We start from the raw sequence: 144179 nt of genomic DNA, 5'->3' as shown, positions 1-144179 counted from the left end.
CATGATCTTTGTTTTTTGAATACTGAGTTTTAAGCCAGCTTTTTGACTCTCCTCTTTCACCCTCATCAAGAGGCTCCTACTTTCTGTTCACTTTCTGCCATTAGAATGGTATTATCTGCATATCTGAGGTTGTTGATATTTCTCCTGGCAATCTTGATTCCAGCCTGTGATTCATCCAGCCTGGCATTTCACATAAGGTACTCTGCTTACAAGTAAATAAGCAGGGTGACAATATACAGCCTTGATATACTCCTTTCCCAATTTTGAACCAGTCCCTTGCTCCATATTTGATTCTAACTGTTGCTTCTTGACCTGCACACAGGTTTTTCAGGGACAGGTCTGGTATTGTCATCTCTAAGAAATTTCCACAGTTTGTTGTGATCCACAATGGTCAAAGGCTTTAGCATAGTCAGTGAAGCAGAAGTTTTTCTGGAATTTTCTTGCTTTCTTTAGCATCCAGTGAATGTTGGCAAGTTGATCTCTGGTTCTTCTACCTTTTTATGAATAGAATGCTAGATTTTCAATTTACATGCACTCAAAACTTTGATATAGTTCCAATCAATCTCTACATGATATTTTCCTGTCTTTCTTCACATTTATATTACTTTATCTCCTGTCCAGAGTAATTCATACATCATGCTGCTATTTCTAGGAAGAAGTAGAACTTCTAAGCAGAGATGGTCTCAGGAAAACCATGAAGGAACAAATTCTATCTTGCACATCTTCAAACACCCCTCTATCCCAGGCAAGCTGTCTTTTAGAGACCAGTATACCCCTTCCTCCATAGCTAGATTTGCTTTTAGAGAAAACTCTGACATTTTTATACCAGCTGTTTATTCACACCTCAGTGAGAATTTGTGAGTATATTAAAGTATGTCACCTCTTTCACTGAACTTGTCTTTTTTCTAGTGGACAGATGGAAAGCTGTGATTCTAAGATACTTGCAACCAATGAATGGGATGTGAATTTTGATAAAAATTCTCCCTACCTTCCTGAAATTACAAAAGATAAATGCTGACACACACATGCTTAGGACCTGCCTGCCATTTGATTTTAGTGGTTGCTCTTGGCAATTTTGAATATGAGTTGGTGGCTGCTGCTGCTGCTAAGTGCCTGGTGGCACCTAAAAAATTAAAGAACTAAAAAAGCCTACTCCATCTCAACACTGAAATGCATAGACATACACATGAGAATTGGAGGCTTGGGTGGAGTCAACATGTAGCCACTGAAGGAGAGAGGCTGGCGGTGGTCATAAAAATTGTTACTATAAGTTACTATAATTATCTCTTTTTAGGAAGATATACACAGGTTTGATTTGATGAAATGATTCTAAATATTTTTAGAACAGAAAGATTCAGTCTCTCCTTGGACAAAACTACTGTGGGTTTATTGTTTTAATGTTTTAGACTGTAATGGTTCCATCTAGGGCAGAATTTCTGGAAGCAAATGGCCATAAAATGCTTTTCAGTGCTTTTATTTAGTGATGCAGTTTTGGTCTGTTCAATTCACTGCAGTTTATGACAGCAACCATTATAGAGCTTCCATCGTATTAAACAATAGCTATTAAAATTTGACGTGTTGAGCTCCTATTTTATTTTCTTTCTGTGTTGGCAATATTGTTTATTCTTTGAGCTCTCTGTGTTTTATCAGAAACACATACATTGATTTCAAAAATTGAAAGTACATAAAAGTCTGTATTTTCTGGGCTCAGCAGGTGCAGTCTTGCTGAGAACATTGTAACAGTGCCTGAAATCGATTCACTGGTGCAGCTGTCTTGTTTATCTTGAAGAGAGTGATTTCAGTGTCCTGTGACCTTAAGAAGAACTGGAAATAGACCTCTAAAAACATCTAGTCATTCATCCACCAGCATATATTGGCTCAGCACTCATGATGTGTGTGTAGATCTTGCATAACTTCCAGATATTCAGTGGTAGATAAAATAGTCTCTTTTTTACCCTCATGGGCTTCCAGGGAAAAGGCAGATATAAAAAAGACCCCCACTGGCAGATGTAAATAAAGTGTATAATAAATACTATGAAGAAGATCCGTATAGTCAAAAGTCCGTCTAGTCAAAGCTATGGTTTTTCCAGTAGTCATGTATGGATGTGATAGTTGGACCATAAAAAAGGCTGAGTGCCGAATAATTGATGCTTAAGATACGTTAGAGTTCCTTGGACTGCGAGGAGATCAAATCAGTCTATACTAAAGGAAATCAATTCTGAACATTCATTGGAAGGACTGATGCCAAAGCTGAAGCTCCAATACTTTGGCCACCTGATTTGAAGAGCATTAGAAAAGACCTTGACACTGGGAAAGATTGAAGGTAGCAGGAAAAGGGGATGACAGAGGATGAGATGATTGGATGGCATCACCAACTCAATGGGCATGAGTTTGAGCAAGCTCCAGGAGATGGTAAAAAACAGGGAAGCCTGTCGTGCTGCAGTCCACGGGGCCACAAAGAGTCAGACACAACTGAGCGACTGAACAACAATAAATGAAGAAGATACAAATATAAAAATATTAGAGTTGATTCTCAAATATATTGGGATCCTGTAAGTACAGTCATGGAAGCTTCTTCCTTAAAACCTCCGAATGATATGCTGTCACATTTGCTTATTTATTTAATTGCTGCTGCTGCTGCTGCTAAGTCGCTTCAGTTGTGTCCGACTCTGTGCGACCCCATAGACGGCAGCCCACCAGGCTCCCCCGTCCCTGGGATTCTCCAGGCAAGAACACTGGAGTGGGTTGCCATTTCCTTCTCCAATGCATGAAAGTGAAAAGTGAAAGTGAAGTCGCTGAGTCTTGTCCGACTTTTAGCGACCCCACGGACTTCGACCCACCAGGCTCTTCCATCCATGGGATTTTCCAGGCAAGAGTACTGGAGTGGGGTGCCATTGCCTTCTCCGTTATTTAATTGACATACAGTCAATTTGCAGTGTTGTGTTAATTGCAGCTATACAACAAAGTAAATCAGTTATACATACATATGCATTCTTTTTGTTAAAATATTCTGTTCCATTATGGCTTATCATAGGATACTGAATACAGTTCTCTGTGTTATACAAAGGACCTTGTTGTTTACCCACTCAATATATACAAGCTTATATCTGCTAACTCAAACTACCCACTCCATCCTTCCCCTACCTCCACCCCCACCCTCTTGGTCATTCTTTTTTCTATGTCCCTAATTCTATTTGTTTTATAGATTCATTTCTGTCATATTTTGGATTTCATTTATAAGTGATATAATACAATATTTATCTTTCTGTTTTTGACTTACTTCACTTAATATGATAATCTCTACTCACATCCATGATGCTGCAAGTGGCATTATTTCATTCATTTTTACGGCTGAGTAATATTCCACAGTATATATGTACCATGTCTTCTTTATCCATTCATCTGTTAATAGAAATTTAGGTTGCTTCCATGTCCTGTCTATTACAAACAGGGCTGCACATTGGGCTGCATGTATCTTTTTGAATTATATTTTATCTGGGTATATCCCTAAAAGTGGAATTCCTGGATCTTATGGTATCTCTATTTTTGCTTTTTGAGGAACCATCATATCATTTTTTTTAGTGGCTGCATCAACTTACATTCCCACCAACAACATGGGAGGGTTTGCTTTTCTCCACATGCTGTCTGTGCTGTCACATTTAAAATCAAGTGCAAAGTGCTTATGGACAGCTGCAAGGCTCTGCATGACTCTGTTGTAGCTCACCTGTCCAGTCTCTGCTTACAACCACCTCCTCCCTGGGTCATATACTTTATCCATATGGGTCATCTTTGAATCTCTCACTTCTCCTGGCTTTCTTCTGTTCAGAGCCTTTGTTCCTGTGGTTCTCTCTGCTTGGATGCTTTTCCAATTTTTTTCATGGCTGGATGCTTCTTGATAGCAGGCCTCTGCACAGTAGTACCTCTGCATAAAGTCCTCCCCTAGTTACCCAGCTTAAATTGCCCTTTATTTCCACCTGCCTTTCCACCATCACGTTACCTGTTTCATCTTCTCCATTGATCTTGGAACTATTTGACATTCTTGTGTGTGTGTGTGTGTGTGCGTGTGTGTGCGTGCATGCACACACTCCTTTGTTTTCTTGTTTCTGTCTCTGTTCCTGGAAGGTAGGTTTCATGAGAATAAGTATGAGACCACAACATTTACCCAAGAACCTAGAATAGCATTTGGTATGTGAACATTTTTATGACTCTATCTAGAACTGTCTCTGAGCCACATATGCTAGGTGTAGCCAAACTTGGCCAATGCTTTCTTAAAGTTTACTGTCCAGCTTGAATCAATAATCAAGCAGGAGATTCAGCTTCTAATTGATATCAGTTGATATCTTCTTGGCCAGTCACATAATCACATTTCTAGGAGATGAAATTTAGTGTAGAATCCCAGTAGCGCTAAGTCCACTCAGGAAAAGCAATCTCTAGAAGAAGCAGCAGAGTTATAATGTGGTTAAGACATACATTCAAATTGCACTTTCAAATAAACACTCCAAAGCATCTCATTTCAAGTTCTAGTCTGTCGTCCCAAAACTGAGCAAGGGAATTACATTCTGAGCTTAATTTTAAAATACAGAAAAAAAAACTTCATATGAAAAATTGCTAGAGTTTTCTCTACAGCAGGACATGCTAATTTCTCCAAAAAAATTACTTAGTTTTTTATATATTGGCTGGTATTAAGAACAGCAGCAAAAACAAATGCTATTTTAACTTTGAAAGTATTTGTGTTAGTGGTATATTCCTTAATTTAGCTTTATATAAAGGTGGCTAAAGTATATCTGCCAACATTTTTTAGATTGTCAGCACACCTGTCAATGGACCTGTAGCTGGTTAATGTCAAAACAAAGAAACTAATTTTGGGGAAAAAAATTCTCCAGTTTCCCTGTCCATCCTGTTTTACTTGATCCTAGCATTTTTAGAAGACCGAAGAAGAAAGAGTGAGCTAATGTCTACAAAGAATGAAAAGAAGAATAACAACAAAACAAAATCAGAATAGAAAATAAAGAAAAAAAATCTGTAATTTAAAACCTTAATATGTAACTTGCTGCAGACACATGGATGAATGGTAGAAAGGATGGATTATTCCTTCTTTTTAAAAGGACTCGCTAGAGTCATGTGGTGGGGAGAACGAACTGCCACAGGCCCTCTTCCAAGGGTTTCTACATCACAGAAATGTGTGTGCCCAGCTGGGCTGGCTGCACTCTGTTTCAGAAAACCTACACAATACCTGTGTGGAAGACAACCAATCATTGAGAATACATTTGATTGCTAGGACAGACTGTATGGGAAATCCTTTGGAAGTTTCCATATATAAAAATTACAAAAAATGAATAGAATATATACCTTATCATGGGGTTTCCCTGGTAGCTCAGCTGGTAAAGGATCTGCCTGCAATGCAGGAGACCTAGGGGTTCGATCCCTGGGTTGGGAAGATCCCATGGAGGAGGGCATGGCAACCCACTCTAGTATTCTTGCCTGGAGAATCCCCATAGACAGAAGACTGGCAGGCTACAGTCCATGGGTTTGCAAAGAGTCAGACACTACTGAGCGACTAAGCAGAGCACGTACATTACCATAAATAAAATAGATAACCAGTGCGAGTTCAATGCATGAAGCAGGGCACTCAAAGCCAGTGCTCTGTGACAACCAGGAAGGATGCAGGAGGGAAGAATTTGTGAGATGGTGTTCAGGATGGAGGGGACACATGTATACTGGTGGTTGATTCATATTGATGTATGACAAAATATTATATTATAAAGTAATTATCACAACATTATAATTATCCTCCAATTAAAATAAATAAATAGAACAACAACCCCCCGAAACCCATATATATATGTACACACACTTACTTCAAAGTAAGGAGAACCATCAGGTAAAATAATGAAGAGGGAATTCCCATCCAGGTCAGTGAATTAGCTGAGATATGAGGGCTGGCCAAGGGAATTGGGTCTAGAAGTGGCTCTGTGCGGAGAGCTGGAGCTGAACTCCCCACCTTGTGCAGGCACCAAGGTGAAACTGCACAGAGTTGGCCCTGGACTTGTGAAGTCCACAGGGCTTTTGGAAGAAGAAACTCAAAATTACTTTGTAGCTGTTCTCCGGACCCAGGAAACACTGAGCTACTTTTTTTTTTTTCAACTAAAAATAACTTTTTTTTCTCTCTTAAAAAATGTTTTTATTGAAGAATAGTTGATTTATATAATGTTGTGTTAATTTCTGCTGTATACTCCTTTATCTCTGCAGTTTGAAGTTTTTCATTTTTGTTTTGTTTTTTCCTTTCATGACAATGGAAATGTTTATAAGCATATAGTAAGCAGAAGTATTAGTTTTAAGTTGCCTCAAAGCAGATTTAACTCCAAACTACTTTGGAAAGTAAGCACCTCCCCCATATATAATAAAAATGGCAAATAGCAAGCAGGAATAAGTGACTTTAACAACACTCAGAAATGCAAAAAATGGGAGCATTTATATGCATAAATACTGTAGGCATAAAGCATTTGAGCAACTATGGGGTCACAACTGGTCACAGAGAGAACAGGTAACTTTGGAACACACACCCCCTCACCTGTCCAATGTTAAGAATAGTTATATTTACTGAAACTAAACTTTTAACAATGCAACTAAAAGTGTAAACAGCATAATCATTGAAAGGGTAATTAAAAAACTCCAGAGAAACAGTAAGCATAGAGATAAAGAGATGAAAAATATGAAACAGATGCTAAGATTCAGAGAAGAGAAAATAAATGCATCCATCAACATATGCTGATAAAATTTCAGGAAAACAGAACACAACTGGAGGTAGGACAAAGGACATTAGAAGAGATGATGGCTGAGGACTTCCTAGAACTGAAGATGGTTCTCAGGCTGAAGGGGTACACCGAGATCTAATATGAAAGAGCACAATAAACTATATCTAGAAAAGCCACAGGGAAATTGCAGAACCAAATAAGAAGAGAAAAACTTCATCTGCCAGAGAGAAAAACAAGGTAATTTATAAAGGGAGGCTGATTAGACAGACAACAGATCTCTCAGGGGCGGCAATCAATGCCACAAATCAGTGAAATTATCATTTCAATGTTCTGATGTAAAAACCACTGTTGACCTAATTCTGTACACCCAAACTTTAACCTGAGAGTAAAGGGAAAATTAACACACTTTTTTGCCATGTGAAGATTGAGACGCCTTTTCTCCTTCTTTTCTGCACTCTATTAATTGGACAGAGCATGTTTATCTAGATTTAAACATGTATATTGTAGAGTACATCATGAGAAACCCTGGGCTGGAAGACGCACAAGCTGGAATCAAGATTGCCAGGAGAAATATCAATAACCTCAGATATGCAGATGACACCACTCTTACGGAAGAAAGTGAAGAGGAACTCCAAAGTCTCTTGATGAAAGTGAAAGAGGAGAGTGGAAAAGTTGGCTTAAAGCTCAACATTCAGAAAACGATCATGGCATCTGGTCCCATCACTTCATGGGAAATAGATGGGGAAACAGTGGAAACAGTGTCAGACTTCATCTTTTTGGGCTCCAAAATTACTGCAGATGGTGACTGCAGCCATGAAATTAAAAGATGCTTACTCCTTGGAAGAAAAGTTATGACCAACCTAGATAGCATATTCAAAAGCAGAGACATTACTTTGCCAACAAAGGTCCGTCTAGTCAAGGCTATGGTTTTTCCTGTGGTCATGTATGGATGTGAGAGTTGGACTGTGAAGAAAGCTGAGAGCCGAAGAATTGATGCTTTTGAACTGTGGTGTTGGAGAAGACTCTTGAGAGTCCCTTGGACTGCAAGGAGATCCAACCAGTCCATTCTGAAGGAGATCAGCCCTGGGATTTCTTTGGAAGGAATGATGCTAAAGCTGAAACTCCAGTACTTTGTCGACCTCATGCGAAGAGTTGACTCGTTGGAAAAGACTGATGCTGGGAGGGATTGGGGGCAGGAGGTGAAGGGGACGACAGAAGATGAGATGGCTGGATGGCATCACCGACTCGATGGACATGAGTTTGAGTGAACTCCAGGAGTTGGTGATGGACAGGGAGGCCTGGCGTGCTGCTGTTCATGGGGTCACAAAGAGTCAGACACGACTGAGCGACTGAACTGAACTGAACTGAAACATGTATATAAGAGCACAGTGTGTTGTACTGTTTCTTGTTTATATTTTGAAGTGACGTTCTATGTTAATTAAAAAAAAAAAAACTTCAGTTTAGTCAATCAGTTGTCTCTGACTCTTTGCGACCTCATGGACAGCAACACACCAGGCTTCCCTGTTCATCAGCAACTCCCAGAGCTTACTCAAACTCATGTCCATTGAGTTGGTGATGACATCCAACCATCTCACCTTCTGTCGTCCCCTTCTCCTCCCACGTTCAACTTTCCCAGCATCAGGGTCTTTTCCAGTGAGTTAGTTCTTTGCATCAGGTGGCCAAAGGACTGACATTTCAGCTTCAGCATCAGTCCTTCCAATGAATATTCAGGACTGATTTCTTTTAGTATGCACGGTTGGATCTCATTGCTGTCCAAGGGAGTCTCAAGGGTCTTCTCCTACACCAAAGTTCAAAAGCATCAATTATTCAGCACTCAGCTTTCTTTATAGTCCAACTCTCTAATCCATACATGACTACTGGGAAAATCAAAGCTTTGACTAGATTGACCTTTGGTGGCAAAAAAATGTCTCTGCTTTTTAATATGCTGTCTAGGTTGGTCATAACTTTTCTTCCATGGAGCTTATCTTTTAATTTCATGGCTGCAGTCACCATCTGCAGTGATTTTGGAGCCCCCCAAAATAAAGTTTGTCACTGTTTCCATTGTTTCCCCATCTATTTGCCATGAAGTGATGGGACTGGATGTCATGATCTTCGTTTTCTGAATGTTGAGCTTTAAGCCAACTTTTTCACTCTCCTCTTTTACTTTCATCAAGAGGCTCTTTAGTTCTTCTTCAATTCTGCCACAAGGGTGGTATCATCTGCATATCTGAGATTATTGATATTTCTCCTGAGAATCTTGATTCCAGCTTGTGTTTCATCCAGCTCAGCACTTCTCATGATGTAATCTGCGTAGAAATTAAATAAGCCAGATGAAAATATACAGCCTTGACGAGCTCCTTTCCGGATCTGGAACCAGTCTGTTGTACCATCTCCAGTTCTATCTGCTGTTTCTTGACCTGAATACAGATTTCTCAGGAGGCAGGTCAAGTGGTCTGGTGTTCCCATCTCTTGAAGAATTTTCCACAGTTTATTGTGATCCACACAGTCAAAAGCTTTGGCATAGTCAATAAAGCTGAAGTAGATGATTTTCTGGAATTCTGTTGCTTTTTTGATGGTCCAGCAGATGTTGGCAATTTGATCTCTGGTTCCTCTGCCTATTCTAAATCCAGTTTGAACATCTGGAAGTTCATGGTTCACGTACTGTTGAAGCCTGGCTTGGAGAATTTTGAGCATTACTTTACTAGCGTGTGAGATGAGGGCAACTGTGTGGTAGTTTGAGGATTCTTTGGCATTGCCTTTCTTTGAGATTGGAGGGAAAACTGACCTTTTCCAGTCCTGTGGCCACTGCTGAATTTTCCAAATTTGCTGGATATGTTGAATGCAGCACTTTTACAGCATCATCTTTTAGGATTTGAAATAGCTCAACTGGAATTCCATCACCTCCACTAGACTTGTTTGTAGTGATGCTTCCTAAGGCCCGCTTGACTTCACATTCCAGGATGTCTGGCTCTAGGTCAGTGATCACACCATTGTGGTTATCTGAGTCATGAAGATATTTTTTGATAGTTCTTCTGTGTATTCTTGTTGCCTCTTCTTAATATCTTCTGCTTCTGTAAGGTCCATACCATTTTTGTCCTTTATTAAGCCCATCTTTGCATGAAATGTTCCCTTGGTATCTCTGATTTTTTGAAGAGATCTCTAGTCTTTCCCATTCTGTTGTTTTCCTCTATTTCTTTGCTTGATCGCTGAGGAAGACTTTTTTATCTCTCCTTGCTATTCTTTGGAACTCTTCATTCAAATGGGTACATCTTTCCTTTTCTCCTTTGCCTTTAATGTCTCTTCTTTTCACAGCTATTTGTAAGGCCTCCTCAGACAACCATTTTGCCTTTTTCCATTACTTTTTGTTGGGGATGATCTTGATCACTGCCTCCTGTACAATGTCACAAACCTCAGTCCATAGTTCTTTAGGCACTCTATCAGATCTAATCCTTTGAATCTATTTCTCACTTCCACTGTATAATCATAAGGGATTTGATTTAGTCATACCTGAATGGTCTAGTGGTTTTCCTACTTTCTTCAATTGAAGTCTGAATTTGGCAATAAGGAGTTCACAATCTGAGCCACAGTCAGCTCCTGGTCTTGTTTTTGCTGACTGTAGAGCTTTTCCATCTTTGGCTGCAAAGAATATAATCAATTTGATTTCGGTATTGACCATCTGGTGATGTCCATGTGTAGAGTCTTCTCCTGTGTTGCTGGAAGAGAGTGTTTGCTATGACCAGTGTGTTCTCTTGGCAAAACTCTATTAGCCTTTGCTCAGCTTCATTCTCTACCCCAAGGCCAAATTTGCCTGCTACTAGAGGTATTTCTTGACTTCCTGCTCTTGCATTCCAGACCCCTATAATGAAAAGGACATCTTTTTTTGTGTGTTAGTTTAAAATTTTAAACTAGGGAAAAAAAGAAAGATTGAGTTGTATTCCTGGGGATAAGTTGATTTTTGGTGTCCTGTTTTTGGTACTCACATTTTTTATTTGAAACTTTATTACTATTATTTTTTAATTTCCATATTTTAAATTTTTAAAATTTATTTGACTGTGTCAGGTCAAATAATTGCAGATTGTGAGTGCTTTGTTGTAGCATGTGGGATCTAGTTCCCTGCTGCTGCTGCTGCTGCGTCGCTTCAGTCATGTCCGACTCTGTGCGACCCCATAGACAGCACCCAACTTGGCTCCTCTGTCCCTGGGATTCTCCAGGCAAGAATACTGGAGTGGGTTGCCATTTCCTTCTCCAATGCATGAAAGTGAAAAGTGAAAGTGAAGTCACTCAGTCGTGCCTGACTCTTAGCAACCCCATGGACTGCAGCCTACCAGGCTCCTTTGTCCCTGGGATTTTCCAGGCAAGAGTACTGGGTTGCCATTGCCTTCTCCTAGTTCCCTGACCACAGTTCAAATCCAGAAGCTTCACACTCATTGGGAGTGTGAAGTCTTAGCCACTGGACCCCCAGGGAAATCCCTTATTTGGAACTTTAAACATTGGAGGTAGATTCTGAATAATAAGAGTGGATAAAGATGGGTTTGGTGAACTGATGCTGACAATCACTGCTCCCACCTTTTGATGAACCCTCCAGAACCAAGAGGCTGAAGAAGCCACATGATGTTTCTCAGGCTCCTTTCTCACTTCGTCAATCACACGTGGCCATTCAGGATCTGGATTAGCTGTTTTCGCTGCTTTTGGTGGCAAGCTGAGTTGTGGGGCATTCTTTCCCTCGCTGGAATGTTAGTGGAGTCCCAGGTACCATGAGATACTTTTTTTCCATGTTGAGAGGCAATGTGTTTTTTAAATGTAGGTTGTAGTTGTTTGGCTTGAGCCTTGAGACAAGAGTAGTAACAGACTTACAGGGACTTTCTGTTTGTGGTGACTTCTTGTGGGTCATCTTTTTCTCACTGTGGTGACACATGGTTGCTGTGAAAGAATAGTTCTGAAACAAGTGATCTTCTGATTGCAGAAGAGATGGCAACCCAGTAACCCAGTCCTGAAGGTTCAGGTCAGTTCAGTTGCTCAGTCGTGTCTGGAAACTTTGCGACCCCATGGACTGCAGCATGACAGGCTTCCCTGTTCATCACCAACTCCCAGAGTTTACCCAAACTCATGGCCATTGAGTTGGTGATGCCATCCAACCATTGCAGCCTCTATTGTCCGCTTGTTCTCCTGCCTTCAATCTTTCTCAGCAGCAGGGTCTTTTCAAATGAGTCAGCTCTTCACATCAGGTGACCAAAGTATTGGAGTTTCAGCTTTAGCATCATTCCTTCCAAAGAACACCTAGGGCTGATCTTCTTTAGAATGGACTGGTTGGATCTCCTTGGAGTCCAAGGGACTCTCAAGAGTCTTCTCCAACACCACAGTTCAAAAGTATCAATTCTTCAGATTTGGCCCAACTCTCACATCCAAACATAACTACTGGAAAAACCATTGCCTTGACTAGATGGACCTTTGCTGGCAAAGTAATGTCTCTTCTTTTTAATATGCTGTCTAGGTTCCTGAGGGTAGCCATGGTGTTTTCTGCAATGCCTGAATCCTCTTTATTTGTCTAACACACCCATGACTTAGCTGCTATGAGTGTTGGCCTCTGACAGATCAGAGCTGCCCCTCTTCTCTGAAGAAATGCCTAGGTCACCTAGAAAGCTATCTGCCCTCTCCAGGGGCAGTCCTCAGGCAATGTCTGATGACAAGAGGACGCAAAAAGCCAGTCTTCTTACCTCGAAGGTGATAAGCCCCATAGGGTGATATATGCTTTCAAGCTTTCCTGTGGGATCAGGCTGAAACCGTGTTCCTCTCAACTTTTTCTCCCCTTCCTCATGCTGTCTTCTTTCCTCTCCTCCTGATAATATTCACTCAATGAATCTTGAGCAGGAACTTTTCAATCAGGCTCTGCTTCTTGGGAATCACATCTGAGATGGTTGATGCTATGCTGGGCCTTTGAAACAGACCATAAAGATAGGATTTGGTTAATTTCAGTTGGATTGCAAAAGGAATCCCACTATTGGTAGTGGAGGAAATACTGGTGGTCCCTCGGCTGCTTTTTTTTTTTTTAAGACTTTATTTTCTTTTAATTTTTGGCTTCTCTGGGTCTATATTGTTGCCTGTGGACTTTCTCTAGTTGCAGTGAGCAGGTGTGTGGGCTTCTCATTGCAGTGGCATCTCACGCTGTGGAGCCCAGGCTCCAGGGTGCGCTGTCTCAGTAGTTGTGGTACACCGGCTTACTTGCCCCATGGCATGTGGAATCTTCTCAGTCCAGGGATCAAACCCATGTCCCCTGCATTGGCAGGTGGATTCTTAACCACTGGACCACCAGGAAGTGTCCTAGCCTGCTTTATCGATAAGATTTGCAAAGACTTTTACCTGTGGTGGATAGGGATAGGCTACAGGTGAAACAGGATGTATTAGATATTGAAATTTTGCAGGCATTTGAAAGTCTCAGTGGAATAGTACCTATAAGAACAGAAGAACTGGATGTCTGCTGCTAATTGTCAATGATTTATTGCCAAGAAGAAATGGCATTCTTGAATATATTAATTAGCAAATTCAAGTTCAGTGTGACATTCAGAGAAACTTTTTGACAAGATTTTAAGAGACTTTCCTTTGCAACTAATAGTCCTGGCAAACCATTACTTAGGCACAGGATTTAATTGTACAATTGGAGAAGACTTTAGGAGGCTGAGTTTTCAGCTGAGGTTAAGTCTCCATGCCGAAGTCAGGGCTCTTTTCATGGAGAAGGGAGTCATGGGATGTGAAACAGGTCTATCAGAGTAGATGCACTTGAGAAACTAACCCACAGATCCCCTTGCATCCTCTGCAGAAATGGCGCATTTCGTCATGTTTGAGGACAAAAGCTGCAGAAAAAAAAAATGCTGTCCTTAACATCTGTCTTCATTTCCACCTCGACAACCAAACCATAAATAAAGTCAATATTAGCATAACTTGATTGAGTGAAGTGATGAACCTTCCAAAGAAGGAGCGATTATAGGCCTGATGAACTGCACAACCTGAGGACTGGTGGGAAGCAGGACAATATGGATAAGAATGTGCCTTGGGGGTCCCTGATAGATGCAGGGGATTTTATCAGTGCAGGGCATTCTTCTGTGACACTGACTTTGACTCTCTGGCATGAGCAGTTGCAATACCTTTTACATTATCCCCTAGAAGATTGGAAAGTTATGACCTGTGCTAAAGAAATAAGGAGGAAGAATAAGGAGGAAATCATTCAGAGAGGAATTCAGTAGGGGAATTCAGAGCATGAGGAAAGGTAATATCTTTCTTTGAAGACTTGGAGGGCACTGTTCATCAAGTCAATAAGGAAGCCATGGACGAGGGGAACGAGCTTTATGGAAGATCCATGGTGATGGTTTTCTTTGTGTTAGAGCTGAGAGTGGGGCTTGCTACAGACAGGGCTCCTTAGTTCCCATGGGAACGGCAAAATCCAGAGAGCAGAGGTTAGGCAACAGTTTTCAGCCATCAGATGCAACCTGAAGCTCCTGAGCAATATCTCATCATCCCCTTGACAACTGCCAAATGAAGTACAAAAAAGGAAAATCACAAGCCAAACTTGCCTACCAGCTAAGAAACCAAAATCTTAAAAGAGAAGATGTGGTATTTATATAGAATGGAATATTACTCAACCATAAAAAAATTAAATAATGCCATTTGCAGCAACGTGGATGGACTGGGAGATTATCATACAAAGTGAAGTTATGTCCAACACAGAAAGATAATACCATGTAATATCACTTATATATGGAATCTAAAATGTGATACAAGTGAACATATCTATGAAACAGAAGCAGATTCACAAACATAAAGAATAGACTTGTGGTTGTCAAGGTGGGAGGGATTCAGTTCAGTCTGGTTCAGTTGTTCAGTCATGTCTGACTCTTTGCGACCCCATGGGCTTCAGCACACCAGGCTTCCCTTTCCATCACCAACTCCTGGAGCTTGTTCAAACTCATGTCCATTGAGTCAGTGATGCCATCCAACCATCTCATCCTCTGTCATCCCCTTTTTCTCCTGCCTTCCATCTTTCTCAGCATCAGGGTCTTTTCCAATGATTCAGTTCTTCGTATCAGGTGGCCAAAGTATTGGAGTTTCAGCTTCAGCATCAGTCTTTCCCATGAATAATTCAGGACTGATTTCCTTTAGGATGGACTGGTTGGATCTCCTTACAGTCCAAGGGACTCTGAAGAGTCCTCTCCAACACCATAGTTCAAAAGTGTCAATTCTTTGGTGCTCAGCTTTCTTTATAGCCCAACTCTCACATCCATATATGACCACTGAAAAAATCAAAGCTTTAACTAGACAGACCTTTGTTGACAAAGTAATGTCTCTGCTTTTTAATATGCTGTCTAGGTTGGTCATAACTTTTCTTCCAAGGAGTAAGTGTCTTTTAATTTCATGGTTGCAGTCACCATCTGCAGTGATTTTGGAGTCCAAAATAACAAAGTCTCTACTGGGATTAGTAGATGGAAACCATTAGACAGAGAATGGATAAACAACAATGTCTTACAGTATAGCACAGGAAACTGTAGTCAATATGTGAATATCTTGGGATAAACCACAATGGAAAAGAATATGAAAAAGAATATGTATACATATATATATGAATCACTGGGCTTTACAGCAGAAATTAACACAACAATGTAAATTAACTATACTTCAATAAAATAAATTTTATAAAAGAAACAAAAATCTTAAAATATCACTAAACTGGATCTAATGATGTTTGTGAAATTAGTATGTGTATGTGTGTGTGTGTATGGGGGGGGGTACATATATTCACAACCAAACTGAGTTTTTTCAAAAAACAAAAGATTACCAATAGAAAAATCAACATAATTTACTATCCTAAAAAATAGAAAAAGTAAAATCATGTCATCATTTCTGATAAAAAATTGATAAAATACAAAAACTCGTGAGTGAAAAGAAAAAAGAAAACCTTAAACAAATTAGGCATAAAATAAAATTCCTTCATTTTGATTAGAATAGCTACCAGAAATCTTATAGAAAATGTCATAAATAATGGTGACTTATTGAAAATATCTTTGAATAGTTGTCAAAGTACCTGCTGTCATGAGATACTTTGCTGTCAACAGTATTCAGCATTGCACTAGAATTCCTATCCTGTGCAGTTAAGAAAATAATAATGAAAGGAATAAGGATTGGAAAGACAGAATAAAAATCACTATTATTTACAGATGACTGTATATTTATACACAAGATAATTTATAGCTGTGTTTTAGAACTGATGAAAATTGATTCAGTTTCTCCATATATAAAATAAATGCACTAGAAATAATTGCTTCTCTATATGGCTCAGACAGTAAAGAATCCACCTGCAATACAGGAGACCTGGGTTTGATCCCTGGGTCAGGAAGATTCCCTGGAGATGGGATTGGCTACCCCTTCCAGTATTCTTGCCTGGAGAATTTCCTGGGTGAAGTCTGGTAGGTTACATTCTGCTGCTGCTGCTGCTGCTAAATCACTTCAGTCGTGTCTGAATCTGTGCGACCCCACAGACAGCAGCCCACCAGGCTCCCCCGTCCCTGGGATTCTCCAGGCAAGAACACTGGAGTGGGTTGCCACTTCCTTCTCCAATGCATGAAAGTGAAAAGTGGGAGTGAAGTCGCTCAGTCGTGTCCGACCCTCAGCGACCCCATGGATTGCAGCCTTCCAGGCTCCTCCATCCATGGGATTTTCTAGGCAAGAGTACTGGAGTGGGGTGATGGGGTCTCAAAGAGCTGGACACAACTGAGCGACTAACACTAAGACTAAGATACCATCGACAGGCAAGGGTGAGTCATGCACTGGTCCAACAGGAGGAGGAAGTGCTGGAACCATGGGGGCGTCTGAAAGCTCCCCCGCACAACTTCAGGGCCTCTTTTCAGCTGTACAGTGTGCTTCATCTTCAGATTAAGGATGACTAATATAAGTGGGAACCCTCTTAGTTTTAGGGAAGCCCAGGATCAAGCTTGCAAAGAAGGCTTTTGTACATCACCGGACATTGGGCTTTCCTAGTGGCTCAGTTGGTAATAATTCTGCCTGCAAAACAGCAGACCTGGGTTGAATTCCTGGCTTGGGAAGATCCCCTGGAGAAGGGAACGGCTGCCCACTGCAGTATTCTGGCCTGCCTGGAGAATTCCACGGACTGTATAGTCCATGGGGTCTCAAAGAGTCGGACACACTGAGTGACTTTCACTTCTTTCATGTAGCTAAAGTCATCTGTGGAATTTGTTAAACCAGACGAAAACCATCAGCCTATACAGCTTAAAAAGAGCAGGCAAGTTATTAATACTGCCTCCAGGGGGTCTCGGATTTTGTTTTATTTTCTATTTTTTTATCTTCCTTTCCAGTTTTACTGGGAGATAATTGCCATACACTACTGTATAAGTTTAAGGTATACAACACAATGATTGGAATTACACACATCATGAAGTTATGACCACAATAAATTTACTGAACATTTATCATCACATATTTTTTGGGGCTCCAAAATCACTGCAATGGTGACTGCAGCCATGAAATTAAAAGACACTTATTCCTTGGAAGGAAAGTTATGACCAACCTAGATAGCATATTCAAAAGCAGAGACATTACTTTGCCAACAAAGGTCCGTCTAGTCAAGGCTATGGTTTTTCCTGTGGTCATGTATGGATGTGAAAGTTGGACTGTGAAGAAAGCTGAGTGCCGAAGAATTGATGCTTTTGAAATGTGGTGTTGGAGAAGACTCTTGAGAGTCCCTTGGACTGCAAGGAGATCCAACCAGTCCATTCTGAAGGAGATCAGCCCTGGGATTCCTTTGGAAGGAATGATGCTGAAGCTGAAACTCCAGTACTTTGGCCACCTCATGCGAAGAGTTGACTCATTGGAAAAGACTCTGATGCTGGGAGGGATTGGGGGCAGGAGGAGAAGGGGATGACAGAGGATGAGATGGCTGGATGGCATCACTAAGTCAATGGACGTGAGTCTGAGTGAACTCCAGGAGTTGGTGATGGACAGGGAGGCCTGGTGTGCTGCGATTCATGGGGTTGCAAAGAGTCGGACATGACTGAGCGGCTGAATTGAACTGAACTGAACTGAACTGAACTAATATGTACATGAGATCCTACCGTGTACACCCTGCTGTATTTAAAATTGATGACCAACAAGGACCTACTGTACAGCACAGAGAACTCTGCTCAATGTTATATAGCTGAAATTGAAAAGAATTTGAAAAAGGACAGCTACATGTATAACTGAATCACTTTGCTGTACACCTGAAACTAATATAATATTGTTAACCAAATATAGTATAAAATAAAATAAAAAAAATTAAAAGGGTCTCAAATTTTAATCAGCACAGTGTAGATCACCAGCTAGAAAACCTGAATCCTGCCTGAGCCAAGGGTTGTAGCTGACTTGCATATGTCTCAGGAGATGACAGAGCACTGCTCTAGTCCAGCTGCAAGAAAAACCTGTTCTTGCACAAGTGTATACAAATATCAGGAACAAAATTTTTTATACAATATTGTTGCTGTTGTTCAGTCACTAAGTTGTGTCTGACTCTGCTACCCCATGAACTGTAGCATGCCAGGTTTCCCCATTCTTCACTATCTCCCAGAGATTACTCAAACTCATGTCCATTGAGTTGGTGATGCCATCCAACCATCTTAGCCTTTGTCACCCTCTTCTCTTGTCCTTAATCTTTCCCAGAATCAGGGTCTTTTCTTATGAGTTGGCTTTTCACATCACGTGCCCAAAGCATTGGAGTTCAACTTCAGCATCAGTCCTTCCAATGGATATTAATTTTTGCTAATTCTGTGTGTGGGTAGATAAATATGTATTGAATTATTCTCTGTCCTTGTTCATAATTTTTAAACTTTTCAAAGTAAAAGAGTGATTGGCAGGATTTTGTTTTACTATTCTTTGTGTTGAGGTTTGTGTTTTTATACATACACACATATATAACACACACATATATATAAAACAAAGTATTATTATTTTATCTGCAACAAAATGTATTATAAGATGTATGTAATTTATAAATGACAATAATCATAAATAAATAATAAACTTGGTCAACTTTTTACCTTTTAATTATAGGCCAAGTGCTATTAAATTGCTGGGTTCTCAAAGAGTCACCAGTGTACACTTATGCCTCCTAATACATAACTATAGTTTTCAATATATAATATCTTAGCTGGATCAGAGTTACTCTCATGATTTTTATTACAATTTAGACTGGTCAATTAACCGGGAACAAAAATTTCTTGAAAGTAATGTTGAAATTGGCAAAGTTTCTACTTTCCAGGACTGTTTAAACTTCCTTCAAAGAAATTAAAATTTTCCTCAAAAAATTGTTGTATCTTTATTACTTTAGGAAATCATAATGGTAATTGTTTATACTATTATTTATTCTAATTCACTGCATAATAAAAAATATAACTGAATAGTCTTTAGTTTATATATTTGACTTTATATCTCAAAATAAATAAATCACTTAATTCTTAACAAAATTTCATAGATGGTCTCAAGCTTAAGATCTATTGGTTTTTCAACTATACTATGGAGTATCATATTTTTAGTTATTTATTTTTAAAATTTATTTTAATTGGAGGATAATTAAAAATACTGTGATGGTTTCTGCCATACATCAACATGAGTCAGCCACAGGTATACATGTGTCCCTCACGATCCTGACCCCTTTCCCCAAAACCTCCCTTCCCACCCTATCCCTCTGGGTTGTCCCAGAGCACCAAAATTGGGTGTCCTGCTTTATGCATTGAATTTGCACTGGTCATCTATAGAGTATCCTAGTTTTAAAAAGTTTTTGTTAAGTGCCTTAAATTTTCAAATAAACCCTCAATACTCCTCAGGCATCATCCTAGGAATCTATAAAGAAATTACCTTTCATGATACTAGGCTAGGAGAATTCTGTTAGTGAACCAATATTAGAAGAACTTGTACCTTCTCAGGAAATTAGAGTTCTATTTGGGAGCCTCTTGCTGCTACAATTCTTTTTTAAAGATAATGACACAAGTAAGTGAAGTGATTTGACCTGGTACATCAGCATGAGAGCAGCGGCCAGACTGCTGGGGCTCAAATTACTATTAAATTCCTAGTTTCTGAGACACACTATGACTTCTCTTGTAAGTACGGGGTGGGGTGGCTGTATTCCACAACAACCATTCAGTGCTCTTTACAACGGAAGCAGCCCACTGGTGTGCTCTTTTTCTGACACTGGGAAAAGTCCGGGAATAGCATTGATCTCTAGGTGATTTGTGTTTGGAAATTTACTTCATTTGAAGCCAAGCTTGCAGTAACATGGTGAAAAGAAAGCAGTGCTTTTTTTTTTTTTTTTTTTAATGACATCTGGTTTGACCTGTGTATTTTAAACAAGTTTTAAAGCCATTGCCTTTTCTCTCTGTGGAAGAGGTTTCAGAGTTTGCCATGCACAGATTTCTCCAAATGTTGAGCATAATTTTAGGCCTTAAAATTTTCAACATATAGAAATAATCTTCAACACATTTGTGAAACCTAACTAAATACATGTTTAAATTGGTACAGTGTTCTGACATCTTTCTTCCCTTTGATTGAATTAAAATTATTTTCTGCTGCTGCTGCTGCTAAGTCGCTTCAGTCGTGTCCGACTCTGTGCGACCCCATAGACGGCAGCCCGCCAGGCTCCCCCATCCCTGGGATTCTCCAGGCAAGAATACTGGAGTGGGTTGCCATTTCCTTCTCCAATGCATGAAAGTGAAAAGTGAAAGTGAAGTCGCTCAGTCGTGTCTGACTCTTAGCGACCCCACGGACTGTAGCCCAGTAGGCTCCTCCATCCATGGGATTTTCCAGGCAGGAGTACTGAAGTGGGGTGCCATTGTCTTCTCTGAAATTATTTTCTGTGAAAGTGAGCTCGCTCAGTCATGTCCGACTCTTTGTGACCCCATAGACGGTAGCCTACCAGGCTCCTCTGTCCATGGGATTTTCCAGGCAAGAGTACTGGAGTGGGTTGCCATTTCCTTCTCCAGGGGATCTTCCTGACACAGGGATCGAAGCCGCATGTAGGCAGATGCTTTACCATCTGAACCACCAAATGGAAGTAGCAAGTTTGGCTTCATAGGTCTTGATTACAATGTGCTTCATCATTCAGTAATTTCCAGGGGATCTTCTCAACCCATGGATCCTACTCAGGTTTCCTGCATTTCAGGCAGATTCTTTATCATCTGAACCACCAGGAAAGCCCCATAATTTATCTTCAGTTCAGTTCAGTTCAGTTGCTCAGTTGTGTCTGACTCTTTGCGACCCCATGAATCACAGCACACCAGGCCTCCCTGTCCATCACCAACTCCCAGAGTTCACTCAGACTCACGTCCATCGAGTCAGTGATGCCATCCAGCCATCTCATCCTCTGTCGTCCCCTTCTCCTCCTGCCCCCAATCCCTTCAAGCATCAGAGTCTTTTTCCAATGAGTCAACTCTTCGCATGAGGTGGCCAAAGTACTGGAGTTTCTGCTTTAGCATCATTCCTTCCAAAGAAATCCCAGGGCTGATCTCCTTCAGAATGGACTGGTTGGATCTCCTTGCAGTCCAAGGGACTCTCAAGAGTCTTCTCCAACACCACACTTCAAAAGCATCAATTCTTCGGCACTCAGCTTTCTTCATAGTCCAACTCTCATATCCATACATGACCACAGGAAAAACCATAGCCTTGACTAGACGAACCTTTGTTGGCAAAGTAATGTCTCTGCTTTTGAATATGCTATCTAGGTTGGTCATAACTTTGCTTCCAAGGAGTAAGCGTCTTTGAATTTCATGGCTGCAGTCACCATCTGCAGTGATTTTGGAGCCCTCCCCCAAAATAAACTCTAACACTGTTTCCACTGTTACTCCATCTATTTCCCATGAAGTGATGGGACCAGATGCCATGATCTTCATTTTCTGAATGTTGAGCTTTAAGCCAACTTTTTCACTCTCCACTTTCACTTTCATCAAGAGGCTTTTGAGTTCCTCTTCACTTTCTGCCATAAGGGTGCTGTCATCTGCATATCTGAGGTTATTGATATTTCTCCCAGCAATCTTGATTCTAGCTTGTGCTTCTTCCAGCCCAGCGTTTCTCATGATGTACTCTGCATATAAGTATAATTTATCTTAAAATATAATAATTAAGCAATTGGGGTTATGTGATAGAATATGAGAAATTTTAGCAAAATATTTACTATCAGTTCACAGTAAATACTGCATTGTAAATCAACAAGACTCCCCATCTTCACTCGGAAAACCACACCACCACCATTGCCACCACTGCTAAAGTAACAGAATACAACTTTTTCAATTCAATTCAGTCACTCAGTCTTGTCTGACTCTGTGACCCAGTGGACTGCAGCACACGAGGCTTCCCTGTCCATCACCAACTCCCAGAGCTTACTCAAACTCATGTCCATTGAGTTGGTGATGCCATCCAACCATCTCATCCTCTGTTGTCCCCTTCTTCTCCTGCCTTCAATCATTCCCAGCATCAAGGTCTTTTCCAATGAGTCAGTTCTTTGCATTAGGAGGCCAAAGGATTGGATTTCACCTTCAACATCAGTCCTTTCAATGAATATTTAGGGTTGTTTTCCTTTAGGATGGACTGGTTGCATCTCCTTGCACTCCAAGGGACTTTCAAGAGTCTTATCCAATACCACAGCTCAAAAGCATAAATTTTTAGGCTCTCAGCTTTCTTTATGGTCCAACTCTCAGATCCGTACATGACCAATGGAAAAACCAAAGCTTTGACCAGACAGAACTTTGTTGGCAAAGAAATGTCTCTGCTTTTTAATATGCAGTCTAGGTTAGTCAAAACTTTTCTTCCAAGGAGCAAGCGTCTTTTAATTTCATGGTTACAGTTACCATCTGCAGTGATTTTGGAGCCCAAAAACATAGTCTATCACTGTTTCCATTGTTTTCCCATTTATTTGCCGTGAAGGGATGGGAATGGATGCCATGATCTTCATTTTCTGAATGTTGAGTCTTAAGCCAACCTTTTCACTCTCCTTTCACCTTCATCAAGAGATTCTTTAGTTCTTCATTTTCTGCCATAAGGGTGGTGTCATCTGCATATCTGAGGTTGTTGATATTTCTCCCAGCAATCTTGATTCCAGCTTGTGCTTCATCTAGCCCAGCATTTCACATGATGTACTCTGCATAGAAGTTAAACAATCAGGGTGACAATACACAGTCTTGATATATTCCTTTCCCAATTTGGAACCAGTCTATTGTTCCATGTCCGGTTTTAACTGTTGCTTCTTGACCTGCATACAGATTCTCAGGAGGCAGGTCAGGTACTCTGGTATTCCCATCTCTTTCAGAATTTTTCACAGTTTGTTGTGATTCACACAGTCAAAGGCTTTGGCATAGTCAATAAAGCAAAAGTAGATGTTTTTCTGGAACTCTCTTGCTTTTTTGATGATCCAACGGATGTTGGTAATTTGATCTTTGGCTCCTCTGTCTTTTCTAAAACCAGCGTGAACATCTGAAATTTCCATGGTTAATGTACTGTTGAAGCCTGGCTTGGAAAATTTTGCGTATTATTTTGCTAGCATGTGAGATGAGTGCAATTGTGTGGTAGTTTGAACATTTTTTGGCATTGCCTTTCTTTGGGATTGGAATGAAAACTGACCTTTTCCAGTCCTGTGGCAACTGCTGAATTTTCCAAAATGCCAGCATATTGAGTGCAGCATTTTCACACCATCATCTATTAGGACATGAAATAGCTCAACTGAAATTCCATCTCCTCCACTAGCTTTGTTTATAGTGATGCTTTCTAAGGCCCACTTGACTTCACATTCCAGGATGTCTGGCTCTAGGTGAGTGATCACACCATCGTAGTTATTTGGGTCATGAAGATATTTTTTGTATAGTTCGTCTGTGTATTCTTGCCACCTCTTTTTAATATCTTCTGCTTTTGTTAGGTGCATACCATTTCTGTCCTTTATTGTGCCCATCTTTGCATGAAATGTTCCCCTGTCTCCAAATATTATATTGTTTATAGGGCTACTGAAATATTTTAGCAAGAGATATTTTGGTTTGGTCACTGAAAATTATGACATTATTTTGGCAGGTTATTGGTGACCTCCAGGATTTAATGGTCATTGAGAGCTACAGTTGTCCATGATCTTGCTTTCAGGTGGAGTATGACAACCCCTGTTGTCTCAGGCAAAGTTTTGTCACATATGTAATAATTTATTACCAAAGAAGCAAAAAAAGGGGCAAAGAGTCTGCAAGATGGATGAAGCCCAGCTTACTGTCATTCTGGGCATTGTGCCAGAACCACGGATGAAAGGTTAATTGAAAGCAGTGGGAACAATATGCTGACAGCTTCATTCAGCTAAACCTCAAATTGCATTGGGAGACGTAGTGTTTCAAGGATGAGTATTCAAAAGATTTGTCACCAAGCTCTAGCTAAGGGTCCCTAACACATTGCCTCACCTATCTCTGTAAAACTAGTCACAAGGTGGCAAGGGAGCACCCCCCAACCCCCGCCATTTCCAATAAAAACCTTGCTCTAGGCAAACTTGCAGAAAACAAAGTTGTACCTTCTAGCTGTGTTTACAAGACAGGAACAAAGGGTTTAACCACAAGTCACCAGTATAAATTGACTGAACTTCAAAATTGAGACAAAGGTCAGTCTACAGTGCATCATCATCTCATTGCGATAAGATCTCTGCTCACCATGCCATATTGGTTCCACTTGCCTCAGACCTAGACACCAAAGGGCCACACCACAGCAGAAGGAAGCATTCTGAAAGATCACCATCCATGTCCATCAATCAGGATAACAAAAGACCCCTGCTTTCTATGACCTCTTCACCCTTTTCAGTGCAAAGCTCGTCCCTGTTTGTCATTAGGGAGAAGGTACCTTTACAGCATAAGCTCCTTCTCCATCCTCCAGCCACTGAACAAATGTCTATCTTGCTTGCACCAAACTCAGTTTCCTTATTCTTAGCAGGCCCCTGAGCCAGAAAGAGCTCCTCAACTGACCAGGGTGGGTGGGTTCAGCAAGGGCCCCTAGATGGGGGACCTCTGTGTAATTCAGTAACAGACTTAAGAGATTCCTTAGGCCTAGGGAATGACTCTGGAAGATATTAGCTCTTGGCATTGCTAAATACACTCCCTTTTTGCAAGAGTTGAGGTACCTATGTAGTATTTCTAGTTGATTCACATCTTGACCACAACTTAATTCACCAACAGGGAAAAATATCTTATATCCCTTATGTTACATAACAAATTCTTTAGTACTGGAGAAGAAGAGACCTGAAATATTTTCAGCAGCTATCTCCTGAGTGTGGGCTTTGATTTTCCAGCCCATATTTTCCAGGCAAGGGTACTGGAGTGGGTTGCCATTTCCTTCTCCATGGGTTGGATTAGAGTTTTTCAAATATCAACTAACAATCTTGAGTCTAAATTAAGACAAAGATGCTTATATATTTCTATCACATTGTCTGTGCTTAGATATTTTAAAGTTTCACAAAATAAATGCTTCTTAACATAGATTATTATTAATAGCATCTACCAAAACCAGGAGTCATTTTACACTTCAGTAAGCAAAGGAAAAAAAATCTTATAAAACATTATTCTTGCAGTTGTTATATATTAATACAAATTAATATGCCAAAATGCCATTACTTTAACTGTTTCTGACAATTATTTTTATGCCAGGTATAATTTCCAGGTTTATGTCTAATAGAATCACTTTTCTTTCTTTTTTTTTTTTAAATTTTATTTTTAAACTTTATATAATTGTATTAGTTTTGTCAAATATCAAAATGAATCCGCCATTTCATTATGAGTATGATCATAAAAGTTCAAAGTTTATGACCTCATGATTGTATCTGATAACTGTCAACCTGAAATTATGAGAAAAAGCAAAGAAAATTATTTCATATTAATTTATAGAGATGGCTTGATTTATACACTTTCAGAGACTGAAGGAGTCTCTTAAGAATTCACAGGCTCTTGGATTCCAAAGAATGGCAAGGCAGGGGAGAATGGTTGACTAGCTTTTGTTTATGATATGGTCCTATGATTTTACTCTGTTTTCTCAAAATATTATATATATTTTCCAGACTTTTTTGAAAAAAAGCTTTCCCTTCTGTCTACATAAACCTACTGCATCTTTATAGCCATAAATAGAAGAAGCATCCTTAAAGCAGCCAGTCACCTCCCTTTCTTCTAGAAACTACAACAAATCTCCCAATAAGAATTAGTATATTCTTCCTTGTGTCTTTTTTCCAAAGTTCCATGTCTTGGGTATCCATGCTTAGCCTGAATTATGTATATATAGTAATTTCATCTCCTCTCTCTAAATTTGATTTCTGGGAAGATAATCTTTGTGTCATTTGTGTTGTCTTTTACACAGAACCTGAGAGAAGGCTTTGCCCACTAAAGGTGTCCCACAAAGGGTTGGTAGGTTAAAGTGGCAGAAGGGGCACCCCCCATTACCCAGAAACTTGTCAATATTCTATTATGTTTTCCATGACATTCTTTCTCTCTCTCTCTTTCTGTATGGGTATGTGTGTGTGTCTGTGTGTGTGTGTGTACATGTACAAATATATATACTATTCCTCCTTAAAATTTCACCTCTTGAATCCATTATTACTATTACTATGATGGCTGCCAAATAGTGATTTTCTTTTTATTCCTCTGTTTTATTGAAATATGATAGGCACATAGCACTATATAATTTTTGGGTATACAGCATAATGATTTGATTGCATGTATCATGAAATCATTACCACATTAGATGAGCAACTTGATGAACAGCTGTCATATATCATATCATATTACATCATATAAATAAAAAATTAAAGAAATGGAAACCAAATATTTTTTTCCTGTGATGAGAACTCAGAGGACTTGCTCTCCAAACAACTCTCATTTATAATGTATGTCAGCATAAATCATCATTCCATACATTATATCCCTAGTACTCATTTATCTTAAAACTGGAACTTTTTATAGTTTGACTACCTTCATCCAATTCCCCTCCTCCACCTTCCACCTCTGGTAACCACAAGCCTGACTTCTTTTTCTATGATTTTGCTTGTTTGTTTTTGCAGTGTAACTGACCTACAATACTATGTTGCATGTGTGTGTGTTAGTCATTTAGTCATATCCAACTCTTTGTGACCCCATGGACTATAGCCTGCCAGGCTCCTTTGTCCATGGAATTCTCCAGGCAAGAATACTGAGGTGGGTAGCCATTCCCCTCTCTAGGAGATCTTCTTGGCCCAGGGATTGAACCCAGGTCTCCTGTATCACAGGCAGATGCTTTACCATCTGGGCCACCAGGAAAGCCCACAATGCTATGTTAGTTCTTGGTATAATATGTCAATATTTCTATACATTTCAAAATGATCACCATAAGAGTAGATGTCTTTCACAATAAAAATGCATAATTATTAATATATTCCCCACACTGTACATTTCATACTTGTTTATTATTTATTTTATTAGTGAAAGCTTTGTACCTCTTAAATTCCCTCACATATTTCTTTCCTTCCTCCACACTCTCCCCTTTTTTAGTGTCTTAGAGATTTCTGAATACAGGTCTTCGGCTTCCTCAGTTAGATTTATTTTAGCTATTTTATACTTTTTTATGTGCTTTTGCATGGGATTGTTTCTTTAATTTCTCTTTCTGCTAGTTTGTTGTTACTGTGTACTAATTTTGTATCCTACAATTTAAAAAAATTCATTGATGAGTTCTAGTCTTGCCTGGAAAATCCCATGGACGGAGGAGCCTGGTGGGCTGCAGTCCATGGGTTCGCTAAGAGTAGGACACGACTGAGCAACTTCACTTTACTTTTCACTTTCATGCATTGGAGAAGGAAATGGCAACCCACTCCAGTATTCTTGCCTGGAGAATCTCAGGGACGGGGGAGCCTGGTGGGCTGCCGTCTATGGGGTCACACAGAGTCGGACACGACTGAAGTGACTTAGCAGCAGCAGCAGCAGTAGGTTTTAGGATTCTCTAGGTATGGTATCATATCATTTGCAGTGACAATTTTACTTCTTTCTTTCCAACTGAATTTCTTTTGTTTCTTTTCTGAATGCTGTGGCTAGGACTTCTAACTTTATGTTGAATAAAGGTCTTGAGAGTGGACATCTTTGTCTTGTTCCTGATCTTACAGGAAATGCTGTTAGCTTTTTACCACTGAGTGATGTTAGCTGTGAGCTTGTCATATATGGCATTTGTTAGGTTAAGGTATGTTCTCTGTACCTATTTTGATGAGAATTGTTAACAGAAATGGATGTTCAGTTCAGTTCAGTTCATTCACTCAGTCGTGTCCCACTCTTTGCGACCCCATGGACTGCAGCACGCCAGGCTTCCCTGTCTATCACCAACTCCCTGAGTTTACTCAAACTAACATCCATCGAGTCAGTGATGGCATCCAACCATCTCATCCTCTGTCATTCCCTTCTCCTCCTGCCTTCAATCTTTCCCAGTATCAGGGTCTTTTCCAATGAGTCAGTTCTTCGCATCAGGTGGCCAAAGTATTGGAGTTTCAGCTTCAGCATCAGTCCTACCAATGAATATTCAGGACTGATATCCTGTAGGATGGACTGGTTGGATCTCCTTGCAGTCCAAGGGACTCTCAAGAGTCTTCTCCAACACCACAGTTCAAAAGCATCAACTCTTCAGCACTCAGAAGTGGATGCTAAATTTTATCAAATGCTTTTTATGCATCACTGAGATGATAATTTTTATTCTTTTATTTGTCATTATGATGTAGTACATTGATTGATATTGAAATATTCTTGCTTCCTTAGAGTAAATCCCCCTTTATCATAGTGTATAATCCTTTTTTTGATTTTTTTTTATGGTTAACTTTATTTCTAGAATTTCTTAAGATTATATAGGTAGCATACATAAAGTAGCATAACTACAATGCTTGGCATATAGTAGACACACAATAATTTCTGTTAGACATTGCACCCAGAATTAACCAGGTATTGGAACTTTCCAGAGCAAAAAGCTAGAATTTCCTCATGCTTTACAGAGAGAGGCAAAGGTAATTCTACGAAAATTAAGCTTTTAATGTATTGTTGAAATTTGTTTGCTAATATTTTGTTGAAAATTTTGTATCTATGTTTTGTGATGTTGTCTTGTACGTTTCTTTTTTGTGACATCCTTTTCTGTTTTTTTTTTTTTTTTTTTAATCAAGATGATGCTGGCCTCAGAATAAGTTTAGAAGCATTCCTTTATCTTCAATTTTTGGGAATACTTTCAGAAGGATAGGAGTTAACTCTAAATGTTTTGTAAAATTCACCTGTGAAGCCATCTGGTCCTAGACTTTTGCTTTTTGGGAGTTTTTTGATTAGTATTTCAATTTCATTTCTGTTAATTTGTCAGTTCATATTTTCTCTTTCTTCTAGGCTGTCCATTTTTTTGACATATAATTTTTTGTAGTTATGTCTTATTATCCTCTGTATTTTTGTGGTATCAGTTGTAATTTATTCTTTTTCATTCTGAATTTATTGATTAGGGCCCTTTCTCTTTTTTTGTTGCTGAGTCTGGCTAAAGGTTTATCAGTTTTATCTTTTTAAGCAATCAGTTCTTGGATTTATTGATTTTTTTTCTATTGTTTTTATTTTCAGTCTCTACTTCACTTATTCCTGCTCTGATCTTTGTTCATTTTTTCCTTCCAGTATCTTTGCATTCTGTTTGTTCTTTGTTCTTTTTTTTTCAATTTGAGGTTGTTCTTATTTCCTAAGCTAGGCTTGTATTACTATAAAAGTCCCTCTTAGAACTTTTTTTTACTGAATTCCATAGATTTTGAATTGTTTTCATTTCCATTTGTTCCCAGGTTTTTATTTCCTCTTTGATGTCTTCAGTGATCCTTTGGTTTCATAATAGCCTTTGCTTAGCTTCCATGTGTTTTTGTTTTTGCAGTTTTCCCCTTGTGTTTAACTTCTAGTTTCATTATGTTGTGCTCAGAAAATATGTTTGATATGATTTCACTCCTTTAAAGTTTACTGAAGCTTATTTTGTGGCTCTCTTAGAGAATATTTAGTGTGCACTTGAAAAGAATATGTATTTTACTGCTTTGGGATGTAATGGTTCAATGTATACATATTAAATCATTTTTTAATGAGTCATTTAAGGCCAGTGCTTCCTTATTGTTTTTCTATCTATACGATGTGTCTGCTTGTATAAGTTGGGTGTTAAAATCTTCTACTGTTATTGTGTTACTGTGAATTTCTCCCTTCGTTTGTATGTATTTAGATGCTCCTATGTTGCATGCATACATGTTAAGTTGCCTCAGTCATATTCGGCTCTTTGCAACCCTAAAGACTGTAGCCTGCCAGGCTCCTCTGCTCATGGGAGTCTCCAGGTAAGAATACTGGGGCGGGTTGCCATGCCCTCCTCACTCTTATGTTGGAAGATATTTACAGTTGTTACATCTTGTTGGGTTGATTCCTTGATTATTATGTAATGTCCTTCCTTGTCTCTTGTTACATTCTTTGTTTTAAAGTCTATTTTGTCTGAAATAAATATTGCTACCCAGCCTTCTTTTCATTTTTGTTTTCATAGAATACATTTTCCATACACTTTCTTTCAATCTGCGTGTGGCTTTAGTACTAAAATGAGCCTATTGTATGCAGCATTCATGTGAGTCTTATCGGTGTATCTATTCAGCCACTCTTGCCATGTATTTTAATTGGAGAATTTAGTCCACTTACATTTAATTATCGATAGATATGTACTTGCTGCTAATTCGCTTCAGTCGTGTCCGACTCTGTGCGACCCCACAGACGGCAGCCCACCAGGCCCCATCGTCCCTGGGATTCTCCAGGCAAGAACACTGGAGTGGGTTGCCATTTCCTTCTCCAATGCATGAAAGTGAAAAGTGAAAGTGAAGTCGCTCAGTCGTGTCCGACTCTTAGTGACCCCCTGGACTGCAGCCTACCAGGCTCCTCCATCCATGGGATTTTCCAGGCAAGACTACTGGAGTGGGGTGCCATTGCCTTCTCCAGATATGTACTTATTGTCACTCAAATGGATATTTTTTCCTTTTTTCTTCTTTTTATTTCTTCCCTTGAGATTTGATAACTATCTTTAATGTTATGTTTGGATCCTTTTTTGTGTTTGTAGATTTTTGTTTGTGGGTACCATGGTGTTTACATACATATATATACGTGTGTGTGCTAAGGCACTTCAGTCATGTCCGACTCTATGTGACCCTAGGGAATGAAACCTGCTAGGCTCCTCTACCTATGGGATTCTCCAGATAAGAATATTGGCGTGGTTGCCATGCCCTCCTCCAGGGGATCTTCCTGACCCAGGGATTGAAGCAAGTCTCCTAATCTCCTGCACTGACAGGGAAGTTTCTTTTCCACTAACACCACCTGTGAAGCCCTATATATATATCTATCAAGTTGCCAATTTTTTAAGGTCAAATACATTTTAGGAACCTTGTATTTTTACTCCCCAGCCTCTACTTTTATTGTTTGCAAAATCCTGTTTTATATCCTTTTGTTTTGGTGTGTATCACTTAACTAATACTTGAAGAAAATTTTACTGCTTTTGTCTTTTAACCTTTCTACTAGCTTTATAAGTGGTTGAGTTACTACATTTACTCTATATTTGTCTCTACCTATGAGATTTTTCCTTTTCTACTTGTCTTTTTTCTAGATATGACCTTTTTTTTTTCCACTAAAGAAATCCCTTTAACATTTCTTAGAAGCTAGTTTGATGGTGCTGAACTCTTTCAGCTTTTGCTTGTGAGTAAAACTTTTGACTTCTCAAATTTGAATGAGACTCTGCAGAGTAGAGTATGTTGTAAGTTTTTCTTTTTCATCACATTAAATATTTCATGCCATTCTTTTCTGGCCTGCAGTGTGTCTGCTGAAATATCAGCTGATAACCCTATTTGAGTTCGCTAAAGCTGAAACTCCAGTACTTTGGCCACCTCATGCGAAGAGTTGACTCATTGGAAAAGACTCGGATGCTGGGAGGGATTGGGGCAGGAGGAGAAGAGGATGACAGAGGATGAGATGGCTGGATGGCATCACTGACTCAATGGATGTGAGTCTGGATGAACTCCAGGAGTTGGTGATGGACAGGGAGGCCTGGTGTGCTGTGATTCATGGGGTCGCAAGGAGTCTGACATGACTGAGCGACTGAACTGAACTGAACTGTACATAACCAGGTCTTTTTCTTTTAAAAATATTGTCTTTATTTTTATCTTTTGTCATTTTAATTACAATATATTTTGATGTGTTCCTCTTTGTATTGATCCTGTGTGGGGCTCTCTGTGCTTCCTGGACATGGAGGCTTGTTTCTTTTCTCTGGTTGGTGAAATTTTTAGCTATTATATTTTCAAATATCTTCTTTGCCTTTTTCTCTTTCTTCCTTCCTTATAGTGTGAACATTAGTATATGCTTAATATTGTCCCAGAGGTCTCTTAAACTCTGCTCATGTTTAAAACTCTTTCTTCTTTTGGTTCAGTTCAGTTCAGTCGCTCAGTCGTGTCCGACTCTTTGCGACCCCATGAACTGCAGCACGCCAGGCCTCCCTGTCCATCACCAACTCCCAGAGTTTACTTAAACTCATGTCCATCTAGTTGGTAATGCCATCCAGCCATCTCATCCTCTGTCGTCCCCTTCTCCTCTTGCCTCCAATCCCTCCCAGCATCAGAGTCTTTCCCAATGAGTCAGCTCTTCACATGAGGTGGCCAAAGTGTTGGAGTTTCAGCTTCAACATCAGTCCTTCCTGTGAACACCCAGGACTGACTCCTTTAGAATGGACTGGTTGGATCTCCTTGCAGTCCAAGGGACACTCAAGAGTCTTCTCCAACACCACAGTTCAAAAGCATCAATACTTTCATGCTCAGCTTTCTTTATAGTCTAACTCTCACATCCATACATGACCACTGGAAAAACAATAGCCTTTGACTAGACAGACCTTTGTTGGCAAAGTAATGTCTCTGCTTTTGAATATGCTATCTAGGTTGGTCATAACTTGCCTTCCAAGGAGTAAGTGTCTTAATTTCATGGCTGCAATCACCATCTGCAGTGAATTTGGAGCCCCCCAAAACAAAGTCTGATACTGTTTCCACTGTTCCCCACCTATTTGCCATGAAGTGATGGGACCAGATACCATGATCTTAGTTTTCTGAATGTTGAGCTTTAAGCCAACTTTTTCACTCTCCTCTTTCACTTTCATCAAGAGGCTTTTTAGTTCCTCTTCACTTTCTGCCATAAGGGTGGTGTCATCTGCATATCTGAGGTTATTGATATTTCTCCTGGCAATCTTGATTCCAGCTTGTGCTTCTTCCATCCAGCGTTTCTCATGATGTACTCTGCATAGAAGTTAAATAAGCAGGGTGACAATATACAGCCTTGACGTACTCCTTTTCCTATTTGGAACCAGTCTGTTGTTCCATGTCCAGTTCTAACTGTTGCTTCCTGACCTGCATATAAGATTCTCAAGAGGCAGGTCAAGTGGTTTGGTATTCCCATCTCTTTCAGAATTTTCCACAGTTTCTTGTGATCCACACAGTCAAAGGCTTTGTCATAGATGTAATAATTTCCACTACTTCGTCTTCCAGTTAATGGACCCATTTTTCCATATCATCTACTGTTGATTCCTCCTAGTGAATTTTAACATTTCAGTTATTTTTTCAGCTCTTTTTGATTCTTCTTTATATTTTCTAGCTCTTTGTTAAAAAAAATCTATCTTATTATTTTTATTCAGTCTTCTGAGTTCATTGAGCATCTTTATGATTATTACCTTAAACTTTTTATCTGGTAGATTGCTAATCTCCATCTCACCTAGCTCTTTTTCATGGGTTTTATCTTGTTCCTTCTTTTGAAACACATTTTTCCATCACCTCATTTTGCCTAACTTGCTGTTTTTATTCCTATATATTCAATAGGTTTTGTTTTGTTTTTCCCAATCTAGAGATGTGGCCTCATGTAACCAATGTCTTAGGGGACCCAGCAGTGTACTCCTATTTGGCCACTAGATGTATATGCTCTAGGGATGCCACCATGTAGGCTGTTGTTTCCTTCTGTTGTGGTGAGCTGACTACTGTGGGTGCACTGCGAGTTGTGGCTGGCACCTGATCTGATTGTTTCCAGGCCCTGCTTGTGTAGAGCCTGCTGCTGCCAGTAGTTTGGGACAGGTCCTGGTATAGGTGGCTACACAGCCAAAGGAGATTCAATTTTGGTGCCAGCTCAAGTTCTGTAGGGCTGAGTTGTGATGTGACTGGCTACAGAGCCCCAGGAGGTCCTGGAGTATGTGTTTCTCTAACCATCGGCAGGGTCATGGCCTAGAGAGGTCCTGGGACTGCTGTAGACCTGCTGGTAGGTGAGGCTGATTCTTGATATTGTTGGCTGCCAGGTCTAGAGTGACCCAGAGCTGGTGACTGCCCACTGGTAAGTGGAGCCAGATCCTGACATAGCTGGTTGAGGGACCCATGATATCCTGAACCTGGTGCTGGCCTGCTCTTGGGTATGGCAATGGCCCAGAGTGTCCTTTGGTGATGACTAGACTAGTGGGTGAGCCTTGACACAACTATAGTTGTCCCATGGCTGGAGTAGGCCCACTCGTTGTTGAGTCAGGAGTAGGTCTGTTCCCTTGGTAGGTGGAGTAAAGTTCTGGAGTCTCTGACTGGAGGCCTGGCAGCTCTGAAGCTGGTGTCAGCACACTGGTCATTGGTACCAAGGACCAGTGTGTCCTGAAGCTAGCGCCTGTCCAGCGATGAGTGAAGTTAATCCTCAAGTCTCTGCCTGCAGGGCCCTGGATGTTCCAGAGCTTGTGTCACCCAACAGGAAGACAGGATCAGGGCCTGCGGATTCCAGGGCTCATGCCTCTCTCCTGCTGACTAAGGCTGGGTCCTGTAGCTACTACGGTCCCTCTGGTGGGTGGGGTCAGGTCCCTGGGTGACTGGGGGCTCAGAAGATCTGATAGCAGCTGGTTCACTGTTGGATGGGATATGTCCCCTTCCAACTGCTTGCCTGGCCTTGGCTTCCCAGTACTTGTGCCAGCTGGCAGGGAGGCAGGGCTGGATCTTGGCACTAGTGAGCTAGAGGGAGGATTCCAAAATGGTGCTTGCCAGAATCAGTATCCTCTTGTTGGAATGGACTCTCAAAAGTGGCTTGTCTATGTGCCCAGGGTAAATTTCAATTGACTCCTGCTTCTGGGAAGCTCTCCACAATCAGCCAGTGGGTCTGACCCAGGTTCCTTTCAAATTACTTCTTCTTCCTTGGGTCTTAGTGAGATTTTGGGGGACACCCTTTAAGAGTAGAGTCTCTTTCCCATAGCCCTCTGGCTCTCCTGAAAGTAAGCCTTACTGGCCTTCAAAGTCAAACATTCTGGGGGCTTTTTTTCCAGTGCTGGGGAGCTCAATCTATGGTTCAGGCCTCTCACACCATGGGGAGAACCTCTATGAATATAATTATCCTTTCATTTGTGGATCACTTCTTTAGGGATACGGGTCTTGATTAAACTACATCTCTACTTCTCCTGTTTGTCCTATTGTGGCTCCTCCTTTATCTTTAGCTGCAGACGATCTTTTCTGATAATCTTCTTGTGGCTCTTAGAGCTGTTTCTTGGTAAATATACTATAGGAGCATGTGAGCTTAGGGTCTTCCTACTCCATCATCTTCCAGCTCTGTTTTTCAATAATTTTCTAATTCCATCATCTCTTCAACATTTATTAGTAAAGCTCTAAGGTAGAGTTTTTTCTTTTTATTTGTTTACCTAATATATATATCAGTATGAATTTTTATTTTATATAATGAATTCTAATTCATGTATGTCTTTAATTTGATTCTTGAATTTTGCAACTTTAGACTGTTAAAGCCTCATTAGATTATCTTTTGGAGGGGTTTTGATATTTTACCATCATTTTTGAAAATTTTCTTATTTTCTGGCACAAGTTGGTCTAGTACTTTCCCTTCCAAACTCCTGGAACAACTATTTCTTTAAGAATACCTAGTTTCTTCTTTTACTGGATAAGGGTATTTAGAAACTTGTCTTATACTTACCATTGGTCGGTTAAAAGTTGTTAATTTTATTTTAGGATCATTGTATACAATTGATCTCTTATTTGTCCTCCTGTACCTTTTCTATGTGAGATAAGCTGTAAGCGAAATCTTTAAAACATTACATATAATCAGTAATATTTAAAATAATCCACAAAATAAGAATACTTTACATTTAAAAATCTGATTGCTAATCCCTGGTTACCTTTTTTGTGTCATGACTTCATGACTAACTTAGCAAGGGTAGAAATGGCAGAGCTTACTGTTTTTTCATCACTGAAAACTCAGTGTAATTCTATATTTAGAAAATAAGTTAAAGTTACAAAGATTTAAGTTAAAACACATTTTAATATCTTAATACATTTTTTCTTCTAAAGTAGTTACCAGTTCCAATTTATTCTACATTAATATGTGTAAAATAACCTACCAATGTGATAACAATAAGCCTGTGATGAATAAAACAGACAGTTGAAATTTGCTCACGCCATTTATATATGTTGATAGAAGATCTATTTTCACAAGTGTATTTTTATGGGAGACTAATGCTTTGAGATTTTTGAAAAGTATAATTACCCTCATGTGGTTCACAGCATCTTTGATATCTGTTTAGACATATAAAAGAAGAGATTAATTTTTTGTGTAAGTATTTTTGGCAAAGGTAAATCTCAGATTTTTTCAAAATAGGTTTTAAATTCCATGAGCTAACTGCTGGCTTTATTTATGGAATAGAGAGAATACATGAAAATCTTCTTTATCCTGTGCTTGTGTGACCCTCTTAATTTAGTGCTTGGTTCTGGCTGATTTCAACTCAGCCCAAGATGCTCGGATGACCAGGCACTTTATGAGTTCTGGCCAGGATCTCAGTGACTCCTCATCACATCTGCCTTCCTGCTGATTCAGGTCTGACTAGCACACTTATAACTGGATTTAGTCCTTAAGACTAGGAATCTGCCAGGTCTATTAACTTGATACATTTATTTCCTCCAGTGCTAAATGCTGCTGCTGCTGCTAAGTCGCTTCAGTCGTGTCCGACTCTGTGCGACTCCACAGACGGCAGTCCATCAGGCTCCCCTGTCCCTGGGATTCTCCAGGCAAGAACACTGGAGTGGGTTGCCATTTCCTTCTCCAATGCATGAAAGTGAAAAGTGAAAGTGAAGTCACTCAGTCGTGTCCCAGTGCTAAATATAACCAGTATAAATTTCAATAAACTTAGACTAAACCACGTTTAAAAATATTTTGGCAGATTTTATTTAATAGTTCTGAATTCTAGGGCAAAGATTAAAGCTTTCATGTGTGGAGAAGCAAAAACTCTCCTCTACCATCCTAGGTTTGATAGAAGTGTTGATGAAATAAACTGACAAAAGGCAGATTAACAGAAGAAGATAACAGATTTATCAATGTTTAATATTACATACACAGAGAATCATAGAACAAACTGAATATCCAAAAGACAGGGTGATTTGGAAGCTTGTGTAGACTCTTATTAATTAAAAGATGCTTGCTCATTGGAAAGAAAATTATAACAAACCTAGACAGTGTATCAAAAAGCAGAGACATCACTTTGCTGACAAAGGTCTGTACAGTCAAAGCTATAGTTATTCCAATAGTCATGTACAAATGTGAGAGTTGGTCCATAAAGAAGACTGTGTGCCACAGAAGTGATACTTTCAAATTGTGGTGCTGGAGAAGACTTTTGAGAGTCTGTTGGACTGCAAGGAGATCAAACCAGTCATTCCTAAAGGAAGTCAACCCTGAATATTCATTGGAAAGACCGTTGCTGAAGCTGACTCCAATACTTTGGCCACATGATGGGAAGAGCTGACTCATTGGAAAAGACCTTGATGCTGGAAAAGTTAGAAGGCAAAAGGAGATGGTGGCAGAGCGTGAGAGGGTTAGATAGTATCACCAACTTAATGGACATGAATTTGAGCAAACTTAGGGAAATAGTGGAGGACAGAGGAGCCTGGCATGCTTCTCTGTGGGGTCACAAAGAGTCGGATATGACTTAGCAACCAAGCAACAACAATACCATATTAATAGAGGATAGGAGGGTCTAGGTCATTATGGGGAGAGTAAATTATTTCTAGGATAGTTAATCGTCCTTTAGAAGAAGACTTGGGAGGTATGATGGCTTGTAGTGAGGTCTGTCTGAATGTGATGACTTCTAGTCTCTCCTGTGATGAATCAATCTTCACTGGTTCATGAAGCTTTTAAGAGTGGATTAATGACAGTTGAATTCCCTTTCTGTCTTTAAGTACATAAGGGGAGTTCAGAGAAAGCCTCTTCCTAAATTTGCTGTTTTCAAAAGCCTTCAGTTTAGAATAATTAATACAGCAATGTGGGTCTCAAGTCCTGGATAGTTTTGGTAATATATATAAGGAAGAAGATTCTTATATAGGAAAGATTCTATAGATAAGGAAAATCCTTATATAAGGAAGCAATGGTATGTTTTGGCTGGAGGTATTTTTTTGCAGACAAAGTGGAGATGATGCTTTATTAAACAACTCATCAACTCTTCTTTTGAATGAAGTGTAAAGTAATCTCCAAGTTCAAAGTCAAGGTGTGATGTTGCCTCCACTAAAATTGGTGGCCTATATGATATTTCTTACCAATCTCACCTTTTATCTATGATTGTTCTCTGTTTCAGTTCAGTTTAGTTCAGTTGCTCAGTCATGTCCAACTCTTCGCGACCCCATGAATCGCAGCACGCCAGGCCTCCCTGTCCATCACCAACTCCTGGAGTTCACTCAGACTCACGTCCATCGAGTCAGTGATGCCATCCAGCCATCTCATCCTCTGTCGTCCCCTTCTCCTCCTGCCCCCAATCCCTCCCAGCATCAGAGTCTTTTCCAATGAGTCAACTCTTCGCATGAGGTGGCCAAAGTACTGGAGTTTCAACTTTAGCATCATTCCTTCCAAAGAAATCCCAGGGCTAATCTCCTTCAAAATGGACTGGTTGGATCTCCTTGCAGTCCAAGGGACTCTCAAGAGTCTTCTCCAACACCACTGTTCAAAAGCATCAATTTTTCGGCACTCAGCTTTCTTCACAGTCCAACTCTGGCATCTATACATGGCCACTGGAAAAACCATAGCCTTGACTAGATGGACCTTTGTTGGCAAAGTAATGTCTCTGCTTTTGAATATGCTATCTAGGTTGGTCATAACTTTGCTTCCAAGGAGTAAGCGTCTTTGAATTTCATGGCTGCAATCACCATCTGCAGTGATTTTGGAGCCCAGAAAAATAAAGTCTGACACGGTTTCCACTGTTTCCCCATCTATTTCCCATGAAGTGATGGGACCGGATGCCATGATCTTCGTTTTCTGAATGTTGAGCTTTAAGCCAACTTTTTTCACTCTCCACTTTCACTTTCATCAAGAGGCTTTTGAGTTCCTCTTCACTTTCTGCCATAAGGGTGGTGTCATCTGCATATCTGAGGTTATTGATATTTCTCCTGGCAATCTTGATTCCAGCTTGTGCCTCTTCCAGTCCAGCGTTTCTCATGATGTACTCTGCATATGTTAGATAAGCAGGGTGGCAATATACAGCCTTGACGTACTCCTTTTCCTATTTGGAACCAGCCTGTTGTTCCATGTCCAGTTCTAACTGTTGCTTCCTGACCTGCATACAGATTTCTCAAGAGGCACATCAGGTGGTCTGGTATTCCCATCTCTTTCAGAATTTCCCACAATTTATTGTGATCCACACAGTCAAAGGCTTTGGCATAGTCAATAAAGCAGAAATAGATGTTTTTCTGGAACTCTCTTGCTTTTTTGATGATCCAGTGGATGTTGGCAATTTGATCTCTGGTTCCTCTGCCTTTTCTAAAACCAGCCTGAACATCTGGAAGTTCACGGTTCACATATTGCTGAAGCCTGGCTTGGAGAATTTTGAACATTACTTTACTAGCATGTGAGATGAGTGCAATTGTGTGGTAGTTTGAGCATTCTTTGGCATTGCCTTTCTTTGGGATTGGAATGAAAACTGACCTTTTCCAGTCCTGTGGCCACTGCTGAGTTTTCCAAATTTGCTGGCATATTGAGTGTAGCACTTTCACAGCATCATCTTTTGGATTTGAAATAGCTCAACTGGAATTCCATCACCTCCACTAGCTTTGTTCATAGTGATGCTTTCTAATGCCCACTTGACTTCACATTCCAGGATGTCTGGCTCTAGGTGAGTGATCACACCATCATGATTATCTGGGTCGTGAAGATCTTTTTTGTACAGTTCTTCTGTGTATTCTTGCCACCTCTTCTTGATATTTTCTGCTTCTGTTAGGTCCATACCATTTCTGTCCTTTATCAAGCCTATCTTTGCCTGAAATGTTCCCTTGGTATCTCTAATTTTCTGAAGAGATCTCTGCTAAGCTAAGTCGCTTCAGTCGTGTCCGACTCTGTGTGACCCCATAGACAGCAGCCCACCAGGCTCCCCCATCCCCGGGATTCTCCAGGCAAGAGTACTGGAGTGGGTTGCCATTTCCTTCTCCAAAGCATGAAAGTGAAAAGTGAAAGTGAAGTCGCTCAGTCGTGTCCGACTCTTAGCGACCCCATGGACCACAGCCTACCAGGCTCTACTGCCCATGGGATTTTCCAGGCAAGAGTACTGGAGTGGGGTGCCATTGCCTTCTCCGTCAGAGATCTCTAGTCTTTCCCATTCTGTTGTTTTCCTCTATTTCTTTGCATTGATCGCTGAGGAAGTCTTTCTTATCTCTTCTTGCAATTCTTTGAAACTCTGCATTCAGATGCTTATACCTTTCCTTTTCTCCTTTGCTTTTCACTTCTCTTCTTTTCACAGCTATTTGTAAGCCCTCCCCAGACAGCCATTTTGCTTTTTTGCATTTCTTTTCCATGGGGGATGGTCTTGATCCCTGTCTCCTGTACCTTCTCTGTTTACTTCTCTTCTAACCAGTAGCTAATTAATTTCAATGACATTTGTATTAGTCTTGTTTCCCAATACTTTTGGTCTCTTTCTGCATTTTGGAATCATTTGTTAATGTTTGTCTTTATTTTACTTCAATGTTTTAAACTTTTTGAAACCTAAGAAGTGTTATACAGAGGACTTAGTTTAAACCTTGTTTTCTTGCTTCCTTGATTGATTGCAATTGAAGTAATTTATAGTAATTAATTTAAAAAATTAAATTAGAGTAATTTCAAGTCAATATATAAAAGCTCTGAACACAATATACCCAACCTAAAAAAAACCCAAAAAAACCCAAAAAACTAAACTGAGTTAAGCACAAAATTCTAGTAACTATTATCTGCTTATAAATGAATCTCCCAAGGAAATAGAAATAAAAACAAAACTGAAAAAAAAGACCTAATCAACATTATAAGTTTTTGCACAGCAAAGGAAACCATCAACAAAATAAAAAAACAACCTATGAACTGGGAAAAATATTTATAAATGATGCGACCAACAAGGGCTTACCTTAAAAAATATAAAAGCTGTTCATATAGCTCAATAATAAAAAAACCAAACAGCACAATCAACCAATGGGCACAAGATCTACAGACATTTCTACAAAAAAGACATACAGATAGATGGCCAATAGGCAGGTATAAAGATGCTCAACCTTGCTAATAATTAAAGAAATGCAAATCAAACTACCATGAGATATAACCTCATACTAGCCACAATGGCTATCATTCAAAAATTCACAAACAATAAATGCTGGAGAGGGTGTGGAGAGAAGGGAATCCTCCTACACTGTTGGTGGGAATGTAAGTTGGTACAGCCACTATGGAGAACAGTATGGATGTTCTTAAAGAAACTAAAAATAGAGCTACCATATGACCCTGCCATCCCACTCCTGGACATAAATCCGAAGAAAAACAACGAAGTTTTGTTTCAAGAAGACCGCTGAAGTACGGTCTGTAATGCAACATTGTGAAATGATCAGTTTATTTGGAAATGTCTTGAAGGTGATGGAAACATTTTTATCTTTCTACTCACTACTGCCTTCCATTTAAGAAAACACTTTGAGAAAACCCATCTGGAAAGACAAAGACAAACCCAATCTTTCTAATGGAAACAAATTCCATTTGAAAGTAAAAGATGAAAGTCTCTGGGTTCTTGTCCATTGGAATCTACATAAATGCCCCCACAGGGGAAATACAATAAGCATTTCAGAGTTAGTTTATAATCCAGGAATTTATAGGATAGAATGAATATTTGGCATTTTCCCTCAAAGAACTGCAAAACGTTAAGCCTCTATATCACTTTAGAAAATGTCCTTTCTTTTATTTTGTTGAATTAATTTTCATTGGTTTATAACTGACTTTCTTGGGTTTTAAAATCACTGAAGATGGTGACTGCAGCCATGAAAGCCTTGGAAGAAAGCTGTGACCAACCTAGACAGCATGTTAAAAAGAAGAGACATTACTTTGCCAACAAAGGTCCATCTGGTCAAAGCTATGCTTTTTCTAGTAGTCATGTATGAATGTGAGAATTGGACTATAAAGAAAGCTGAGCACCGAAGAACTGATGCTTTTGAACTGTCGTATTGGAGAAGACTTTTGAGAATCCCTTGTACTGCAAGGAGATCAGACCAGTCAGTCATAAAGGAAATCAGTCCTGAATATTCATTGAAAGGATGGATGCTGAAGCTGAAGCTCCAGTACTTTGGCCACCCGATGCAAAGAACTGACTCATTGGAAAAGACACTGCTGCTGGGAAAGATTGAAGGCAGGAGGAGAAGGGGATGACAGAAGATGAAATGGTTGGATGGCATCACTGACTCAATGGACATGAGCAAGCTCAGGGGGTTGGTGATGTACAGGGAAGCCTGGTGTGCCGCGGGATTGCAAAGAGCTGGACATGACTGAGTGACTGAACTGAACTGATAGTTGATTTACAAGGTTATGTTAGCTTCTGCTGTATGGCAAAATGAATCAGTTATACATCTACATATATCCACTCTTTTTAGATTCTTTTTCCATATAAGTCATTACAGAGTATTGAGTAGAGTTCCTATACAGTATGTGCTTATTAACTATCAGAAATTACTTTTTCTTACAAAGAGGCTCAAAGTTTGCCCAGTAGGGAGAGCACTGCCTCATCAGGTTTCCTCATGAGTGATCTCCAGTGACCTTGCATGAAGAAGGATTTCATACTTCTATAGGCATGTGTGGGTCTTCTCTGCTGATTGTCATTTGTTTCACTCCAGTGAGATCACCTGTTTGCCACTCATCACTAGTGTCAGTGCTTCAGACTACAGATTTGGTCATAATTAGTTTGTCTTTGAGCCCTAGCCTAGTGCGCTCAGTCCTTTGCCTGAGGCATTCTCAGGCAGAGTATTTGCAGTGGGAGTCAGATGCCCACTTACCTGGCAGCTCTCCTGTTTTCAGGCTTATCCCTCTGTTGATATATCTGTTTTGTTCACAGAATTCCTTGCCTCTATACCAGCCTCAGGATTTCTCATTAATTAATTAATACATTGAAGGCTGAAAAAAGAACATGTTCTCACTTTGAAGACTGAAAAAGTTAAAAGGCACAATTTGTGTGTAGGCACAGGTGGCAAAGGTGTTACAGCAGCTGCGGAGGTGGGTGGGGATGGTGGCAGAGACCTTTATTAGAGTTGGGAGACTGTTTGCAGAGGGAAAAGATACATATGTTTTACCTATGACTTTGAAATTTTAAAAATGCCTTTTTATTTGTATCTCAATCTGTCCATACCCTACTCTTGTTTTCTCTTTTTTAATATAAGCAGTGGAGAAAAAGAAATCACTATTAATGAATATGACAAGTCTAACTGCTCCTGATTTCTTCCCTGCACCCTTCAAAATAAACCTCTTTTGAAAATATTCTTCTCATGAAGCTGTATTCAATATCTTGTAATAACCTATAAGGGGAAAGAATCTGTAAAAAGAATATATATTATATACATATATATATGTACAACTAGATCACTGTGTTGTACACTGAAATTAATACAACATTGTATATCAACTATACTTTGATAAAAAGTAAAGAAAATACTCTTCTCCCTATTCCTAATTCTATAATCACTGGGACTAACTCAATATGCTCTCAACAATAAGGAAGTTTGTCTGTTCAACTGACTAAGAAGCAGCTACAAGGCAATTTGTTTTTTCCAGTAGTCATGTACTGATGTGAGAGTGGACCATAAAGAAGGCTGAGGGTAGATTTAATGGTAACTAAACTCAGTTAACAGACTACAATGAGACTAGACAAAACTTGACTTTCATTTCTCTGGTATAGAGTAGGGATAAAGATGAAGATAAACTCATTGATGAATACTCATCTGGAGGCTTGGTGGGGAACAAAAACAATAAACTAAATTTTATCAAATACCAGTTGCCAGGTAGTATGAGCAAGTATGTTACCAATGCTTGATCATTTCACTAAGGAATGCACCGAAACCTATCAAGGGAAGGAAATTAGACTGTCTTTGGAGAGTTAAGCTGCAAAATCAGAAAAATTTGTCTTAGTCCTATAAGACTCAATTATGAAATAGTTAAAGGTACACATGCTTTTCTTTGTATTCTGTGTCAATCAAAAGAAAAGCCAATTAGAAATGGAGGCTTAGACCAAAATCACTGCAGATGGTGACTGCAGCCATGAAATTAAAAGATGCTTGCCCCTTGGAAGAAAAGCTATGACAAATCTAGACAGCATATTAAAAAGTGGAGACATCACTTTGCTGACAAAATCCATGTAGCTAAAGCTATGATTTTTCCAGTAGTCATGCACAGATGTGACAGTTGGATCATAAAGAAAGCTGAGCATCAAACAATTGATGCTTTCAAACTGTGGTGCTGGAGAAGACTCTTGAGAGTCCCTTGGACTGCAAGGAGATCCAACCATCAATCCTAAAGGAAACCAACCCTAAATATTCTTTGGAAGGACTGATGCTGAAACTGAAGTTCCAATACTTTGGCTACCTGATGTGAAGAGCCAACTCATTGGAAAAGGCCCTGATGCTGGGAAAGATTGAAAGCAGGAGGAGAAGGGGATGACAAATGATGAGATGGTTAGATGGCATCACCAACTCAATGGACATGAGTTTGAGTGAGATATGGGAGTTGGTGATGGACAGGGAAGCCTGACATGTTGCAGTCTGTGGGGTCGCAAAGAATTGGACACGACTTAGTGACTGAACAACGACAACAACAAAAAGACCAAGTCAGAAGGATAAATACTGGGGGTGCCCATGTAAGTGTTAGGTAGTTAGAATAGGAAAAAGGAGTCCAGAATGGTGGTGGCTAAAAGAAAAGGAAGGGAAAAGCCTGGGAAAATAGAACAAAGGAAGGTCAGAAGACCGGAGTGAGGACCTCAGATAGAACAAACAGCACTCCTGGCTAGCCCAGTTTACATAGGTCAGGCCCAGGGGGAGGAGAAAAAACATAAAAAAAAAGGAGCCAAAGGGCCGGGGGTCTCTGTCTCTTCTCTTTGTGTCTTTTGGGTTGGCATGCCCTCATGGCTCGAGGATGTATTTCCCTTTATTTTCTAAATAAAACTGAGCTGTATGGAGGACTGATCTGTAGGAGAGTTGTGACACTGATCTGTCACTGAGAGCTGTGACACAGTCTGTCTGAGGGCTGTGACATGGTCTGTCTGAGGGCTTTAACACTGGTCCATTGCTTCAAATTTTTGTTGTGATGAGACAGAACTGAGGAAATTACACACTCACTCAATGTAGGTATGCAGCAGGAGCCCACTAGAGTGGCTGCAGTATTAGGGAATGGTATGTCAACATGACAGATATAGCCATAGGAAAGACTTCCTCTACCCTCTAAAATTCTGTGGCTGAGCCTGAGAATTAAACTGACAAAGGCAAGTTATCAGGAGAAAAGAATACACTATGAATTTGATGTTAATATTTTCCTTGTTCACAGAGATTTTCATATATGAGAAGTGAAGACCCAAAGAGGCAAATGGTCCTGAAGGTTTATATATTATTCTAACAAAGAGTGATGACTTGTGCAAATGTGACAAGACAAAGATAAAAGGGATTTGGATTAGGGGTAGTAAATTGTGGGAAAACAAGTAGGAAATTTAAGGAGAAAACTAATGGAAGATATTGTTACAGGGAAGAACAAAATATGATTCCATATTGGATCTGTTTCTTTTACTTTAACCTTTGCTTCTGATTGCTTTTGCTCACTAACAGGATTCTGTTTATACATAATGGCCTGCCTCTGGGAACCATGCCTCTCTGCTTGACTGTTAAACCAAAATGCCTTTGTTCAGGACTCTTCCCACCTGTGGATGGCTTCAGAAAGGAAGAAATTAATACATCCTCTCCCCCAGGTTGGCCATTCCAGGAGATATTTGCAAGATTAATTGCCTTTTTACTTTATTTCCTCACCTCCTCCCCCTCTGCTCTATAAAAGAACCTAGCATCCAGAGCCCAATAAGATAGTAACTTTGAGACATTAGTTTGCCATCCTCTTGGTCTTCCAGCTTTCCAAATAAAATCAAATCCCTTGCTTCAACACTTCATCTCTGATTTATTGTCCTGTCTTGTGGCGAGCACGGTAAGCTTGGATTCCATAACAATGAGCTCATTTTTGAGGTTTGTTTCTAGAGATTCATCTTGGAGTCAACTCCACATCTCCAGTGATGAGAATGCTTTTGTCTTCCTGGTACAGCGAGGGCACCCTTCTTGTGGGAAATGTATGCCCTGGTCATAGTTTATATAAGGTCAGAGATTCCTTCCTACATCTACTTTTTCTCAATTGCCTTAGGCTGAAAATAAATATGCCAAAGTGGGTGGTATGTTCTGATCTTTTTCATCACCAGATGATGGAGAAAGATCCCCACAGTTATATTATACACCCAAATCCAATCATCAGTTTTTTTGTTCTGATTCCTCCCACAGCAAGAACTTCCTTTTACATGCAGATCACTTTTCAGGATGCAACAGAGAGGTCCACATGGCCGAGAGTGCTCCCTCATTAAAACCAATGGACTAATGTACAAAAATTTATACTTGTCTCCTGTGTTTTGATAGCTTGACTCAGAATGGCTGGGACCAGTGTCCTCTGGGTCCCTATGATTTTCAGTTTTTGAGTTTTCAGGACCAAGTCCTGGTCCCAACTAACTGAGATCGAGAGTACTTCATCCCATCATGGGATGAAGCTAGCGAGTACTGACCTAGCGAGAGCTTCTTTTATTTCATTCACTCTTTGAACTTCCGTCGGCATTTATTTCTCCATTTTACAAATGAAAAAGAAATTGAAGCTGAGAAGGCATAGTATGCCAGAGTTTACCTAGATAACAAGTGAAGTTAGAGGTTAACTCAGGTCAATAAACTGCCAGTCTGTTCTGATCAGTCATTGCATTGCACATCCTTTCATAAGTGGTGCTGATGTATCTGGAAGCAGTAAACAGCCCAAAGCCCCAATAAATCATTATTCTCTGTGGCCAAATTTGTCATAAATGATTGCTGACCCCTAATATAGTATAAAATCAACTGGATTGCTATATATTAAAAAACAAAGTACTGGGGCTTGTGCTGGGATGCTCCCAAATATGGCCCAATTGCATAGATTACTTTGAGTAAGGGCTTCCCTTGTGACTCAGCTGGTAAAGAATCTGCCTGCAGTGTGGGAGACCTGGGTTTGATCCCTGATTTGGGAAGATCCCCTGGAGAAAGGAAAGGCTACTCACTCCAGTATTCTGGCCTGGATAGTCCATGGGTTTGCAAAGAGTTGCACACGACTGAGCGACTTTCACTTCACTATTTTGAGTAGAAGTTTCTGGAGAAGCAGTTGATGCAGGCAGAAAATTAACACTTCCCTGTCTCCAAGAAGCACAGGAAATAAATCTCCCCTGAGAAATGTGCACCCCTTGCCTCTGGAGGTCAAAGGCCACCCTTACTGTTGGAGACAGATAATTGAGCAGAGAAGCCTGTGTAAACAAACTGTAATTCTTTATAAATTTACTACTACAAGCCCAAAGTTTATTTAGATTCTTCACTAATTGAGCACCCAAAGCCTACAGTTCTTTGTCCTGTCAATTCCTCACAAATGTATTATTTGTCTAAAAGAGATAAAATGTGCCTGTTTTGGCCACTTCTTTTGTCCCATTTCTGTGAGACCTTGGGCTTCCCTGATGTCTCAGACAGTAAAGAACCTGCTTGTAATGCAGAAGACCTGGGTTCAATCTCTGGGCCAGGAAGATCCCCTAGAAGAGGGAATGGCTACCCATTCCAGTATTCTTCCCTGGGAAACCTCACAGACAGAGGAGCCTGCTGGGCTACAGTCCATGGGGTCACAAAGAGTCAGATATGACTGACTGCCTAACACTTTTCATGCATACAAATTAAAATTTGTTTCTTTTTTTCCTGTTAATGTGTCCTGTGTCCATTTTCTTACTAGTCCTGCCACAAAAGCTCAAGAGGGGCTGGGGGAAATCTTCCCTTTCCTGACAAAGTAAGTATCCATCAGAGAAAGAACATATAAAAATCATAAATAATAAGCAAGTGCTAAGATTTCATGTATTAATCCTATTTACCTTATGTAGCAAAGACAGTCTCTTAGAATGACTATTAATGTGATTACTACTTACATTTATATTTCTTAAGATAATGAAGTAAGTAAAACCTCTCTACTAATATGCATGATTAGGGCACTAAAAGATGATGCTGTGAAAGTGTTGCACTCAGTATGCCAGCAAATTTGGAAAACTCAGCAGTGGCCACAGGACTGGAAAAGATCAGTTTTCATTCCAATCCCAAAGAAAGGCAATGTCAAATAATGCTCAAACTATCACACAATTGCACCCATCTCACATGTTAGCAAAGTAATGCTCAAAATTCTCCAGGCTGGGCTTCAATAGTACATGAACCATAAACTTCCAGATGTTCAAGCTGGATATAGAAAAGGCAGAGAAACCAGAGATCATATTGCCAACATCTGTTGGATTATTGAAAAAGTGAGACAGTTCCAGAAAAAACATCTACTTCTGCTATTGATTACACCAAAACCTTTGACTATGTGGATCATCACAAACTGTGGGAAATTCTTAAAGAGATGGAAATACCAGACCACCTGACCTGCTTCCTGAGAAGTATGGAGGTCAAGAAGCAACAATTAGAAGTGGACATGGAACAACAGACTGGTCCCAAATCAGGAAAGGAGTATATAAGGCTGTATATTGTCACCCTGATGTTTTAACTTATATGCAGAGTACATCATGTGAAATGCTGGGCTGGAGGAAGAACAAGCTGGAATCAAGATTGCCAGGAGAAATATCAATAACCTCAGATATGCAGATGACACCACCCTTATGGCAGAAAGTGAAGAAGAACTAAAGAGCCTCTTAATGAAAGTGAAAGAGAAGAGTGAAAAAGTTGGCTTAAAGCTCAACATTCAGAAAACTAAGATCATGGCATCTGGTCCTATCAGCTCATGGCAAACATATGGAGAAACAATGGAAACAGTGAAATATTTTATTTTGGGGGCTCCAAAATCACTGATGGTGACTGCAGCCATGAAACTGAAAGATGCTTACTCCTTGGAAGAAAACTTATGACCAGCCTAGACAGATTATTAAAAAGCAGATGCATTACTTTGACAACAAATGTCCGTCTAGTCAAGGTTGTGGTTTTTCCAGTGGTCATGTATGGATGGATGTGAGAGTTGAACTATAAAGAAAGCTGAGCACCAAAGAATTGATGCTTTTGAACTGTGGTATTGGAGAAGACTTCTGAGAGTCCCTTGGACAGCAAGGAGATCCAACCAATCCATCCTAAAGGAAATCAGTCCTGAAAATTCATTGGAAGGACTGATGTTGAGGCTGAAACTCCAATTCTTTGGCCACCTGATGCGAAGAACTGACTCATTGGAAGACCTGGATGCTGGGAAAGATTGAAGGCGGGAGGAGAAGGGGACAACAGAGGATGAGATGGTTGGATGGCATCACCGACTCAATAGACATAAGTTTGAATAAGCTCCGGGAGTTGGTGATGGACCAGGAGGCCTGGCGTGCTGCTGTCTATGGGGTCACAAAGAGTCAGACGGACTGAGCGACTGAACTGAACTGAACTGAGGACATTGAAAACACAGTAAAGCGTACCTAATTTTACCAGATGTTAGTTTGCATAATAATGCTTTCATTTGCGTTATTCTCTTGTTCTTGCAGATAGCTATGTTATAGGCAGGGTTGGTAGTTTTAATTTTTATTCTACACTGTGAAAACTGAGTCTGACATTGTCAGAAATGGTTCTCACACCCTTTAAACGACACTGGATATGGAATTTGTTACAAGGCAGTCAGAAAAAATTGTTTTCAGTTTGACAGGTAACATTATCTTTCTTCTATTGTGACTTTAAAAATATTTATTTAATATTGGAGTACAGTTGGTTAACAAAGTTGTGTTAGTTTCAGATGTACAGCAAAGAGATTCAGTTATACATATACACCTGTCTATTCTTTTTCAAATTCTTTTCCCATTTAGGATATTACAGAATATTGAGTAGAGTTCCCTGTGCTATACATTAGGTCCTTGTTTTTCTATTTTATATATACATATACATATGTGTACGTGTTAATCCCAAACTCTCAATTTATCTCTCTTCCTCACTCCCCTCATAACCATAGGTTTGTTCTCTAAATCTTTGAGTCTATTTCTGTTTTGTAAATGATTTGTATCATTTTTTAGATTCTGCATATAAGCAATGCCATATCATATTTGTCTTTCTCTCTTAGTATGATTATGACTTTGGCATGCATCAGATATTACTTCATTATCCTACCAGTTGTTGCTTTCTGCTTTGTCTCTGCAACCTGATTAACTCAATTTAGAATTTCATCTTTTTCTGAGTTCATTCTTGTGCTAATGGCTGCTGATGCCACTTTGTCTCAGATTCGTCTCCTGATTGTGTGACCAGCCTCAGAAATTTTGCCATCTCATTTCTGCTGTCCTCAGCACTCAGGTCAATAGTGTGCTTTCATAACAGATGAAGAAACCAAGGCTCAGGGAGCTTAACTGAATTACCTAGTACTACACTACTAGTGGGCTTCCCTGGTGGTTTGAATGGGAAAGAATCCACTTGCAATGAGGAGACTTGGGTTGGATCCTTGGATTGGGTAGACCCCCTGGAGAAGGGAATGGCAACCCACTCCCGTATTCTTACCTGAAGTATCCCATGGACAGAGGAGCCTGGTGGGTTACGCTCTATGGAGTCACAAAGAGTTGGACATGACTGAGCAACTATCACATTCACACTACAAATAGGTGACAGGCTGAGGATTTTAACTTTTGCTTTTCTGATACTGTAAGCAGCTTTTAGCAGGAAAGAGCTCCCTGCAGGAGGTTCCTTTGTCTTGTCACTAATCTTAAACCAGAGACACCCTCCCCCCCACCCCCACCCCCGCCCCATGCTCTTCTCATCTTTGGCCCAAGCACATCTTTCAAGTCTTTTGATCACACAATGCCTTGCCTAACATGTTGGTTCTTTCCATAGATCAAAGAAGTGAAAATGAAGAATAAGTAATTTACAGATAATCAGATCTCTTCCCCAGCTTTCCCTTCAGTAATCTGGTGAACAAACTATGTAAATAAGACAGCACACACAGAAAGATCACAAGAATGACAAGTATACACACAGTGGTGGGTGGTGATGGTTCTGACCTCTCATCTCCATCAATTACTGAGATTACTTCATCGTTTCCCTTTAAAAATGTTCATGGCCAAGCAGAATATTCAGGTTTTTTTTTTTTTTTTTTGCAGACACCAAGTCCACCATCTCCCCAGATTGATAACATTTTGATTAAAAGCAACTTTCCTCTCTACCAACAGTTGCTTCTCCTGAGTATTGATTTTTGAGCAGCCATCAGCCAGACCTGAGCTTGATAGCTTTGACAGCTTAATACTATCAAACTGTATGCTGCTTACCTTATTAGCTACACTGAAAATTATAGTCTTGACTATGATTAAACAGTGCTTTGTATTAATTCTAATAATGGTGTTTCTGGAGCTCAGGCAACTTGAGCTAACTTTTCCATGTCAAAGGCAAAGAGCAGTGAGTTTAGGAAATTGTCAAAGTGACCTTCTCAGTCAGGTCCAAGGATCATCTGTATTCTTGCTAATTGTCGCTTACCCACTAGTTGTTCCATCAACAAGGAGTTAGAACATCATCACATCATGGGTTACCTTAAAGTTTTGTCTAATACAGTTGTATGCAGAGTATTTAGCATAGGCAGCCTTACTACTGAAGGAATATGTGATTGGGTGAGTGTTGAGCCAGTTTATTGATTAATATTGTGCTTTGGAACACTATAGATTAAACGAATCAGTCAATATATTATTCTTATCACTAAACACAAATGAGAAAAGACATTAATGAAACAATCCCCTGCAAGCAAAGCTTTTAAACATTTAACAAATACCACTTTCATAAACTGTATATCCTGGGAATTCCCAGGTGGTGCAATGGTAAAGAATCTGCTTGCCAATGCAGGAGATAAGGGATGGGTTGGGAAGATTCCCTGGAGGAGGAAATGGCAACTCATTTCCATTGCCTGGGAAATCCCATGGACAGAGGGGTCTGGCTGTCTACAGTCTGTGGGGTTGCAAAGAGTTGGATACTACTGAGCAACTGAGCATGCACACATTGCAATTCCTGAGCAGTGTGGTAACATGAACACTTGCTTCTATGTGCTTCACCCAGAAAATGTTAAACACGGCCATTCTTTGACCAAGCTGTGAAGTCTCTTAGATTTGTTTTTTGTGAAGGTACTATTTTGAGGAATGATTTGATAGTCAGTTCTTTTCATGTATGTGTTGACTGCTTCACCATATTTTCTTGCATCAATTCTTTCTCATTCACAAACAATTCTTGTTTTTAGCCAGGGACTTGACTGTATGCCTGCTGACTCTAAATCATGAAATAGAAGGTCTGTCTCTTATTACAGGCATTATTAAGAAAGACAATCAGCTAATAGCATATTTAGTTTCATTAAGTGCAATAGGCATTATGTACCCATAGTGATTAGGTACCCACAGACAAATAAAGCAGCAGTTAAAAGCATGCATTCTGGAGTCAGACCAGCTGAGCTTAAATCCTGGATCCGGCACTTACTAGCTGTATGTTCCTAGGCAAGCTGCATCTTTATGCCTCAGTTGTTTAATCTGTAAAATGGAGAAACGGATAGCAGCTTTAGACTCATTGTGAAGATATGTGAAAAGCATGTGGGACACAGATCGGTGCAGAGGTGAGCACTCAAGGAACGTTAATTACCATTATAGATGACTGTGCTAGGTTAACATGGTCAACAAAACCAATAAAAACATAGTGAACCTGTACTATATTTACTGATTTTGACTCACACTCTGGAGTTTGCCACTTGTTATTGTCTTTCCCCTCTTGCTTACATAAATCTGTAGGCCAAGTATAGAGCCTAGACTGACTCATTCTCTAAGATGGGCAAATTTCTGAGAGCTGTGATGTCAACTGTAATCACCACTAGCCATATGTGGCTATTAATTAAAATTAAAATTTGTATTAATGGAAATGGAATAGAGCAAAATTCAGTTGCTCAGTCAATTAGCCACATTTCCAGAGCTCAATGCCCAGATGTGGTTAGTGGCTACATGGTGTTTAGTACAAATATTGAGCATTTCCAATTTTGCAGAAAGTTCTATTGGGTAGTACTGATAGAGTTTGGAAGTGTACCAGCTCTCTTGCTTCATCCCAGTCTGCAGCTAATATAAATAGCTTCTACTTACAAATAAGATGCACACTGAAAGCTCATTTGAAAATTGGTTGGAACTTTGAATCAGTCCCTATGGACCCATTAGATCAAGATTATGGCAACATAAATTCTATGAAAAGATCAGTCACTAATAAACATATGAAAATATTCAAGCTTATTAGAAACAGAAATTAAGACAATGGACTTACTTTTGATTATCCAACTAGAAAGATTAAAAAGTGGTCAGGTTTAATGCTGATAAATGTTCAGTGAAGCAAGAATTTGTGGGTGTATATTTTGGTAAAATTTATCTGTCAGGTGATTTATCAATGTATATTAAGAGGCTTAAAATTGTCTATATTATCTGGCCCTATAATTGCACTTCCTAGGACTTTAATATAAGAAGACAGACATACTTGCAAGATTCAACACAGAGGTTCTCACAACAACATTAATTATAACAGCAGTTGGAAACAACCCAGGTGTCTTACAATACGAATAGAGTTAGGTCAGCTATGACTTGGATATATTGGGATGCTGTATATCCACTGAAATGCTAACGTTAATGAAAATGTTCTTGTTTTAAAACATAGGACATACTCATGTAGAAATACATGAAGAATAATATTTAATACTGCATAGCACGTTTAAATAAAATATCTTTAGGAAATGGTTGAAAATAAACTAAAACATTAATAGTGATAATATTTTAATAGTAATAAAATATTGATCGTGATAAAGTTTTCAGGAATGGCATGTGATTTATTTTTTAATATTCTTTTGTACTTTTAAGTTGTCTACAGTGTACATGTTGGTGCTTTTGTCATCAGGGAACAAAACCACAATAATACTTGGAAACTGTTTAATGCGGATAGTTGAAAGTGAATCTAATAGTACTATAAATACAATCAATCAGATGAAAGTGTAAAATAGTCAATAACTATTTATTGGGCACATCCTCTGTACTATGTCCTGCTTGAGATGCTTAGTTTAAAAAATAGAACTGGGCATTAAATAAAATTACATTAGCAGGAATAAGTAACCTGATTAAGGTTTTTGTCTATAATATTGGCATATCCTACTAGGTTATGCTGTAGAAACAAATGCACCTAGCACTGTAGTCACACACAGCAGAGATTTATTTTTGTTGATGTTACTTGTCCCTTAAGGGTGGCTGGGATCCATGTCCTCTTCTTCAATGGGGAGACCAAGGCTAACAGAGCAGCCCCTAACTGGAACACTGCTGACCTGAACATGGCATAGGGAAAAAAGGGAAGATGGAGCCCATAATGATGTAGCTTCTGCTATGACAGAGCTTCACACCCTTTATGTTTCATTGGCCAGTGCAAGTTACAGAGGTAAGCTTCATGTCAGTGGGGTGAGAGGTACAATATTTCTGCAGGAGAGGCCAGAGACGGAGGTGACTGATGTGGAGAAGCCTGAACCACTTTGAAGTTGACACATTCATTACACTCAGCAGTGGAGATTTTGATTCTACAGATACGTCTCAGGAAGTCGAACTTTGAACAGTGGTCATCAGAATTTTTATGAGTTCAATGAAGGGACCCAGGTTTAGGAACAAATAACGAGTATAAAAGTTATTACAGGGCTTCCTTGGTGGTCCAGTGTTTAAGAATCTGCCTGGCAATGCAGGGGACACTGGTTTGATCCCTGGTCTAGAAAGATCTCACATGCCACGGGGCAACTAAGCCCGAGTGCCACAACTGCTGAGCCTGTGCCCTGAGGCTGCCACTACTGAAGTTTGCATGCCACAGAGCCCCTGCTCCACAATGAGAGGCCACCGCAATGAGAAGCCCATGCACCACAAATAGAGAGTGGCCCCACTCCCTGCAACTAGAGAAAGCCCACGCAGCAGTGAAGACCCAGCATGACCAAACATAAATAAATACTTTAAAAAATTATTACAATTGGCAGCAGTCTTGAAATAAGAGTAATTACAGGTTTTTATTGGCTGAGGCTTGCTACGTGGACCAATGTAATTGTCAAGACTTCCCCCTTTCTTCACAAAAGTATCCCAGTTTATATGATAAATAGTATGGCCACCCTAAGAATAATTCATTATTAAAGCAGGAGAGGATATAGTTTCTCCTGCTTTCTTTCACGTGGGCTTAGCCCAGTATAGTCAATCTTCCCCAGGCCAATTCTATAAACCATATCTTACTGACTCTGATGGATGGCATGTCACAGAAACTCTAGTCCTGAGAGACCCTCAAGGTTCACTGACAAACTATTTCTAGGAGTCTCTAGGGATGGGATAGCTCACATTTTCTCAGAAAGATAGCTTTCTGTGTCCCTTTCATTATTGTGATACGCTGTATCACTGGAAAAAATGATTGCCGCCCATGTCTACAGAAACACTTGCTATCAGGCGCCTCTCCACCCACCTGTGGAGCAGACACACGTGTCACCCTACTGATGGAAGACTGGCTGTGACACTTGCATGACAGGTGAGTGTGAGTGCAAGTCCCAGTGCCACTTTAGAACCATCATGCAGTCCTGCTTTCTCACTGTTCTCTCTGCTGCAGGCACAGAATGTTCCAGATAGAAGATGCTCCTGGATTCAGCCTTGGTCTGGAAACAAGAGGATGTGCACCAAAGCCACACCAAACCTCAAACAAGACAGGGGTCTTTTTGAGTAAGCCACTATCATTCCCTGGTGGCTCAGATGGTAAAGCGTCTGCCTACAATTTGGGAGACCCAGGTTCGATCCCTGGGTTGGAAAAGATCCTTTGGAGAAGGAAATGGCAACCCACTCCAGTATTCTTGCCTGGAAAATCCCATAGACGGAGGAGACTGGTGGGCTACAGTGCATGGGGTCGCAAAGAGCTGGACACGACTGAGTGACTTCACTTTCACTTTCAGTATCATTCTAGGGTTAGCTGGCAACGCAGCCTCACTTAGTGGAAACTGGATGATGCAGTTGTATTTTTCATTTTTTCTCTTCCATGCCAGTTCTCCATCTTGGTCAGTCTCTGATGTCATGAAAGTTGCATATGGTTTTGAAAAGTCACTGATACCCTGAATCAGCTGGGGCTGCTACATTTGGATTGCCTGTAATTACACCCGAACGTCTTGCTGCACATCTTCTGGGCCGAGCGGGCATGGTTTAGTGCTATTTTTGTGAGGTGCTTCCTTTCTTTGTGACATTGTTTTTGTCTCTCTTCAATCATTTTGTTCTGCTGGGGGTGCCTCTAATAGCTTTCTGGGCCCCCCATTCAAGATACTCGGTATTCCATCCCCACTGGGATCAGTGGTGAGTCCAAGAGTGAGTATGTGATGAAAGTCTTCTCTGGGGCTCTTGTTTCTAGCTAACATGGAAGATGCTTTTCTTAAGATATGTGGGAGGTGGTTGGAGCTGCTTGTGAAGTTTCACCACCTTGTGGAGATAGCCTAGATGAGGGCAGGGAATGAAACCAGTCAAAGCAGAGTACAGCTGAGAGTAAACGACAGAAAATATGGGGAAGCAGAGGTAGTAAGGACTAAGCTGGCAGGAGATGGGGAGAGAGAAAAACAGAACACCCACCATTCTGAACTGAGTGATGCCTAAGGCCACTCCCTACTGTCTCCCTATTGATATAAACTGAAAAGCTTCTATTTGTCTCAAGCTGGTTTGTGTTGGGTTTTTGTCTCTTGAAATCAGAGATACCTCACTACTACACAAGTGTGAAAGGGGGAGCCCTGCAGAAGTTCCCCTGTTGTGCACACCTGCTGATACCATCCGCTCCACAAACACAACAGAGCCTGTGATTCATCCTTTTGGAAGCTGGGGGCCATCCTGCTCCCCTCAACACTGTGTAACACCAGCTACAGAGAATGGCTGCTACTCCAGTGTCTGACTGGGATTTTAATGGACAGACGTTTTGTTCTTACTTGGTCCTTGTTCTCCTTTTGGTTCAAGCAGGTGACTAGGTGAGACGGATCAGAGGAACAAGCCCCATATAGTATCCAATTCCAAGTTCCAATGCTATTCATCATAGTTTTTTTTTTTTCTTTTCAACTATTAGCTAATTCCCTTTTGAACAGGATGTTGTTTCTGATTTTGCATTTTCCTTTCTCAAATGAGGCCTCTTGTTATTGTCTTTACAGCTTCAACTAACAATCCTGCAGTAGGAAGAGTGAATAACAGAGTGAGCGCAGCCACAGAGAAAGCAGGAAGCATCTCTGTCAATGTCATTAAAGACTGAAAAACAAATTAGGGATGGAGACGCAATAAATGAAGGCAGTAAAGAAACATGATTACTAAATTCAATGTGTGAGTCTTGAATCAATCCTGGATCAAAAACCTGAAAGCAGCATAAAGGATCTTATTTTAACAGTCAGGTAGCTTAAATTCAGACTCAGTAATTGTAACAGGGAAGACCAACTCTGATTCCATATTGTATCTGTGTCTTTTACTTTAACCTTTTATTTTTGCTATAAGTTAAGAATGTGCCCTACAGCCTGAGATATACAGGAAGCCCATTCTCTAGGCTCTGACCTTTAGAGATATTATACTCTTCCAGTAACATAGAGATAAAAAGTTGCAGAACACAGGATAACATTTGTCTTGTTTGAGGTTTACAGAAACCTCACGACCTAACCCATGAGGACAGCTGCAAGAGCTAAGGATTCCGGCATCAAGAAGTTTGCACCAGCCAATCACCTTCCCTTTAGGTATAAAAGAAGAGTGAATTCTAACTCAGGTGATTCTTTGGGACATAACTCCACCATCCCAGTCTGTTCTGTGGGCTTTCCTTATAAATTCCCTATTCCTTACCCTAGCCCTTCATTTCTCAGTTTATTGGCAGGAGCATATGAGTTGAGGCTCAGTAATAGTATCATATATTTATTGCTGTGCAACCAATAAAAGCTAAGTAACTTAAAAAGTAATTTGTCAAGTTTCTGTGGATGGGTTGGGAATTTCCTGTTGGCATCGCCTGCACTCATGCAGGCAGCTGGAGGGACCACTGGGTCATGGACTCCTCTGTCCACAAGCCCTTTATCCTCAAGCAGGGTGGACCAGACTCTCTCTGTGGCTCCAGCAGCCTTCCAAAAGGAATGCACAAAGGTATAGTAGATAACAGTTTGGGGACAAGGTTAAATTTTATGAATGTATTACTCATATTGTCATGAAGCACAATATCCTAGTCTTTTTTTTTTTTTTAATATCCTAGTCTTAAGCAAAAAAAGCTGGATTAGTTAAAGGTAGTGTGACATGATTTGTGTCATGACTGGTGGAATTTTCTTTCAGTTACTTTAGGGAAGAAGGGAGGGAGGGAAGTGGTAGGTGGGGAGAGGCCTATAAAGAAAGATGGAGAGAGAGAGAGCGAGGGAACAAAATGCTGTCAACTATGCAGGTCAGGAAGCAACAGTTAGAACTGGACATGGAACAACAGGCTGGTTCCAAATAGGAAAAGGAGTACGTCAAGGCTGTATATTGTCACCCTGCTTATTTAACTTCTATGCAGAGTACATCATGAGAAACGCTGGGCTGGAAGAAGCACAAGCTGGAATCAAGATTGCCGGGAGAAATATCAATAACCTTAGATATGCAGATGACACCACCCTTATGGCAGAAAGTGAAGAGGAACTAAAAAGCCTCTTGATGAAAGTGAAAGAGGAGAGTGAAAAAGTTGGCTTAAAGCTCAACATTCAGAAAACTAAGATCATGGCATCTGGTCCCATCACTTCATGAGAAATAGATGTGGAAACAGTGGACACAGTGTCAGACCTTATTTTTTTGGGCTCCAAAATCACTGCAGATGGTGACTGCAGCCATGAAATTACAAGATGCTTACTCCTCGGAAGGAAAGTTATGACCAACCTAGACAGCATATTAAAAAGCAGAGACATTACTTTGCCAACAAAGATCCATCTAGTCAAGGCTATGGTTTTTCCTGTGGTCATGTATGGATGTGAGAGTTGGACTGTGAAGAAAGCTGAGTGCCGAAGAATTGATGCTTTTGGAACTGTGGTGTTGGAGAAGACTCTTGAGAATCCCTTGGACTGCAAGGAGATCCAACCAGTCCATCCTAAAGGAGATCAGTCCTGGGTGTTCATTGGAAGGACTGATGCTAAAGCTGAAACTCCAACACATTGGCCACCTCATGTGAAGAGTTGACTCATTGGAAAAGACCCTGATGCTGGGAGGGGTTGGGGGCAGGAGGAGAAGGGGATGACAAAGGATGAGATGGCTGGATGGCATCACCGACTTGATGGACATGACTTTGGGTGGACTCTGGGAATTGGTGATGGACAGGGAGGCCTGGGGTGCTGCGATTCATGGGGTCACAAAGAGTCGGACACAACTGATCGACTGAACTGAACTGATTAGCCTTAGATGAGGGGCATACAGCTGTTTATACTACTATTTTTGCAAAATTTCAAACTTGAGTTTGTTGTACATGTTGTCAGTAGGTTTGAAATTTTGCAATGTAAAACTTGGAGGAATTAAAAAGAGCCCCTGGCAAGCTTGACCAAGCACACCTCTCCCTCCATCTTTGAGATCTGGGGTTCAGTAGGTCTGAGATCAGCCTGAGTAATATGCACTAAGGTGACTCTGTGATTCCATGGTCCACACTTTCAGAAACACTACCCTATACAGAACTAAGAGAGGTGCATATATTTTCTAAATTACAAGGAGGACAGAGGGTCAGAGAATACAGATTACGTAGGAAAAGATTGGAAAAAAAAGGAAGTTACTAAAAATGAAAGAAGATGAAAGAATTGAAATAAAACCTTGTGTTTAAAAGGATAACTATAAATGGATAAAACTCATTTCTTAAGTAAAAAAAAAAAAAAACAAAACTCTTGTACTGGATCAAAAAGCAAGACTCAACTATATGCTGCTTACATGCAATTCATCTAAAGTTAAGTGAAAAAGTGTATTCAAAGATAAAAAGATCTTTTATCTTCTGTAATGAAGATCTAGTTAACTAGTAAATCTCTTTGAACTAAGTAATATAACATCAGAATTCAAGAAGCAAACCTACATGGAATACAAAAGAAAGTTAATAGAAAAATAATTTTCAGGGAACATTAACTGATAGATTAAATTAAGAAAACAGGCTTGTTTAAAGGTGATGAAAAAGATAATAAATAAGGTTGATTTAATAGATATATGATGAATTTAATAGCTTTAGAACAGTTATGACATCTTATTTTCAAACTTTGTTAAGTACTTATAGAAATAATATCCTATCTTAGCACACAAAAATTCTTAAATATATTTTAATAAATATAAGATATAGATTACCTTAATTTTTTGAAAAATAGAAATTATAAAAATTGAAAGCTTTAAACACCTGGAAAATTTTAAATGCTACCTTAATTATTGTTGTGTAAAGCAGGATACTGAAATTCATGGTACACAATTTCTAGAATGAAAATAAAACTCTAGATATCAAAAATTATATGACTTGTCTAAAATCATGTTACTAAAAATATTAGTAGACCTAGGAACTTATACTTACTAAAAAAAATAGAGCAAAATACTGAATTGGAGGCATTCAAAATATTGAAGAGAATTAAAATGATTAAAACAAGTATAAAAGATAACTAGAATTCATTAATAAAACCAATATCTGATATTATACTTTAAAACAATAATAAAATACAAGATCATGCAATAGCACAACCAAAATGTTTTTTAAATGTGCAAAGATATTAAATGCTCTTGAATAGAAAGACTATTTGAAGTTTATATATTGAATTTTTCAAATTTAACATTAAAATTAAATCTGAAAATTCAGACACTATCCAATAAATATATCAGCTGACATCTCATTGCTGTTGTATGTGTTTGCTTGAAACTTTATAGACTTATTCTAAATTCATCCATAAAAATAAAGATGCAAGAATAGCCTGGAATAACGTGAAAGAGAATAACGAAGATAATGGACAAGCTAAACAATTTTAGTCTATATTGTTAATACAGTAATTACAATTCTGTGGTCCTAGCACAAAAAATGATTACATGATCCAGAGGTTGATTCAAGTTCCTATAGGAATCTAGCATTTCTAAAAACATTTCTGAACACTGGATAAAAGAAGAATTATTTGGCAATCAGTGCTGAAATAACTCATGAGGTGTTTGGAAAAATAATATAGATAAGTCTTCATCCCTCACTCTAAAATTGACTATTTGTAGATTAAAATTTTAAATATGAAACATCAAAATGAAAGTGTAAGAAAAAAAAATCACAGAGATTAAAAACAAATTATCCTGAGAGTGAGACCAAAATCCGTTAAATGGAGGCATTTGATACTTTTGCTGCTGCTGCTGCTGCTAAGTCTCGTTAGTCGTGTCCGACTCTGTGCGACCCCATAGACGGCAGCCCACAGGCTCCCCCGTCCCTTGGATTCTCCAGGCAAGAACGCTGGAGTGGGTTGCTATTTCCTTCTCCAATGCATGAAAGCAAAAAGTGAAAGTGAAGTCGCTCGGTTGTGTCCGACTCCTAGCGACCCCATGGACTGTAGCCTACCAGGCTCCTCCATCCATGGGATTTTCCAGGCAAGAGTACTGGAGTGGGGTGCTATTGCCTTCTCCCTTGATACCTTTACCATATAAGAATTAAATGTATGGTCAGTTCAGTTTAGTTCAGTTGCTCAGTCGTGTCCGACTCTTTGCAACCCCGTGAATTACAGCACTCCAGGCCTCCCTGTCCATCACCAACTCCCGGAGTTCACTCAAACTCATGTCCAATAACTTCAGGGACACCAGACAGAGTTGCTGAGCCACCTAATGCCAGTTTTTGGCTCTAAACTTGTAGGGAAAATATGTATATATATATATATATATATATATATATATATATATACACACACACAAGACCTTCATGAGGATATAAAACCTCTCCCTATTCTCTTGCAGGGCACAGTTCGTGAGGCACTGTGTTAATTGTTCAGTCGTGTCAGACTCTTTGCGAGTCCACGGACTGTAGCCCGCCAGGCTCTTCTGTCCATGGGATTCTGCAGGCAAGAATACTGGAGTGGGTTGCCATTTCCTTCTCCAGGGGATCTTCCCGACCCACGGATCGAATCCGGGTCTCCTGCACTGCAGGCAGATTCTTTACCTTCTTGAGGCACTAGCCTGCTACATACTCCCCTTTGCCAGGCAAAGATAAAGCCATTTTTCTATTTCCTCCAAACTGTCTCCATATATATATATTTTTTATATGAGGGACAAGGGGCTATGATTTTGACAACAATTACACCAAAGAGATGAATTCTTTTACTAAACAAAGGTATCCTACAAATTATGTTTAGACCCCAAAACTTCCTAGGAAAAAAATCAACAACAGGAGCAAGAAGAAATCACAAGAAAGGCAATACAAGGAGCCAATACACATAGAAAGGACTGATCAGTTCTGTCCACATATTAATGATCACTTAGACACATTTAGTGGTTTCTATGCCATTTTAACCACATCGCGTTGGGAAATAAGAAAGAAAATCCTTTTAGCAAGTGTATGGAGAATCTTAGCAGTGTTAAAATATAGTTACAACTTTTTGCAAAGTATTGTGAAAATATATACAGAAATTTTAAGTGTGTAACTATCTCATGATACAGTAATTCTACTGGGAATATGCCTTGTAAACAAATGTAAGTGTATCACAATATACAATATATATGGAAAGATATTAATGGCAGCATTTCATTTAGTAACAAACAGGAAATGCTGGGACACTATGTGTGTGTAAGAAAGAAATTGACAGATTGGGAGACAATGAAAGCGTAAATAAAGGTGCTATTTAATTCACAGTTTTGTACTTTTGATCTTTCACTATTTTAAAAACAAACTTGTTTTACTGATAAACAAACAAACCTACTTAAACAATATCTATGTCCATTTTGGAGAGAATTTAGATGGACAGCATAAGTTACATGGAAAAAAAAAAAGAACCAGAATCTTGTTCTATAAATAAATTTTAAAAATATAATTTTAAACTCCAACCAATATGAATAGCAATTTATGTTGATGTGCTTCTTTCTCTTGGACAGGTCAGTTGCAATCAGACTGGACTGTTTTGGCTCTGCTGGATTTTTCAGAGACTTTTCTGAAAAGTTTGCCTGAATCAAGCAGCTGAGGCTGTAGAACCCAAAAAACACACAACACATGAGGATAATTACATTTTGCCCCTTTCATTCATGAACTTGAAACATCTTCTCAGGAGGAGAAATCAATCCCACACAGCATCGACATTAAGCAGTGATTGGGCACTTAGAATTTTTGCAGCAGTCATGTAAAAGACACCCACATAAAACAGCACAGCATGTGGAGACAGCCTTGTTTCTGCAGAAAATCTTTCCTATACAAAAGTGTCCAATACCAAGTTGCCAATAAAATGCACAAAAACCTATTAGAATATATTGAGAGAGTTAATTATATGTATTTTTTCTAACCACACAAGAAATATATCATGCTGCTAAGCTGCTAAGTCACTTCAGTTGTGTCCGACTCTGTGCAACCCCATAGACGGCAGAGAAGGCAATGGCACCCCACTCCAGTACTCTTGCCTGGAAAATCCCATGGATGGAGGAGCCTGGTAGGCTACAGTCCTTGGGGTCTCGAAGAGTCAGACACGACTGAACAATTTCACTTTCACTTTTCACTTTCATGCATTGGAGAAGGAAATGGCAACCCACTCCAGTGTTCTTGCCTGGAGAATCCCAGGGACGGGGGAGCCTGGTGGGCTGCTGTCTCTGGGGTCGCAGAGTCAGACACGACTGAAGCAACCACAGCATAGACGGCAGCCCACCAGGATCCCCCATCCCTGGGATTCTCCAGGCAAGAACATTGGAGTGGGTTGCCATTTCCTTCTCCAATGCATGAAAAGTGAAAAGTGAAAGGGAAGTTGCTCAGTCATGTCTTGACTCTTAGCGACCCCATGGACTGCAGCCTAGGCTCCTCCATCCATGGGATTTTCCAGTCAAGAGTAAAGGATCATAGTTTCATGTTAAATTTGAAGGCCTTATTACTAAGACAACACTTATATGTGACTTTGGAATTTCAGACTTGAGGTCTTCTATAGGAAGCAACACAAGATGATGTAAATGAAGAGACAGGATTCTGAATGACATTTATTGCATAAATGAAGAGAAATTAAGATGCTGGTGCACAGTCGCTCAGTTGTATCTAACTCTTTGCGACTCCTTGGACCATAGCCCCCCAGGCTCTCTGTCCAAGGGGATTCTCCAGGCAAGAATACTGGAATGGGTTGCCATGCCCTCCTCCAGGGGACCTTCCAAAACCAGGGATTGAACCCAGGTCTCCTGCATTGCAGGCAGATACTTTACCATCTGAGTTACCAGGGAAGCCCCAAGATGGTGGAAAATGTCTCAGTTTCTGATTTGAGCATTTGAGGCATGTCCAACTTCCCTATCTCAGTGGAATATATTATGCAGTAATTTTCCACTAGGCATTTTGGAGTTGGAGCAGACATCATGTTCATTTGCTACCCACTTTCCGTCAAATAATTCACTTTAGTAAGACATTGTTCTGTTCCCTGGAAATAGAAGCTGAGGACATGCCTTCCTGAAGCCAGTGATGGCAAAACCCTTCAGAATCCATATTTAGAATCCATCCAAATTCAGCATACGATTACTTAATAACCTATTTGGAAAACATTTCTCTCTCTTGGTTGCAAAAGTTTCTTCAAAAACAGCAGGGCAAGTAGTCCCAGGTCTCTTTGACCTAAAATGTCTAACGAAGCTCAGGAATTATTAGAACAACTTACAGAACCCTGAGGCCACTCAGCCTGATGATTTGATAATGATGTTTCTGTCACTGGGGCAGAGAATGTTGAGACTTCCAGCTCAGTATTTACTTGCAGCACTGGCTGTGAGAACTCTTCTATGTCCTTAATATTCTTAGGTAACACATTCTTCTGTTTGAATAATTCTAGGGGTGGATGTATTCTGTGATGTGTTCAAACTTCTAGGAAACCAAATGATAGAATGCAAATAATGTTATAAAGGTGTGAAAACTTTAAGAAAGCAGATGTTACAGTGAGGATTTGATTGATACATATAAGATATAGGAGTGTTGTTCTTTAGTCGCTAAGTCATGTCTTTTGTGACCCAATGGACTGTAGCCCGCCAGGCTCCTCTGTCCAAGGGATTTCCCAGGCGAGAATACTGGAGTGGGTTGCCATTTCCTTCTCCAGGGGATCTTCTTGACCCAGAGGTTGAACCGGCATCTCCTGTATTGGAAGGCAGATTCTTTACCACTGAGCCACCAGGGAAGCAAAAAAAAAAAAAAAAAAAATTACATTTTAAAAATATAGACTATCACAACTAAACCTACACTGCCCTCTGGTGGTCAAATATGAAAACATTTATACAGTTGAATTAAACGAATAATTATTTTACACATACCAAAACAACTAAAGGTAAGGCGACCAGGTGCCTCATTTTGCATTTTCAACAACTCACTTGACCTGATTTCCCCTAATTATCAAGGTTGAATGGCTTCTTTATGAAGACGTCCCAATTCTTCATTTTTAAACTTCATTATAGAAGCTTTATGTAGTAAATTGTAATTTACTGAGTAATACTGAGTAATACTACTTACATACTGGGGATTTAGGTATTTATACATGTGACAAATTTACATGTAGTAAATTGTAATTTACTGAGTAATACTGAGTAATACTACTTACATACTTGGGATTTAGGTATTTATACGTGTGAGAAATTATGCTGAAATAATAAGAAAATATGTTCTTCAATTTGTTACACTATTTATAGAGTAGATGATGAATTATTATGTTTTAATTTTATAATGCATATTAAAATGAATATTTTAGGAATACAGATACACAATTATCATGGTATGTCAGGTCATAGACTTAATCCAGCAACCAAACCTAGTGTTCTCTATTGTTAGATAATTTTTCTGATTAACAGTTTTAAATTTTTCTAATTTGAACTTTACTACTTGCACAATAAAAAATATTCATAAAATATTATAAAAATACTTTTGTTTATTTATTTATTCATTAGGCTGCACCAGGTCTTGGTTGCAGCATGTGGAATCTAGTTTCCAGAGCAGGGACTGAACCCGGGCCCCTTGCATTGGGAGGCAGAGTCTTAGCTACTGGACTGCCATGCAAGTACCAAAAAATATTGTTTTAAAAGGAAAAATGTTAAATCAAGAGGAATCAGTTGATATGTCCACAGTTTCATTGCTGGTTGTATGTAGGTGTCCTGATACCATCTAGTGGTTTTGTCTATAGTCTTCAAATTCTGATATATTCTCTGTTGCTAACAAAAATGAAAGCAGGTTTCCTCCAAACCTGCTTTTCATTAAAATGTGCTCTTGCAATTTGCTTTCAGTCACATCTCAGATACTAATTGCTTTGGGGTGAGTGCTCAGGTATGGGGCTTCAGACCTCAAGCCTCAGAGTTTCTCAAGAGTTGTTCCTCGTTGCACTTCCCAGCATGTCTCGGGGGTCACTAGTGAGTGTCCACTCTTAATGGAGGATGTAGGACAGATGAAGAAGCTTCTCTGTACATGTGTATATGCCGAAAACCAGTGGAGAACTATCTGCAAGGTCAGACCAGGGCAACTACCCACTTGCTCTCTGCCCACCTCCCTTCCTCACACCACAGACTTTGTTAGGACGTGGATAAGAGACAAGTCAGTCTGTGTGGACTGTGCTGATGCCTCAGTGAAGAGGTATCTGACTTTTCTTAGCCATGTCCTATCACCCTGCAAATTACATAATTTGCCTCAATAAGAGTAGTCTTCAAAGTTGCCCCAAAGCCTCTTTCTCTTATTATCTCATATTTTGAACCAAATAAACAAAAACTATTTTGAACATAGGTTTAATACAATTTCTCCCTCAAATTTTATGGAATTTTATCACATACTAAAACATTTTATGTATTTGAAACATTTATCATGAATGAGTTGACCACCAACCTCTCAATGCTGTGACCACTCACATAAATGACAACTTTATATTTCAACAGCTTTATGTCAGGTTTCAGCTGAAAGATAAATTATACACAGAGAAAATATTGTTTCCTTTTTCAGATTGCACAAATTTCTTAAAAGGCTGAACCACATTTTTTACATGGTTTCACGTTTAATTCTGCGGAGTTGAATTTGACTTTAATATAAGTGAGTGAAATTTGAAATAATATCAGACCAGATAAGATCCAGAGGAAAACTTCCTAAGAATTGCATATTCTTTTGTGTGTTTATAATAAGCATATTTTAACTATAGTCTCAGACATATCACAAGTAATCTCTACCTATCAGTATTACCAAACAGTGCATTCAAGAATTTAAACTCAAGTTCTTTTTATGATTGAGGGGTAAAATATGATTGAGTATGAGAAAATATTCTCCCATATGTGTGATGGTTAATACTATGTACCAACTTGGCAGGGCCACAGGGCGCTCCAATATTTGGTTGAACATGACTCTGGGTGTGTCTTGTGAGGGTGTTTCTGGATGAGATTGGCATTTGAATGGCAGAATGAGTGAGGCAGATTGGGTGGGCCTTATTCCACCCACTGAAGGCCTAAATGGAATAAAAGGCTGAGTAAGAGAGAAGCTCGGAGAAGGCAATGGCACCCCACTCCAGTACTCTTGCTTGGAAAATCCGATGGACGGAGGAGCCTGGTAGGCTGCAGTCCATGGGGTTTCGAAGAGTCATACACGACTGCGCGACTTCACTTCCACTTTTCACTTTCATGCATTGGAGAAGGAAATGGCAACCCACTCCAGTGTTCTTGCCTGGAGAATCCCAGGGACGGGGGAGCCTGGTGGGCTGCCATCTATGGGGTCGCACAGAGTCGGACACGACTGAAGTGATTTAGCAGCAGCAGCAGCAAGAGAGAAGCTGGGCTTCCCAGGTGGTGTTAGTGGTAAAGAACTTACCTGCCAATGCAGGAGATTTGACAGCTGTGGGTTTGATCCCTGGGTCGGGAAGATCCCCTGGAGGAGGGCGTGACAAGTATTCTTGCCTGGGGAATCCCACTGACAGAGAAGCCTGACAGGCTATAGCTCATAGTGTCACACAGGGTCGGACACAACTGAAGTGACCTAACATGCACAAGAGAGAAGCCACACTCTCTGCCTGTCTCTGGGTTGGGGCAGGGGTCTTCTCCTGCCTTGGGCAGACCTGGACTCAGACCAGAACTTATTATAGCCTTGGTTTTCCTGGTTCTCTGGCCTTCAAACTCAGGCTGGGCTTGACAACATCAACTCCTTTGTTTTCCAGGCTTTTGGACTCAGACTGGAATTACACAAGCCCTCAGGGTCTCTGGGTCACCAACTGCAGACTAGGGACTTAGCCTCATAATCGTGTGAACCAATTACTTATAATGAATCTCTTTTACATAGTTATGTACAGGTAACTCGAGCACTGGTATAAACAATGATGAGTGAGTCATCAGATCAGATCAGTCGCTCAGTCGTGTCTGACTCTTTGCGACCCCATGAATCACAGCACGCCAGGCCTCCCTGTCCATCACCAACTCCCGGAGTTCACTGAGACTCACATCCATCGAGTCAGTGATGCCATCCAGCCATCTCATCCTCTGTCGTCCCCTTCTCCTCCTGCCTCCAATCCCTCCCAGCATCAGAGTCTTTTTCAGTGAGTCAACTCTTCGCATGAGGTAGCCAAAATACTGGAGTTTCAGCTTTAGCATCATTCCTTCCAAAGAAATCCCAGGGCTGATCTCCTTCAGAATGGACTGGTTGGATCTCCTTGCAGTCCAAGGGACTCTCAAGAGTCTTCTCCAACACCACAGTTCAAAAAAATTCTGTGTTACATTTTATTTTTCACTTTACTCAGAATCCTTATAATTATCTTCCACAGAGACAGTTTGTCTTCAATAGGAAAAAGAAAGCGACATAGCTCCCACATAAGTACATCAGTAGCCAAAAAACAATTGAGTTCACGTCAGTGTCCTGTTTGCTAGAAGGATCTTACTGTCAATATCAAGAAACTTTAGACAAAGTTCTACTATTTTTAATAGAACATAAAATTCTAGTAAAATGAAGTTCTGTTATTTTTCTTATCTAATTCCTGTTTCCTATATGGAGATGTCTGCCTAAGATGCTTTACACAACATCCCAGATCATCAGGTTTATTTCCTTTTTAAAAATGAAAACCAAACAAATGGAAAATCATTTGACACATTTCCTTTTCATAGAGGAAGAAAGGTGTGCCCTCTCTCACACTAAGATGAAATGCACAACTCTGTTGAGGCAAAAACAGCCACTTTTTCGGACCTTCACAAAATGTAATTTTCTACTTATTCTGTTTGCCTTGCAGTTTAGCCAACATCTTTATCTTAGTAGTAGTATTGCCAGGGCTAAAGTTCATAGTTTGCATTTGTGTATCTTATTTTGTGCAATATATTGTATGCTCACTGGGTTAGAGATACCTGAGTTAGTTGCTTAGGGGTGTGTGCTCTCTTACACACACCCCTGGTGGCTATCAAGTCTGAAATTAAGATCTTGGCAGGGCTGTGTCCTGGAGAGTGTGGGGAAGAAGTTCTTTCTATGTCTGTCTCTTGGTTTCCAGTGCCTTCCAGCAATCCAAGTCATCTCTTGGCTTGTATTGCTTATGTCTCTCTTATCTCTCCTCCCTTTTAAAGTATCCTTTCTTGTGTTCCTGAGAATGCCAAATAACCCTCTCCTCCTCTTATAAGAGTTAGAGTCCATATTAAACCCAGGATGACCTCACTGTGAGATCCATAATTTAATTAAATCTGCAAAGACCTTATTGCCAAATAAGGTCACATTCATGGGTACTGAAAATTAGGACTTGGATATACTTTTTGGGTAGTCACACTCAACCTGGTATAATGCCTAATTATTATCTGATATTGTTGTTTATGAAAGTGTGACAGAAGAGAAGTTTCAGTAATTTAACCTGCTGCAATTTAGTAACAGAATGCTCACCAGAGGGGTTCTGCTTCTGGCAAAGATGAAATAACTGAAGGCACATGAATCTTCACACAATAAAGAAATTTAACATGAGTAAAATATATAAAATATTGGGCCATAGGCAGGACAAGACTGTGATACCTGTTATAAAGGGAAACAAGTTGAGTCCTACAATTTTCCAGTTTTACTTCCTGGAGAGAGTTTGCAGGCTTTAGTGCAGTAAGGGGGAAAACAAACAGACCCCAGCAATCTTCCTGAGTAGACAGAGATAAGAATTTGGGAATGTCAAGGTAGGTACAGTAAGTAGGATTAAGTACTAAAAGTTGGGGAAGGGAGAGAGTGAGATCGAGAGATCCAGCAATATCCAGGGAGTTTCTCAAGTCTTCAGGTCGCTAAAGTGTTGGAGACGGGGCAAAGAACCAGAGAAAAGGTAAAAACAGGTGGGGAAAAAAAACCCCAAATGACCTAGAGTTTGGGAGATTTCTGGTTCACCACTGCCAAACAAAACAAAAAAACCAACCTCCCCCAATACGAAAAACCTAACAAAGAACAAAAAAATCAAATAGCGAAGCCACCAAAATTCTTATAGTATAAAAGGATCTGAGTATCAGAGTACATAAGAAGGGTAATAAGTTCTGAACTATAACGTAAAGATATTCTTCAGAGTATATGGTAAAAAAAAAGTCACTTTTCCCCCCATGTGTCTACACTGTGCTATGTTCTTGAGATATAAAGATTAATCAAACACCATTCACATTTCATAATAATTTAAACTATCAATTTGCCTATAAAGCTCCTATAATTCTCAAATAAAGGGAGACAAAACAGCTTTCTATGTCAGAAAAACTTAGAGGTGAGTTTCATAATTCAGAACTTTATGGTATATGGGAAAGACAAACTTATAAACCCTTTAATTATGGAAGGTATGAATGAGTTAAGAGTACTTACAAGTACCTTGTTGGTAAGAGAAAAAGGAAAAATAGATCTCTTTCTTAGCTGTGTCACCTCACACTGGTCAGAATGGCCACCATCAAAATATCTACAAATAATAAATACTGGAGAGGATGTGGAGAGAAAGGAGCCCTCTGACACTTTTGGGAGAAATGCAAATTGGTGTACCCACTATGGAGAACAGTATGCTGCTGCTACTGCTGCTAAGTCGCTTCAGTCGTGTCCAACTCTGTGCAACCCCATACACGGCAGCCCACCAGGCTCCCCTGTCCCTGGGATTCTCCAGGCAAGAACACTGGAGTGGGTTGCCATTTCCTTCTCCAATGCATGAAAGTGAAAAGTGAAAGTGAAGTCGCTCAGTCGTGTCCGACTCTTAGTGACCCCATGGACTGCAGCCTACCAGGCTCCTCCGTCCATGGGATTTTCCAGGCAAGAGTACTGGAGTGGGTTGCCATTGCCTTCTCCAGGAGAACAGTCTGGAGATACCTTAAAAAAGTGAAAACAGAGTTACCATATGATCCAGCAATTCCACTGCTGAGCGTATTTCCAGAAAAGATGAAAACTCTAATTTAAAAATATATACACAGCTCAATGTTTATAGCAGCACTGTTCACAATAGCCAAGGCACGGAAGCAACCCAAACATCTATCAACAGAGGAATGGATAAAGAAGATGTGGCACATGTATACAATGGAATAGTACTCAGCCATTAAAAACAATGAGATAATGCCATTTGCAGCAACATGGATGGACATAGTCAATCCTAAGGGAAATCAGTCCTGAATATTCATTGGAAGGACTGATGCTGAAGCTGAAACTCTGATACTTGGACCACCTGATGTGAAGAACTGACTCATTGGAAAAGACCTTGATGCTGGGAAAGATTGAAGGCAGGAGAAGGCATCAACAGAGGATGAGATGGTTGGATAGCATCACCGACTTGATGGACATGAGTTTGAGCAAGCTCTGAGGGTTGCTGATGGACAGGGAAGCCTAGCATGCTGCAGTCCATGGGGTTGCAAAGAGTCACATGACCGAGCAAATGAACTGAACTAGATGGACATAGAGATTATCAAATTAAGTGAAGTAAGTCAGACACAGAAAAACAAATATATAATATCACTTATATGTGTATCTAAAAATAATGATACAAATGAACTTTACAAAACAAAAACAGACTCAGACATAGAAAACAAACTATGGTTATGGTTATCAAAGGTGGGGAAGGGATAAACTCGATATATACATACTACTATACATAAACTCAGAGAAGGCAATGGCACCCCACTCCAGTACTCTTGCCTGGAAAATCCATGGACAGAGGAGCCTGGTAGGCTGCAGTCCATGGGGTCACTAGAGTCGGACACGACTGAGCGATTTCACTTTCACTTTTCACTTTCATGCATTGGAGAAGGAAATGGCAACCCACTCCAGTGTTCTTGCCTGGAGAATCCCAGGGACGGGAAGCCTGGTGGGCTGCCATCTACGGGGTCGCACAGAGTCGGACACGACTAAATCGACGCAGCAGCAGCAGCAGCATACATAAACTAGATAACTAATAAGAACCGATTGTATAGCACAGGCAACTCTAGACAATACTCTGTAATGACCTGCATGGGAAAAGAAGCAAAAAATAATGAATATATGACTGAGTCACTCTGCTGTACACCTGAAACTAACACGATGTTGTAAATCAACTCTACTCCAATATAATTTTTTTAAAGAAGAAAGAAAGGCATATAAAAAAGAAAAAATAGCCAGTGTCTTGGAAGACTCTATGAGGTTCTCCAGAAAACCATGTGGAGTGCTGTATTTGTGACTTATACCTGTAATAAGTAGTAAGTTGGGGTCAGGCTTGCAGCCTGCTGTCTCCACACATGAAACAATTTTCACTTTTCTCTCCAGTTCATTTCCAGTGATTTGTTTCACTGGATCTTGCTGCAAAATATCCATTTGGAAGTTGGGATTTTTGTTTGGTTTCATGAGATCTTGTCAATATGAATTGTGTTAGAGATTTTATTATTAAAGAAAGAAAGAGTCAGTTTGCAGAATCTGAGGCTACTTCAGATTGGCCACTAAAATACACTAGATAATTAATAAGAACCTATTGTATAGCACAGGCGACTCTAGTCAATACTCTGTAATGGTCTGTATGGGAAAAGAAGGAAAAAAGAATGAATATATGACTGAAAATAGATGTGGCCACTACCTGGAGATGATTCAACATATGGAAATTAAGTGTTTGAACCAAAAATAATAATACAATGCCCAGTTATTATTATTGCTATTTTTTTGCTAAAAATACCACTTAAATGGAATGGTTTTAAGCATTTTGTTTTTTTCTCCCCCAAACCTTCATAAAATTAAATGAATACCTGTTTTTTAAAAATAACTTTTCTCTCTTCCTCTAGAGGTAGAAGACAATATTCTTTATTTTGTAAGAACTTAGTACTTTGAAATCCTTTAAATATCAAGGTATAAGTCACAGATTCAAAAGAATTTAGAGTTCAGGTGTGATAAGAATCACCAAGAGCACTTGTAAAAAGTGCACATTCATACTTTGCAGCCCCAGAGATAGTAATCCATTAGGCCATTGTAGGAAACCCAAGAGTATGCATTTTTTTTCAACATGCAGAAAATGGAAGTGATCTGGTTTAAGCAGCTTAATGTTTTGCAGCTCCTCAAAAGAGAACATTAAAGAATGGGAATGGACTCAAAGAGTAGCTAAGAAGTCTTTTTAATTACACTGTTAATTTAAAACAGTGAATTTCTGGAGCAGGATACATCACACACTAAATATAATAATTCCAAATGTTAGTCATTTTTGCTTTTGTTGTTATTTTGAATACACACATATGCTTTCTTCCACTAGGGAAAATAATTGAGAATGAATTATAATTGAGATCAAGAAAAATTGTTCAAAAATGGCTAGAACATGAAAGAAATCAGATTCGAAGGGTACATTATATATGATCCCATTTATATGAAATTTTAGAATAGGCAAAAAGCAATCTAGAATGACAGAAAACAGATCATTCGTGGCCTGGAGCATAACGTTAGCTCCAAAGAGGCAGAAGGGAACTTTTGGGGTTGCTGGAAATGTTCTGTGTGTAGTGTGTAGTGGTGCTTATATGGGTGTGTATTTGCTAAAGCTCAAATAGCACTGGTCACTTAAAATGGGAGAATTTTATTGGATGCAAATTATACCTCATTAAAGTTAATAAACAGACTGAAAGATATTTGTGTGTATGTGTGTGTGTGTGTGTATGTGTGTGTATGTGTTTTTAATGAGGCCAAATTTCTGAAACAAGTATGTTTGGTAGCTCACAGGATCTCAAGCAGGACCATGGAACTAGGCTTAGATCCTACTGCACGGAGGCCATGAAAGTGAGTTTCTGGCATCCACCTTTAGGAGGTGGGATTCCCAAGCTGGAAATTTTCCCAACTGTCTTGATTTTTGCTGCTTTTATTTGTGTGTACCTGTGTGTATGCATTCTTGTTTTGAAGTTTTAACCAACACCAAAAAGGATAAAGATGAAAGTAACATTCCTCCACACTCTCTTTGCCTAGTTTTAATTACTTCAACATTTAGACATATGCTTCTGAACTATTTTGCTGTTGATTCTTTAACACATATTAACGAACACATAGATAATTCATTGCCATAAAAAGTAGAGTATTACAGGTAATGCTCAAGGTTACCTTGATCCAGTGTTGCCATTTTAATCTCATTTATCCTCATTAAAAGCAAACCTTATGAGTTTGGCATACATGTTTTTCTAACATGTTGCATACATATGAATTTATAGAAAATATACATATTACTTTGATTTTTACAGTTTTTTAAAAATGGTATCGCAATACCGTGTACATGGTTCTACAACTCATCTTTTTACTGAGTGTGTTTTTCAGAAGCTCTCCCAATATTGATACACACACGGCTAAGACGTAGCAACTCTATCAGTACAAATAAATGGGTATAACAGGACTAAAAGAAGATTTGGTAGTTCAGAGGAAATGCTATATTATTCATTCTTTAACACCTGTTAGGGAATTTTAGTAATCAGGCATTTTTGTTGTGATAGTAGAAAAGTCTTACTCAGGATGCCAGTCTCACTGGGAATAAGTGCTGCCTCTCTGCACAAAGAGACAGAAAGCAAAGACAAAGTTAATGCAAACACAAGAATCTGACCATACTAAGCCCCAGACTTCAAAAGACATGGGCGTTAACTTCCTAAGGCAAGCAAAGAAAGTGGAGATCTACAATTGCCCATTTAGACTAGTCTCTACCTAAAAAGGTGCTGGCTTGGTAAACAGTTTGAAAAAGCTTCTTTTCTCTAACTTTTACTAACACTACTCTCACTAACGCTATAGGCACTGCCTGATAGCAGAGACTATACAGTGGTAATGGGATTTTTTTTTTCCTTTCATTTTTCCTCTGCAACTGCTTTACTTCACATTTAAAATTTTGCATACAAATTTGCAACCTCAACTAAAAAGTAATTCAATGCCATTAATATAAAAAAATTAAATATATTTAAATGAGAAAAATAGTTTTGCTTCATATCAATTTATTCAAAGCTATCAGTATAGTTAGTGACATTTCAGGTTAAAATTAAATGAGATTTTGGAAGATGTTAATCAAATATTTATTTATATTTGCAATTCAACAATTAAGCAGTGTCATTTTTAAATTGTACTCATAGACAGGTATAAGTAGTTGTTTGGGTTGTGGGGGAGTGGTAAGGGAAGCGGTTCTTACAATGTATTCTCTGATCTACAGACACAGGCTTTTTCCCTCAAACAAGATGTAATAATAATAGCTGAGAATTATACAATGTTTTCCAAGTGCCAGACAATGATGAAAATATAGATTTTCACTAATTTGGACTTCCTGGTAACCATGTGAGATGGATACTAGCAAGAGCCCCAGTTCACAGATGAGGAATCTGACTAGAACATTTATCCAAAGTCACACAATTAAGATGAAGTAGAGGTGAGATTTAAACCCACACAGATCGGCTAGGGAGTCACATACATTTTGCCCCTCCAAGTAGCAAAGTAATGTGATATCATCAAGTGGGAGTGGGTGAAACTTTTACTGCACTATTCCAGTTTTTTTTTATACTATTATTTTAAGAGTTTGGGAACCATTGTAATAAACACTGTAATAGCCGTTCCATTTCAGTTTTCTTAAAGACAATTATCATGTTGTGATTTTCTTTGACCTAGTGTAAACTACCATTTAAAAATTAAAGAAAACCACTGGTTAGAAGAGAGGTTTTAGAAAAAATATATTTCAGAAAAAAATTAAATTGTACATCTAATGGAGTGTATTGGTTCCTTAAAATTCTCACTGTGATAAGCTACAACCCTGCTTCAGCAATTCTAGAATTTCTCCACAAGTTAGAGTACATACATATATGGGTGTATATTCATGGGTATGTAATAAGCTAGAATCTTGCTTCAGCAATTCTAGATTTTACCCCCAATTTATAGTAGAACATTCATATATGCATGTGTATTTACGGGTGTATACTTGTAAACATACGTATATGTGTTACACATATATTCTCAACAGTGGGAAGTTTTTGCTCTCTAAGGATGGATTTTATCTGGAGATATCAAAGGCATTTTGAGCTAACTGGGTGGGTGATTGAGAATCGGGCAACATTAATTTGAAGTAAAAATAAGTCTGGGCTGAAAATAATGAAATGGCTTTTTTAACATTCACTTGCCAACTCTGACATTTATTTTTTCTCACAAAGGCTCCAGATATCTTTGGATCCTAATTCCGTCATAATATAAGTCTTCTTCCTGCTCCATCCCCCACATTTTTATGCCTGTCTTCATGAATGAGGCTCATATTTTGGAAATGTGGACACATACAAAATTTTTTACATACGAATGCCACACTGTTTGCTAGGTTATATACCAGTAAACACATATTGTGGTCAAAGCAGCATCTTCAGATACAATGAGGTCAAGTCCTACTTTCATAAACAGTTCATTAGAAGAACTTCTCATTTTTACGCTTGACTGAAAGCTGGTTTTCCTTCAGTGTCACATTTGTGGGAAAGAAAATCATTTACCCTAATCCAGGACAGATGAAGATCCACTTGCTGTGTGAGCATGAACTCTATTTTCAGCACAATCTCTTGTGTCCAGGAGAGAAGTGTTCTCAAGTACCGCTGCCATCTGCTGGCCTTGTGGTTGTCAAATTTTAGAAAAAGCTGTGCATAAGGCTCCAGTCAAGATGATGCAAAATGCAAGCATCATCAGCAGGTAGTTTTTTCGACCCTGAGTAATAAAAAGAATAACTGTCATTAAGAAGACCTGAATCAAATGTATAAAAAGCACAAACTCTCAAGATTTCTGTGGACCTTACTAACCATCTGGTCTACCTCCTGTATGCTTTTCCATTATCCCTCTGTATGAATCTTCCAGGTTCTCAGGTCCTCTGTCATTACCCATTCAATAAATACATGTGCACTCCTACTATCCATCCACATGTTCTGGGATTAAAATGGTAAGCAAAATGTGCCCCTATTCAGTGACTCGTGTAATGTGGGAGATGGGAATGAGTAACACGCAAACAGCAGTGGCTATTGTAAGTGCATCACAAGAAAATCTTAAGGAGGCAGATCTAGAGTTGAGTTGAGCTCCTAAGTATCAGTGAATTGGGGGAAGAGGAGGGCAGCAAAATCTCAAATACAGATTTTGAGTAGAAGGAATGTGTGTGCAAAGCTCTGTTGTAAGAGAAACATGGTACTTTCCAGGGACTGAAAGAAGGTCTGAGAGGGTGCAGCAGTGAATTAAGTGTGGCTTGATGAGGCTGGAGGCTATGCATATGCCTGAGCAGGAGGTATCTTAGAGGCCATGTTATACTTTGGATTTACTTTTCAAGCAGTGGGAAGACATGAGAGGAACAGGCAGAGCCAAGTATATTGAAAAGACAGGCTTGCATTTTGTAAAGCCCACACTTTCGCAGATGATGAACAGATTAGAGGGGGCCAGAGTGGATGCAAGGGGACCAGTGAGGAGGTGACAGCAGTCCTCCTGGGAAGAGAGGATGAAGTGCAGATGGAGAGACAGAGACCAAGCTAAAGGGCAAGGGAGAAATAGAAACAAAGATGACTCCCCCAGCTACATGTGGGTGCACTGGTCTTAAAGATGGAACCACGGAGGATGCCAGCCAATCTTTATATGAATAAACATACCACTCTGTGTTCAGTAGAATACTGTATTTCTCACAAGTTCCATCTCTAAGAGTTCAGATAGATCGATTCTAATTTCTCTCCCACAAGATAAACCCTCAGACACAGGAAAATAAATGTGCTATATCCCTGAAGCATTTTTTTCCTTGGTCAATATTTTAGCTCCTCTGACCATCCTTCATAGGGAACAATTTGAAGCTCCCACATAGTCCTGGCTGTTCTCCTCTGAATGATTGCCAGGCTAAACAGTCTATATGATTGGGTTTAAATGTAGACCCAATACTCTGAGGCAAGTGGAACAAGATCTCAATTACACTGAGATCTCCTGGTAGTCAAATCATATGATACTATTATCAGCTTTTAGTAAAACTAATGACAATTAATATATAACCAAAATGTCAAAAATGTATATCCCCATTTTTCATGTGAATAAAGAATTGGGTTAGAGTAGGTGATTCTGCATCTATCTGATGACCAGAGTGGTCTTTTTAAGTTGGATTTGGCTGGCTTAATTGATTCACTGCCAGCACAAACTCTGCAAAAGTCACTCTGGTATAAGTTCCACAAGTGAAAGACAGCATAAAACCTTGCCAAGCACAGGGCAGCTAATTTACTCACACTCACATACAACACACAGAGACACATAAACACACACACACTCCTGAAGGCTTTAAGGTTTCCTGACAACTTTTTCTTAAAGGCTGCAGCCTTTGCCTAGATACCAGTATTGGTGCAGAGCAGGCACTCAATAAATATTTGTTCAAAGAGTCAATACACTCAATTTCCAAATGTGCTGTGTGAATTAAACAACTGATGAGATCATTGACATAAAGAAAAACAATATATGGGGTCTCAATTACCAGCACTTTACAACCAAATTATGTGAATATGTTGTAAGCTCTATGTTTTATTGTCTTTGGAGACAGTAGAACAATGTTCTCAGGGACTAAAATTTTTTTCCCTTTTAAGGTTAAGAATCTGAGCAAACTTCCTAGTCTCCTAGAGAAAAAGACCAATTATACTTGGGCAAAAGCAATAGTTTTACTTTGTCAAAGGTGAATGCTAACTCTTAGAAAGAGCACGCTAACAATCTCCCCAAAGCAAAAAGTGTTTAATGTGGATTTCTGAGACAGCTAGTAAAATGACAAATCATCTCATTCTTTATCTGGAAGTCACTATTGACTTGTAAATTGTTACCACAGTTCCCTGCATTGGGATTACTGTGGACATTCTGACTAAAGTGTGTTGCTAAAAATATACTGGCGGTCTAGCTTAAAATAGCTAAATATGAGATTCTAAAACAAATTTTCCAAAGAGGAACAGATATTAGATATAAAAGAATGTCACAAGGGCAAAGCGTCCAACCAAAGCACTAATGGCATTGAAATGAAATAAAATCTTTAAACTCTTCCACACAGTGCTCGGATCTCCGATTAAGTCCTCACTGCTGTAGGTTGTGGACTTTTAAATGTGTGTCTTCCAGGACTGCTTCAAGACATAGCTGACAGGACCTACAAGTCACAAACGTGAAACGTTTTGCTGATAAGGACCTACTCTACAGCATGGGGAACTCCACTCAATACGCAATGACCCATATGAGAAAAGAATCTAAAACAGGGCCAATATATGTAGATGTATAACTGATTTAATTTGCTGCACAGCAGAAACTAATAGAACGTCATAAATCAACTATACCTTAATAAAAACTTTTTAAAAAATTGCTTTTTTTTCCCCTCTAGGGTTTTGTTTTTAAGAAAAATAATTTAAAAAATTCAAATAGGATGTTGGTTTCAGTGTCTAGTTAAACTCTTAAACTCATTGGCATATAAAGTGTTTAAAACTGTCCTTTAGGTCATCTGGCAAGAGGCCGTTAGGCATTTGCTTTGAATGATAAGTACACTGGACACTCCTTAAGTTCTGCTTGTAGACAGATTTGTAAGGTGTTTTAACTAGAGTTAAAAGGTCAACAAAACTCATTGAGCTTTCAGCTGTAGCCCTCCAGGCTCCTCTGTCCATGGGATTTCCCAGGCAAGAATACTGGAATGGGTTGCCATTTCCTTCTCCAGGGGATCTTCCCAACACAGAGATTGAACCCATGTCTCCTGCTTGGCAGGCAGATTCTTTAGGACTGAGCTATCAGGGAAGCCCAAAAGGTCAACAAAATTTGCTGTGCTTTCAGCTTTGCCTTCCCTCTCTTTATTTGGATACATACTTGGCCAAACTCAAGCACTTGCTTGCACATCTATAGATGGAACACCCTGGGATTTTATTGGAATTACACTGATGGTGAATGGAGATGCTGTCCAATAACAACAGGGAGCTGTTCTATCAGGGATATGGTGAGTTGCTCATTTGTTATGACAATCTTTGATGTTCTGTAGTAAGCTTCTGGAGTATAGGAAATTATTTCTTAAATTCAGCACATTTCTTGCAATTTTCTTACATTTTTATCATTTTTGTTGGTATGAATAGCATTTATTTTTTTTCTTTTTAATTGGTTCTTGATGGCATATTGGAAAGTTACTAATTTAATATTTATATTTCAGTGCCTTACAAAGTGATCTTATTGGTTCTCCAGATTTTCAGCTGATTTTTTTTAAATTTAAAGAAGAGAATATTATATGCAAACAATATTTTTCCTTATTTTTCTCATGTCTTAATTTTATCTTAGCCCATTGGCTATGATCTCCAGAAAATACTGAGTAACAGCAATGATGGAAAGATCTTTGACTTATAGAGAACTCATATTTTTTCAGTTCTATTGAGATATAATTGACAGAGAATGCTTATGTTTCACTTTAGTTATGTATTTACATAGTTTTTGATAGACATCTTATATCAGCTAAACTTCCTCTTATACCCTATTCCTCCTATTGTTAAAGGTTGTTCTCTCAATTAAAAACTGGTTTTTAATTTTAGTAAATACTTATTGAATATATACTATTACACAGTTTCTTTTCTATCTAAAAAGAGTACAATAAATTACATTATACATAATATGATCCATTACTGCATTCCTGAATTAAACCCTACTTGGTCATGTTTTATCATTTTTAAAAGCCCCTCCTCTAACTGGTCTGAGCTTTTTTTCCAGGTATCTTAAAAAGTCATTTTGTCTTTTATGTGTCTCTTTAAAAGACTCTCAAGAATTAACAGTAGGCCCAATGGTTAGGTATTCTCTTGCTCAAGTAAGTTCCTCTATCTAGGGAAGAAGATTTTAATTCAGTACTGTTATACTGTAAAATAATTTTTACATGCTTCATAATAAATCTATTCTTAGTTTATGTTTATTTATACATACAGTTGTAAATAGGCTTGTGATTTTCTAAGGTTTCAGCATGTTATGCTGAATAATATCCAGTTCTTAAATAGGATTCATTATCCTTCATGAAGCAGATGAAATATTTGTGAAGAGATTTAGAGTGTGCTTTGGCATAAAATTATTTTTTTTTGTGGAAAGCAATCCTAACTAAAATAAGTAAAAAACATATTCAAAAGAATAACATCTATAAATGTTTTAAGTTGTCTTGTAAATTTAAAAACACAGCAATCAAGATTGTGATCCAAATATCTTCTAAACAAATTTATTACTTCTTTAACCTGAAAATCTTACTTGTATTAACATCTTATGACTTTCTAAGTCAACACATTTCATTTGAAATGAATGAAATGATGTTTTAAACCTAAAACTGAGTAATCATTTTAAGAATTTTCCAAGGACATGTTCACTTTATGGCTCCCAGAGGTTAGCAACATCAGATCTTCTTAAAGAGAGGAATTATTTGCTTCTTGTTAAGGCAAAAAATATTATATCCATAATGCCTTGACAGTGTCTCTAATTTATATTGTTTTCAGTAAAAACTACTACAAAATACCATTCACACAGCCTCAACTGAAGGCTTTTGCCACAAATAAAGGTAAAGGGGAAAAAATCTTAAAAACAATGTTTAATGAAAACACACACACACACACATCCTAGAACTACTTTTAAGTCACCATCATTTACACTTGAGAGGGTGTTCTCCTATAAAGATGCTGGTTGGATGTGGAGGACTTTGGAAAGCATGAGATTCAACAACAACAAAAAATCTATTCTCAAATTCCATCTGCCTCAAGGATGTTTTAATTTGGGGGGTAAAAATTTTCATCTTGTTTATCTAACATTTTTCACTAGATAAAATTTCTATCTATCTGATTTTATTGGATGATTTAACCAAAATCTCTTAAGGGAAAATAAAGTCAACTAAAGCATTTTTCCTCTAAGGTTGGGGTGGAGAAAAACATACCCATAATAATTATCATATGGTTAGTATTTTCTTTTCTAATTAGAGATGATAACACTTTGAATATCTGACCTGTCAAATTCATTCACGTGTTTTCTGCCCTGGGCTTTGGTGTTGCAGTTTTCAGAAATAACACATACTATTAAATATGTTTCTTGACTGGATCTGCACCTTTTGTGTACATACCTGTATTTCCTTAAACATGAAGACACCCCACATTGTAGCTATAAATCCTGGACCCTTAAATTAAAAAAAAAATTTATTAAATTGGCTATTTTTCTGTAACTGTACTCTATACAAATACAGTAAGTTGGAGAGCTGACCTGACACTTATCAAATAAATTTTGATTTTAAATCAATATAATAACATTGTCAGGAAAAACTATTCATAATCTCAATTCAAACTCAACATTAAATTAAACTAAGCAGCATTAGGAGAAAAATGAAGACTTTTTCCCTTTTTTTCTTTATGGTTTTCATTTTTAGTTTTTTGATGGTGATAGAATATTGTGTGCCATAGAATGTTTTTCTTCAATGTGATTTATAACAAAATATTTTCATAAGCAAATAGATAATCTTTTTCACTAGTTCCTCAAGATACTAGAAATGGGCTTAATAGGAACAAGTGTATGAATAAACATAACTTCCTTTAGCATGAGATAATTTCAAAACTGAAGAAATTCTAATATGTTATTTTGGACTTGAAATATAGCATGTACTTTAAAGTTTTCCTTAACTGGAGAAGGAAATGGCAATCCACCCCAGTATTCTTGCCTGGAGAATTCCATGGACACAGGAGCCTGGGCAGGTACAGTCCATGGGTTTGCAAAAGAGTAGGACACGACTCAGCAATTAACACTTCAACTGATATTACTGGACAGTAATCAGCTATATCTCACATTTCACTCTAATGAATGCTAAAGACAGTATTATGGCAAGATGGAAAAATCATGATGGAAAAATAAACAGTGGGTTAGTGAGCAGGAAAAAAAGACAGGAATGAAATAATATAGGACAAAAGAGAAGAAATGAGATGGAAAAAAGATTTGCAATTTGAAAATTTTAAGTTCTTAAAGCATTTATTATTATTATTATTATTGTTTTTTTTTGCTGAGAAAGGAAAACATTGTAACTTAGATCAATTGCTGTCTTTGTGAAAAAGATGTATCAGCATTCTGATGATTCCTTTTCAAGTCCTGCACAAACTCTGGAAGAGTTCCAAATAAACAATCCCAGCCTGTTTCCCTGTTTCCCAGTTGTACATGACTGGATCAGCAGAGCTGGACTCCACTCCTGACGGGTAAGCCAAGCAATGGGAACACATTACTTTCTGTTTATCAGGTTCCAGGAAAGTCAAGATCCAAAGAGCCAGAGAAATAGGTCAAAGGAACTGTCTTCCACCAATGATGTATGGTCTTAAGCCTCAAAAATCCAAACCAAACAAGAAACACCTGGGCCCTTTAGCAATTCCACACTGACTTTGGGCAGGATGGGAGGAAACAATAGCACAGGGCACAAAATATTAATGTTATCATGCCAATCGCACTTTATCCTCTTCAATCTGGAAACTCGTTTCCCTTTCAGAGTACGTGGGCGAAGACTATACCAAGAGGTACCGTTGACCTATGCAGGTTTTTGGCTGATGATTTTTTAAATATGAGTTTGGACGTGGCTTAAGGGTTATTGCAAGGAGCAATGTAGTGCTTTGCTAGAAGTAATCCAAGCAGAAGTCAATGTGCCTGGCTCAGTTCAGGCAAAGGAGATCCGAGTAAGGCTGTTGTTCAGTCCCTAAGTCACATCCGAATCTTTGCGAGTAGGGAGGGCATCTTAAACAAAAGAGACAACTGTTTTGGCATTGGGATCATGCATTTTTCTGTTGTAAATTAACACAAATTACTGAAACTCCAGTACTTTGGCCACCTCATACCAAGAGTTGACTCATTGGAAAAGACTGATGCTGGGAGGGATTGGGGGAAAGAGGAGAAGGGGACGACAGAGAATGAGATGGCAGGATGGCATCACGGACTCGATGGACGTGAGTCTGAGTGAACTCTGGGAGTTGGTGATGGACAGGGAGGCCTGGCGTGCTGCGATTCATGAGGTCGCAAAGAGTCGGACACTACTGAGAGACTGAACTGAACTGACACATTTATAAATTGACTTTTGAAAAGAAGGTGAGCTGGAGCCATCTGGAGAGGCTGACCCTTCTGGAGAAGCTGAGTTGGCTGTTAAGCTCCTTGAGGAAGACTGGAAAGAGAGCCCTTTGTCCTGCTACATGGGCTTTTCTTCTTTCTTCACCTTTTTGCTTTTTAATTGAATATTTGCCAAGGAAAAGCAAATAATGCTTTCAAGGAACTCCTGGTTTAGTCACCAATGGATTCTAACAGTGGAAATACATGTCCTTGGGAGGAAAAGTATGCTGCTGGGATGTGAAAAATGTACTCTTGATGAAACAAGATTAGCCAGATCCATACTTCTTAAAGCTGGGTGGTGGGTATGGTTGAAATTTTCCATCAAAAAGTTAAACTTAAAGCAAATCTAGCTCTATGATGAAAATAAAGAAGAAAGTAAGATCCTGGAGGTTATGGCTGACCTTTTTCTTCATGCGGATAAGGCCATCTTTGAACTGAATAATGACAATGAAATCAAGCAAGAGTCCAGTAGCAGTAAAGATCTAGGCCCTCACCTCCCAGAGATACCTGTCCCTTCCAGGAGACAATCCTCAGGCACCAGAGGAAGCCACACCAGGGGGGTGAGTTGCCTGCTTCCATCACAGTGGTCAAGAGTCATCCTTCTGACAGGTCAGTCTCCAGATGCCACAGAGACCACTCCCACCGGCCCTCCACCCACGCCCACCTGCCTCAGCAATGTATTTGCATTGCATTTGGCTGTCATGTCTTGCCCTAAGTCTTCACTGTAATTTAACACAAGAAAGAATAGTAGGAAAATCATATCTATCTACTATAAATTTTTTGTGAAGAATATTATTATTATTGTTCCATGTCTCCTATACAGGACCCACAGGATAAATTCTATTAAGAATTCAGTATTTTTAAAAGAGCCAAAAAAAAATTAGTGTTAGAAAATAGTCTTTTCTGAGGAAATAATGTTACCAGTCAAAAAGAATTAACTATCTCACTGTCTCACCCACTTCTGCAAGCACAAAGCAAAACAATGTGTAAAAAAAAAAATGCTTAATCACATGACTGTTTACCCTCTGTGTGACTTGTGTGACTTAATTGTATCTGTGTGTTTTACAGAAAGTTGCCTCAAACTCATTTTGAAGAATCCACATTTGTTCAAGAAGATAGCTTGATTGAATGACAAAATCACTGTCATATGACCAAGTTTAAGTTTGACGTGATTAATGACTTACCTATTTCAATACATGTCATTCTTCCTTATATAGTGGGATACGACTGTCATGCAACATTTGCATCCCTAGTCGAGGTGCATACCACATTGTATACTTTACTCTACAAATTTAGTTTAAATTTGTTTAATTTCATTTAGTTTTAAGTATTTCACTGATAAGTTTTACATCCCATTGCCCATTACTATTTTTCCTGTTATATTGGTCAATTCTTGCACTACATATCTTTGAAAAAATGAAAACAAACACTTTTTGGGGAAAAATTCAGGTTTTTACCATTCCAATGATGAGGACTTAAACTATTCCTTATAATCTGCTCAATTTTGATAACATTTTCCCTCAGTACAGATTAAGAATGTCAAAATGTGAGTCCTTTAAGTTAAAAAAACCCCAAACCTTTATCATGTGAATTTAATTGTACACTAAAGCTATTTTATGAACACAGTAGAACTGTCAAAAATATGCTATTTGAAACCCAGATTCCTATTAAAATTGAAGGATGTTTCAAACTTTTATGTAGTTGTATTTTAGACTAGACAATGTATTTTAAAAATTCAGTTTTGTATGCTTGCACAGGTGTGTGGCTAAAATGTTTCAGGCAAATTTTATTTGTGATTATGATTTAGGAAGCAGGGGAGGCAGGTAATCAACTGAACAATCTAAGATACCAAGAGTAGAAATAAGAGCAATTAATTCGTGTGTAGGCATGTCAGTCCTGGCACCATAAGGAACCTAAAACATTTTAAATTGGATTTTATACTGAAGGCAGAAAGCAGTCCTGTGTACAGTAAACTCTATACTAAGAAGCTTTGAGATGTCCATGTGGCTGTGTCCCTTCAGATGATGCTCTTAGCTACTGTCTCAACTTTCTCATCTGCAAATCGGGGACAATCCTATCAATACTAGTCCTATCTACATCAAAAGAAACATTTTTGTTTTTCTGTTACCTGACTATGTGCTACCTGTCTGGCACTCAAAAATACCAGATGAAGCAAATTACATTATGAATGCATGAGAAATGGCACCATCAAGAGACAGTACTTTGCTTCAGCACTTTCTGAAAACCTTCTTTAAAACACTGACACACACTATGAAGAGGGGCTAAAGTACTCTCTGTCTCACAAGGATGCCATGAGATTCAAGTGTGACAATATACACAAAAGCATTTTTATATCTATAAACTAATACATAGAGATAAACATTGTTATCAGTCAGATTCCCAGGTGACTCAGTGGTAAAGAATCTGCCTGCCAATGCATGAGACACAAGAGAAGTGGGTTTGGTCCCTGGGTCAAGAAGATCCCTTGGAGGAGGAAATGCAAACCACTCCAGTATTCTTGCTGGGAAAATCCCATGGACAGAGGAGCCTGGTGGGCTACAGTCCATGGGGTCGCGGAGTCTGATACAACTGAGTCACTGAGCACACACATTCCTATTAATAGCAAATTACAATGTATCCCAAAAGAAATTAGGCAAAATGACCAAACAAAAACTGCAAAGGCATCAAAGATGAACAGACTTGTTAAAATGAAGTTAGCAACATTCCCTTAGCAATCAAGGACAAGAGACTACAGGGGTCAGTTTATCCACATGCATCTGTTATGTTGACTGTACTCCTGAAAAATCAAACTCCATGACAGACTTCAGTGATTCACTAAGAAAGCTTCAGAAAAGTGTGATTTACATTTGGAAAACAAAAATTTGGAAATGCAATACAGCTACTTACGGCAGTGATGATTGGAAAACTGACCACAGCACTGAGAGAGCGGTTCGCTATGAACCAACAGCAGGTGGCGATCGCCCAGAGGACTCCGGACAGGAACCCTGAAACACAGACGCGTTCGCCAACCACATACCTCTCCAGAAAAGTCCACACTCCCGGCGGAACGACTACTAAAGTGAACACATCACACACTCCTATTAACACCGACAGCCAACATGGGTTTTTGAGTCATGTTTATGACCATTTGGAAAACAAATCATTTCTCTTTTTGTGACTGCACTAGGTGTAAGGATCACCTTTTACCTTATTGACATTAAATCAAGTACCCAAAGTAATAGGTGCAGTAAAGATTGGATAATGGAGTGGGACCCAGGGAAGGTACTGGGTCTGAATATTTTCTGAAAACACCATTTACTCTAAGCCATGTACGTCAAACTATGTGAAATTCAGAATGATGCTTAAATAAGGGGGGGGGGGTGTAACTTGGAATCTGAATAAAAATACCAGCTTAAAATGTTCAGGGTACTTTAGCTAGACATTCAGTAAATATTCTACCATTCTTCCAAAACTGTATAGTGGGGTAGTGGCACTCTTTGGCTTAAATGAATCAAGCACTCAAAAGTGAATCTCTGATATATGCTTTGTTTTGTTCTTTAAAAAATTTTTACTTGTGGACCTACATTCCATATTGAATTATAGTAAATTCTTAAGTGAGAAATTATATTTATATACAATGTATTTTTATAATTAACTTAAAGTATATTAATTTTAATCTTTAACGCATAATACATATTTAAATTGAATTGTATATAATTTTTATAATTTATGTATTTATAATTCTTATTATATATAATTTCTCATTGTATATATGTTGAGTATATATATATATATATATATATATATATGGGCTTATATGGGCTTCTCTGGTGGCTCAGATGGTAAAGAATCTGCCTGCAATGCAAGAGACATGGGTTTGATATATATACAATTATATATAACTTTCTTTGTATAATTTATATATTATTTATAATTCTTATTATATATAATTTCTCATTATATATGTGTGTATATACATACATATATGAGCATATATGGGCTTCCCTGATGGCTTCAGATGGTAAAGAATCTGCCTAAAATGAAGAAGATCCATGTTCTATATATATATATATATATATATACACATACATTACCATCAGTGCCTAATAGATTAAATTCAAAAGCATGTATATTTGACATAACTTTTTTACACTCTGAAATAATTTCTCCTAACTTTCTGGAAAAAAATACTTATTTTCCCTAGTGACAATATAAAAATATGTGAAATTCAGAATGATGCTTAGCTAAGGGGGAAAAAAATCTGGAATTTGAATAAAGATACTAGCTAAAAATTTCAGGATATTTTAGCTAGACATTCAGTAAGAATTCTACCATTTTTACATCTACACATTATACCATTACTATAATGTCTGAATTATAGTAAACATTCTGTACTATAAAATGGTGCAATGGTATAGTGGTATGCTGCTGCTGCTGCTAAGTCGCTTCAGTCGTGTCCGACTCTGTGCGACCCCACAGACGGCAGCCTACCAGGCTCCCCCGTCCCTGGGATTGGGTTGCCATTTCCTTCTCCAATGCATGAAAGTGAAAAGTGAAAGTGAAGTCGCTCAGTCATGTCCGACTCTTAGTGACCCCATGGACTGCAGCCTACCAGGCTCCTCCATCCATGGGATTTTCCAGGCAAGAGTACTGGAGTGGGGTGCCATTGCCTTCTCCAGTGTAATGGTATACTTTGGCTTAAATGAATCAGGCACTCAAAGCAAATCTCTGGCATATGCTTTATTTTGTTCTTTAAAAAATTTTACTTGTGAATCTATATTCCAAGTTGAATTATAGTAAACACCTAAATAAGTGAGAAATTATAATTCTTCATCATATATATATGTGTGTGTATGTATATATATATATATAAAACCAACAATGCCTAACTGATCAAATCCAAAGCATGTTCATTTGACATACCTTTTTTAAACTCTAAAATAATTTCTCCTAAATTTTTGGAGAAAATGCTTATTTTCCCAAGTGACTGCAGATTTGTATTTGTGGATACCTTTAAGAATAAAAGAGCCCCAGCACTCTGACTTTTAATGTGTATCCTTAGTGAGGAAGAAATACTAAAGTCTCATGCTTATCACACAAGGTATTTCAGCAGAGGAAACAATCTCAGATTCACTGGTCCAGTTCTGGGTTTAGCATTAATGACTTGGCATTTCAAATACAGTTTCATAGTTTTTAAGTCCTCCATATTTGGTGGTGAACTGAACCAGAGCAATTGAGGGAAGGAACACACAGACACAGACACACACAGACACACACAGACACACACACACACACACACACACACACAGAATGGCTTCATTTCCAGAAGACGAGTATTCAAGCTAAATTAATAGGGAATGATGCTTTCAAAGCGTAGGAAGATTTTTCTGTAGTAAAGATTCTTACCTGGCAAGACTGCTTCAGGATGTAGTTTAGGATTATTTTTCATGGCTACACAGTAGGCCAGAAAGTAGACTGTACTTGTGAGGAAGATGCCACTGAAGTGTGCAAAAACGTAGTCTAAATCTGGAAGTACAGATTATAAAAATCTCAAGCATATCATTTTAGTCATTTCAAATATATTCAGAGTTCTAAGAATAAAACAAGCTCACCAAAATTAACCTCAATTGTAAAGGAAGCATTCATTATATTTTATCATACTATTTTCCTGCATGCTATTTATAGAGAATTTTAATTAACATATTTAAAATATTAAGAAGTTGGTTACTATAATCAAATCTAAAAGGCTGGCTTTTATATTGTCTTGGAAAGCTAAGTAAGAAATGACAAACATTATGTGAATATAACATTAATATCTCATTTTTTAAGAATTAAGTATATTAAGTATTCAGACTTAATATTACTGATGGCTATAGAAACTAGCAAATCTCCAAGCAGACGGTATTTAGGGGGTAGTATGTAAAGAACTTTGGCAGAGCTGATTTTATAGGTTGCATTGATCAATCTGGAAACCAGTGTCCAGGTTGCAGCTATACAGAAGGATATTCAGGAAGTTATTCCAGGGGATTTAATTATTTGTTATAAAACTAATTACATGGGGAAGTTAATACACAGATGGTGGCCCAAATTCTGAGAAACCCAACTCCACTGAGGAAAGCAGATGGTCCTTTTCCATGGAGATGGGTATAGCAGGTTCTTGGCCGGGAAGGTCACTTTGGGCCCAGTATTTCAACTAAATCTAGAGGATGAGCAGCCATGCTTAGAGAGGAGAGCTTGAAAGTCAAAGGGCTTGTCTATTCTTCTGAGTCATATCATAACTCATCTGTCCCAAGACCATCACAAAAGGCAGCTTAATCTAACGATCAGAAACACAGACCACCTGGTGAGACTCCTGAATCCACCATTTGCTAACTTGGAGACTTAAGTAAATTAACTTATATCTCTCTGTTTCATCTTATTGTAAAACCATGATAATAATGGTACCCAAACAGTAAAGCTGCTATGAGGGCCAATCAAGTTATTATTGTAATTAGAAGAGTGCCCAAGATACAGTATATAGTGTTTACGTGATCATTAAATAAATGAAATAAAAACTATGCCCCCTTGAATGAGTTTTGAATGAATCAAAATAAAGTGTGTTTCTATTAGACTACATTTGAGTTGCCATAAAAAGATCCCTTAGACCTGATTGTACTATTTATGTGAAGAGATTGTTAAGGACATTGTTCATTATGCTCTAGAACCAAGAACAACTGTGCTTCTGAACAATCAGTTGTTTTTATCTTGTGTTTGCTGAATTCTGGGACTGATCTGATTTCCTTTGTGGCTGTAAGAATCTTGGAGCCAAATTTATGACTCATTACTAGCAAGTGTACAAGTGTGGTGCAGTTTTTAAGACTCGTTCATGGTTCCATTTTGCTTGGTCATTCATTTTCCCTTCCCTCTTAATTTTTCCTAAGTGATTCTATTTTTATTAGTTTTTATCCTTTAAAACAAAAAGAATAAAAATACAAAAAATATTTGCATAAAATCTTAAAAAACACAGAAGGTAATAAAAGTACTTTGGGAACTGTTTGTGGGGCTGAACATATAAGGGAAAAAACAAACCATGGTGTCTATTCAAAGTCAATCCATTCAATTAGAGTTCAGATCCCAGTTTTTCCATCCATCTGCCCCTCGTGACTTGCCCTCCAAACTTCTCCCTTATCTGAACACAGATGACATTCATTTTCCATGCCACTCAGGTAGAACCGACTTAACCATTATCTCCTTTTATCATCATAGATGTGAGCCACATTTCAATATAATCACAGGATCCTGAACTAGACCCTCTCATCTCCTTCTGAGCCTGTAGAAGGCTGTTGCACGCAGTGTGGAGGTGACGTCTGAAAGAGGAATTCTATCGCTAGAACCCGAGACAATTTGCAAGCATTACATTGGGTCTTTCAATGTACTACTTTGTGCTTGAAAAATAATATCCTAAGCAGGCTATATTTTGACCTTTACTTGATTTGAAAGCACTGTATGCTACACTTCAGTTCCTTTTTTAAAGAGGAAGAGAACACACATTTTCCCAGAGATCATCAAAATGGAAAATAACCTCCAAATCTTGCAGCAAATCCAGAAACCATATGTTAAAATCCGAGTAGCTGAAATGAATCTTGACTAAAATCGATTCCATTAGTATGTTGAAGATCATATGAAAATATTGAAATAGTCCTTTATTTCTTTTAGTTTCCAGGGCCCTTCTAATTCACCACTTACAATGACAAAGTAAGATCAAATCTGATGAAAGGAAATTTATACTTTAAGATGGGATGAGAAAGCTTAAGCATAAAATTCTGTCTGTGTCTGTCTGGGCTTTCTCCCTCTTCAACACAAAGTGTGCACCTGCATTTTACTTTAATCAGAGCTTCTCAAAGATGAGGGCACTTGCTTGACCATAAAGATCAATTTCTTTCTTTCTTCTCATGCTAGTGATGTATTAATAACTTCTTAAAAGAGTAACATTCTTTCCCAGCTCTGCAGGGGGTCATGGTGACTCGCTGTTCACTTTGTACTATGCTTCCCTAGATTATGTATCCTTGGTGAACTTTATGTGAAATGTCAGTATGTCATTTTGATGTACATCCTTTGTCTTAAAAGTGCCTTCAACTTTTAACAGGTGGAATTGTTCTCAGAGCTTCAGAGAGTGGGTCTCCCGGGTTATAATGTTCAGTTTGGCTCAGATAAAATTTCCTTTTTTTCCTTCTTAACTTGATTTTTCATTGTATTTCCATCAAGCAATCTATGTACCAATATCTACCACAGTCCGTTTCTTTTTATAGTCTAAAGTAGAAACACAGGTATTGAGTTCACTTATGAAGTAAAATGACTTTTTCCTCTCACCATTCTGGCTTGCCCCTGCATATATACTATCATTTCTTTTGCTGTGGTCCTTGATGTAAATGATGGGCACAAATGTAGATCCATAGAGAATTCCAGATATCACTGCGAGACTGCAGCCCCTTAAAAAACAAATACATTTCTATTCATCTTGGCCCAAAGCAATATTTCTGCCACACATAAATGGATTCATATCTAAAGCATGCTTCAAAATGTAAATCACAAGGCATCACGTAGCAATTACCCATCTATCTCAATCGGGGTGATGAGCAAAAGTCCCAGGAATGCCCTGCAGCATCCAGGTACCTTGCTGGGACACAGCTTCAGCCCTTCGCTATCTAACGGTGGAAGGACATGATTTACAGACACTGTAAAGGATTATTATTATAAATTGTCATTACATAGGTGAGAATATTGCCATCATCGTCTACAAGTGACATGAAAAAACAAGGCTCTCTAACTACATTAGGACTTCACTGGTGGCTTGGTGGTAAAGAATCTGCCTGCAGTGCAGGAGACTCAGGTTCGATCCCTGAGTGAGGAAGATCCCCTGTAGGAGGAAATGGCAACCCACTCCAGTATTCTTGCCAGGGAAATCCCATGGACAGAGGAGCCTGGAGAGTTACAGTCCATGGGGTCCCAAAAAGTTGGACCATCCTGGGTGACTTGTAGAATCTTAGTTCCCCAGACCAGGAATTGAACCTGGGTCCACAGCAGCAAAAGCGCCAAGTCTTAACCAATGGACTGCCAGGAAATTCCTTAATAAAATAATTTGAATATTTCAGATAAAACATTACTTTTGTAAAAAGAAAATGTTTTGCCTTAAGCAGTAGAATCATGTTGGACCTTCATACTTGGGCTATATCTGCATGAAGCAACAGTCTTCATTGACTTTGGTGGGAGATGATTAATATTTTAGAACAGTCCCTTTAGCTTAACATAAAGGAGAATGGCATGAAACAGGAAAGAGTTTTAGGCAAAAACCATTACTTTCTAAGCTTAAAAATAAATTCTTAAAGTCTATTTTAGTGGTGCTTTGAGGAATATGAGACTGTAGGTACTCACAAGACCAATAAGCTCTGTTCATGATGGAAACCTCTACATAATGGTAAAGACCATGAATCCTGGAGGAGGGTCCCAAACAGATCAGACTAATGGACTAGGCTCTCCAATGAGACAACTGAAAGAGTGCTTAACAAATATTCCCTTAATGAAGGTGATGCTTCGTGAAGAACGTTTTGTTGGAGAGATCTGTTTTATTTCAAAGCAAAAATAACATTTCTTTCTTCCAATGCCTATAGGTTAGTTCATTCTTTCATTCATTTAATTGATCCAAATATTTTTTGAGCATCTATTATGTGCCCCGCACTGCTGCTTTCCACTGTGAAGACAGTGTATATACTAACAGAGGACATGCTTTCTGTTCTTAAAGTATCACCACATAAAGTCTAAAACAGCCCTCAATTGAAAAATGCAAGCTACATACTACTACGTATTCATATTTCTTATATAAACATATAAAGGTTCATACATAAAACATATCATTCTCATATTTCTTTGCTAGCCCCCTAAACCCCTAAATATAGAAGCTATTGTTGAGCCTAAGTCTCTCACTCTTTACAGAGACAGCACAGGGGTGGGGACTAAGACCTACATGGACACAAAATATTCTACCATATTTGACAATAAATACCTCAGGATTATAAAACTCTTGATGCATGAGTGGAGGGATTCCTAGGGCACAGTGGTCATCTTGGCTAGAGATGTGGATTGCCTAATTCGACAGTGATTGCTGGGAGCATATTGGTTGCCACACTCTGTGGCCTGTACTTTTCCTTTACTTTGCTTTTTTTTTTTTAATCTTTCCTTTTTCTTTAGGCATGAAAGTCCTGCAAAATGAGATTGCTTCTGTGAGTGACTTATTGACTAGAAACACTGCAGGGGCTTAGGAATTCCTTGAAGCACTGAGACCAAGGCCCTCTGTGCTGTAAAATTCAGCAAGGGACCAGAAAGTCTACCATGAAGTTAGGAAGTCAAAGCTTGTGTTACCATTTCTATCTTGAGCTCAAATGGATACAACTCTACTCTGCTTATCCTTGCTGTAACCATATATGAAACAGAATAACAGAACCTCTTCTTACACTAAGTGGCTTTGTGCTGTGGAAAGTTTATCCACCCAGGAACAGTCAGGATCAGGATCTTGAGTTTTGTTAATCACCTAGTGAAAACATTGGCAAAAACCAAAAGAAAAACAGCAGTCAATTAATAGCCACACTGGTGACAAGATTTTCAGTGTTTTTCTCTTCTGTCTCAGATACACTTTAAAATAAAACCATGCCACCCTGCATTCTGATTCTGTGGGCATCACTAGACTCACATGTTTCCAATTCTGTTTCTGTTTTACTCAGAATGGTCTGGTCTCTTTTAAAATGTTTTTCACAGTTTAATAAATGGCTACTTTGATACACCTATCAAAACTAATGAGGTTATTAGTGCTTGCATTTTATTTGCAAGTTTTAATAATCTGTCAGAGGATGAGATGGCTGGATGGCATCACTGACTCGATGGACATAAGTTTGGGTAAACTCTGGGAGTTGGTGATGGACATGGAGATCTGGCGTGCTGTGACTCATGAGGTCTCAAAGAGTTGGACATGACTGAGCGACTGAACTGAACTGAACTGAATAATCTGTCAAGAAATTAGATCTTAAGACTCTTCTACTATGGAGTACTTAAGATCAACAGGCATATTTTTACCCAGATTTTTAAAAACTAAATTGGTTGCTTAAACATTTCCAGCCTTGTTTCAAGATTAGCTCATATTCTAACTTCGGAAAAATTCTGCCCAAGTTCATAATATTTCTATCAAAGTAATCATCTTTGTCTCTTAGCTGAGGTTTCCTTGATGCTATACTCCTAATAGTAAAAGATGAGATTAGAACTGAATTCTTTGTTATGTGCTAGGTCAAGCTTTCTTCTGACAACTATGCTTTCTTCTCCCATGAGGACCTCCGGATGTATGGCTGCATTACAATCAAGACTTTATGCAACTTTAATCTTAGTTGGCCTACTGCCAGCTTGATGGAAAACTCTAAGGCAATTAGACTCCTATGTAGCTTTCCCCAAGTTGCATTTATTTCCTCCCCTCCTCCACTGTTTGAAGGGAGGTTGGTTAGGAGGTATCTGGAACACTAAAGTAGACAGGGACACCAAACACCTTCCCCCCATCTCACTTCTCCATCCTCTCTAAAGAGTTCCCTGATTAGAGATGCCCGTGGATGAATACATCTCTTTCCTCTTACACCTAAGCTACTTACTATTTAACTTGACTCCCCTGGTGACTCAGATGGTAAAGAATCTGCCTGTAATGCAGGAGACCCAGGTTTGATCCCTGGGTTGGGAAGATCCCCTGGAGAAGGAAATGGCAACCCACTCCAGTATTCTTGCCTGGAGAATCCCATGGACAGAAGAGCCTGGTGGGGGCTACAGTCCACGTGGTCACAAAGAGTCAGACACGAGTGAGTGACTAACATACTTAATGTCAATTTAACTAAGGTTTCTGTCACCTTAGTTGAGAAGAGTTTTGATATGGGAAAGATAAAAGGGGGAAGAAAGATTAATTTTGATGTAAGGCTTAAAGGCTGTGCCTTCCAGGGGGGCATTGCCTGAATGTGGGGGTGGGATGCGGGATTGAGGCTAGCTTGCTAGCACTGGGCCCTGGCAGGTGGACAAGATACGTGACATAGGAGGACAGGAGTCTGTGCTCATGGCCATTGGGGTCCTGAAATCGCTCCTGTAAGGTGGAACTACTGGGACTGGTGCTGTGTGGGCTGTCTTGGAAAGACTGTCCCTGCTTAATCTAGGTTTGCTATGTTCAGACTCATTTAGCTTCTTTAAGGTCAAAACACAGACTCCTTACATAGTTCCTGTCTTCACCTTTGAGTGGAAGAGATAGGGCAGAAAAATGAGAAGAAATCCAAGTCTAATTCCTATATTCATACGACCTGATTTACCTTTTCATTAACTTCCTCTGATCGGTTACCTGCTGCCCTCCCTGGAGTTATTAAAACCTCCTCCCTCCTCCTTTCCAAGTAATTTTCATCTTCCTCTAAGTATTTAGAATTGCTATACCATGACATCCTTAAGTTATTAAAAATATGGGCTTGTATGAACATCTACTAGGAATCTACCATTAATAAAAACAACCAGACCTCTATATTCGTTGAGAAATTTTACTGTGGAAATATGGATTGACTGCTACATAAACCTACCCATGAAAATATGCTAAGATATTTCAGATAGCCTTGATTTAACAACATGCCCCACCATCCTCTCATCTGAGTTCAAATCCATGCAGTTTCCTTTTATCCTAATTTCATGTTTCAGATCAAGGTGGTTCTCATTCTGTACTCACATGCTCTGATATCAGTGGTGTGGTGTCCACAGAATATGTGTTATTTGGTATTTCACTTTTGATGAACAAAAATATGAAAGCACTGTAAAGAAAACAAATTTTAGTGACATTTATCATAACCCTGGTTCACATTAAGATACCTGCATTTGAAGGGAAACAGAGCTAAAATGAAGACCTAATGGTATTGCTTCCAAACTGCCTTTGCAGAGATCCTGCCATTTCTCCAGCACTGACATTCTCTTTGATGTCTCTCCTCAACCTTAATTTCAACAGTTTAAAAGCTGAACTCATAAGCTTCCCTCCCAAATCAGCTCTTTCTGCCAGTTTTCTTGTTTCAGTCAATGACCCTATCCTTCTTTTTATTCCTGCTTAGTGCTGGAATCACATGGTAAGAAAAATACAAATGAAAACTACATTGAAATATATGTCTCACCTATTCTATTGACAAAACCCCCAAAGCTTAACATGCTTGAGCAACCTGGAGGAGAAAAGCACCACTGATATGAGTGCAGACTGTGTGACCCCAGGGAGCAGACTCTGCGGCCAGGTACTAAGGGCACAGGTGTGTCCACTCCTGCCCTTACGAATCCTGCTCCAGGCCCTATAACACAGGCACAGCCACACTCAGGTGAGCTGATCTTCATGGGCATGCGATGGAATACAACACAGCCATAAAAAAGGAATGAGGATACCCTCTATGTTCTGATATGGAAAGACCTCCAGACTATATTTTAAGAGATAAAAACACATGTAGACCTAATGATTTATTTTTCCCTTGAACCTCTCTCTCCTAATTTACTAACTATTCATGTCCAGCATCTTTGTAATAAATACCTCAATGACCTTGACTTTTAAACTATGCAGAAATGTTAAAATGTGTTAAAGTATTTAATTAACTGAAGGAACGTCACAACTCTAGTATTCTTTTGCTTTCTTTTTTTAAAACATTTGCATGGCTCAAAAGTGAAAGCAATATAAGAAGTTTTCAATGCACACATGAGACTGAAATAGTATAGATCGCTGGGTGCAGACAAAGGCATCCAGATATGCTGCTGCTGCTGCTGCTGCTAAGTCGCTTCAGTCGTGTCCGACTCTGCGCGACCCCATAGGCGGCAGCCCACCAGGCTCCCCCGTCCCTGGGATTCTCCAGGCAAGAACACTGGAGTGGGTTGCCATTTCCTTCTCCAATGCATGAAAATGGAAAGTGAAAGGGAAGTCGCTCAGTCGTGTCTGACTCTTAGTGACCCCATGGACTGCAGCCTACCAGGCTCCTCCAACCATGGGATTCTCCAGGCAAGAGTACTGGAGTGGGGTGCCATTGCCTTCTCCACCAGATATGCTATTATTTGTATAAAAATTAAAAATGTCTAGTGGTTTCCTTACTTCAGTCTCTTGTTTGCTTTATACACTTAACCGGCTCCATACTCCATCCCATAGGAAATTCAAGTTTCCTTTTGATTTTTTAAAAAATGTATTTATTTATTTATCTTTGGCTGTGCTGGGTCTTTGTTGTTGTGTGTGGGTTTTCTCTAGTTGCGGCGAGTGAGAGATACTCTTGCTAGTGGTGCTGTGTGGGTTTCTCATTGCAGTGGCTTCTCTTGTTGCAGAGCACAGGCCCTAGGTACGTGGCTTCAGTAGTTTTGACGCATAGGCTTATTTGCCCTCTGGCATGTAGGATCTTCCCAGACCACAGATGGCATCGTGTCCCTTGCACTGGCAAGCAGATTCTTAACCAATGAACTGCCTGGGAAGTCCTCCTTTTATTGCTCTCTACTTCATGCCACACCCAACCTTCCTGAACATAACTCCCCCATGGACTTCTTTCTCTGGCCAGCCCCTGCTCCAAGCTTTCATGTCTTGCTTGCCAGCTTTCCTTAGCTGGGCATACCATATTCTTGCCTCTTCTCCAAACTACAGAAGAGGTGACTACTGACTGTGAGATGGGAGCTCTCCCCAGGCCAATCCTCCCCAAATCCTCCTCTTTTCTGAATTCCTGCAACACTGAGAACCGTCATCACACAATCCAGACCATTTTCCATGCAATCTTTTTTCTCTAAAGATGTTCCAATTCCATAGAAAATTGAATAGGAACCACATTTTCTATCTCTTTCAAGGTCCTCAAAGTACTTGTCTATCTTAATTGTTAAATATGTAAACATGTGTGTGTGCTCATATATATGTTAATTCGCAAAGCTAATATTAGACACTACCTTTGCATTTTCTCCTCAAAATTACCATGAAAACTTTCTACTTTGTATAGACCAGTCTGTTTTCTAATAACAATAGAGAATGATATTTTAGAAATACTTGAAGGAGCTTCGGATCCGCCATCTGTGGTGGAACCACCGCCAAGGTGCAGATTTACGTGGAGACCCTGATGGGGAAGACCATCACTCTCAGGTCGAGCCCTCGGATACCATAGAAAATGTAAAGGTCAAGGTCCAGGATAAGGAAGGAATTCCTCCTGACCAGAAAGGACTGATCTTTGCTGGGAGGCAACTGAAAGATGGATGTACTTTGTCTGACTATAGCATTCAAAAGGAGTCCACTCTTCATCTTGTGTTGCGACTTCGTGGTGGTGCTAAGAAAAGGAAGAAGTCTTACACCGCTCCCAAGAAGAACAAGCATAAGAGAAAGAAGGTTAAGCTGGCTGTTCTGAAATACTATAAGGTAGATGAGAATGGCAAAATCAATCGCCTTCGCTGGGAGTGTCCCTCACATGAATGTGGTGCTGGAATTTTTATGGCCAGTCATTTCGGCAGACATTATTGCGGCAAATGTTGTCTGACCTATTGTTTCAACAAACCAGAAAACAAGTAATTGTATATTGGTTAATAAAGATATGAGCTAACATTAAAAAAATACTTGAAGGATCCAGAGAAAAGTCCTTGAACGCTTCGTCAAACACCTGTACGACTTTCAACAAATCAGTTAACCTCGCTGACCTTCAACTGTTTTCATCTAAAAAATGGGGAGAGACCCACTTTACAGAGCTGTGATGAGCAACTGTCCTCCGATAATTATGTTTTGGTCTATACTTCTCATAGTGTACAATTATAGTCTTTAATAATTAAAAACAATTCAAAAAAATGGTCACAAAATTCTCAAGGTACTTTTTGGCACATGATAAAAGCTCAAAATATGTTAATCAATTGAGAACCTTAGCTATAAACTGGATGGAAGAGAAGGGTGCGGAGCATATGAAAGAAATCAAGACTAAGTCAGTCATCTGAGCCTGTGTGACTAGACACAAAATGGGTAAGTCAGAAAGAAGAATCCCAGCTAAGTCAGGTCAAGAGAGGATGTGGTGGCACTAAGTTAGGGCAAGGTAATGAGACATATCATATATGTCAATATATTAATATGAACATAAAGGTAAATAGATCACATGGTCTTCTGGGTTATAGATGCAAAGAACTTGGTGCAGTTTGTCAAACACAAAGTTCCATGAGAAAGTCTAGAAATCTTGTCAAAAGCATGGGAAGCAAAAAAAGAAAAAGAAAAAAAAATCAATTATATTACAGGCAAGGGTGCTTTTCTACATTTTCAACCTTTCCAATTTCCGTAGATCTGCAACTTTCTATTAGGAAAACTCACGTGTGTGTGTGTTTACACTGACAATGGATTTCGACAAGCGTTTGTTCTGAGTCAAGCACTGTCTGAGAGTGATGGTGAGGGAGATGGTATACAAAGAGGAGACTTTGTCCTTTAGGATCCCATGGTTTAAGGATAAAGACGGTTGTGTGAATAATACAAAACACACCTGGGGGATGTGGATAATATCAATAGAGGAAGTGCAAAATACAGTAAGAATTTAGGAAGAAGAAAATATCATCAGATGGGAAATCTTACCTGAAATTTCAGGGTGGCCAATGAAGCAGAAGAAAGGGCTTTTGGGGTTGAGGGAAGTGCCACATATGCTGTGATAAGTAATTCCAGGTCAATGAGGTGACAACACAGGAGAAACCATGCTAGGAAGAAGCACTAGATCTGTAACTATGGGGGACATGCCAGACTAATGAGACAGATTTATTTTGAATCCAGTGGTGAGCCTTCAGAGGTTCTTAAATAGAAGAATGATGTCCTGATTTGAGAGCAGATACAAGCAAGTCATTCTGACAAAGGAAAGAACAGAACTAGGGAAATGAGATGCGAGATTTTTACAACTGTATACAGGTGAGTAGATAGAAAGGGGCCAAGGCAAAGGAGCGGAGGAAGTTGTGAAACATTCAAAAAGAATTTTACAAGAATTCTAAAAACAATTAGTTATGGGGGGTTATAAAGGAAAAAAAAAAAAAGAAGCCTGAGTTTCTGAATTTGGATGACTGTGACTAATATCTTCCATGCAGAGAAGAAATGCAAGAAGAGAAATCAGTTTTCAGGGAAGGCTAAAGTAAGAGAAGTATTTATTTTTTTTAAATAGTACTTTTTAAATTAATTTATTTATTTGGACATACATGATGTGGGAATCTTAGCTCCCTGACCAGGGACTGAACCGGTGCACCCTGCATTGGAAGAACAGTGTTAACCGCTGGACCACCAGGGAAGCCCTAAGAAAAGTAATTCTGATTGCAAATGTTGAAGGCAAAGAAAAAGGAACCAACAGCCCAGGGTTTGCACAGTCCTGGCCTTCTTCCTGACCTGGCAGGGTCCCCTTCCACAGGTCACCCCACCTGAAATGGAACAGGAGGTGCCTGGAGAGCATCTACCTTAAGATGACTAGCCTGCTCCACAGTTCCATGTAAGGGCCATGGCTCTGAAGAAGTAACGGCTGGAGTCCAAGGCCTGGGTTTCCTCACAGCACCATTCTCCAGGGAAAACAAGTTAAGAAAGTAAAGAATGGAGACAGATTCAAGGATAATCCAGAGCCTGCTTTTAACTGAAAAGGAACTCTGTCTTTTGATGAATTCTGACTCCAGGATCTTCACTAAAGCATGTCTAAGAGAGTGTCTTGAACTTTGTTTCTTGTCATCAGTTCCACTTCTATCCTGAACCATGGAGCCCAGAAGACTGAAAACTATGTTTTCCCAAACTTTGCACTTCATTTTGGCTTTGTCAGTGGGAGACACATGAATAAGGCAAAAGTAGGGAGGCGCTATATTGCCTTCGTGGGGGCTCCAGTGGTGGCGGTAGCCCAGGGCAGGGGAGTCTGTCCCCACAGCGCCAGCAGGAACAGGGGCTCTGGGGCTTCTGGTGAGGCCACTTTCCTCCCTTTGCTCCTTTGGTCCTTGCAACACTTTTGTCAACAATTTCCTCTGTTAAATCCTCTGCTGCTTAGGATGCCTGGAGTGGTCAGAATGTGCAAAGTGACTAATCCTTACAATAGATATCATGTAGGAAAAACGTAATGCTAGACATGGCCTAAGCAACCGTTTAGACATGATGGTCAGGAGGACTGAAGCAATCACTGCAATTTTTAAAAGAAAGCAACATCTTAAACCAAGAGGACCATATGTCAAGTTTCCTTATACTGACCATGAGACTCCAAGGTATTTCAGTGAATTCCACTCAGAATAAACTAATTTATAAATTTCTCTTACGAAAGCATAAAATTTTTTAATAAACAGAACCTTTAATTAAACAGAGGGAAAGGAAATTTCTCACACCCTGTGAGGATGGTAGAGCCAACAGAAAGAAAAAGGCACCTCTTCCTTCCTGTCCAGGACTCAGTCAGGGAAAATCCATGCACTCCTTGCTTACTGTAGCCTTCCCAGCTTCCTTCTCCCCTCTATAGAGTTCTCCTCCCTTTGCTGTGGGAGATTGGTACTGGCTTGTCATGGCTGCAGACCCCGAATGGCAATTCTCTGTGATCCCGAATAAACCCATTTTGGCTGGGGACTATCTGGCCGTGTAGTATTTATTTTAGGTCAACAAAAGAGAGCGAGGATGCACCACAAGCAGAGACCATTGCATCTCCCTGCCTCAGATCAAGCTGCAGGCCAAACTGGGAGACTCCCCAGGCACTCTGACTAGCTGACTGCAGGGATGGACACCACAGGTCCAAAGAGGAAAGAGTAATTGAGCATGGAACAGTTACTAACAAAAGAATGACTACTGTAATTAAAATTATCCAACATATAGAGTCTTAGCTATGTGTCTAACATATTTTATTTCATTTAATGCTCAAAATGTCATATAAGGCTGGTGCAATTATTATCCACACTTTATCCCCAAAGAAACCAAGATTTAGGGACATTAAGGTCACACAGGTGGAAGTGGTAAATCATGAGTAATCTGTCATTTCAAAGAATGTACACTTTCTAAAGAAGAAGGAATATGGAAAAGAAACAATGTCTGATGGACTGGCTAAATTGGTCTTAAATTACCATTAAGTCAAGATAAACGCATGCTACATTCCAATCCTTGGGAGTAAAGAAATGGTTTTTGAGAAAGCTATTCAAAGCTCGAATGCTATGTGAATTGTACAAAAGGCACAAAATTGCCTCTAACCAAAAATGTCAAGAATCTGCTATTGTAGAATAATCTATGTTATTTCCTCTCTGATTGGCCTGGAACCACTCTCGAAGGCAACATTTCAGTGACAAAGAGATTGTTCCTGAATGTGACTGGGGAAAAGTCATCACCACAGGAGGAAGAGAAATATAGTGTTTTTTCCCTGAAGAATAAAAAAGTACTAAAATCTTCGCAGGCAGTGTTATCCATTATGTGAGGTGCTGACAGGAAATATAGACGGAGTCTAGAGAGGAGAAGGGAGTGAATCAAAGGTGACCTAATTCAGCAATGACTTTTATGGACTGAACGCTGCCATGCAGAGACTCAGTCACTTTCACCCTCGTTCATACGGTGACTGTAACTAGACATCCCCAAAGAGGCAGCCACAGGAGTGTGTGTTGTCACAGGTGAGAGTGTCCTTAACTGAGCAGGCTGAGGAGACGGGAGTGAGGCCATGGGAAAGCGGAAACCGAGTGGCAAAGAATCCATAAGAAATGAGAAGAGCATGCCAGTAGCTATTTCAGAGCCACAGGAAACCAGCACAACCCTGATTTGTATAGGATTTTCTAGTTTGCAAAATACTGGGTTGGCCTAAAAGTTCATTTGGGTTTTTCCATAAGCGCATACAGAAAAATTCGAATGAACTTTTTGGCCAACTCAATACTTTAACTGCCATTTGATCCTCATTTATGAGCCATGTTTTAGGACTTTCTGAATATTACAGATAATGAAAGTGAGCTTGACAACAGCTGAACAGTTTCTTGGGGTCTCAGAGCTTTCTAGCTGTGAAGCTGGGGCTCCGGACCCCAGAGCTGGCATTTTCTATCCTCTGAAGTCATCATGGCTGTCAATGTAAATGAAGGATCTGAGGAAAAAATCATGCTGATTGATGAGATGTGGATGTAAAACAATGTAAACACATCAGGATCTTTAAAAATGGTTTTTGATGTTGGGAAGAAGAATTAAACGATTATAAATGGCCATGTACCTTACTACAGACAGCCCAGCTCCAATATAATTGAGCACTGGTTTTGCCACTTCTTCTGCATCCATTCCAAACCAGCCAAACCTGGAAATGGAGAAAGTCACATCAAAGTCGATGTTGCACTGTTTGCAGAGGCATGGATGGACCTAGAGACTGTCATACAGAGTGAAGTGAGTCAGAAGGTAATATACCATAAAATATCACATATTAATGCATATGTGGAATCTAGAGAAACAATAGAGATGAACTTATTTGCAAAGCAGAAATAGAGACACAGGTGTAGAGATCAAACCTATGGACACCAAGGGGTGGAAGCGGGGTGGGATGAATTGGGAGACTGGGACTGATGTATATATAACTACTAGGTATAACACAGGTAACTAACGAGAACCTACTGTATACAGCACAGGGAACTCTACTCAGTGCTTTATAATAACCTCTATGGGAAAACCATCTAAAAAAAGTGGATATATGTGTATGTATAACTGATTCACTTTTCTGTACAGCAGAAACCAACACAACATTATGAAACAACTATATTCCAATAAAATAAATAAATAAATTGTAAAAAAAAAAAGCAGATATTTTTGAATATGTGTGCATCACACTATTTAAGGCCATGGACTCAAGATCAGATTCCTGATTCAAACCCTAGGTCCATGATTTATTAACTGTGACTTGGATAAGTTAACTACCTTTATTGTGTCTCAACTTTTCATGTTTAAAATGGGGATAATTATATCTATAATTATACCTAATATACAAGTTTCTTATGAAGATTAAATGAGTCAGTATATATAAAAGTACTTGTCTAAAAGAAAACTCCCTTTCACTTTAAGACTAAGAGATAAAGAAGAAAAAATAGGTTAAGTGGCTAACTGAATGCTGATAAATTGACTGCAATTTTGTATAGAATTTGAAATAAACTTCAGTGACTATTTGGTTAAAGATCTCTACTCTTTGGCATCGCTTTAAATTCTGTTTTTAATCCCTTGATCTTGCAGTGACTATTACCAATAATCACTGTGAACCATCCAAGGATGAGAAAAATGGAGGCAAGAAGAAGAAAACAGCACTTGTACAAGGCAGACTGGGGGCGGAGAAAGGACAGGAAAGAATGTCTTGGAGGTTAGTTTGCTTCATTATAACTGAGGTTGCTGTAGTGCTTTGAGTAGGAAGAGGAGCTGGAAAAGTAAGGTTAGAATAAAATCCTCCTTCTATTTATCATCCCAAACTCAACTGGAATATTCATCTTAATGCTGACAGAGGATGGTACAGTCCAACAGGACTTCTCTAATGCTCCATGGCTATTCCATGGTTGCACAGGGCAGCTTCTAACCAGATACAGTGATGGAGCACTTGAGATGTGGCCAGGACCACTGAGGAACTGAATGCTTAATTTTATCACATTTTAATGAATTTAAATATACACAGCCACATGTTTTGTGGCAACCCCATCTGACAGCTCAACTCTAGAGCTGAGGGGTTGGCTAACTTTCCCATAAAGAGCAAGAGAGTAGATATTTTAGGCTTTGTGGACTGGATGGCCTCTGGTAACTGCTCACCCCTGCCTTTATGGATTAAAAGCAGCCATGCTGTAAATGTTCCTAAAATGGATGTGTTTGGCTGTGTGTCAATAATATTTTATTTACAAAGTGGAAGCTGGGCAATGATTTGCTGACCCTGGCTCAGACCCTACAGGGAAGAATATAGGCTCTAGAACTATTAGACCTGGGTTTGAACTCGGCTCATTAGCTCCGCGACCTTCAACAAGCCACTCATCTTTTTGTGTGTCAGTTATCTTCTAAGACAGCACCTACCTCATTTGTTTGTGGAAATAAGATTAGAATGATGATGTGTACAACATGTGAAACAAAACAGTCACACTCAGAAAAGGAAAATAAATATCAATGCCCTTTCTCTCTCCCTATTTCATTCTCTAAAGAAAATTATTTATCTTGGTTGGTGTGTTAGATCACTTCTTTAGAATTAAGGCAAATAATTCAACGTAGCACAAGTTACGTGTGTATCTTACAAGAAGTGACCTTTCTGAGGGCAGGAATCAGCGTTTACCTTACACAGAATGTGAGTGAAGAGAATCTGAGTTGAAAACACCCTGTTTTGTGTTACCTTGAGCTTGCCCATCCAGTTAAGGCATTAAATGATCCCCAGATTAAGATTCCAAGGCCCAAACCAATGGTTTTGATAATTGGGACAACAGCTATGTTACCTGTAGGTGAAATATAAAGAAGAAAGGTGTTATTTTTCAATACAGAAAAATCTATTTGTAAATTAAATTAGTTTTAATTTCAGATGAAGCTTATGGGATTTGGACAAACTTAGTAAAGCTTAATTCCTCATTTTAAAAATAAAACAACCAATGTTTGGCATTAACCTCATGATTATGATTACTAAAAGAGCCAGGCTTAGGGCAAAATCCTACAAAGAAAATGTTAAGTTAGCTCTTTGCCTAACTGCACCAATGTTCTTCATCTTTAGTGCAGGTCTCCATTACGACTTTTTTGCAGAAGTTGGTCAATGATAAAATTAATGGTGACCATCCTCTTAGACTGGAACTAGACCACCTATCAGCAGATGTCCTTGGCTCATATGGCTCCAGACTTTGCTCTCTCATGCTCATTTACTTGTCTTTTGGATTGCCCCACCCAGCGCTTTGTGCTCTTGAGGGTCACTCAGGACCAAATTCACAGTCATTTTTTTTTTTCCAGTTCCTGACCTGCTATCTGACTCAGTCAATATCCTCTTGACAGGTTTTCTCTCTTGGTTTTCAAGATGCCTTCATCATCAGCTTCCCTCCTGTTCCTCTTATTCTTTGGCTGTTCTTTCTCATCATACCATCTGCATAGAGGAACCCTCTAAAAATTATCCCTAAAGTACACTCCTCCTCTTGCTATATTCTTTGGGCATTTGACTAGTTTCATGATTTCAGCTATCAGCTAGAGACACATGCTTCCAGCACTAGCCTGGACCTTCTCCAGAGCTTTAGTGCCAGTAAGAGATTACCGACCAGATGTCCCCCATTGTGGGAATATTAGGAACTTTAAACTAAAAAGGTTCCAAGCTGAAGTCATTTTCCCTCTCATCCATGTTCTTTTCCCTTTTCTCCTCATCCATTTCAATGATACTGTCACTCTCCTAATCACCTACAATAATATCTCTACATCACTGTTAACTCTTCCCCTTCCTCTACTAACCATATCCAGTCAGCTACTGTGCCCTACACTGTGAGATGGTTAGATAGCATCACTACATCAATGGACATGAGTCTGAGCAAACTCCAGGAGATAGTGGAAGACCCAGGAGCCTGGTGGGCTGCAGTTCATGGAGTCCCAAAGAGTCAGACACAACTTAGCAACCAAAGAAAAATACTGTGACCCACATCATCCCAGTCTGCAGCAGTTCTCAAATTAAACTTTTCCCACCAACTCCTTGGACCATAAAGAAGCCTGAGGGCCAAAGGACTGATGCTTTTGAACTGTGGTATTGGAGAAGACCCTTGACAGTTCCCTGGACTGCAAGGAGATCAAACCAATCCATCCTAAAGGAAATCAATTCTGAATAGTCATTGGAAGGACTGATGCTGAAGCTCCAATACTTTGGCCACCTGATGCTAAGAGCTTGACTCATTAGAAAAGACCCTGATGCTGGGAAAGATTGAAGGCGGGAGAAGAAGGGGACAACAGAGGATGAGATGGTTGGATGGCATCACCGACTCAACGGACATGAGTTTGTGTAAACTCCAGGAGATAGTGAAGGACAGGGAAGCCTGGCATGCTGCAGTCCATGGGGTCACAAACAGTCAGACACAACTGAATGACTGAACAACAACAACCAACTCCTGGTGTGAACAGCCGTGTGAATATAAATACTGAAGTGGTTGTCCAGATCTGCAGGATGAATGACTGGTCTCTCTGTTCCCCTCTCCTATTCAAAATGATGATCACAATCATACTAAAGTATACATGAGGTATAATAATTACAACTCTAGTGCAAATTTAACTCTTTTATCCTCCAACTCATCATCTTCACTAAATCACTTAATTCTGTAGAGATTCAAATTAAGTAGGTGCCCAATAAATTTTTAACATTTAAACATCTATTTGCTTTTAATCAAATTACCTCTAGAGATCCTTGATTTTCTTTGTTAAAGAAAAGAAAACTCCCCCAGGGATATATTAATAGAAGAAAAATATTACTGATAGGCCAAGCAAAGGCATAAACTGTAGCTATAAAATTTCAGGCAATAGTGATAAGGCAACAGAAGGAAGATTTTTGTTTGTTTTTGTTTTTCTGCCAGTGCTTTTGAAATGATACTGTGTTTGTGTTTGTCTACTTCTAAGCACAAGTCTTAAAAATGCTATTAGTAGAGAGGATTATTTAATAAGTATTTTCTGATAAACATGCTAGAGAAAGGGCAGAGCACTTATGCTTGAACAAATAGCAAGTGAAACATTTTTCCTATAATAATTTTATATAATAATATAAATATAATAATTTTGCTATAATAATTTTCTAGCAGGAACAAGAAAGAAATCATTAAAAGGAAAGAGTAAGGAAAAATATCTGAGTCAAAAATATGAACCAAAAATATTTATGGAGCATATAAATGAAAGAAATGAAATCATTAATTTCTAGTATCTATTGCCATTTCCTTCTATTATGATCATAGTATCAAATGATTAAAGGATAAGTTGTATCATACATTACCTGTTGCCCAAATGCAGCCCCCAACCATTGCAAAAGGCCAAAATTTAGGGCAATGTAGTATCAGATTTACCACCAAGGCAACCAACCATATGGCAGCACAAAGTACCCACTGGAGAAACATTCCTAGAAATAAAAAAAATCAGTGTCAGGGGCTCAACCTGATATAAGAAAATTAGTGCTTAGGAATATCAATGAGATATTATAATAACAGTCACAATTTTTTGAATACCTATATTCCAGATGCTTTACACCTCTATTATAACACCTGTAACTACTATGCATCATAATTAACCCTAGTTCAAAGACAGAGAAAACAAATCTGAGATGAAGCAACTTGTCCAAATAGCTAACAGTTTGTAAAACTAGAATTCCTCACTTGGCTCCAAGGCTTGTTCTACATTGTGCATTCCTGCTTAACAGGGATCAAGAATTTTCTGCCAAAGAGTAAGGGCAAGACCAAGTCAATATATTTTTATTCAGATGTCATACTTAGTGCCATTCCTGACCAAAGAGAATGGCATTAAGAATTTCAGAATAGCACAATAGTACTTTGAACCATTGGAGATCATATGAGTCACTCTGAGATAAACATAAAGTCCTTTATGGCCACGTGTAGGATCCATGAACTTGGAGTCCAGTGTCTGTTGTGAGGCAGACATTCCAGACCTGAGAATTAGCCTTTCTACTCCCCTTCCTATGCTCTTGGCTGCTGTCTGTCAGTTACTGGAAGGTCATGTGGTGATATGGGGTATATCTGTACCTTTCTGAGGCTCCGAAAGAAGGTTCAGGGATTAAAAGGACACAGAAACATCAACCTTGGAAGAAATACTAAGGTTGTTATAACTCAACATTATTTATAGCACTTTAGACTCTACAGGAAGATTTTTGCGTATTTCTACTCGGTCTCATGGTGGAGGAGAGAAAAACATCTGTTAACCTCTAAAATTAGGAACACAGAGATGAAAGGGCACTTCATTTTACAAGTCATTCATTTTACAAACGAGAAACTGAGAACAAACGAACTGATCAGGCTTCCCGGGATCACATGGTTCTTCTAAACCCCGAAAGCCAGGTCCTCTACCCTTTAGCATCTTTTTGTTCTTCTTTTAGTACTTTTTATTCCTGTTCTGACTCCAGTGGGAAAAAGAAGAAAGGCTATGGAAGGAAAGGATTTGCGACTCTATTGTCCAGGTAGTATAAAGACATGAGAAATTGGGGTGATAACACAATGCTTCTCACCAGACTTTCACCATAACATCTCTATTCCTTTTCCTGGCTTTAACAGGAAAAGCAAGTGGATAAAAACAAGTATTACTTCTCCTTCCTTGAATTCACATTACAGTCAATTCTATGAAAATGTGACATGTATGTTTCAAAAATCACTGCACTAGGTAAAATAATGTGATAAAACCCACAGAGCTCATGAGGGAAATGGGACTAAGGACAGAACACTTGAAAACTTCATTAAAAAAAAGGTATTAAAAAAGATAGGAAGGCTTCCCTGATGGTTCAGTACTAAAGAATCTGCCTGCCAATGCAAGAGACACAGGTCTGATCCCTGGTCCAGGAAGACCCCACATGCTTTGGAACAATTTAGCCGGTGTTCCATAGCTATTGCGGAGAAGGCAATGGCACCCTACTCCAGTACTCTTGCCTGGAAAATCCCATGGACAGAGGAGCCTGGTGGGCTGAAGTCCATGGGGTCGCTAAGAGTCGGACACGACTGAGCGACTTCCCTTTCACTTTTCACTTTCATGCATTGGAGAAGGAAATGGCAACCCACTCCAGTGTTCTTGCCTGGAGAATCCCAGGGATGGGGAGCCTGCTGGGCTGCCGTCTATGGGGTCGCACAGTGTTGGACACGACTGAAGCGACTTAGCAGCAGCAGCAGCAGCAGCAGCCACAACTATTGAGACTGTGCTCTAGGGCCCAAAAGCTGCAAATACTGAAGCCTGCACACCCTGGAGCCTGTGCTCCACAAAAGGAGAACACTGCAATGAGAAGTGCTCGCACCGCAACAAGGAGTAGCTCCCGCTGCTGCAACTATGGAAAAACCCACCCAGCAGCAAAGGCCCAGTGCTGTCAAAAATAAATAGATAAAATTATTTTTTAAAAAAGAAAGCCTAACAAAAAATGGTAGTATAGCTTTATACTGGTTAAGTGGTTAAGAAATTCACAAATTCTGTAATAAATATGGCACTTTACCTTGTAAAACACATGAAGTTTACTTAAGCAAATGAGTGTGAAAAGTGTTGTAACCCATGAATTACTGCAAAGGTTGGGAAGGTTTGAACACCAGATGTGGATGGGTGTGGTGGTTTGGGGCAGAGGGTGTGAGCACATTTTGTGCATTGCTATGCACCTTTATCCATCTGGCTGCAGTTTTCTATGTTCACATAAGGTGTGTCAGTCAAAATTGTGTATGAGCAAGCACAAAATTTGTGTTATGAGCAAACTGCTTCCTTTTATATCATGTGTTTTGGTTTTAAAAAGCAAGTATTATTACAGAACTGATTAACTTTCTTCCTTTGTAAACATAACTTTTGTCGCTGTAGTTGTTTAGCTCCTCTGTCCACAGGATTCTCCAGGCAAGAAGACTGCAGTGGGTTGCCATTTCCTTCTTCAGTGGATTTTCTCGGACCAGGGGTTGAATCTGAATCTACTGCCTTGGCAGATGGATTCTTTACCACTGAGCCACCAGGGAAGCCCATAAACATAGCAGGTATGGCTAAAAAGCTTCCTTCATCCTAGCTTTACCATGAAGCAGAATATTAAGGTTATCCTATACTGACTGGCTGGAGAAGGCAATGGCACCCCACTCCAGTACTCTTGCCTGGAAAATCCCATGGACAGAGGAGCCTGGTGGGCTGCAGTCCATGGGGTCGCTAAGAGTCAGACATGACTGAGCGACTTCCCTTTCACTTTTCACTTTAATGCATTGGAGAAGGAAAAGGCAACCCACTCCAGTGTTCTTGCCTGGAGAATCCCAGGGATGGGGGGAGCCTGGTGGGCTGCCGTCTATGGGGTCGCACAGAGTTGGACACGACTGAAGGGACTTAGCAGCAGCAGCAGCAGCATACTGACTGGCATCACTGACTCGATGGATGTGAGTCTGAGTGAACTCTGGGAGATGGTGATGGACAGGGAGGCCTGGTGTGCTGCAGTTCATGGGGTCGCAAAGAGTCGGACACGACTGAGCGACTGAACCTCACTGAACTGAACTGATACTGACTAGCACATAGATAACCTGGCATGGGCATTATCAACTGCTTTAAGCTCTATTCACTTGGCATCTGGCACAGCAAAATTCATTTTTACAGTTATCATTTAAAGAAGACCTAAACAGTGAACTTCATATTTAAAATGAACTTAAGGTTAACAATGAAGAAAACATAATTACCATCGCCAGTCTCATATTTTTTAAGTGGTACAAAGTTTGAGCCGAACAAAACGATGGCTACAATAGAAGCGATGAAACCAGTGGTAAGATCTGTGGCATTACTGCTCATGGCTCTGGTGCTGCCCAAGGGCAAGCTGATTCACTTTTGACTTGATCTTCTTTTCAAGAACTTCTGAAATAAAAGAAACAAAAATGAAATAATTAAGAAGTTGTGAATCTGTGAGCAAGTTATGATCAATACATGATACTATTAAGTTTTTCAAAAGTATGGTAAGATTCCTTCATCTAGATTAAAAACTTAGGACATTATGAATTTATGTCCACACCCCACATTAATTCATTTTCTTCTTTTATTTTGCCAACAAATATTTTCTGACTACTGACCTAAATAAAAATCAAACAGAAAAAACAAGCAAACTTTGTCTTCAGAGTTTGAAAAACCTAACTTCTTCCAAGATCCGGCTACAATTTGTATGATATTTTAGAGAAATTCTGTGTGGGTAGACTGGTATAATGAAGATTTGTGGACCAAAATTCTATTCATTTCAATTGGGTCTTGTGACAATTAAGTGACAGAGCACATGTGAAGACAGAAGGTACTATCAGTACCTTCTGAGCACAAGCTCTTCTGCTATTTGAAACACAAGCTTAAGGGCATATTTAAGTTGTATTGTTGCTACATACTCAGGATCCCCTAGAGGTAAAGTCATTTTCTTCATCAGTAGCACCCTTTCAGTGTGTAATAGTTCAAATAGTTCAGTTCATGAAACTATCTTTTGTGACTTAAAAAAAAAAACAACCCACCAGACACATAGAAGAATCTCCTACAGACCTCTTCAACAATCTCCTAAATCTCTTGAAGGTGGCCAACACGGTGGAGTGGGAAGACTCTGAACTCACTTCCTCTCATGGACACACCAAACTCACAATTATTTACAGAGAAACTATCAATGAAAGTGACCTGAATACTAACAGAAACAATCTTCTACAACTAAAGAAATAAAGAAGGAACCACAAGGGGATTTCCTGGTGGTCCAGTGGTTAAAACTCTGTGCTTCCACTGCAGGGGGCATGGGTTTGATCCTTGGTCAGGAAACTAAGATCCCACATACCATGAAGTGCAGCAAAAAAAAAAAAAAAAGAACCCAACAGGGATGGGAGGAAGGGTGGAGACACAGTAGAGTTGAGACCCATACCTGTTTGGAGGTGACCAAAAAAGAGTATGATAATCATAACTGCTGGGATTCTGCCAAGGTGAGGGGCCCAAGTCCCACACTGGGCTCCCCAGATTGAGGCTCCTGCATGGGGAAGAGGACTCCATGCTTTGGAGAGGACCCTTCCAGCTTTGAGGGCCAGAGAGACTTACATTTGGGAAACCCAGAAGGCTGCAGAAAACACAGACTCTGCTCTTAAGAGGACAGACACAAAATCTCACATGGTCCAAGACCAAAAGCAGAGATTGTCGTATGAAAGGAGCTGGCTCAGACCCCTTGCTAGTCTTAAAAAGTTGCCTGGTGAGGAAGGAGGCAACTAACACTCACTCTGGGGAATGCAGATGTTGACAACAGCCATTTTGGGGACTTCAGTCTGCCTGGAAGATGCTGGAAAGCATCATTTTGAAATCCTTCCACTAACCCGGCCTCACCCAAAGGCCTGCTGGCACCATTCCTGTGATGACCCAGGCCAAGCAACCAGCAAGGCAGGGACATAGCCTAACCCACTAGCAGACCAGTAGCAGCCACAGGTAGGCCCCCGCTTAGTCCCCAGTATTCCCAGGACTTGACCCTGCCTAGTGACACCAGCACTGGGACCACCAGGACCTGGCCCTGCCCACTGGCAAGTCCTGACTAGCTCCAGAACCTCTTGGCTTGCAGCTAGCTACCACAGGACTTGACTCAGCATTAGGGGGTCCTAGAGCTAGTCCTAGCCCACCAGTAGAACATGTGAGATTTTGCATTCACCTTTTAAAAGCAAAGTCTATTTCCACCAGCGCAGAACACTGGCTCCATGACCTCCTGGTCCACTTCAGTCAGCTGCATTAGGACCTGGTCTCACCAACCAGCAGGTGGGCAGCAGCCCTGGGATGACCTGGGCCCCATAGCCAGCCATGCTGGGACTTGGCCCCTCGTACCAGTGGCTAGCAGTCTATGCACTAGGCAGGGCCGCAAGCAACTGATTTGAGGGCCAGCCACACCTAGCAGTGTACCCACAGTAGTTGGCTCCAACACAACAGAAGGGCTCATGCAGTCCATATAGGGGGCACCACTAGAGCTCTGGTGATCAGAGAGGAGTGTCATGCTGGGATGCATAGGGATGTCTACTATTTATGGCTACTTTTCCAAGATCAGAAAATATAGCCAACTTACCTAATACGGAGTAACAAAAACAAAGAACTGGAAAAGTGAGGTGACAGAGGAATAGTTTCAAAATAAAAAAACAAGATAAAACTAAACAAGAAAAGCTAAGTGAAGTGAAGAAAGAAATTTACCCAATGAAGAGTTCAGGTAATGATCATAAAGATACTCAAGGAACTTAAGAATGGATGAAACAATAGGAATTTTAACAGTGAGCTAGAAAATCTGAAGAACCAGAGAGAGGTGAAGAATACAACAACTGATATAAAAAGTACACTAGAGAAAAATAACAGTTGATAATTAGATGTTACATGGGAAGGGATCAGCTAACTGGAAGACAGAGTAGTGGAAATCACCAAAGCTGAACAGAAAGAAAAAATTTAGAAAACTAAGGATAGTTTAAGAGATCCTTGGGACAACATCAAGCATCTAACATTCACATTGGGCTCGGTCACTTCAGTCGTGTCTGACTCTTTGCAACGTTATAGACTGTAGACCCTCAGGCTCCTCTGTCCATGGGATTCTCCAAGCAAGAATACTGGAGGGGGTTGCCATGCCATCCTTTAGGGGATCTTCCTGACCTAGGAATCAAATCCACACCTCTTATGTCTCCTGCATTGCAGGCAGCTTCTTTACCTCTGAGCTACCAGAGAAGCCCAGTACTCACATTAAGCGGTGCCAGAATGAGAAGACAGAGAAAAAGGGTAGGAAAAGTTATTTGAAAAAATAAAAGTTGAAATTTACAAACAGCTCACGTAGCTCAATATGAAAAAAAAAATCAAAAAAGTGGGCAGAATACCTATAATATGATCCAGCAATCCTGGGCAGAGAAAAATGTGGTTCAAAAGTATACAGGCACTGCAATGTTCACTAAAACACTATTTACAAAAGTCAAGATATGGAGGCAACCACCAACAAATGAAAGGATAAAGAAGACGTGATATGTATACACAAAGGAAGATTACTCAGCCATAATAAGAATGAAATAATGCATTTGCAGCAACATGGATGGACGTGGAGATTATCATACTAAGTGAAGTAAGTCAGACAAAGACAAATATCATACGGTATTCCTTATATATTCAATCTAAAAAAAAACTGATACAAATGAGCTTATTTACAAAACAGAAAGAGACTCACAGACTTAGAGAACAAACTTATAGTTACCAAGGGAGGAAGGTGGAAGAGGAGGAATAGTTAGGGAGTTTGAGATTGATAGGTATACATTGCTCTCTTTAAAATAGATAACCAACAAGGGCCTACTGTAAAAAAAAAATAAAGAATAATAATAATAGCTGAAACTTTCTACAACCTTGGAAAAGAAACAGAAATCCAGATCCAGTAAGCAAAAACATCCCAAACAAGATCAATTCAGAGAGGTCCACACTAAGACACAGTAAAAATTAAAGATAGAGAATATTAAAAGCAGCAAGGAAAAAGCAAGTAGTTACATACAAGAGAACTCCCATAAGACTGTCAGCTAACTTTTCAGCAGGAACTTTGCAGGCCACAGGGAGTGGCATGATATATTTTAAGTGATGAAAGCAAGATGGCTTTATTCCAGGGATGCAAGGATATGTCAATATCTGCAAATCAATCAGCATGATACACGACATTAACAAATTGAAGCATAAAAACCATGATCATCTCAATAGATGCAGAAAAAGTTTTTGACAAAATTCAATATCCATTTATGATAAAAAAAACTCTCAAGAAAGTGGATAGAGAGGGAGCAAATCTTAACATAATAACAGCCATATATGATGAACCTGGGGCTTCTCTGGTGGCTCAATGTTAAAGATCCGCCTGCCAGAGCAGGCGACACAAGAGATTCAAGTTTGATCCCTGGGTCACAAAGATCCCCTGGAGAAGGAAATGGCAACCCACTCCAGTATTATTGTCTGGAAAATTCCACAGATAGAGAAGCCTGGTGGGCTATAGTCCATGGGATTGCAAAGAGTTGAACACGACTGAGCACACCTACACACTCAACTAGGTGGTGGTATGTGCAGCAGGCATGGGCATGAGGAGCCTACGGCTAATACCACTCAACGGTGAAAACCTGAAATCATTTCCTTTAAGAATAGGAGCAAGACAAAAGATGCCCCCTGTCATCCCTTTTATTGAATGCAGTATTGGAAGTCCTAGCCCTGGCATTGTGGACAAAAAAAGAAATAAAGGGAATACAAATTGGAAAGAAAGATGTAAAACTGTCACTGTTTGCAGATTACATGATAATATCTATGCTGCTGCTGCTGCTGCTGCTAAGTTGCTTCAGTTGTGTCCGACTGTGCGACCCTATGGACAGCAGCCCACCAGGCTTCTCTGTCCATGGGATATTCTAGGCAAGAATACTGGAGTGGGTTGCCGTTTCCTTCTCTAAAAATGCATCAAAAACGTGAGAACTAGTATATGAATTCAGTAAAGCTGCAGGGTACAAAATTAAAATATAGAAACCTGTTGCGTTTCTGTACACTAGTAATGAACTATCAGAGAGAGAAATTAATTAAACAATCCCATTTACAATAGCATCAAAAAGAATAAAATCTCTGGGAATAAATTTAACCACAGAGGTTAAAGATCTGTACTTGGAAAACTATAAGACACTGATAAAATTGAAGATGACACAAACAGAAGTATATACCATGCTCATGTATTAAAAGACTTAATGTTGTTAAAATGACCATACTACCCTGTGCAATCTACAAATTTCATACAATTCCTGTCAAAACAGCATGGCATTTTTCACAGAAGTGGAACAAATAATTGTAAATGTGTATGGAAACACAAAAGACCACAAATAGCCAAAATGATCTTGAGAAAGAACAAAGTTTGAGTTATTATGCTCCCTGATTTCATACCACTAAGCTACAGTAATCAAAACCATATGGTATAGGCACAAAACTGGCATACAGATCAATGGAACAGAATAGAGAGCCCAGAAATAAATCTACAAACACATAGTAAACTAATTTATGACAAAGGAGGCAAGAATATACAATGGGGAAAAGAAAACCTTTTTGATAAATGGTGTTGGGTAAACTGGACAGCTACATGAAAAAGAAATATCAAATAATGGTGTTGTGTACCTGGAAATAATAGTGATATAAGTCAACAAAGCCAGTGGAGGTGATGGAATTCCAGTTGAGCTATTTCAAATCCTGAAAGATGATGCTGTGAAAGTGCTGCACCCAATATGCCAGCAAATTTGGAAAACTCAGCAGTGGCCACAGGACTGGAAAAGGTCAGTTTTCATTCCAATCCCAAAGAAAGGTAATGCCAAAGAATGCTCAAATTATCGCACAATTGCACTCATCTCGCATGCTAGTAAAGTAATGCTCAAAATTCTCCAAGCCAGGCTTCAGTAATACGTGAACCGTGAACTTCCAGATATTCAAGCTGGTTTTAGAAAAGGCAGAGGAACCAGAGATCAAATTGCCAACATCTGCTCGATCATGGAAAAAGCAAGAAAGTTCCAGAAAAAGATCTATTTCTGCTTTACTATGTCAAAGCCTTTGACTGTGTGGATCATAAAAAACTGTGGAAAATTCTGAAAGAGATGGGAATACCAGACCACCTGACCTGCCTCTTGAGAAACGTATATGCAGGTCAGGAAGCAACAGTTAGAACTGGACATGGAACAACTGACTGATTCCAAATAGGAAAAGGAGTACATCAAGGCTATATATTGTCACCCTGCTTATTTAACTTCTATGCATATACATCATGAGAAACGCTGGGCTGGAAGAAGCACAAGCTGGAATCAAGATTGCCGGGAGAAATATCAATAACCTCAGATATGCAGATGACACCACCCTTATGGCAGAAAGTGAAGAGGAACTAAAAAGCCTCTTGATGAAAGTGAAAGAGGAGGGTGAAAAAATTGGCTTAAAGCTCAACATTCAGAAAACAAAGATCATGGCATCTGGTCCCATCACTTCATGGGAAATAGATGGGGAAATAGTGGAAACAGTATCAGACTTTATTTTTTGGGGCTCCAAAATCACTGCAGATGGTGATTGCAGCCATGAAATTAAGAGACACTTACTCCTTGGAAGGAAAGTTATGACCAACCTAGATAGCATATTCAAAAGCAGAGACATTACTTTGCCAACAAAGGTCCATCTAGTCAAGGCTATGGTTTTTCCTGTGGTCATGTATCGATGTGAGAGTTGGACTGTGAAGAAAGCTGAGCACCAAAGAATTGATGCTTTTGAATTCTGGTGTTGGAGAAGACACTTGAGAGTCCCTTGGACTGCAAGGAGATCCAACCAGTCCATTCTGAAGGAGATCAGCCCTGGGATTTCTTTGGAAGGAATGATGCTAAAGCTGAAACTCCAATACTTTGGCCACCTCATGTGAAGACTTGACTCATTGGAAAAGACTCTGATACTGGGAGGGATTGGGGGCAGGAAGAAAAGGGGACGACAGAGGATGAGATGGCTGGATGGCATCACCAACTCGATGGACATATGTTTGAGTGAACTCTGGGAGTTGGTGATGGACAGGGAGGCCTGGCTTGCTGCAATTCATAGGGTCGCAAAGAGTCGGACACAACTGAGTGACTGAACTGAACCGAACTGATAGGTCAACTATACCTTTATTTTAAAAAATTAGCCACTGGGAAGAAATATGTCCAAACAGCAAAGACAGTCACCCCTGGAGGGTAGGGATTATGAGTGAATTGTAAACTTTTACTCGATGGTTTTATGTGTTTCTAGTAGAACATATGGGCTCCCCTGGTAGCTGAGCTGGTAAGGAATCCGCCTGCAATGCAGGAGGCCTGGGTTAGATCCCTGGGTTGGGAAGATCCCCTGGAGAAGGGAATGGCTACCCACTCCAGTATTCTGGCCTGGAGAATTCCATGGACTGTATAATCCATGGGGTCACAAAGAGTCGGACACAACTGAGCGGTATAATAGAACATATATTGCTTATAAAATGAGAAACAAAACAATGTCATTAAGAATGAAAAAAATTAATCTCTTAAATCCCTTCAAGAGTAATGTTCTTGAAAAATACCTTAAGGACTATCTGAAAATCCAAGGTCAGCAGTTATGTCCTGCACGATACTATAACTGGCCACTAGAATAAAGGGACAGAGAAGGTGATGGCACCCCACTCCAGTACTCTTGCCTAGAAAATCCCATGGACAGAGAGGCCTGGTAGGCTGCAGTCCATGGGGTCGCGAAGAGTCGGGTACGACTGAGCGACTTCACTTTCACTTTTCACTTTCATGCATTGGAGAAGGAAATGGCAACCCACTCCAGTGTTCTTGCCTGGAGAATCCCAGGGATGGGGGAGCCTAGTGGGCTGCTGTCCATGGGGTCGCACAGAGTCGGACACAACTGAAGCGACTTAGCAGCAGCAGCAGAATAAAGGGAAGCAGCTAACTAGCTGTCTGTGCAATCGGGTAGCCATGGGTCACATAAGGATAACTACATTTTCATTAAAATCAATTAAATGTAGCAAAAGAAAAAAATTCAATTCCTTAGTTAAATTAACTACATTTCAAGTGCTCAATGGCCACATAGAGCCAGAAGCTATCACAATGGACAGTGCAGAATGTATTTAGAACATTCCTATCACTGCAGAAAGTTCTACTGGACAGCACTCCTAAGCTTATTAAAAAGCTCTGGTTTACTATGAAGAAAAGGATCAAAACTCAAAGAGCCAAGAACCAGACATTTTTCACAAGATAATATCTGGAAAAGGTTATTGAACATAATTCACTTTTTTAGCTATAAAAGCTACATGAGAAAAATACAACAGTCATTTTATCACAAGAGGTAACCAGAGTCATGCCACAATACCACTCTGAAATCATATTTGGCACACTGACCTTTTGTTTCACTCACTTCTGTATATAAATCCTCTGGAATGTAATTTAAAACAATCCACCTCTTTCCCCCCCAAATTTAATATATAGTGATATTTTTCTATGAATATGTAATGAATAAAGCATTTTATATATCTAAAATCACTTTTATTATTTTATTTTACAATAATAAACATTTACTTTCAAGGTGTTTCATTTTGTTCATTGTCAAAGAACAATGCTCTTTGCAGAGAATATTTTATATACAACTATCTACAACATATCTTCTTTGGTATTATTAAAGATAGTTTAACCCCAGACAGGGATAACTTCAATACTGATCAATAAATTTTAGTAAGAAAACTATCTATTTGAGATTTTGTATGCTTTCTTAAAATGAAACAAAATGCCGGTAAGACAATATCCTCCATGAGGATGTAGTTGAGAAAGAGGTGCTGACATATTTAACACTGACAGAGTAAAAAAACTGCAATAAAAATACTACAAATCTCATCGTTAGATGCAAAGAAATTTTCAGCCCTGTGGCTTCCATCAGTGGCTTACATGAGTTTGGTTCAAAGATCAAGGTGGTGGATTGTTGCTAAAATATCAGAGAGGCAATAGTTCAGAGAAACTGGAGATATTCAGGAAGGATATCACAGGACTAAAGACACATGATTACTTTCAGCTAAGAAAGCAATTTTTTTTCCCATTTTAACTAAACTCAAGGAAGCTGGGGGGTGGTGGATCCTTTATAAGCACATTGCAAAGAGAATGCCCACCCTTAAAAAATAGCAAAGTGAGCAAAAAGATGGTTCTATTGAAGAATATTGAAAGCCCCAAACTGCTCAGATTTCCTTGAAAGAATAACCTGGTATGCTAATCACAGTGGATACACTGCATTTTGACTGCTGGGTGAACATTAACCGGAGTTACTTAGTTATTGCGGGCAGATGCAGTCAAATGAAGTTTACTGCATGCGCCTCTGGCACATTGCAGAAAGCATGTGATCTAATCTCATCGTGGGTTGACAATGTTTATTATCTTTAAAGAAGAGTCTATTCTTTCTAAATCAATGACATTTTTGTGGAAAAGAAAACACCACTTTAGCACATTACTCCCAGGTTTTTTTGGTGCAAACCTACCGAGTTAACAAGGCTCAAACTTTTAATTATAATGTTTAATTTAAATAATTGAAAATATTTAAATTAACATACTCTCGACTAAAGTAGTTTTTGAATGGCTATCTACTGATATATTGTTAAACCATATTTATTTATTTTTGTTCTAGTACTTTTGATTTACTGAATAGTACTTCTTGAAATCTCTCATGGTAATTTAAACTTTTTCCTCTAAATCTCTCCTAGCAATTGAAAGCTTTTCCTCTAATTCTCTCCTAACAATTTAAACGTCTATAGAGACCTTTTTTTGGCTAGTCTTTTGTACGCTCTGATCAATTTTGCTTGCTCCACTTCACCTAAGATTTCGGTTTTAGTTTCATGTTAATTTCCTCAAATATGCGCCGGTGTCTTGGCTAACATTAGCAGTGTTGAATTTACTTACTCTGAGACTTTTTTTTGTTTTGTTTTTTTATTTCAATCAGGAGCATGTTTTAAAAAATCATCAAACACTCCCCTGTCCAGCTGCCCGGGTTTCCTTAAGTTGCTGTCCCCACGCTGCTTGGTGCTCCGGGTTGGGCTGAAATCCCCTGGCGCTCTGCAGCGGCACAGCCGCCTCCCCTACGCAGATGCCGAACAAGCACCGCCTTACTCTTCCGGTGCCCAGCCAGCCTGGACTTCCTGCGAGACCTTCCTTACCTGTTCACCTGCAGAAAGAGAGGGCAGGGCTCCTGCACCCACGTTCCCAGGCTCGTCTGAACTCCTTTCCTTCCCGGGAGGCAATGACCTGCACACCTGGCCGCAGAGGACCGAGAAGAACTTAACAAAGGAGATCCCGGACCTGCGGGGCGTTAGGCTGGGAAACACCTTCCTCCAGCTGCCGGGCGGTGCGGGTCACGTGACTTTGTTGTGCGGTCAACTGACCGCTTGTCAATCAACCAGCAAACTTGAAAGGCTTTTGTGTTTTCTAAAACGTGATTGTTTTAGGGAACTCAAAGTGTCATCCTCACTAAATCTCCCAGAGCATGGTATGATCGGTACTATTAATGGATAAAAGGACAAGGAATTTCACAACTGTTAAAGATTATCTAAAGCTGTGTTTTCTTTTTTACAGAATGTGAAGAAATTCATCTGAACCACCAATGTCACTAATATCTCTTGTAACATCACAAGATTTTACTTGACATCACCACCCTTTATAAAAGCTCCCAGACCATTTATCTGTATATTTATTGGGTCTGTTTTGAGGAGCAGGTGAGAACACATCTTCTAGACTCAAGCTTGGCTGCCCATCACAGTCTCTGGGGAGATTTTCTGTTTTGTTTCGTTTTTTAAAAAGACTAATACCTGGGGGGTTTCCTGGTGGCTCAGTGGAGAGGAGTCCACCTGCCAGTGCAGGAGACATGGGTTTGCTCCCTGGTGAGGGAAGATCCCACGTGCCATGGAGCAACTAATTCTGTGCACCACAACTACTGAAGCTGTGCTCTAGAGCCTGGGAGCTGCAGCTACTGAAGCCTGCCCTGCGCCTACAGCTTGCATTCTGCAACAAGAGAAGCCACTACAAGAAGTCCCCGCTCACTGCATCTAGAGAAAAAGCCTGCGTGCAGCAACAAAGACCCAGGGCAGCCAAATTAAAAACAACAACTAATACCTGGACCCCGCTCCAGGCCAACTGAAATATAATCTCTACAAGTGTGATTGGGACGTATTTTCTTTTAAAATTTCCTTCAGGTCAGTCTAATGTGAAGCCAGGATTGAGAATCCCATTCTAGACCAATAGTTGTGAAATGTGGTTGAATTACCCAGAGAATGGGTCACTAAGCATCTTAGTGACATCTTGATTTAGATTTTGAGAAACACGGCTCTAGTCCCCCACTGTCAGAGATGTGACCACAAGCTGAATTTAGCTATTTAAATTTAAATTAAGATAAAAAATTCAGTACAAGTAGCCACATGTGTGGATTACAGACCATTTCTATTCCTGCAGAAGTGTCTAGTGGAGAGCACTGTCCTGGACTGTCTGTCCTGGGGATCAGCCGTGACTTGTGCACAGTCTACCCTCGTGAGGATTCCAGAATAGCAAGGGACAGAGCTATGAACACACAGGTTCGGAAAGAGGAAGTTCAAGGAAGGCCTCTCTGAGGAAGTGACTTTGCACTGAGACATTTCAACGGTTGGTAATGGTTGTGGAGTTACAATGAGAAACCCTAACGACAGTTCAAAGACAAAGGAAACCCTGGAAGGAGGTCTTGTTTTAAATATCAATCACATTCATAAGCTATCATTGTAATTAAGCAGATGGGAAGGTAAAGTGTCATCCCATTTAAAGAATTAAAGAAGCTAAGGCTTTTCACTTCAGAGAAAGAACAAATTCAACAGTTCAGAAAAACTGTGGAGAAATAAGTTCCCCTTTCCACATATCCATACTCACAGACACACACATATACAACCGCTCTCTCTTCCAAAAATACAGAGCCTAAATACAACCTAGAATTGCTTCTTTTTGTGATTACAAAAGACTTCAGCGGATGATCACATGGTTAGGTCTTGCTCCAGGTTCACTGAGAAACAGACTCCCATTGTTGTGAATTCCCTAAAATCTGAGTATGAGTTAGGGACTGAGTCAGGCTTCAGGACACATTATGGAATATCGCTCTCCAGGGCTTTTTATGTCAGGCTGCAGATACACCTGAAACATGGACAATCCAATGATTTTTTCAAGTTGTTTCATGTGCATTAATGCCTGAGCATGAAGTTTTGTGTTGAAGGAGTCTTGGTAACCTCTAGAAGATGTGGCTTACCTTCACCTTCTGACCCTTTATCTTGGCAAAGTCATTCATTCTCTCTCAACTTCAGTTTTCTAGTATGTAAAATGCCAATAATAAGACCTGTGTACTTTGCCCTTGTGAAATGAAATTCATATTTTATGGCAAGACAGGGATTCCCACATAGTTTAGGGGTAAAGAATCCATTCTCTTGCCATTGCAGGAGACCCAGGAGACCTGGGTTTGATCCCTGGATCAGAAAGATCCCTTGGAGAAGGAAATGGCAACCCACTCCAGTATTCTTGCCTGGAAAATCCCATGGATTGAGGAACCTAGCAGGCTAAAATCCATAAAGTCACAAAGAGTCGTACATGACTAAGTTGCACTCACATACACGTACATGGGAAGATAAAAATTTAAACATAAAATTTCTCCTCTGACCATTGACTGCTCTGCATTCTGCATTGTGGATGTGCATTATGCATGGACCAGACCTCCCAAATCAGCAAGAATACTTCAGTTCAGTTCAGTTCAGTTCAGTCCAGTCTCTTTGCGATTTCATGGACTGCAGCACGCCAGGCCCCCCTGTCCATCACCAACTCCTGGAATTTACTCAAACTCATGTCCATCAAGTCGGTGATGCCATCCAACCACCTCATCCTCTGTCGTCCCCTTCTCCTCTCGCCTTCAGTCTTTCCCAGCATCAGGGTCTTTTCAAATGAGTCAGTTCTTCGCATCAGGTGGCCAAAGTATTGGAGCTTCAGCCTCAACATCAGTCCTTCCAATGAATATTAAGGACTGATTTCCTTTAGGATTGACTGGTTGGATCTCCTTGCAGTCCAAGGGACTCTCAAGTCTTCTCCAACACCACAGTTCAAAACAACAATTCTTCAGCACTAAGCTTTCTTTATAGTCCAACTCTCACGTCCATACATGACTACTGGAAAAACCATAGCACTGACTAGACAGACTTTTGTTGGCAAAGTAACGTCTCTGCTTTTTAATAAGCTGTCTAACTTTTCTTCCAAGAAGCAAGTGTCTTTTAATTTCATGGCTGCAGTCACCATCTGCTATGATTTTGGAGCCCCCAAAATAAAGTCTCTCAATGTTTCCACTGTTTCCTCATCTATTTGCCATGAAGTGATGGGACCAGAGGCCATGATTTTACTTTTCTGTATGTTGAGTTTTAAGCCACGTTTTTCACTCTCCTCTTTCATTTTCATCAAGAGGCTCTTTAGTTCTTCACTTTCTGCCATAAGGGTGTTGTCATCTGAGTGTCTGAAGTTACTGATAGTTCTCCAGGCAATCTTGATTCCAGCTTGTGCTTCATCCAGCCCAGCATTTCTCATGATGTACTCTTCATATAAGTTAAATAAGCAGGGTGACAATATACAGCCTTGACGTACTCCTTTCCTGATTTGGAACCAGTCTGTTATTCCATGTCCAGTTCTAACTGTTGCTTCCTGGCCCGCATACAGATTTCTCAAGAGGCAGGTCAGGTGGTCTGTTATTTCCATCTCTTTCAGATTTTTCCACAGTTTGCAGTGATCCACACAATCAAAGGCGTTGGTGTAGTCAATAAAGCAGAAGTAGATATTTTTCTGAAACTCTCTTGCCTTTTTGATGATCCAGCGGATGTTGGCAATTTGGTCTCTGGTTCCTCTGCCTTTTCTAAAACCAGCTTGAACATCTGGAATTTCACAGTTCATGTACTGCTGAAGCCTGGCTTGAAGAATTTTGAGCATTACCTTACTAGCATGTAAGATGAGTGCAGTTGTGCAGTAGTTTGAGCATTCTTTGGAATACTTGCTCAATCATAAAGAGTAACATTTTTCCAGCATTGATAAGACAACTTCTTAAAAGATAACATTCTTCTCAATCTTGTAAAGGGTCACGTAATCTACTATGATAATGTTTAGTCTGGATATGCAAACTGTAAAATGTCATTTGATATATAGCTCTCTGTCTCAAAAAGCTTACACAACTGTGCCTTAACTTCTGAGATGCTCTTCCTGGTTATAATCCTCAAATTTGGCTCAAATAAAAATTTTTCTTTCTTTCTTTGATTGACTGATTAATTTTCCATCCACACCCTGTTGTGTGGTCAAAAGATATAATGGATATAAAATATTATTATTATGACTTTTGGTTTCTGCTCTGACATATGAAGATCTTGAAAACTGTCACTACTGCCACCACAATAAGAAAAAAGTTGGACCAACTGAAAATCAGTGATTCTTTTTACAAACTTACCTGAGAAGTGAGGTCACTGGACAAATTACCTCTCTGGAAACTGACTCAGACAATCCCAGCTGACTAGGAGCAGAAGCCACTGTCGCCAGTCACAGATAGGGGCAGTAATCGGAGGACAGCTTGAGACCAGTGTGAACTTGACTGAGAGTGCAAAACCCTGAGGCAGTAGGATTTAGGCTTAGGTCAACACCCACACTTACATGATTTTTACCTTGAGGAGCCCTACCGGTTTTTCCTGTGAAGATAAGAGAGGAATTCCCTCTTGGGTCGGGCAAGGAGGAGGAGCAATAGCTTTGAAATGCACATAGAGCTTCCTGTCCCTGAAACAAAGGCTGCGTGAACACTCAGTTGCTCAGCCATGTCCCACTCTTTTGTGACCCCATGAATTGTAGCCCGCCAGGCTCCTCTGTCCATGGGATTTCCCGGGCAAGAATACTGGTGTGGGTTGCCATTTCCTTCTCCAGGGAATCTTCCCCACCCAGGGATCGAACCGGCATCCCTTGCATCTCCTGCAGTGGCAGTTGGATTCTTTACCACTTAACCACTTGGGAAGTTGAAACAAAGCTAGTCTACAAGGGTCATTTCTGTATCAGAGCTCTATCTGACCTCGAGGGAGGATAATTAGACAACTTCTGCTCCTTCAAGCCTATCTCATGTGAGGAGAAAAAGAACTGCTGGTTCCCACTTGGATATTTGAAGATTTTGCAAGTTGTCATGCCTGTCATCACAAGAAAGCTGAACAACTATTCATAGCCCAGGGATTCCAGCTCGCTAAAAATGGAGATTTAATCCCAAGATTATAGAATGCATCCCCTTCCCAATTCCTTATGATCGTATTAAAAGTTTTCCAGTTACAGCAGCAGTGGATTATAACTGAGAGCTGCAGGACACAGACACAGTTCAGGAAGAAGTTTCTAAGGAAACAAAAGAGCAGACAAAACAAACGTCATTAAAGGAAAGTGAAACCTCTGCTCACCAAATATTAAACGCAGCTTAACTCGTGGCCATTTTGACATAAAAGCTCACACTAAAGACTTGCTTATCTCATTATGCCTGGCTTGTAAAAAAATTGCAACACATGCTGAAAGGTGAGCAGTCTGAAAAAATAAAGCAAGCATAAGAAGCAGACTTGAAATTGGTAGAGGTTTTGAAATTATCAGAGTGGGAACTTAAAATACTTACAATTAATATGCTAAGAGGTTTACTGGAGAAATTAGACAATATGAAAGAACAGGTGTGTAATATATGCAGAGAAATAAAAAACTCTAAGAATCAAAAGAAACTGCTAGAAAATAAAGCACTGAAATAGAAATGAAGAACACTTTTCACAGCTGAGAAATAATCCATGAACTTGAATATATGTCAATAGAAAGATCTCAAATTTCAGTATAAAAACAGATTTTTTTAAAAAAAGAACAATATTCAAGAACTATGAAAAACTACAAAAAAAGTGTTAAATATAGGTAATGTGAATACCAAACAGAAAAGAAAGGATATGAATATTTGAAGTAATAGTGCCTGAAAATTTTCCAGAATTGATGGCAGATACCAAACCAGAGACTCACGAAATTCAGAAAACACCAAATAGGATAAATACAAAATTATCTACTTGTCAGTATATCATATTCAAATTGCAGAATGTCAGACAAAGAAAGAAAAATACTGAAAAAAGCTGGAGGAGAAAATTACCTTACCCATGGCAAAGCAAGAATAGAATTACATCAGATATCTCTCTTCAGAAACCAGGCAAATGAGTGGAATGGAACATTTAGAGTGCTGAAAGAAAAATCCGCCAATGCATAATTCTGAATCCAGTTAATTAATTATCCTTCAAAAGAGAAGAGGAAATAGACTTTTTCAGACCCCCCCCCCCAAAAAAAAGGAGGGGGGAATCTTTCACTACTAGATCTACCTTGGAAGAAATGTTAAAGTAAGTTCTTCATAGACAAGAAAATGATATAGTCAGAAACTTTGATCTACATGAAGAAAGGTAGAACATGAGAAAGAGAATAAACAAAAGTAAAAATAAGATTTTTATTCTTAATTGATCTAATAGATAACTTCAAAATAATAATAGCAACAATATATTTGATACAGACAGAGTGAAGGGACAAAGTAGGTGATTATATTGTTAATTCCACTAGGGGGTTGTAATTAAAAAAAAAAAATGTATATATATAAGACCCCTGTAAGTTAATGATCATTCAAGAAAACAAGTTTGCTAAACCACAAAACCAACCATATTTGCTTAGCAATAAAACCATGCAGTGGAAGCATGAGACATGCCCCAAAACAATAAAGCAATGGTGCAAGAGGATCGCATACTGCCCAGTGTGCTCAGTAAGTTAATGATCTCTGTGACATGCTGCCTGCACACATACAAAACAATAATCTCTGGAACTAGCTTGACCATGTAGGGACAAGGAAACTTCCTGCTCAACCTGGAGGAGAAACTGCCAACTCAAGAGAGACAAATAAGGTCTTCTCCCTCTCCACTTTTCCTTTGATTATAAAACTGTAGCCCAGTAGGTTCTCAGAGCATAGCATTTCTTGCCCACCTGCTTGTAAGCCTCACAAGCATTCTATTCCAATACATCACTTCTTACCTACCACTTTGCTCTCATTGAATTCTTTACACTGGGACATAAAGGACTATGGTAACGAAGTTCTTTGGAGCACTCCTGAAATGACACTTAAAGATTTCACATTGGGTGATTATAGCTTGTTGGTAAGTGAAATGAATGACAGTGTTATAAGAGATAGGAAGGAGGAGCTGCAAATAATTTATAATAAAGAAATTGCATTACCTGTGAAGAGGTATAGTGTTATTTGAAAGTGGATTTAGATTAGTTATAATTGTACTGTATACTCAGGCAATTCTTAAAATAATTGTGCAGAAAGTATAATTAATATGCTAAGAGAGGAGAGAAAATGGAATCACATAAGTCCTTAATTAAAACTAAAAAAAGCAGAAAGGGGGAGGGAAGAAAAAAGAAAACAAAGCACAAAGGCAATAAGTAGAAAAAAGTTTATGGTAGATAACAATCTACCTCTATCAATCATCACTTTAAATGTGAGTTGTTTAAATACACCAAAGAAAAAATAAAGACTGACAGAGTGAATAAAATATAGGACTCAATCACATATTGTTTACAAGAAACCAACTTTAATTATAAAGACACAGATGAAAAAGGATAAAGATACACTACGGTAACACTGATCAGAAGAAAGTTGGATTAACCATTTTAATTTCTGACAAAGCTGACTTCAGAACAAGGAAATTTTTAAGGATATATAATGGTAAAGGGCCATCTCACCAAGATGACATGACAATCCTCTGTCTGCATCTCACAGTACAGCATTGAAGTATATGAGGCAAAGACAGATAAAACTGCAGCGAGAAGGAGACTTAAATGCACTATTATAGGTGGAGTCTTCAGCAACTCTCTATTGGTAATTGACAGATTCAGCAGGCATAAAATCAATGAGGATATAGTTGAATTGAATGCCGCCATCATCATCTGGGTCTAACTGTCAGTTGTATATTTCACCCAATCTGAGGAGACAATGCATAAAACACTAACCTTATACAGAAAGTCCTTCAAGCTCGCATAAACCATTAACCAGAATAGGCTACATCCTAGGCTGCACAGCACGTCTCAACACATTTAAAAGAATAAGTATCATACAAAGTACTGAGAGAGTTAAAGCTTAAGGCCCTTTAAGGAGGAGGTGAACATTCTTGCTCATGCTTTCCTTAAGCCTTGTGCAGCAAGGTATCTTGCCTGAGAACTGGCCTTTCTTTAGATCTGGAACTAATGATCACACAACACAATGTATTATTCATGGAAATGGTTTTTTATGTTAATGATCATAATTGTAACAGATCTTGCCTGGGAACCTGTTTCTCCATACGTGTACCCCTGATTACACAATAGTATATCTCACCCAGAGACGTTGCCCAGAACCGTTCTCTCTGGCTAATCTCGTACTAAAGTTATCTCAGGATGTATGCCTTGGGAAAAGGTCTGGTGGAACTCTTACAACCTTGAAGTATTCTTTTTATCTATTATCAGCAGCTAGTTAAGAAGTATATAAGGTTGTGCTTAAACTAGTGAGGCAGATACTCTCCTGCCCCCTTCTGATGTCTATGTCAGAAGCTTTCTCTGTCCTGTCACTTTAAATAAATTTTTGCACACAAAGCTCTGAGTGACTGAGACCTGTCTTTGGTCCCAGAATTAAATCTTTTCCTTCAGAGACCATGAATCCAGTAGCTATCAGTATGCTCTCAGAGCACAATAAAATTAAGTTACAAATAAATATGGAAAACATACAACACATTTCTAAATAACTCATGGATCAAAGAAGTGCTCTCAAAATAAAATTTATTTCAAGCTTAATGAAAATACTGCTTATCAAGCTTATGGGATGCAGTGAAAGCAATATATATAGAGGAAAATTTATAGCACCTAATACATACATTAGAAAAGAAATATCTAAAATCAACAATTTAAGTTTCCATAAGAGGAAACTAGAAATAGAAGAGCAAAATAAGTGCAAAGTAAGAAGAAGAAGAAGAAGAAAAAATAGAAATCAATGAAATTGAAAACAGGAAAACATTAGAGAAAATAAAAGTAGCAACTATTTATTTGAAAAGATAAAATATATAAATTTCTAGCTGAGGCTAACTAAAGAAAAAAATACACAAATTACTGATACTAGAAATGAAAGTGAGGACAACACTACTTATCCCACGCTTCAGTCGTGTCCGACTCTGTGCGACCCCATAGATGGCAGCCCACTAGGCTCCCCTGTCCCTGGGATTCTCCAGGCAAGAATACTGGAGTGGGTTGCCATTTCCTTCTCCAATGCATGAAAGTGAAAAGTGAAAGTGAAGTCGCTCAGTCGTGCCCGACTCTTAGCGACCCCATGGACTGCAGCCTACCAGGCTCCTCCATCCATGGGATTTTCCAGGTAAGAGTACTGGAGTGGGGTGCCATTGCCTTCTCTGATAAACAGTCCTATGGCCATACATTTGATAACCCAGATTAAATGGACCAATCTGTAAAAAGACATAATTGCCAAAATTCAAATAAAGTACACAATTTGCATAAGAAATGTTATGCAAAGAAACTGAATCAGTAATAACATTTCAAAACAGAAAGCACCAAGCCCAGAAAAGTTCACAGGTGAATTCTACCAACATTTAAGGAAGAAATGTATATCTATTATCTATACTCTTTCAGAAAATAGAAACAGAAAAACACTTCCTAACTCATTCTATGAGGCTTAGATCAGTTCAGTCGCTCAGTTGTGTCCAACTCTTTTCGACCCCATGAATTGCAGCACGCCAGACCTCCCTGTCCATCACCAACTCCTGGAATTCACCCAAACCCATGTCCATCGAGTCGGTGATGCCATCCAATCATCTCATGCTCTGTTGTCCCCTTCTCCTCCTGTCCTCAATCTTTCCCAGCATCAGAGTCTTTTCAAATGAGTCAGATCTTCACATGAGGTGGCCAAAGTATTGGAGTTTCAGCTTCAACATCAGTCCTTTCAATGAACATCCAGGACTGATTTCCTTTAGGATGGATTGGTTGGATCTCCTTGCAGTCCAAGGGACTCTCAAGAGTCTTCTCCAACACCACAGTTCAAAAGCATAATTTCTTCGGTGCTCAGCTTTCTTCACAGTCCAACTCTCACATCCATACATGACCACAGGAAAAACCATAGCCTTGACTAGATGGACATTTGTTGGCAAAGTAATGTCTCTGCTTTTTAATATGCTATCTAGATTGGTCATAACTTTCCTTCCAAGGAGTGTCTTTTAATTTCATGGCTGCAATCACCATCTGCAGTGATTTTGGAGCCCAGAAAAATAAAGTCAGCCACCATTTCCACTGTTTCCCCATCTATTTCCCATGAAGTGATGGGACCAGATGCCATGATCTTTGTTTTCAGAATATTGAGCTTTAAGCCAACTTTTTCACTCTCCTCTTTTACTTTCATCAAGAGGCTCTTTAGTTCCTCTTCAATTTTCTGCCATAAGTGTGGTGTCATCTGCATATCTGAGGTTACTGATATTTCTCCCAGCAATCTTGACTCCAGCTTGTGCTTTTTCCAGCCCAGCATTTCTCATGATGTACTCTGCATATAAGTTAAAAAAGTTCTATAAGGCTAGCACTACCCTAAAAATAAAACCGAATAAAGACATCACAAGACAACTACAGACCAGTATCACTTATGACTATACATGAGAAGATCCACAGCAAAACATTAGCAAATAGAAGCCACCAATATTATAAAAAGAATTATACGCAATGTCCAAGTGAGACTTATTGCAGGTATGGAAGAATGATTCAATATTAAAAAACCAATTAATGTAATGCATCATATTAACAGACTAAAAAATTGCATGATCACATCAATAGATACAGGAGAACCATTTGACAAAATCCAATACCCATTCTTAATGAAAATACTCAGTAAACCAGAAATTGAGGAAGGGGAACTTTCTCAGTTTAATAAAGAACATCATTAACAACCTACAGTTATGATCATACTTCACAGTGAAAGACTAGAAGCTTTTCCACTGAGATAAGTGACAAGATAAGGATAGCTCCTCTCACAACTGCTTTTCAACACTGTAATAGAAGTACTAGCTAAAACAATAAGACAAGAAAAAAAAAAAAAAAGATATACAGAGGCAACTGTCTTTGTTCATGAATGATTTGATTTTGTATGTAGAAAATCCCAAAGAATTACAAAAAGAACTCCTGGAACAAGTAAGCAATTATAGCAGGTTTTTCCATGTACAAAATTAGATTATATATGTCAATAGTTTTATATATGCCAGCAACAGACAGTATAATTTGAAGTTAAAAGTACTATACCATTTACATTATCACTAAAAAATACTTAGAATAAATATAACAAAATATGTATATAAGCCCTATATGAGGAAAAGTACAAAATAATTTTGAACAAAACTGAAAGACTAAAGAAATGGAGAAATGTTCCATGTTCATGGACAGAAAAAAGTATTGTTAAGATGTCACTCTTCTCAAGTGGATCTGTAGATTATAAGCTATCCAAATAAAAATCCTAAAAACTTATTCTGTGAATATTGATAAATTGATTCTAAAGTTTATATAGAAAGACGAAAGACCCAGAATTGCCTACACAGTACTGAAGACAGAAAAGAAAAATGATAATACCAAATTTCAAGGCTTACTGGAAAGTACAATAATCAAGATAATGTGGTATTAGTGAAAGAATAGACACATAGATCCATGGAACAGAATGGCGAGCCCCAAACGGACCCATATGTAGAGAGTCGATTGTTTTTTATAGAGAAGCCAATAGAGAAAGAATTGTCCTTTCTTTCTTGAAAGAAAGTGGTGCTGGAACAGCTAGACATCCATGTGCAAAACTAGGTTAGCTGCAGACTTTATAATTTTTACAAAATTTTAAGACAAATATATACCTAAATATAAAATACAAAACTTAAAAACTTGTAAAAGATAGCATAGGAGAAAACCTAACTGACACTAAGTCTGGTGATGAGCTTTTATATGCAATGCTAAAACCACAATGAATAAAAGAAACAATTAATTGAACTTATTAAAATTAAAAATAGTGCTCTTTGAAAGATGTTAAGAGAATGAAAAGACAACCCTAATATGGGAGAAAATATCTGTAAAATACATGTCAGACAAAAAAGACTTGTATCCAAAAATATACACAAAACCCTTAAAATTAAATAGTAAGAAAGTCATCAACACAATTTAAAAAGTGGACTCAAGATCCGAACAGATAGCTCATTAAAGATTTTAAAATAGCAAATAATTATATAAAATGATGCTTAGTATCATATGTTACTAGGAAGTTGCAAGTTAAAATATTTGAAAGTTACCTCACACTTTTATTTTTTATTTTTTATTTTTTTTGGATTTTTAAATTTTATTTTATTTTTAAACTTTACATAATTGTATTAGTTTTGCGAAACACTTTTAAACCACTATACACCTACTGCTGCTGCTGCTGCTGCTAAGTCGCTGCAGTCATGTCTGACTCTGTGCGACCCCATAGACGGCAGCCCACCAGGCTCCCCCGTCCCTGGGATTCTCCAGGCAAGAGCACTGGAGTGGGTTGCCATTGCCTTCTCCAATGCATGAAAGTGAAAAGTGAAAGTGAAGTCTCAGCTGTGTCTGACTCTTTGTGACCCCATGGACTGCAGCCCACCATGCTCCTCCAGCCATGGGATTTTCCAGGCAAGAATACTGGAGTGGGGTGCCATTGCCTTCTCCGATACACCTACTAGGATGGTTCAAATCCAAAAATCTGACAGTAGCAAATTATGAAAATGTCTTAGAACAATAGGAACTCTCATTCATTGCAAGTGGGACTGCAGAATGGTGTGGTTACTCTGAAAGACAGGTAGGTGGTTTCTTACAAAGATAAGCAGTCTTACCATATAATTTGGTAAACATGCTTCCAGGTATTCACACAAAAGTATTGATACTTACATCTAATCTTTCTAGCAGCCTTATTCATTGCTAAAAATTGTTAAGCAACCAAGATGTCTATCAATAGATGAGTGGGTAAGCAAACTGTGGTACATCCATACAGTAGAATATTATTTACTAATAAAACGAAAGAAACTGGAGAAAATAATAGCAAATGAAGCAACTGACAAACAACTAATCTCAAAAATATACAAGCAACTCCTACAGCTCAACTCCATAAAGATAAATGACCCAATCAAAAAATGGGCCAAAGAACTAAATAGACATTTCTCCAAAGAAGACATACAGATGGCTAACAAACACATGAAAAGATGCTCAACATCACTCATTATCAGAGAAATGCAAATCAAAACCACTATGAGGTATCATTTCACGCCAGTCAGAATGGCTGTGATCCAAAAGTCTACAAGTAATAAATGCTGGAGAGGATGTGGAGAAAAGGGAACCCTCTTACACTATTGGTGGGAATGCAAACTAGTACAGCCACTATGGAGAACAGTGTGGAGATTCCTTAAAAAACTGGAAATAGAACTGCCTTATGATCTAGCAATCCCACTGCTGGGCATACACACTGAGGAAACCAGAAGGGAAAGAGACACGTGTACCCCAATGTTCATCGCAGCACTGTTTATAATAGTCAGGACATGGAAGCAATCTAGATGTCCATCAGCAGATGAATGGATAAGAAAGCAGTGGTACATATACACAATGGAGTATTACTCAGCCATTAAAAAGAATACATTTGAATCAGTTCTAATGAGGTGGATGAAACTGGAGCCTATTATACAGAGTGAAGTAAGCCAGAAACAAAAACACCAATACAGTATACGAACACATATATATGGAATTTAGAAAGATGGTAACAATAACCCTGTGTACGAGACAGCAAAAGAGACACTGATGTATAGAACAGTCTTATGGACTCTGTGGGAGAGGGAGAGGGTGGGAAGATTTGGGAGAATGGCATTGAAACATGTAAAATATCATGTATGAAACGAGATGCCAGTCCAGGTTCGATGCACGATACTGGATGCTTGGGGCTGGTGCACTGGGATGACCCAGAGGGATGGTATTGGGAGGGAGGAGGGTGGAGGGTTCAGGATGGGGAACACATGTATACCTGTGGCGGATTCATTTTGATATTTGGCAAAACTAATACAATTATGTAAAGTTTAAAAATAAAATTAAATTAAAAAAAAAAACAAAAAATGAAAGAAACCATCAAACCACAACAAAAACATGAAGAAACTTTAAATGCATATTCTAAAGTCAGAGAAGCCAATCTAAAAGAGCTCCACACTGTATGATTCTAACTATATGATATTCTTGACAAAACAAAACTATGGAGATATTAATACTAAAAAGACCAGTAGTCGTGAGAAGTTCAAGGGAGGAGGGGAGTGATGGCGGAGGATTAAGGACAGTGAAGCTATCTGCATGATAATGTAATAATCATGGTTGGTACTTGATATAATACATTTCTCAGAATCCATAGAACTGAGCAATGTAAAAATTAACCTCTAATCAAACAACAGACTTTATTTTATAAAAATGTTTCAATAATGGTTGATCAATTATATCAAAGGTACCACACTAATGCAAGGTGTTATTAACTGGGGAACTGTGAGAGAGTAGGGATGAGGTATATGGGAACTCTATCCTGTATGATTAAATTTTTCTGTGAATCTAGAACTGTTCTAAAATAAGGTTGTAGAGGGAAGGATAAATAGGAGTTTGGGACTAACACGCACAGTTCAGTTCAGCCAGTTCAGTCGCTCAGTCCTGTCTGACTCTTTGCGGCCCCATGGACTGCAGCACACCAGGCCTCCCTGTCCATCACCAAGTCCTAGAGTTTACTCAAACTCATGTCCATTGAGTCAGTGATGCCATCCAACTACCTCATCCTCTGTCTTCCCCTTCTCCTCCCACCTTCAATCTTTCCCAGCCTCAGGGTCTTTTCAAATCAATCAGTTCTTTGCATCAGATGGCCAAAGTATTGGAGCTTAAGCCTCAACATCAGTCCTTCCAATGAATATTCAGGACTGATTTCCTTTAGGATTGACTGGTTGGATCGCCTGGCAGTCCAAGGAATTCTCAAGAGTCTTCTCCAACACCATAGTTCAAAGCATCAATTCTTTGGCACTCAGCTTTCTTCACAGTCCAACTCTCACATCCATACATGACCACTGGAAAAACCATAGCCTTGACTAGATGGACTTCTGTTTGCAAAGTAATATCTCTGCTTTTTAATATGTTGTCTAGGTTGGTCATAACTTTTCTTCCAAGAAACAAGCATCTTTTAATTTCATGGCTGCAGTCACCATCTTCTGTGATTTTGGAGCCCCCCCGCCAAAAAAGTCTCTCACTGTTTCCACTGTTTCCCCATCTATTTGCCATGAAGTGATGGGATCAGATGCCATGATCTTAGTTTTCTAAATGTTGAGATTTAAGCCAACTTTTTCACTCTCCTCTTTCACTTTCATCAAGAGGCTCTTTAGGTCTTATTCACTTTCTGCCATAAGGGTGGTGTCATCTGCATATCTGAGGTTATTGATATTTCTCTCGGGAATCTTGATTCCAGCTTGTGCTTCATCCAGCCCAGCATTTCTCATGATGTGCTCTGCATATAAGTTAAATAAGCAGGGTGACAATATACAGCCTTGATGTACTCCTTTCCTATTTGGAACCAGTCTGTTATTCCAAGTCCAGTTCTAACTGTTGTTTTATGACCTGCGTACAGATTTCTCAAGAGGCAGGTCAGGTGGTCTGTTATTCCCATCTCTTTCAGAACTTTCCACAGTTTGTGGTGATCCACACAGTGAAAGGCTTTGGCATAGTCAATAAAGCAGAAATAGATGCTTTTCTGGAACTCTCTTGCCTTTTCGATGATCCAGCAGATGTTGGCAATTTGATCTCTGGTTCCTCTGCCTTTTCTAAAGCCAGCTTGAACATCTGGAAGTTCACAGTTCACATACTGTTGAAGCCTGGCTTGGAGAATTTTGAACATTACTTTCCTAGTGTGTGAAATGAGTGCAATTGTGTGATAATTTGAGCATTCTTTGGCATTACCTTTTTTGGGATTGGAGTGAAAACTGACCTTTTCCAGTCCTGTGGCCATTGCTGAGTTTTCCAAATTTGCTGGTATATTGAGTGCAGTACTTTCACAGCATCATCTTTTAGGATTTGAAATAGCTCAACTGAAATTCCATCACCTCCACTAGCTTTGTTCATAGCGATGCTTCCTAAGGCCCACTTGACTTCGCACTCCAGGATGTCTGGCTCTAGGTGAGTGATCACACCATCATGATTATCTAGGTCGTGAAGATCTTTTTTGTACAGTTCTTCTGTGTATTCTTGCCACCTCTTCTTAGTATCTTCTGCTTCTGTTAGGTCCATACTGTTTCTGTCCTTTATTGAACCCATCTTTGCATGAAATGTTCCCTTGGTATCTCTAATTTTCTTGAAGACATCTCAAGTTTTTCCCATTCTATTGTTTCTCTCCACTTCTTTGCACTGATCACTGAGGAAGGCTTTCTTATCTCTCCTTGTTATTCTTTGGAACTCTGCATTCAGATGCTTATATCTTTCCTTTTCTCCTTTGCTTTTCACTTCTCTTCTTTTCACAGCTATTTGTAAGACCTCCTCAGACAGCCATTTTGCTTTTTTGCATTTCTTTTCCGTGGGGATGGTCTTGATCCCTGTCTCCTGTACAGTGTCACAAACTTCCATCCATAGTTCATCAGGCACTCTGTCTATCAGATCTAATCCCTTGAATCTATATCTCACTTCCACTGTGTAACCATAAGGGATTTGATTGAGATCATACCTGAATGGTCTAGTGCTTTTCCCTACTTTCTTCAATTTAAGTCTGAATTTGGCAATAAGGAGTTCATGATCTGAGCCACAGCCAACTCACAGTCTTGTTTTTGCTGACTGTATAGAGCTTCTTCAACATGCACACACTACTGTATATAAAATAGATAAACAACAAGGACATACTGTATAGCACAGGAAACTATTTTAAGTATCTTGTAATAATCTATAACAAAAAATGATCTAGACATGTATGTGTGTGTGTATAACTGATTCATTTTGCTGTATACTTGAAACACTGTAAATCAACTATTTACAATGATTGAAGGCAGAAGGAGAAGAGGGGGACAGAAGATGAGATGATTCGATGGCATTACTGATTCAATGGACATGAACTTGGGCAAACTCTGGAAGATCGTGAGGGACAGGGAAGCCTGGTATGCTACAGTCCATAGCATCACAAAGAGTTGGACATGACCTGGTGACTGAACAAAAAATTGACTATATTTCAATAGCAAAATAAATAAAAAATAAAATCTACAAAAGTATTAAGTCCGTGATTATTTTGTGAAAGTTAACACTATTTCGTATGCTAGGTAAAGTATATCAACTACATACATATGAGAAGATATATATATATATATGTGTGTGTGTGTGTGTGTGTGTATAGATAGATATGTTTTTTAATTTTATTGTCTTTTTTGACCATTCACTGAATACAAAAGACAAGTTTATAAAGTGAAACATATACTGAGAAGTACCATTTTATCCTTTCCCTTAGAATCAAAACCAGTTACTTCCCATTTTGATCTCTGAATACCTGTTTATCATTTGATGGCTCTTTTGGGTAAGTATGGATGTAAGATCTAGGCTACCTTTCTCCTTTCCATAGTTGCTAAATGATCTTTTCAAATCCTATGATATGTGCTATCCTGATCCCAAATTTAGATTCTATACAGAATGAGGAACTGTGAATTGTGTGAAGGCAGAAAAATCCTGTTTATTCACTAGATAGTGTAATCATTCACTTTAGTGTTGAAAAGAACTCTCCCTGGGTTCTTTGCAAAATAAGGCATCAATTTAAAACAATTAATTTTCAAGAAAAGTTTTATTATATCATGAAAGCAAACAAAAATTTCCAAGAATAACGTGACACTAGAAAAATATGCTATAAGAATTGATGATGCAAAATGTTAAAAATAAATGTTCCTTTCCCAATCCAAAGCTTATTTATCATGTAAACTATTTTACAATAAAGTTTACTTCAATGAAAAATAAAACAATTACATTTTATTGAGTTTTTAAAATAGGGTTCACAAAAAAGTTAGATCTTTGTTCTTCAAAAAGTTTACTATAATATACTGAACCAGGGATAGTTTTAATCACCTATTTTGAGTTTAGGATAGAACTAACACTATTTGCCTTTATTTATTTATATTAATTTTATGAAGTCTTGGAAGCAGTGTAGAATGAGAACATAATAATAGGAATGAAATATAAAAAACAGAGAACTTCTAAATGAGAGAAGAAAATCAAGATGAAACAAAACAAAAGATACAGATTCTAAGAACCAGTATATTTGCTATGCAAACTAGTAGTAAATTTTAGAGGCGTCTTTATAAAGTGGGAGCCAGTCACAAAAGCCTATATTTGTGGCATTTTTAAGGTATTATTTTGTAAAATCTTTTGACCATGCTGAGAGGCACATGTCATCTTAGTTCCCTGACCAGGCATCAAACCTGCAACCCCTGCAGTGGATGCCCAGAGTCTTAACCACTGGACCACCAGAGAAATCCCCTTAAGTTAATATTGATTGGATATCCATGCATCCTTGACTCTCATGTATTCATCTGAGAAATCTTTATGGAGGACACACAATAAACTGGGCAGTGTATCCACATTGAAGAGACAACAATCTATGCACCAACTCAGCTCTCAGCTACCCAGTGCAGAGGCATCATCTATAATGAAAGTGAAAGTGAAGCCACTCAGTCTTGTCCAACTCTTTGTGACCCCATGGACTGTAGCCCACCAGGCTCCTCCATCCATGGAATTTTCCAGGCAAGAGTACTGGACTGGGTTGCCATTTCCTTCTCCAGGGGATCTTCCTGACCCAGGGATCGAACCCAGGTCTCCTGCATTGCAGGCAGATGCTTTACCGTCTGAGCCACCAGGGAAGCCCATCATACATAACATATGAGGTCTATTAAACAGTAATGCGAGTGAAGGAAAAACTAAAGGAAAGAGAAAGAAGAATGTGTGTGGGTGTGGGTATATGTGGGGAGCTGCATTTCTGGAAAAGTCATCAGGGAGGGCCTCCCTGAGAGTGGAACACAGAGGGATGGGCTAGCAGGGGAGAGGGGAGGGAACAGTGATGTCCTGATGCTCCTGAGGAAGGCAACTGGGTCACTGTGGGTGGGCTTGTGGTGGTGAGAAGATGGTGGAGCCAGGGAGGGAATAGGAGGCAAGCAGGATAGGAAGGGGGCTTTCCAGGTGGCACTAGTGGTAAAGAACCTGCCTGCCAATGCAAGAGCTATAAGAGATGTGGGTTAAATCCCTGAGTAGAGAGGATCCCCTGGAGGAGGGCATGGCAACCCACTCCAGTATTCTTGCCTGGAGAGTCCTATGGGCAGAGGAGCCTGGCAGGCTACAGTCCATAGGGTTGAAAAGAGTTGGATACAGTGAAGTGACTTAGCACACAGGCAGGATAGGAGGGTCCTTGTGGGGTCTCCAGAGGACTATGCTTTTCCTCTGGGGAAGGTGGGGAGAAGTTCAAGTCCTGTGATCACAGAAGATGTATTATTTATTGCTGCATAACAAATTGTCCCATTTTATATTATCTTGGGGAACATTAGACATTTGTCCTCTCTCACAGTTTCTGTGGGTCAGGAATTAGGGAGCATCTTGGGTAGGTAGGGTTCTCACTCAGAGTCTCTCCTGAAGCTGCATGGATATGCTGGCTGTGGTTCCTGGCTTCTGAAGATGTGGATGGGCCCTGAGACTCCACCTCCGAGGAGGCTTGCTCATGGGATGGGCACACTGGCTGTCTCTCAGGGGAGACCTCAGTTTCTCTTCATGGGCCTCATCAGAGGACTGTTTGAGTGTCCTCATGACACAGTGTGGCTTGCCCAGGGTGAGAACTCCAAGAGGGTGGAAGCCCCACTGTCTTCTATGACCTAGCATCTGAGGTCACACACCGGGGCATCCGCAGAATTCTGTTGATCACATACTTCAGCCCTGACTCCGTGTGAGGGGACTGCTTCACAGTGTGGGTACCAAGAGCTGAGGTTCATCAGGGGCTGTCTTGGAGGTGGATGACCAGGGTAAAGAAGGAGGGAATTCCTGGAACAATGTCCTCCCAAGCAATGGGATCTAGTGCAAAAGAGAGAGAGGAGCCCTGTTGGGTGAACAGGAACATCCCGACCAGTGATAGCATACAGGTGCAGCTGCAAGAGGTTGGGAAGATGTGCAATTTTTGTTGTTATTGTTGTTGTTCTACTTCTGATTTTTTCCTGCTTCTCAGTGAAGTAGAAAACAAGGTTATATGTCAAGAATGAGGACTGGGAAGGAGGTTTTGGAAATTCATCAGTATTTCAAGTTTTTCAGTATCTCTTAAGCAATGCAGTGGTCGTTGTCACTAAGCATTGCCTGGTCATATTGCTAAAGAGGAAAGAAAAACACCTTTTTTGATCATTCTTGTATTATATGAGGCATGGGCTGGATTTGGGGAAAGTAAAAGAAGAACCAAGGAGTTTAGTCATTGGTTTTTGTTTTTCATTTCATATTTGTTTTTCATTTTAAATACAGTGATTTTCTTCCTCTTTGATATCAAGAATTTTCTATGTTTATAGCATGGAAACTTTTAAGTTATAAACATCCTTTGGTGTGCAGTGAGATTATTTTGTTACTCCTGCTTACAGAATGAAATAAAACACAGATAATTAAAAGTAGATATTTGAAATATAAGACACATTCTTTTCCTTACCTGATCAGCCTAAGACCACCAGAGATAAACCTGTGGACTACCAAAGTCAGGTTCACTGACTCATTGCCATGTGGGGACATTTCACGAGAGAAAAAGTAATTATGGGATTTTGCAAGAATGGCATTTAGGTGTAATGTAAATGAAGCAGTATCTTTTTTTTTTTTTCCTTTGACCGTGCTGTGTAGCATATGGGATCTTAGTTCCCCAAACAGGGATCAAATCTGAAACC

The 144179-nt window shown here is 39.3% G+C and overlaps 1 protein-coding gene across 4 annotated transcripts; it reads right to left on the bottom strand.

Moving 5' to 3' along the window:
• Positions 1–74019: 74019 nt before the first annotated feature.
• Positions 74020–123518, bottom strand: TMEM144 (transmembrane protein 144). 4 transcript variants are annotated; one of them, XM_027567224.1, is made up of 12 exons: positions 123306–123517; positions 113317–113488; positions 109917–110039; positions 107319–107418; positions 105192–105272; positions 97751–97832; positions 95478–95554; positions 93340–93458; positions 90397–90516; positions 87898–88064; positions 82985–83038; positions 74020–77598 (listed from the first exon to the last, which is right to left on the bottom strand). In XM_027567224.1, the coding sequence occupies exons 2-12, from the start codon at positions 113423–113425 to the stop codon at positions 77515–77517; spliced, it is 1116 nt and encodes a 371-aa protein (XP_027423025.1). In that variant the 5' UTR covers positions 113426–113488; positions 123306–123517; the 3' UTR covers positions 74020–77514. The 4 variants fall into 4 exon arrangements, with proteins under 4 accessions (XP_027423025.1, XP_027423027.1, XP_027423026.1 ...); XM_027567226.1 differs by having other exon boundaries at positions 87898–87995; positions 123306–123514; XM_027567225.1 differs by lacking the exon at positions 82985–83038 and having other exon boundaries at positions 123306–123518.
• Positions 123519–144179: the final 20661 nt, after the last annotated feature.

Source organism: Bos indicus x Bos taurus, chromosome 17 (assembly GCF_003369695.1).
Source record: "Bos indicus x Bos taurus breed Angus x Brahman F1 hybrid chromosome 17, Bos_hybrid_MaternalHap_v2.0, whole genome shotgun sequence".
Taxonomy (NCBI): domain Eukaryota; kingdom Metazoa; phylum Chordata; class Mammalia; order Artiodactyla; family Bovidae; genus Bos; species Bos indicus x Bos taurus.
Note: the sequence above shows the minus strand (reverse complement) of the source record. Positions and strands in the feature narration are given on the sequence as shown.

What these genes read in the sequence shown, in the direction of transcription:
- TMEM144 (XM_027567224.1), bottom strand. Translation starts at nt 113,425, where the DNA reads ATGAGCAGTAATGCCACAGATCTTACCACTGGTTTCATCGCTTCTATT. An exon ending in GTTTTCCAATCATCACTGCC is followed by an intron (nt 83,039 to 87,897) that starts GTAAGTAGCTGT and finishes TTTTAATTTAAG; the next exon opens with GGTCCAGGATTTATAGCTAC. An exon ending in TCATGTTTAAGGAAATACAG is followed by an intron (nt 77,599 to 82,984) that starts GTATGTACACAA and finishes TTTATTACTCAG; the next exon opens with GGTCGAAAAAACTACCTGCT.